Here is a 144,179-nt window from a genome sequence, read left to right on the forward strand (position 1 = left end):
TTCATTTCAATTCAAATTTATTTTATAGCGCTTTTCACAATGGACATTGTCTCAAAGCAGCTTTACAGAACATAAGAAACATAATACAAAATAATATAATATTATACAAAGGTTAATATAATAGAAAAAAATCAAGATTAATATTAGACTTATAAATAAATGTGTTTGTTTTTATCCCCTATGAGCAAGCCTTACTTGCTTTGGACTTTGGTGAGGAAAAATCGCCCTTGAATGGAAGAGGAAGAAACCTTGAGAGGAACCAGACTCATTTGGGTGACACTGGAGGGTGTGATTATATGTACAGCCAATTGTGTATTGAATATAGGTTGTTTATAGGTTTTTGTCCTCAATGACCATATGGAGTTGGCATCTCCTCTTAGAATGTCTGAATACTTCATGAAGCAGAGTCCAACTGGAGCTGGTACATCTCTAGAACCTCACAGGGTTGGCCTTATCTCACTGAAGGTCCAAAATCTTCATAACACGGAACATAACTGTAGCTGGTAAAATGTGAGAAGGAGTGTTCCAAAGATTGGGACGTAAATACAAAAACAATCTACCTAGACACCTTTAATAGATCTGGAGTGATGTAGCTAAATTCGAGGAACTGTCAGAGGCAGAACTTGCCACAATGATGAAGCTGCTGCTATTTCTACCCCTGGGGATTTCCCAGTGTTTCCAAGAGCATAGTGGCAGCATTAAAAACAAAATACCCAATCAGATTTAGGTCACACACTTCTGGTTTAAAGCTGAATACAGATACATATTTGGGTATTTGGAGCACTGAACAGCTTCAGATACCGACAGCACCGACATTTGTTGTGACTGACTGTCATTCAAATGGAATGACGAGTCACAGTGGACGGTTTCTGAAGACTACACTTTCTTTTTGTTTGAAATCATACGCTAACCCAATAAAAGGGTTTGTCAGACCTCTGGAATGATCAGAAACCTGTCTAAAGAAGAAACTCAATTGGGGAACAAATGACAACAAACCAACAACTGATGCTAATCAAACAGTTCATCGAAAAGATGTTGCAAAGAAGTAAAAGAAGAGGAAAGCAGGTGTAATTGTGAAACTCTGTAAGTGTTACTACTGTTTGTAAAGTTAAATTAGACATCCCATTCATTACCTCACACTTCTCCTTAAACAGAATGGAAGTATGTGAGGAGGTTAGAGCTGGAAATGCAAGACTCACACTGAAAAGAGAAAAAAATAATTTCCCAGAACAGCTGTCAAAGTGTCAGATACTGAATTCCCAGACTGCACTTCATAACTACTGTAATTCATTCTCTCTCTCTCTCTCTCTCTCTCTCTCTCTCTCTCTCTCTCTCTCTCTCTCTCTCTCTCTCTCTCTCTCTCTCTCTCTCTCTCTCTCGCTCTCTCTCTCTCTCTCTCTCACTTTCTCTCTGTCTCTCTCTCTTTCTCTCTCTCTCGCTCTCGCTTTCTCTCTCACGTTCTCTCTCTCTCACTCTTCTCTCTCTCTCTCTCTAGCTCTCTGATAGTGGAAAAATATGAGGCAATGAACACGATGTCTAATTCGTCTATCCCAAAGTAACACTAACAGAATAAAATTATGCATTATTTATATTGCAATTAAGCATCTCTCCTTAAAATTTATTCCTCCTCACTCTCACCCCATCTTCCCCTCTCTGTCCTCTTTTCTCTCTCCCTTTCTCTCACACACACTACCATTATCATTGCTTGAGATCTGAATTTGATTATCTTCTGAATAAATAATCAGCAGAAAAGATGATATATAACAACAATAATAGAAGCCATTTTTATAGCTTTGATATAACAGCGAGTTTCTCATTTTTATAACCATCTTAAAATGCATAAGCAACAATTTCCTGTAAAAATAAACAGTATTTTCGCCAATAATGAAAAAAGCAAATGTGTAAAAAAAACATCCACAATAATTATTTTCAAGGGAATCCTAAAGGAGTGGGAAAGAAAGCTATATAACTATATATTTATTTCTGCCAGCCATGATAATAATCAAAAGCTGTTGAAAATAGATAAAGTATTAAAAAGAAGTTTTTTAATTATTTTTCCTACTGCTATTTATTTATTTTATATTATTATATATAATGAAATTTCCCCATTGTGGGACGAATAAAGGTATACCTTATACAACAATAATCAAACTAAGTGATGTGAGAAGCATATTGTGTTTTCGCTGGTGGGTATGATGTTTACTTTTGGTCTAAAACAAGTAATTGAGGCTTGTATTATGCAGTTCTTCAAGGGTTTGGGTCAGTCAAAGTGATTCCGTCTCTTATGAGCACAGTTTCTTTCACTCAAATGCTCCAGGACACTCGCAAAGCTCTAACTACAGTACAAAAACGCAAACATGTCATGTGCAATGTTTACACATCCTTGTTGGCAAAAGTCCTTCTCTTCAAGCACACACAAAACACACACACACAACCTGCAGGCCTGTACACATCCCAAAGGACATCTTGGTGTATTTATTGTGTTCATGCATGGAAAATAATGACTGCAAATGTGGTGCTGTTTGTGCATTTGCAAGCAGGTGCTAAACATTAAATCCCACAGACTGCAAGACACTCCACATTAACTTACTTGTGACAAAACACAGCAAAGTGATGTCATTAACACAGCGATTCTTAATCAGACACAGAAGAAACATTGTGGAATCTTTTGGGCTGTATCTTTTGGGCTGTATTGAAATGCAGCAAAAAAAAAAGAGTGTTTAAACCTGGTGAGTCATATTGGAAATAGTTCAAGCAAAATAGCCTTTTAATATTCACTTTTAAAGCTGGGTGTCAAAGGAAAAAAAAGAAAATCAAATCCTTGGAATTTAATGAACAACGTTTTTATTCTGATTTTGAAACAAGAATTATTTTTTTTAAATAGCGAAGAATCCCATTACAGTGACTGGTTTTGGCTGGAGAGAGAAAAACAAATGTTGCTGTCAGCTGACCTGCATAACTCCTTCAACTCCTTCCATAAAGGCTTTCAAAACTATATAAATTACAGAATTATTTCTATTGGCGGAAATTATCTGCTTTAAGGGGAAAAACAATGATATTCTACACAGTAGCAGTTTTCAGTAAACAAACTACAGACACTTCGAACAGTCTGGACACTCATGAAAGTCTTTGTCTTTGCTTAACTAATCAACACAACAAACATTTTTTTTCTGTCATCACTGGTTGATCAGTCCATCTCTCAGCCATCTGCCACTGGGAAACTGAGCTCCTTCCAAAAAGAGTCCCAATGGATCTTAATCACTCTCCACTGCACCCATCCAACTCTCTACAGTCTATAATGAACCATGTATTTATATATGAACCATGTCCTATTTACACCTCATATCTCCTAAAGCTTGCTTTGCCACTTTGATAGACAACAGTATCATTTAAAGCATGACCATTTTAAAGCACTTTTCAAATCTTGTTACAAAAAAGTCTTTCTCTTTCTAATACATAGGTATCTAATTAGAAAAAGTGTGATATATTCTTGTTCCCTCTTCCCTCAGGATTAAACTCACTTACGTAACTGCCTCATACTAAAAAGAAAGAAAAGGACTTTGAAGACTAAACATGGAACGCTGGTTTGAAGGGTGAGCGCAGTTGGAATAAATTGATTGGTGTGGTATAATCAACAAATCTTCATTCTGTGATGGAAAAAACTGATATGAAAGATCCTCAAGATTTCTTTTTATGGCTATGGCTAGCATCTTTCAAAAGGATTTTCAATTCTGAAAGTGAAACTCTCTGATAATCTCTGATTTTTGGAGACTATAAAGCCGTCTTTGAACTGTCATTGTCTTGGTCAGCTTTGTGCTTGGTCCTTCATTAGTGAACATTTGAAGACTTCAGCATCAAGGAATTAGTGTTCACTCTATAATGAACTCAGAAATTATGCTGACCTATTAGTTCCTCAGGAGTTCTTGGTTGCACAATTTCACTTGACTATAAACTGTTTTAGAAAAGACATTATTTACATTTACATCATTTAATGTCTTGTGTCACCCAAAGATGGGTTTCCTTCTTAGTCTGGTTCCTCTCAAGGTTTCTTCATCGTATCATCTCAGCGAGTTTTTCCTTGCCACCGGTGTGAGTCGGTGTCAGATGTCAGAGATAAATAGCAACTCAATTTTAAATTTTAAATTATTATTTTTATTTTCATGTCGTTGCTTCTGAAAATGTGCTGCTTTGAGAAAATGTCACTTGTTAAAAACTATACAAATGAATTGAATTGAATTGAATTGTTGTAGGGCTTTCTTTAGAACCTTTAATGGTTCCCCATGAAGGAGAGACAGTATGTGGATTAGCATGCACTGCCCAAAAGAGCTCTGAAATATCTTTCTTATCTAAGGTTGCATGCTCGTGGATGTCACTGTTTGACAAATAAAAGCTTTTAGCTTATATTGGGCTTTTTGTCATTCTTTTCACAATATAACATTAAATTACAATAGGGTTACAGGCAACAGGGATTAATATAACAGATACAAACTTTCAGAGAAATCACTTAACCATGATGTAGGAAAAAATCCTTGTTATACACATAAATTTATATACAAGCTCCAAAGATCCACTTTCATTCAATACTCCCTGTATTGTACCTGTGTTTTGATGTGAAGTTAACACCGTGACAAATAATATGCGTAAGGTATTTAACAGTACTCACTGAAAATCTTTTCAACAGTATTACTAAATCTTTTTGAAAAATAATGTCTTAAAATTTTTAACAAATCCACAACCTGCAGCTAAAATGTCACACATACACAATACACACAGGAAAAAGAATGTACCCTCTCTATTCAAAGGTGTACAATAATGTTTCATTTTTAGTATAGCTTTCTAATAGCTTTCTATTCCTATACTTACTAGCCGAATTGGTCCAAATGACACTATTTCTATCGTAATTGGGATTTGGATAAAAACTGAGATAATGCATGTGATCACTCAAACAGACTAACAATTATAAAAACTCATTAATAAGTAACAATCATTTGGCTATGCATCAATGATGCCCATTTGAGAACCACTGGTTTGTACTACCATGCCAATATTTCAATCTGTTGACAGTTTGCACTAATGATGAAAGATATTGACTATGCTTGCTGAACTGAAACTAGTCTATTTATAGTCTTATAATCTCTTCATCCATGGGTTACTTTACAGATCATTTTGTGAAATGTCCTGATCATAAAATCTCCACATGAATATGAGGATGAAGAAATCCTTCTAACAAAATACAAAGAACACAAACAGGATGTGTAGGCGTACATGCACTTTTTTACATTTATTCATTTGGCAGCTGCTTTTGTCCAAAAAGGTTTACAAATGAGTTGAGCAGATTCAGCAGCATTGGCTTGGTGGAACTGGAATTCAATCTCACAACCTTTCATGCACCTTTCATGGCAGTGTAGCTTCAGTGTTTTACTTTGTGCATTGGAAACATTGTTCAGTTTAAACAGAGTCACCAATTTGTTTTATTTACAGTGAACATTGCTACTAGAATAGAATAGAATAGAATATATAGAAGCCTTAAGTTTGTCTCACATACATTACAGCACAGTGAAATTCTTTCTTCACATATCACAACTTTGGAGGTTGGGGTCAGTGTGCAGGGTTAGCCATGATACAGCACCTCTGAAGCAAAGAGCTTTAAAGGCCTTACGCAAGGGCCTAAGAGTGGCAGCTTGAACCCCCATCCTCTTATCAATAACCCAGAGCCTTAACCGCTTGTGCTGATAGTTGTCATTTTAATGTTAGCACTTAAGTCAATGCAATTTACATTTAAATTCAATCTAGGACATGACAGAACTTATATACTGCGGGTTCACTGTCTCTTGGTATTCAGTATCACATATTACCATTACCGGCCATTGGATCATGACTTAAAATTTACAGAATACAGAATAAAGATTGTTTTTTAAGTTTTCTCATTGGCATTGCTATGACAATGACCTGGTCATGCACATTCTTGCTTCCCTTGTGCATAGCTTTCCCACAGTATAATTTGCCTTTTATTATCATGATGTCATAGTAATACAGAGGAATGGCAGCACATGAGCCATGTTTATTACATTATTGGGCTCCAGGCTGTCAGAATTCAGCACAATGTAATTACCCACATGGAGTATTAGACACAGCAAACAAACATAATTCTGTATCTTGTGGATCTGCGCTTCATCAAATGAGAAAAAAATGTTTACAGTAAAAAGAAGAGCCTGGAAGAAGTGGATTCTTTATATGGATTTCTGTGAAATATTAATATATTAATCAAAAATATCGAAAGTTCATATATCAAATAATATCACAATATTCTAACTATTACACTAAATAAAACTATTCAAATTTTGACTCGGCATCATTCATTTTGTATGAATTTCTAGAAATGGCGACTTTTTCTCCTTAATTCCGTGTACACATCAAGGAGAGACCAAACGTAAACCAGAGGATAAAATCGTTAGCAGTGTTAGCACAAGGGGTTCAATGAAAAAAATGCCATGGCATTTGAATGCCATGGAAAAATGTTTTCACTGTGACTACACTGTTTGGCCAAAATTATGTGGTCACCCATAACATGGATTAATGGTTAAGGACAATGTATGTTGTGTGCAGAATGCAAGCAGCAACTCCGGTAAGACTAGTTATGACTGCATAATTAAAAGGTAGCCAGAAAGTAACACAAACATGATGGCACCCTGGGACATAAAGTGGCTACTCCATCATTTTATATATACTGGTCAGCCATAACAATAAATGCTGATGGATGATGTGAATAAAATCGTGTTACAATGGCATCTGTAATATATTAGTGAACATTCAGTTCTCAAAGTTGTGTGCTGGAAGCTGGAAAAATAAGCAATCATAAAGACCAGTGACAGGGTTATAAGCACCCAAAGCAGCATTAATGCACTTTTTAATCGAATTTTTTTTTTTTTCAGGAATGGTTAGAGGAACATGAGAAATAGTGTTGACTTGGCCTCCAAATTCCAGATTTTAATCTAAGCAAGGATCTCTGGGATGTGTTGGACAAACAAGTCTGATTCATGGAGGCCCCACCATGCAATTTACAGGACTTTTCTGCTGCTACTATGTTGGTGCCAGATACCACAGCTCACCTTCAAAGATCTGCCTCAACGTGTCAGAGCTTTTTGGGTTGCACAAGGGGGACTACACAATATTAGGCAAGTGCTTATAATGTAATGGTTGAGTTACCTAGCCAGTTCTAAGGGAACAGTTCTTTATCTCTTTTTATGGAGCTACTTCGTTAATCCTGATGTTCTACCCCTGGTAGTCTCGTTGCCCGGTGGTCACCCTGCCAGGGACTGCATGGTCAGCCAGTGTCTCATGGGATTGTTGTCGATGTAGCCGCCTGGAGACTGTCGTGCCTTCTTTGTGTAAGTCAGCTGTATGGTCTGGTCTTTATCAGCAATCAGGTCTGCGCTGATTTCAGAGTTTGCGATGACCCATTAGTTCCTCAGGAGCTCTCGGTTGCTCTATTATAAACTGTTGTAGAAAGGACATTATTTACATTGACACTATTTACTGTAGAGTGTCACCCAAATGAGGAGGAGTTCCCTTCTGAGCCTGGTTCCTCTCAAGGTTTCTTCCTCATATCATCTAAGGGAGTTTTTCCTTGCCGCTGTAACCTCTAGCTTGCTCATTATGGATAGGGATAGATATATAGTATTTTAAATTTAAGTTATTATTTGTAAACTTTAATTGTATATATTAATTTATTTATTTTTATCCTTATTTTTTCTTATTATTATATATTTATTTCTTTTTTCTCTTTCATCTGTTTCCATACTTCTGTAAAGCTGCTTTGAGACAATGGGAATTGTTAAAAGCACTATACATATAAATTGAATTTGAATTTATAAATAAGTGAACTTGGTCTTAGAGCTTGGTCTCTCTAAGGGGAATAACATATTCTCTATGCATTTCTAATAAGACAACAGCTCAGTTTTACTGGGATTTGTTTCAGGTGATGAGTTGCCATCTGTGATGAGATATACACCAGATATAACAACAGTCAGGCAAAAACTATGTTATGATGCATGAAAACTATGAGGATCTATCCTAACTGAGAAAGCAGGTGTAGAGGAAGAACCGAAGAGGACCAAGCATTGAGACTTGTGGGACAACAGTGGAGCTTCTGCAGGTAGCAGATGAGTATCCCCTCTATGTTATTTGATATGTCTGTCTCTCCAGGTAAGTAGCAAACCACCATGCTGTACCATTAATGACCACCAAGATCACTTGTAAAAATGGATAGGAGAGTCTTGAATTTTAAAAAACATCAAAGTCTGCTGAGAGGTCAAGAAGAATGAAATGTGATGAGAGTTTGGCTGATCTAGTTGAAGGAAGCTTCACAGTAACAGCCACAAGGGTCATTTCTGTGGACTGTGTTGCTTTGAAGCCAGACTGATTAAGCTCTTGGAGGTTCTGGGCAATAGAAAAAAAATCATTGTAAACAGCAAGCTCAAGAATTTAAAAAATGACAGGATTGCTGTCTGGATTGCTTCAAAATAACCCCAGAATGCATTGGTTTCAGAGAGGAAAGCTACTGTAGCAATCTACATGTTGGATCATAAAATAAAAAAAAGAAAACAATGAAAATATGTGGGTTTAAGTAAAATGAGGTTTTAATGTAAAATGATATTGTGAAAATTCTTAACCATCCATTATGTTCTGTATGCATTGCAATGCACACTTAAAAGAAATAGATAGTGTATCACAGGGTCAGTGCTCTTGCCCCTGCTCACTCCACTCTGAGCTACAGAGGCTGTGGGTTGATACTGATGTAAGAGAACATGATGAAAGCATGCTAGATAAAAGGTAGAGTCCTTAAACCAACGATTCCATCATTTTTCTCCCACAAGATCAGAGAACACTGAGGTATATTTTATATTCTGTTGTTTCTCTGTGGCAGGCAGGAAGAAGAGGATGGTGGGGGGAGAGTTCTGTGAGTGTATGTGTGTGTGTATGTAGTAGGAAAACCTTAAACAGATGATGACTAACTCCAAAATGAATGAGGCCTGGTGTGATGAGTAATATGCCCTCACAGGGACATGGGAATAAGAAAGAGAAAGTGGAGTGGCAAGGAATTTTGTGTGTTTAAACTTTCAAGCTGCTCAAGACATAAGAAATACGTTTGCATGAGTAAAAGATTTTGTAGCTTTATGAACACAAACATGGACACAAAGAATAATCTGAGTGAATTATCCATATTCTCATTAATGTTAAATAAAGAAAAATGACATTCCAATTCACATGTAAATCAGTTATTTATCCTTTATTAAATAATAATAATAATAATAATAATACCAATAAAAAGAACATATTTCTGTACAAAGTCTACAAACAGGAAATTTTGATTCATCTGACCAGTGCCGGGATTTCCACATCTTCTGGTGTTGACTTCCTGTCCCAGACAGAAGAGGTAATACTTTCACAGCTCTGTAGCAAAGCTAAAACAGGTCAGAGCTCCAAGGCACTTGGAAAAGAGTCAACAAAGTCCAGTGACAACAGAGCTGGACAAAACATCTCTCCCTCTTTTTTTCTCTCTCTTAGTTTCTTTCGCTCTCTCCCACTCCCTCAAAACAGCTAAGCAGTTCTTATCTGTTTCTGCTTTCAGCACTTCCTAATCAGTACACTCCACCACAAACCCTGCTCCCAGCATGCCTCTGTAGGGCACTGAAGCTGATAGCCTGTGGAACACTGAAGAGATTTAAGCTCATTTTATCGCATTCACTCTCCCATTTCACACTGAGACAAACACGCTGTGAAATATCTATCCATGTTTCTGTTTTACAGAAAACCTGTTTTGGTTTCATTGACCTTTTGCTTCTCAACAGCTCATAATGTAACATTGTGTGTGAAAATGTGTGAAATGAAAGAAAGCATAAGGCCCAATTTCACCAAGGCCCTGGAGGTTTTAAAACCCTAGAACTGGTGTTTCACAATGGCTCTCCTCCAAAGACAGTTCACTTAAGGCTCACTTGTGGGTCCATATAAGAAGCTTGGGGATTTTTTTCCCCAGCTTCCTTAACGAAGTCTCTCTTTGCCAAGTATTTTCACTTCAGAGTATGGGATAAGGGAGCTAGAATGTAGTGAAGACCGGCTGCCTGTGGGCTTGACGAGCCTTGTCCTTCTCCCATGTCTCCAACACTTGAACTTGGTAGTTCTTATCCCGTCGCAATCCATAGGTTGCAATTAAAAAAATGCTTCAGTGGTTCACACAGCATTGTGCCATGTGTATAGATCCATCAAATAAAAGCAAAAGAACACCATAGACAATCTTAATACTTGAATCTAACTTACTGGACCAAAAGGATTTTCTTCCAAAAGTAATACAACATTTCATTTTCTTCATCTACCCGCTTCTGATAACAATGAATCACAACAAAAACAGACTGAACGTAAGCGTAAGACTGGCTTAAAAAGGTTTGACACAGCTCAAAAAGATGGCAGAAGAGATGGCTATGGTACAGAGCAATAACTCAAGCAGAGGTGCATAAAGACACAGGTCTATAGCTAAACAACATGTCCACAATCTTCTAGACCACGTCTTTCACAAAATGGAGGCCAGGACTTCACAAGCAATGATCCGTTTACAAAGTTCTAGTGCCACTCACTTCTAACTCCCATTAACCACTTTTAGATCTTTTTAATCTTTACAAATCTATAGTCATATACACTTTTTAAAATTTAGTTCATTATTTTTTGGGATAGGCATTCAATTGATATGTGTCGATATTTTCCCACAGTCCACTGGGAGCACCTGTGAATCATACTGGTGAATCAGAGTGGCAGGTGGGCCATTGGCAGGAACGTGAGGTTCATTCACAGTCTGTGATTGAGCTGCAGGGGGTCTGAAACAGTTGCAGCAAGACTTCAGGCTTCTGAGCAGCAGCGTTGCTGGTTCATGACCTTTTGCTTGATACCATCATACAGCTCGAAGTTATAGTTCTCCAATGTGGTGGAGCTCCTGGATGAGAGGCCATTGTAGGAACAGGTGCAGTAAAGCAGAAGGCCAGCACAAACAGCACCCAGCAGCACACCCAGAGAGCTCATCACAATAATGGTGACCAGGATAGGATCCAGAGTTAAGAGCCAGGCGTTGTCCTTGTCAGAGACCCGTGTCACTGGAGGACTACGAGAAGGCTCCGGTGTGCTCCATGCAGAAAAAGAAAAACCTGTGAACAAGACATGGAGGACATTGTTACCTTGTTTAGTGATGAAACCATTGATCATTTGAATAGAAACATCATGCTGCATTTGTTATTTCCTCTGTGGAATCAAATCTATTTTAGATATCTTCACTTGGCCTCTAGTTTGTTACCTTAGAAGAGAACAATCATAAAACCAAGGGTCTTATTGGCTAATTAGATACAAAAAATTACATCCATCTAATTGTTCAACTACATATAGTATTGACTAATAAAAAAAGAGGGCTTACCTTGATCTAGGTGATTTCTATCATGAAACAGAGGATTGTTCCCGAATTCGACAGGTCTTCGCTCTGAACAGAAGACAAAAGAAGAAACCATTTTAGTGGGATTCAGCCTGAGAGACTACAAAGACAAATTACAGAACAACCTCGTATGTTCTTGCTAAATGAGTGTGTGCTGCATGCTATGACTCAAGCTCTAATGGCATGAAAATACAAGTTTATGCAGCCTCAGTAACACTGTTTATTGGCTATCTGCTGAAGCAGAACTGACACATATGCAGTATGTTTTATATTTTAAGCACCAACTTAATGAAAAAAACGTCATCCACAATCAAATAACAAATACACATAAAATACAGCACTGCTACATCATAAAACACTCCAGAAGCAGTTTGTAGAAAAATATCATTTTATTATTACATTCCACACAACATTTTCCAAGACCATAAAATTCAACAGGCTAAAATATTCCTCAAATCTTTTTGAAACAGGCTGAAGTGCAGCACAGAAATGGCACATAAACAGACAATCCCAGTCAAGACCCAATATACACAAAGAGAGGATGCAGGAAACACACAGCCACAAATGTATCAGAGATCAGAGTCTTGAGACCATGAATATGAATCAAAACACAAATATGATACACTGCACCGGATCAAAATGTATTTAAGATAAAACACTAATGTTTTCCAAACTATTAATGCTACCTGTCAGTTTGGACTGAAGCCACATTTTACTCCAAAAAAATAAAAGGAATTATGTTCTAGTATGATGAAAAATATGACATCCTAAAAGAATATTAAAATGACCTCTTTTTCTAAAGCAACACATCAGACTGTGTGTATGCAGTGTGTTTTTGTGCTGAGGGAGGCTCTTGGCACTATGAGGCCTGTATATGGCCAGGAGGACCTAAGTGCATTTGCTCATTAATATCATTTGATAGACAGAAAAAGAAAAAGGATCCAGAAAAAGAATGCTTACGGCAGGCTTAATAAAATGCAATCGACCCATTATCTAATTAAAAATATTTAGAGCTACATAGAAATCGCGCAGGGCAGCCGTAGTTGATATAAAAGCACATCGAGATCAGACTGTATTTCTGCTAACCTGTCAGTTTCAGAAGGGGAAAAATAAATCTCCTCATAAATAAAACCATCCAAAGCTGGCATTCCTACAGGAAAATCAAATACTTTGAGGGTATTATTATTGGGTAGTCTGCGTTAAAAGCCTTATGTCAGAGTGAAACTCATGAGCCCATCAGGTAGACTCCGTAGTATAATGAAGAAACACCGAGAAGGAAATGGAGAGTGGATTTCTTATTGGCACTATATAAGACAAATTGACAGTGACATCATTATTTATAGAAAGAAGCAATCACTGTATTGTAGGTTGGGAATTTTTTTTGCATTGTTTGCAAGACAAAAAGCTTTGACGTCAGCATTAATGCTGCCATGACTTACAGCAGCATTTTATATATATAAATGTATATATTTATATATATAAAATGCCATTGTATTTTTATAATCTTAAAAAAAAAAAAAAACAAAGCATAATGATAGCCTGCTTTATGCAGCAATGATAGACTGGCTTGGTTAAATCCTGGCCTCGTTACAGTGGCTGTAATATTGTTAACAAGGATCTAATGTTCACAGAAGGATAAAGGCAAAGAAAGATGGAAAAGGGAGCGAGATATTCCTTTTTTTACTCCCGGCATCATCATGGGTCTGCCAGGTCAGGTGCTCTATCTGGCTGCCTGTAAGCGGCTTTTATGTGCTTTTGTGTTCTTAAGCAAACCCCTTCAGACTGCGGGCTGAATAAGAGTCGGTGTATCTTTAGACCGACCTCTCGCTTTCATCTCCCCTTCCACCTTTCCATGCATTCTTTTGTGAAGAGCAGATTAATGGGGAGAAAATGGCCTCTGTAATGGAGGATTATTTTCACCTATTGCCATATGGAGGACATAAGAATATACTGGGATTTTCATCTTCCTTTAATCCCAAAATGCATCTGATGCTTCCAAAATGTGAAGCAGCAGCCTAACGGCCAGCTTTCTTTTATAATGGATGATGCCTCAAACTCTTTATAACTAAAGGGAATAATATGTTTATGGAATGTTCATGAATTTTGCTCCAGGCTGTGTATCTTGGCTGTGGTGTGTGTTTGTTCAATATAATAATCAATATAATACAACATTATCTAAGTCTTTTGACTCACACTAATCCTGAATGATGCTGGTGTGTAAATAAGTAATATCACATTTTCATGGGGGGGGGATTGTCCAAAAAAGGAAAAAAAAAAGGTTGAACCTAACACTTTCATAATCAAGTCAAAAACATACACTTTAAAGCCATCAGACACTTTAGAATGAACAGGTATTACAGTATGCACATCATCAAACATCAAGATTGTTGTCATAGAAACGCATTTCCAAGTATGATAATTGCACAAAAATAATTCTGTATATTTGAGATACAGAGGAACCATGAAGGAAAGCCGTCAGGTTTGACACAGTGTGCAGTGTTGAGACGTATAGAGTCTGTGAGTCCTCTCACTCTCTGCAGTGCTATCAAACATGGCAAAGCCCCACCACTGTCAGACATGAAGCGGAGCAGCCAAGCAAAGCCACACATTCACAGCTTGAGTTTCACTTTCCGCTTCCATACAAGCCAATAAAAACAGCCGAAAGCAGTCAAAATAGCAACAGAATTCAACAGACGTGATTGGCTACCAGAGAACGCTGAATGTTAATCAGTGCATCAGTCATGTGCATGTGCATTTCCATTTAGCCTTTCAATCAGCAACCATGACATCCCAAGTTGGATATAAAAATATTACAGAAAATAACTAGCATATAAAGTACATTTAATAAACTACATTAAGTATTTTCTGCAAAAAAGTGAGGCTCTTTAGTGACTGGCATTGAATAGCCCTGTGCCACTTGTATATTTAAGGCCAATGATGAGACTTAAAGATTGTGGGTTGCTCAGAGGTGTAAAACTGGCTAAGGCAGGGTCACATAACTTTTGCATATAGAAAAATCAAACATCTTAAGACAGAGATGTACCAAAGCAAGTTACAGAGCTTCATAGACACTCAAGAAATAAAATGTAGACATCAACAGACAGAGATAGATCTTCCTTCTGGATATGCCCTTCAGTGTGGAGACAGACTTGCGGGAAAAGGAAGAGGAAGGTAAAATACTACGTTGAGTGTGTTCTGGATAGCAACTGCACCCATGCACCCAAAAAACACTCGTATATCCACCACCCACCTACACACAAACACAAATGGACCATCAAGGCACACAAACACATTTAAAAAAAAAAGTAAAAAGAAAAAAGGAAAAGAAAAATTAATCTGTTGCGCTACTGCTTGCAAGGCATCTTTAACAAACTTCATCTTTTCGCTCACTTACTCTTCCTCTTCCTCACCCAGTGTGTGAGTGTATGTGCGTGCATTATTCAGTCCACATGCTAACTCTTTAATGTGACACAGCAGAATCCTGCTTTCCTTCTTGCATTTTCTCATATCACTTTCTTTTATTTTGCTCTCTCAGTAGTTCTGGCACTGCACAGCCTTTTTCCCCTTGGCAACAGGATTGGTCACAAGCAGGGGATCAGAGTCCTGCCAAGTCAGGTTCCCATCCAGCCGCTCTCTCCAGGGAGACCCAGAGAGTGAGAGAAGTGTGTGTGCATACACACACACAGACACACACACAAACAGTCAGAGGTGGCTTTCTGCCACTCAGGACTTTGGCGAGATGCATGTCTTTTCTCATCAAACTCTGAGCTGGAACTGCAAACGCTGCAAAATTCCAATCAGAGCTTCACACAGGTCCAAAGGTTCCAGAAGGGCCACAACTACGTGTCCGCTTCTCTTCTCCTAATTTGAGCAACTAAGCACTTTTAAAAGTCTGCTTTCACCGACGGCAGCTTTCAAATATCTCCATATTAATTGGTGCGTAGGTCATCCTTGGTGCAAAATCCTTCCTGAAGGGCACTGCGGGTGCAGCACTGGGTGTCTGTGCCTGTTGGTAGTTATGAAGCAGCAGAATAATAGCGACAGAGAGTCTAGAACGCTCTTCCTAGTCTCAGTCTCCATCAGGCCTTCTCTACTTAGCACTGGGAGCACGGCTGGTGTTTCTCCTGTCTAATGGTCAGCATGGGCTCCACGGTGGGTGCCGTAGCGGTGCCACCTGGGTAATGGGTGCTGTGGTAGGACACAGAGTGCTGGCTCTTCTTGGCAGCCAGGTGGTAGCGATGGCAGCACAGCACCATGAGGAGTGTGATGGAGGCCAGTAGTACCAGTGCACCCCCTCCAGCTATAACGTAATACCAGTAGGTGGGCATGGGCTGCAGGGACACTGTAGTATCTACAGTGGGATCACTCATGCCAGGAAGGGCTCCCCCTGGTGGATAGACACAGAAAGGTTGGCTTGGGGTAGAGAAGCATGCAGACTGCATTGCTTTATGCCAGCATGATTGACTTTATTATTGATATTTTTGTAATATTGGCTTTTGGCTCTGATTTGGTGCAAAGAAACGAAACAGACAGTCGCTGCACACAGACAAGCAGATGTGCATGCATGTTGCCTCTCCCTAGCCTTTGCCTTTTATGATTTGTTCAAGCTTATAATTGATTCAAGCTTTTCCAAATTTCACTGGACCAGATCAGGAATTTTTGATAATTTATGTGGTGTAAAGAAACATTATATTACGTGGTCTTTTTTTAAATGATTGCTTTTCACCATGTATTGCTTGCTGCAATAATATAAAATTACCCATCACAACTGAGATAACAGAGCTTTCCTATTTGGTCAAATGTTATATAATGACATGAACTGCCTAGAAGACAAAGCCAAATTCTCAGCTAGAGAGAGAGAGTGAGCGGACGTGAGAGTGAGAGAGTTTTTATTAAAGTGTCATAGTGTATGGTTGTGTATGAGTGAACGTGCACATGCATACACTAAAAATCCTGATGTGTTGTTATGTGCCTGTGTGTTGTCTGTTTTCTCATGCATGGATCAGTGCCAGCTTCATCTGCCTCAAGCCAAACTCCTTCATGAACCCCATCCAGCATTGCAAAGAAACAACTCACCCTTCTTTCTTTCTCCCTCACACACACACACACACACACACACACACACACACACACACACATACATACACACACACACACACTGAATCTAGCAAATTCCTGCCCCTGACACCCCCTCACCACCACCACCACCATCCCCATCACCACCTTCATCTAATCTAATTCTCTGTCTCTGAATTCAAAAGTAAAACAAGCGTGTAATTCGAGTTGTCCGAATATCTGCCTCATTTCTCCAGAAGCTGTCTAAGGATACGGGCAGCCACTGAAACCAAAGTGAATTCCACTAAGAAGTCAGTCGCACGTTTCTTCTGAGTACAGAGCACTCCTTATATGGTGATGAATTCATCCAGAAGAGCTAGCAGGAGAGAGATGGAGATGGGGAAATATAGTGGATACAGAGAGAGAGGGATGCCCTGAGAGGTGGAAAGCTGAGGAATATGAGGCAGTGGAAAATATATAGAGAGAGTGTGAGATAGAGAACAGCATGTGATGATAGTAGAGGAATACGTCATTAGGGAGCCTGTGCACTAATGTGGCTTATGGCACTGCTGCAGACTGAACCCACTGTTTCCATCCCTCACAACCTCTCATGCTGCCTACAGAGCGATAACTCATCTATAGACTTACTGCTGAAAGCTGCAAGCTTGTTTAGGGTCAGGATGATGTACTGATGCTATATGTGCTGGTGCTGTGTCCATACGTATGCCGTGAACATCACATTTCATCACCACAATACCAACCACGAAACTATTTCACATGAAACATCATTTGCATGCTGGGATACTGCCCATGCTGTGAATGGTAAGGTAAAGATGATAACGATGATGATGCCGGAGAGGACAAGGACACGTGTCTCACAGACAACAGATCTGATTCAGCCTGCTAGAAACATGTATATGTGGAGCTCATAAGCATTATCTTCATCATGATAGAAGAAGACACAAAACTCAACCCATAGCTGCTACAAGCTGTGCTGGGCAACAAGCAGGAAGCATAAACATCTGCACAGGAATAAGACAATCATTAGCGTGGGAACATGAGAAGAAAACTCACCAGTCATCTCCGGTGGGAAGGCAGGAAATGGTTCTGAAATCAGAGAAATATACAGAGAAATTAGAGTGCAGAAAAAATCAGTTAAAGTAAAAAACTAAACAAATGTCTATTATAAATAACAAAAAAAAATACATTTTCATTAAAGTTAGGCACTGATCTATGTTGAGCCACCTTAGTGGGCACTGTATCCTTAAGGGAATATTCCATTATTATTTTTCAAACCTGCATCTGGACAATAACTTCAAGCACCAAAGGCTGTACTGAGAAAAGAACCCAATGAGACTTTAACCTCTGAACTCCCTTATAATTAAAGCCTATGGGCACTTGCTTGAATTTTGATAATTAACAGTGTCCGGATGCGGCAGACATAAAATAACATTTCACCCACCCTGTTTTGTTCAACCTTCCATATTAAAGCAATACAGTAAAAGTAATTACATTATTTGAAGCATTCCCTGAGGTTTTTTTTGGTATCCACATGCAATCATAACCACATAAATACACTGTAAATGGATAACCACAAACCTCCAAATGGAAATATATTACAGTCTTTGAAAGAATAAATTACACAGCACTTAATTTCCCAAAACCTTTTGACTGCAAATTTCATGAAGGCGTTCTCTAAAAATACATTCGCACAAATGGTTATTGATGCCCTAAAAACTGCCCTTAGACTTTCTTTCTTTTCATAGAACAGTGAAATGTTAGTCAAACAAACACAACATAGAGATTAGGTTGAAAAAATGCAGGAGTGTCCCTTTAAAAGTGCATGCCAGTTGACTACAGCATAAAGCATGCCTTCTAGAGGCCCTTCAGATCTGCACAAACACATTACAGTGTGGGGAATGGCTAAGCTGATGACTGAAAAAGAGTGAGAGAGAGTGGAAAATAAGGAGATAGACAACAGAGAGGAACAGGCGCCTGCGTGCTCTGCACATTCTCCGAAAACAGAAGGGGTGTTTAGAAAAGTCTGGAATGCAGACACAATTAGAAAAAGCTGTGCACAGAGAGCAGGGACTGATTTGGCATGGGTGAAAGCGCTGCTGTGTTCAAGCTGAACAGCAACTAATTGATAAAAGTACTCCCAGTGCTCGAATTAAGAAAGAAAGTGCGCATAGTAACGGTTATTAATTATCTGGCCTTTTGTACATATCACATGTGAGAGAAGAGTTCCACAGAGGGAAGCCAATGTTGCTCTCTATAATAGACACATACTACATACATACAGAGCTAGACTGCAAAGGCTCATTTTTCTGTGTATGTCTCCAAAAAAATATTCATGACACAAGATGGCTGTCTAATAATTTCCCTGCCTCAACTCTGAAAAGTTCTAATCGTAAAAACAAGACAGGAGAACAAGAAAATCTGATTAAACTCAGATTAGGATCAGAGCCCACAAGGCAAGTGTGACCTAGTTTTACTGATCAGTGTGATGAGTGAATTTTTGAGCACTCACTGTTTTTAAAGTGAACTTAAGTGAGTCTGGGATGTCAAAGGATACGTTCACCCGATAAGGATAAACAGATAGACATGCATAGAAAAAAAAAAAATGGACCAAGACCTTTGACTTACCAGTGCAATGATCCAGCTCTGTGCTAGAACTCATGTGGATATTGTCGATCCAGATGTGGCCTTGGCTGCCGTACTCGAATAAACCCTCGATAACAACCTAATAGAGTAAAGAGTGTCAAGAATACCAGATATATGGTGGAATTACTGTTATTAGTATACTATTGAACTCGATAATATGTTTCTATACTTATGTATACATTCTATAGCATGTTATTTTGTTAATTAGCATTATATTGCCATTGTATTAATATATATATATTTATGTTTACATACATACATTCAAACATATATATATTGTATATTGTATGTTTATAATACTGATCTTTAGAAATAAACTTAATTTCAGTTTCAGTTGCAACAATTTCATAGTGGATTAAATCTCTGCCCTTTTGAGAGAATTATTTACTAACAAACGCTTATTGTACACTATGTACCATCCATGGAACAGGCAAAACATGTTCAACCCTTTAAACTCCAAGGATTCTTCAACAAGTCAAGCCATACGTTTTTCCCTCTTATAACTACAACTCCTTTCATTATTATTTACTAAATAATATGCTTAACATGCATATAAGATGAATAAGGAGTTTATATGATTATTAATGGTGTACATGTAAAAAGGGAGAACTTTATTTGTCGAGTAACTTCAAGTTATAAACGAGAGTGCTCCCAGAACAAATTGAGAAAGAATGTAATTGTACATTAATTAGAGCCTTAGTGAGCTTTAGTGACTTGTGGCACTCAGCGCTCAGTTACTAATTACTCACAGTTTCCTGCTGTAATGTGGAAACATATTTTCACGATCCAGCATCAGCTTAGGTCAGCACTTGATAATGAGAACTAAAATAAGCTCAAACATCCTTATACCATCTCCTGAATCACGACTCTGAGGGAGGACCTGACAGACTCTGTCTCCTCACCTGGTACTCCTTAGGGGACTGAGGCAGGATGGTTCGTCCTTCTCTCCATTTGTGGTCCTGGTCTGTTTTCAGGGTCCAGAGCAATGTCTCTTCCTGATTGTCATTGCGAATCAGGACCTGCAGCCTTCCCTCTGCCTCTCCTGAGAGCTGGTAGCGGAAAAGCAGACAGAGCGGCCCTTGCTCGGGTCCCACCACGGGGCTCAGGAGCTTTGCACACTTATGCTCCGTCTTAGGACTCGCCTCCAGGAACAGGAAGCTGCCGTAATCTATAAAGGATGAGGATTGAATAGGAGGTTAATGATAGAAGTCAGAGAACAATAAAGCCATTAGATGACCCTGTGTTTGTGTGCGTGTGTGTGTATATGTCTGCGTATTGTGAGAGAGACAGATTATTTCTGTGCACCAAGTGAATGCTGATGTCTGCCACCTTTTTCGCATCTCTCAGCTCCCTGTAGCGCTCTGTGTGCAGTCTGAAAGGGTGTGAAAAGATTTGGCAGGGTCTGAACACATCAACCCTCAGGACAGTCGGCAAGCCACGACTAATTGCACACACCCTGACTCATTATAGTAAGACTGATGAGAACAAATGCAAACTTGTGTAACTTGTACAACGCAATCAGACACCAGAACTAAAAAAATTTTGCCTATTATTCGTCCATTTCAAATCATGCAAAAACGTGTTCTTCTTTTGTACATTATAAGGCTGTATTTCTTCAAGAGAACGGCCATTAAAACATACAAATATGGCAATTAGGTAATATTATACAAAAATAAATCTCATTGTACAGGATATATATGTGTAAAGATATTTGTTGAATAGAAAACTATCTTATTCACTGCAATCCTATCTGAATATGCAACAGAGGATTTTAAACCAGCCGAACAGCTGTAATAACTCTCAGAGCGTGCCGACAGAGTGATACTGTGGTCCTCTTACCAGCTGAGGGCTGTGGAGCACCACTAAACTCACACAAGTGTCACTGTATCTTTCATTTACAGCTCATCTGCTATCATCACAACATCTGTACCAAACTGATCACGAGCTACTGAGTGCTGCCATCTCTATATTTAAGCCTCTTTGTTTCTCAGCATGGCACCGTGAGTGGAACAGCACTTCAGTTTAGGACCTATTTAAATGAATGATCGTGCTGTTTCTTTCATCAGTCAGCAGAGGAAACATGAATTCTGCTCTCAAAACAAGAGCAGTTCTGCAGTTTTTATTCAGCAAAATAATAGCGCTTAGCCGCTTTGCTTGGTAAAGCGATGATGTCACTTCAGGGAGAAAGGGCTCACTGAAAAGACCAACTGGATACCAAAATACCAATAAGGACAATACATTTGTTTTATTGAAGCTATAATTTCTACCAAACAATCATGGCAATTCCAACAATAGGAAAATGTGTGACTGGTTTTAGTCACCGATGAGATACGCCACTTACCCATCTTCAGTTAAATAACCAGTACTCATTTTATCTAGCACTGTTAGCTTTACTGCTTACTAAAATGAAATATGTTGAAAAAAAGTTTTTGCACCTAAAATTTATTTTAAAAGAAATGTTCTATGTCAAAATGAACATGTTTGATTTAATCACATAATTGTTATTAAGGCAAGCTACTTAAATATTTATCAACATAATCTCTGAAACCGTCCAGCATTCAGGACGTAACAGAGAAATCTTCTCTGAAACTCTGAAAGATACCATAATGTATTATTTATATCCTTTAACCCTGCTGTAGAGCTGAATCTTTTAAAACAATTTAAATAGCTTTACCCCTGAACCCTATTACACTTGGCAAATTATTTTCTTACCATAAGTGTAATAGATGTGAGTAACCCACTGAGTGTCTAATCAATAAGGATCACTGCTTTATATCCAGGGATTAAGAATGAATTAGCCATTTTTAAAGAGGCTTTACTGTGATTGGGTGGTTATTTAGCCCAATGATGTGCCTATAGAGAAGAAATGGAGCAGGACAGACAGGTCGATGAGCGTCATTACAATGTTTTAGTGAAGTTAATTAAGCTGAGGGGGACATGTGCCCTATCACCTCGACTCTTTTTCTAGTTACAACATGAAGGTCGCGAAACACGTGCATTGAGTTCATGAATCGTTAAGCGATGGGTTAAACAGGCCTTTGATTAGAGAAGCTATGAAAAGGGAAGCGATTATTCCCTCATGAGGAACGGGAAAGAGAGAGCAGGGAGGATGCTGATTGGAAAGAGCAATGGAAGAGGATCTGCTTTTGTAATGTTTTCAACAGAAGAAAATTCTTTCCTTTCTCAGGAAAGAATTTAATGCTTCTCTCATTAAAAACACTCACAGATGGAAAAACAGAGCTAGTGTTCTGACACTGGAGATCCTTAGGAGAACGGGATACGTGTATGTATTTGTGCAAGTTTGGTTTACATGAAAAGCTTGCCCCTTTGCTTCAAGAAGGACGGAAAGATGTCCAGAGATCTTTACACAGGAGAGAAGACATGAAACAGTGGCAGGGACTATTTTCAGACCTCAGCTATCACAATAATTACTCTTCAGCAATAACACACGCTGTTGAAGCATGGTGTGTTGCATGTGTGTGTAGTTTCTGCAAGGGCAAATGAAAGCCTTAATGACTCACTGTGCATGCTGTTATTTATTGCTCGTCTTCTTCCTTTACCTGCGGCCACATTAAATTACCTACACAGCCCTGGCTTTTAAACAGAGAACAGGTTTCTGTTTCAACTGCCTGCTATCAATTATGATCAACTCTAATTATAGATAAGCTCTAAGCATGATAGACATGTAGCCAATTTCCAATGCAGGATTTATTCATTATGACTGCATTCAAGATAGAAAAAGCATATAACTGGACACTTAATAGAATGTTAATGGTATGTGTTTCCTTTGTTACTGCATCTAGCATGTTAAGTTTAATATATGACAGTTAAATATTTCCTTACCGTCATCTCCCATGGGCAGGTCCAGACCAGTACTGGAGGGGCTATGCAGAGCCCAGTTCACATCACCTGTGGGGTCATGGGTCCAGCCGCACATATTTTGCTCAAAATCACACAAACCACCTAGAGACAACATGGTGGTGGGAGCTAGACACAAAGAAAGAAACAGGGAGCACAAAAACAGAAGCAGGTTACACTCATTACTTACAGAAAACTCATATCCTTAATTTATACAATTATTCAAAAGTGCGTGCATACACCACACACACACACACACACTCACACACACACACACACACACACACATACACACACACCTTCACAGCTTTGATCAATGCCCTCAGCCTCTAACCGGTAAAATCTATATTCCCGTTCCAGAAGGTAAACTTAACAGGCCCTGAGAGAAATGCTGCTTATTTGCTTATTCTTTGTCTGTGCTGTTGTTTAACACTGTGGTTCTTCAGGGATTCTTCTAATACAATCAGGTGCTCTACAATTTTATTATTCAGTTTTTAATGATGTTAGAACAACAGAGCTCAAGATGAACTGCGGTTAAAGTTTTTATCAACTTATTAGAGTTAAGCTCAGTAACCTCTATCTATTTTAACTTGAACTGAACTACAATTTTAATAGAGGTTAATAGGATAAAAAGAATTAAATCCAAGCAGTAAGTATGAGATAAAATGTTTTAAATATATATTTTAACACCTGGTCTGGGGGAAATGAATAGCTCTAATAGAGACAGCACTAGTATCAGATGTTATTATAGATATATTATTCTGTACTGTAAACATTACAGTAACAGATTTGTACAGCTTTAACATTGAATTAGGCTTCTGGCTTCAGTCAGTTGACCCTCATTCACTGGTCTAACTGTGTCCTAAGTGTGTGTTTTCTAAAGCCTTTAAGAAGAAGAGGAGAAGTTCTCCAGTTAAACTACAGAAATGTATAATTACCCAGCTTATGTCATTCCTATTCCCGGCTTCTCTCTCACATCGCTGTCAGCACTTCCTACCCGGTGGTCCACTGCATGCTTGTTCCAAATAAACACGTTGCTGTGTCGTTAAAAAGCTAATCTGTCTACCACTCCAGTTATTTCTGTGCTCTCTGTGAATGCTGACGTGCGCCACCTTTTTTCCATCTCAGCTCCTCACAGCTCAAGGTGTGGTCTGAGAGGCTGTGAAAATGTTTAGCAGGGTCTGAGCATGTCAACACGCTGTGCAAGCCACAACTACCATAAAGACATATTGTGCCAAATATCAGCTACAATACGCCTAATTACAGCACATGGACGCTTCTTTGTGGATGTTTACGTATATTCGTCTGTAATTCTAATATGGATATTCTGCAAAAGAATATCTTATGGCTCAATGCGCACCATGGAGAGTGCGGAGGCGGATTACCTATCTGCAGGTAGAGTTATTATGTGGCTCTTTTGAGCCAGGAAGCGTGAGGGGAAGAAAATAAGAGAGGGATCTAAGCCAAGCGAAGTCACACTGGCCTCATCTATATGGAGCTGTGCACCAGCCCTCCATCAGCAATCAATCCTAACACAGGGCACAAACACTGCCAGGCTGCTTAGCATAATGTTAGCACTCCTGCTGCATACTGCTGTTCATCGACACATAAGTCTTCACAAATGTAGGCGCAATCTATTATTATCATGGGTGCAACACAGGCAGTTCTGCAGCAGTGATCGGAAATTGTACTGTAAATAAAAGCGTCCAGAATGATGCCTTTAGTCTTATTTTCTTCAAACAGCAATGCGCTTTATGGGTGTTTCACATCCTTTGCCATGAATGCTCTGGATAGTCTACAATGTTTATGCATACAGAAAAAAAAAAATCCTAAATAATGCACTATATAAGAAATAGGATGTGTTTCTTGGCATATGGCTGTGTAATACCATGCATTTAATAACCCAAAACACCCAGACACATGTATAGTAAGCATACACACAAACACAAGCATGCACACACTCAACAATAGAAGTGATGAACTCATTCCTCACTGTCAGGCTTGTACAGGTATTGTACAGAACAGTATGAATGATAACATTTGATAGCATTAACGAGAAGAGCTCGACATTCCGTGGACTCCCACAGTCCCACTCAACACATTTGGCAAATTTATTCTAGTTGACACAAACTCTGGATTCTCTTGATTGGATGCTTGAGATTGCCTGTCACTCACCTGGTGTCCTCTGCGCTGTTGTGGTTTCTTCTTGCTGGGCCGGAGTCGGGGTGGCTGTGTTGGCAATAGTGGTGGATTCTGAGACAGAGAGGAGAAACAGATTTGGTGAAGATGTTCTGGGGAAAACTGGTTGGAAAATGGGAGTAGCAGTGAAAGAAATTGAGATTCATGAGCATGAAATAACATTTACAGTTTTACACCAAGGACAAATTAATGTACTATAGTCTCAGATATCGGCTTATACACCTGGAAAGATTTAATACCAGGTTAAACACGAGAAGCTAAACTTCTTCAGTAAAGAATCTCTTTAGTACACACACAGTGGCTCCTGCTGCCACTGATGAATGTTCCCACTTCATTGACCTTGAAAAAATAGAGCTATAAACACACACATATATACAAACACACAGACACACACACATTGCCAAAGATGGGGAAAATCACATGCTGATACACACAAAGGATTTATAAAGTTATTGCTCAAAAACTCCCTGAGCAAAACACACTCACACAGCTGGAAATCAATTCAAAGCACACGGCCCTCTGCAAGTGGTTAGTGAACGCAAATGCAGGATTAAACCAGCTCTCATTGGCCGAGTGGGAGGGGAGAGAGATAGCAGAGAAAGAAAGATAGAGATGCCGAAAGGGTGATGTAATTAAGCAGAAGGTTTAAGCTGAGTTTGAGTAGCATGAAAGAACACCGGCTCTTCCTTTTTAATCCTCTTCACATCATTCCCCATCCACCCCCCCACCCAATTACAGATAGACCTCCAAAAGAGCCTTACCCCATTAGTGCCAGCCTTACAGCTTTACCCCATTACTGCCATCTTTATAGCTTTACCTCCATTACAGCACCTGGGGCTGTGGCACCAACCCACATCAGCTCTTTTTATGGATCAGCAAAACCTACCACCACAACCAACCCGCTGCCTCTCTGTCTCTCTTTCTTTTCAATGACTCAGCATGGATCATTAAACTCTCTTTAACCGCTTTCCAACACGCACGTTTATGCAGGAATTCAACTGTAAATAATCGCAAAGGGGTTAAGTGTGAGTACAGACACTCACAGAGATTGACTTTAGAATTAACAGGACATTGCACATTACCAGAAAGCTGATATATATATCAGAAAAAAAAAGGATTATGTCTTGATTATTTATTATAAACCCACTGAAACCTACTGAGGTGGCTGATTTAAATCATTAGCACAATGAAGTGACAAAAGGAGGAAGAAAAGCATAATGAAAATGGAAATTTGTCAGAATGCAGAATAAGTAAAGAAATGTAAAAAATAACCAAATATCAATTTTTTAAATACATGACATTTAATATATGTCACGTTCTATATAACAGGACTTGGATGAAAAATGTCAATGTGTGCGTCCTGGTAAAGTTATTCCAATGACAATCTTTAATAAAGCTTCATGATAAACATCGTCCTCACTCTTTATTTACTCCTCTTTCCATCCTCATACCTTAAAATATATGGTACAACCTGACATTACTACAGGAAATACATCCACTGTACATTAGATACATTAGAGCGCACTATTATAAATTAGTCTTAGCATTGTTCATGCTTTTAGAGACAGAAAAACAAGAAGGTAAGTGACTAATGATTGTCAGCTCTTAGTTTCATTAGTGTCATCACACTTTACAATTCACCGCTTAATTGGCAAATACGTGAGCAGCATTAATAATCCAGCTGGCACTTGCGCAACATGAAAAGAGAGGGCAGCTATGTAAATATATTATTAATATCTATAAGCAGGAGGGGACATGAAAGAGGAGCCCCAGCTGATTGGGTTTCTGACATTAAAGTCCATTAATTTGATGCCCTTTACAAATGCAATTAACCCACAGCAAGAGCTGCATCTTGGGGAAGTGAGCTCAAACGCATGTAAACACACACACACACACACACAAACACACACACACACACACACAGAGACACACACACACACACACACACTCTTCCTCTCTCCTTTTGTAATTAGTAAGGGCAAGTGTGCACCATCATACACAGCCCCTTTAGGATTCTCATACCCCTGTCCCCTCTTCGTGTAAAGGTCTCCTGTATTCAGAGTATAAACACAACACCCTTCAGACTAGCAGTGCCTGTGATGACAGCATTGACAGAGAGCAGTAGCACACAGGAAGCTAGCCATGACAGACCTATTGTTTATGATGAAAATAAAGCTAGAACTATCTTTTTTTATTAATGGACGGTTTATTCACTAGAAGCATCATGAACTCATCTCAGACACAGCAATAACAATTACAGCTGACTCTTACGGTGGAATTACAGTCTGATGCAACATCACACAACATCACCTTGCTCCAGTTCATCTTCGAAGATTTATCGAAGAACTTTGGTTTATGTGTAAATGTGTGTACATGACCAAATATATTTGTAGATGCACAGGTCCAGCTGCATAAAATAAGAAATAAAGATCAACATAAGCGACTAATGTGGCTGAACGGTGTCTAACTAAGCAGTTACCAATTAATGCTTAACCTCAGTAAATATTCCATGTTTTGGATCACAGTGGTGCTTCAAGTTACCACTGCAGAGACTATACGCATGCTTCTTTGTTCAGTTGTCTGTTTTTTGTCATCAAAATCATGTCATACCAGAAAGTTGGTGAATTAAAAAAGGTCTGTAAAAGTTTGATGGAAAAAGCAGGAAGAAAATCCACAGGAACACGAGCTTAAGGCTTAGTCTACATGCGTGGGCTGATAGTGGGGTCATCCCTGCTCATGCAGTGGTACGTGAAGACAGCATTAACCCCCAACTAACCTCTCTGCCTTAGTGGCGTTTGACTTAGCGCTTTCTGAACAAGAGAATGAAAAAGACATTCAATTATGTAGAAAGCCATAATCTCCACCTCTGGCAAGCAGGAAGACAGGCAGAGAAAGAAACACTCGATGTGCCTGTGTGCAGGATCTGGCAGCAGATGCTGCATGACCGAATAATCAATTCTGTTCCCAGGAAGGAGTGCAGACCAATCAGGTCAGAAAATCAGAACCTGATGTATGAATAGAGGAAAACAATAACAAAGAAAAGTGTGGCTGAGTGGGCATGAAAGTTTACCTGCAAGAGACTCACACAAAACGCACACACATACATCCCAACCCCCTCACTACTAATTAAACACTAATGGAGAGACAGAGAGAGACAAAGCTTCTTGGTCTCCAGGTTTAAACAAAAAACAAATTTCCAAAAGCACAGAGCCAATTAAAACATTCATATCTAATTAATTTACAGACAAAACATGACTGATTTTTGGAATGTTGCCTTTATATTAGCATTCATTCTTCTTCAAGACGGTCATTGTCTTGGATTCTTCTAATGGACTGCAGCCTAAATAACACAAATACACACAACCACACACATATACACACAAACACACTCAGAGAGGGAGGCTGAGCTGGCAGGCATGCTTGTTTGGGCTATGATAAGGACTTTGCCCAAGAGCCAAGAAAACACAACAGCACATCATCACCAGGTGATAAATATCATATCCAAGAACATTTGAAAAACAGTCTATTGATATTCATATTAAACAGAGAGACGAGAGAGATACTTTCACTCCAAGATACAGAGATACATGGTACCAACAACAGTACAATATCTCAAACAGACACTGCCAGCTGAGGCTGCAGCCAAAACTCATCAAAGCCAACGGACAAAGCCCGAAACCTGCAAGGGTTTCACAAAGCTGATATAACTAATAGAGAATGTCTGAGAATTACACATGTATTTCCATGTATGAGGAATACACAAAATATGTCTTTTGTGAAGAAGCTCATGTTTTTAAAATGATATGGCCGAGTGTGTATACGTGTGTGTGTGTGTCTGTGTTTGTGTGCATGTGTGTGTGTCTGTGTGTGTAAGCCTGGGCCAGAAGCTAGTGCCTAGACCTAAACAGAAACATGTGCAAGACAGCTTCAAAGAGCCAAAGAAAGCTGAAGGACAAGGTCTGATGTCTCCCACGCCTACTCCTCTCATACAGAGATACGGATGGAAAGTGAGAGAGTTGTAAATTTCACCATTACATTCTCATAGTTCTACTGTTAAACCCAACTCAATTCTATTACCTAATTTGTTAGCAACTGTAAAGCTTTTTTCATTACTATTAATATCTGTTTAGATCTATTAGGTGAATTGGCTTCTCTAAACTGCTCCTAAATTGTCCCATTCAGGGTAAAGTCTCAAGTTGCATTCAGAATTCCAGGGATAGGCTCTGGATCCATCCTAGTCTCACTGTTGTGATGCTTTACGTACCCAATGGTAGAAGGAAGATGTTTACAAAATGCGACAATGAGTGCTTATGATGATTAACTACACCGGATATTCCAAATGATCTGAAGTTCACAGTCTAGACTTATTAATTAGCAAAAACTTCATAAATTATCAATCTATGGTTGCACACTGGTCTATTTTTGTAGTTACATCGACTACATTGAAAACAAACTGGGATTGGTTGCTTTACATGTCAGTCAGATGCCCTATTGGGAGGTCCTTGGCCAATAAAAGCTGCTATAGAGTCCAGACCCTCTGCAATCAGTCTGAAGGTTTGGCTACACAAGACTAAATCCACCCAATCTCAGCCCAAGCAGTTAATGAAGATAAATATGCTTAAAAAAAAAACCTAAAAAAAAAACACACATTTAATTTTCATAAGAGCACAAAGATCCTTGGCAGAGAGAAACAAAATGCTTGCATGTAAATAAATCTCAAGGAATTCTCCATCATCAGATAAGCCTAACTAAAAAAAATGTTTTTAAAGATTATAACAACAGTCAGATTTATTCCAGTGAGACTTTCCTAGGACTAGAACATAGTAAACTAAACTATACTTGCTCACCCTTTTTCCTTGACTGACAGCAAGAGCTGGCCACCCACACACTTGGGAATGATCAGAGCTCTTCATGTGTTATATCTGATAGTTCCGCACGCCCTTTATTTCCTTATCTCTTCACAGCAGGTAGATGCTGTTTAAACATGATGCCTAGGCATGACTTTAAGAATACAGAAGTTGGGTCTTCTGAACTTCTCAAAACAGGTACATTAAAGAGAGCTCTTTTTCTTTCTGTTTCTATCAGCGGTTCCTGTAGGGGTCACTGTTTACTCTGTCTCTGTCTCTCTCTCTCTCTCTCTCTCTCTGTCTCTCTCTGTCTCTCTCTCTGTCTCTCTCTCTCTCTCTCTCTCTCTCTCTCTCTGTCTCTCTCTGTCTCTCTTTCTGTCTGTCTCTCTCTCTCTCTCTCTGTCTCTCTCTGTCTCTCTCTGTCTCTCTCTCTCTGTCTCTCTCTCTCTCTCATCTCACCTCCCAGTACAGGAAACTGGGGCAGGTCATGACATGGAGGATGCTGATTAATAATGGAAATCCCAGTCTAATTGAAATAGTCCAAAGTCCTTCTGTGTGTCTTTCACACTTTCATACGCAGCAGTAGGTCTGAGGGGCTTTTACTTATTCATCTATTCATTATATTTGTCCCTCCCTCAATCATATCCCCTGCTCCAGCTCTCCCATGTTTCCCCCTAGAGTGAGCAGAGGGCTTTAAAACAGGTGAGTGATCACAGGATTTACTGTTTCTCTCACTCTGTACAGTATGTGTGTCTGTCTTAGAGCTTCTTACTGTGACTCTGCATGTGTGTGTGTTCACACTGTACTTTATTTACAAGTAGAACCATAAGAACCAAAACCACACTTTGAATTATTTGAATTGAATTGTTTTTCAGACAAAATTACTGCATGTTTAATGTTCTAATAATGTTCAGCAGAGACTTATTGGTGTTACCCTTCTAATAATAACCAAAAATGAGCTGAAATGGTTTTTTTACTGGTCATTTTGTGCACTATTTTGTGTTTGCATTTGCATTTGATTGCATTTGAATCCTAGAAGTATTGTAGCTGCTGTGTACTTCATGTAGCAAATGTTAAGCGTAGTAAATAAAGTTTCTAGAGAAAAAGGACATTTTAGACAAAATCCCTTTATCAGCTGTGCATAAAAAGTGCTTTAGCATTGAAATGCATTTGAATTCTTTACTAATAAAATCTTTGAAGGAATCTGACAGCTCTACTCTGTACAGTATGCTTTTATCAGGTCAGGTTGTGGCTATAATAGTAGCAGCAGATGTGTGTGAGTTAAATCATGCTGTTCAGTGGAGTGAAACTGAGTTTGCCATCTGAATATTTAACATCTCTCTCTCTCTCTCTCTCTCTCTCTGCCATGTGCTGTCCACTCAGCGCTGTCCTCTGTCCCCCTCATGTCTTTGCCCTTCTGACTGCTTAAGCAAGCAGAACTTCTTAAAAAACAACAGCTCTGTCATGCTAAAGTATCTGGAGTGTTATGTTCACTGTGCTGAGAGGCATACTAATAATAACATAAGCTTTCGATGGCCTCTGTTGTTGAACTAGAGCTTTAAGGAGAAGTGAACAGGCGTGCAGCTGAAAATAACAGACAGAAAAATATGCAAAAGACTAATTATTTATATCAATGTCACATATGGGGTGTATGTGTGAATGAGTGGGAGAGGAGAGAGTAGGATTATGTACATGCATGTGTGTGTGTGTGTGTGTGTGTGTGTGTGTGTGTGTGTGTGTGTGTGTGTGTGTGTGTGCGCGTAACAAACCGTAAGTAAGAAAGTGCACATAGTGCCCACAAGTGGTTGCATATGTGTAATCAAGAAGGAGAGAAAAAAGCAGTGTGTGTGTGTTTTGAGAGTAGTGAGCTTAGTTTGTAGGAGCAGGGAGGAGGAGACTCGACCCCCTGTGTCTCACACATCTGGTGCACAGACAGCCCTGCACAGCTTTATTACTCACTGAATCAGTCACTCTGTTGCCTCAGTCTGACATACTACACTGTACTGTATCACACACACACACACAAACACAATTTATTGCACACAACCACACCCTGTGTTCTATCCTCAATATCCCACAATCCCATGATGCCTTGCACAGCATATCTAAAAGCATCTGGTAAAGTGCTAAATAAAGTGCTAACTTTGGAAGCATAGAAAAAATTCATTCATTCATTCATTTTCTACCGCTTATCCAAACTACCTCGGGTCACGGGGAGCCTGATCTCAGGCGTCATTGGGCATCAAGGCAGGATACACCCTGGACGGAGTGCCAACCCATCACAGGGCACACACACTCTCATTCACTCACGCAAACACACACTACGGACAATTTTCCAGAGATGCCAATCAACCTACCATGCATGTCTTTGGACCGGGGGAGGAAACCGGAGTACCCGGAGGAAACCCCCGAGGCACGGGGAGAACATGCAAACTCCACACACATAAGGCGGAGGCGGGAATCAAACCCCTAACCCTGGAGGTGTGAGGCGAACGTGCTAACCACTAAGCCACCGTGCCCCCCATAGAAAAGATTATTTAATAATTTCATTTGGATTGATACTGAGATGCACTCAATAAAGTTGTCTGATACGGGAGAAAAATCAACCTATTACTTACAAATATATAAAGAAATCTAGTGTGTAGAAATTAAAGAAACATAGAAAATCAATATAAAATATAAAAGTTAAATGTATAAGGTGAAAGGAAAAACTCAAGTAAAGTAGAGTGAGTTTAAAACCAGATGCTGAGCCTCTCCACAGCATGATGTCTTCATACCACCGTGCTTGAATATTTACGACAGAATCAGGAGGTGTAGACAGCACTGTGCTCATGTACTGCAATAAATACAGTATAAACATTGTGTTTATTATTCTGTCAGTTCAACTGAACAAAGCTCAGGTTTAAACCCTTAATAAATTCTTAGACCCCAACAACAGATGCTGCACAGACATCACTCTTATTTCAAAGACTCAGCACTGTCTTGAGGTTTCTCAATCATCAATCAAGTACAGTTTTACTCTTCTGTAGAGACTGCCGATATATAACATCACACACGCTCTCAGAAATCATTGAAATACTTAATGGAAACCAAAGAGAACTGTTCATCAAGCTAAACCTCAATCTCTATATTTTCATGCATACCTCAAAATACTGTGAATCCAGGCAGCCTGGAAAACAACGTTCATCCTGGTCCAGTCCCTACACAGAGACAGTCTTTAACCCCATGCTGGCAGTCCTCTCTGCCCTCTAGCTCTCTCTCTTTTTCTTTGTCACTGTGATAAAACTTTTCTAAAGCTGGGCACTGCCCCAAGGCTCCACCTCAGGCGCTCAAGCCCCTGTGCTCCTAGTAGTGATTTGGACACAGAGTCAGAGCGACAGGCTGTCGCCAGCAGCCGCCGGGCTTTTCTTTATGGCGTTTCGGCAGGCCCCAAGGGGAGTGGGCACCTGTCCATGTCACTGTTCATCATTCTGATACAGGTGTAACATTCAGCATGGCAGAGGAGGAAGAGGAAAAGAGGTGAAGGACAGCAGAACAGCCAAGAGGCCTTTTCAGCTTCAAGTGATACACTGAGCACCCAGTACTTAAATTCAACAGGGAAATGTTGTCTGGCATGTTGTCTGTCTTCAAGCATTTAGACAGACTGATGTGTCATCTGTGATTGACAGGTGATGTCATGTGCACTTTCTAACCTGGCAGATCACATCCCAGGATCTCCAGCCTCATTCCGATGCCAGGAGGGGACCATCTTTCCGGATAAACCCTGATAAACTGGGTCACGATCTCATCAAAGCGGCGGATCTCTGGTGTGTCGAAGTGTGTGTTTCCTTCAAAAATCTGAAAAGCAGCACTAACATCAGAGATTTGATGGACAAAGATAGATAAACAGGCAAAAAAAAGGAAAAACTGTGAGATGTAGGAGTCTCATATGGCCTGAGGAGGAAGTTCAGCTAGAGAAGTTTTAATTAACACAACTGTAAATGATTTTGCTGGAATGTTATCAATGCTGGCAGCATAACTGAGTATAATTGAATTCTTAGAATGGATAGAGTAGATGGTGATGGTGCAAGTGCTGAGCTGCTGAGAGGAGCAAAAATGAATGAAATGGCTATTGATTCAGAAATGGAGAATTCAGGAGACTATTAGATGACTTGCTGTGGTAAATTTCCTATTATAGTACTGAACCATGTCATTGATGACAGCATTCTTAAATGAAGTCTTAGCAAGTTTAACACCAGATCAGTGGTTAATTCCTCACCTTGTGGTGGCCGGTCCTAGGGTCAAGGAAGTAACTCCAGTCTTTTCCGTTCATGCTGTGTGCCAGCCGGTACTTTCTCACAAAGGCACGGTTCTCTGCGCTGGTGCTGCCGTCGACGCCACGCGCCCCCTGTGTGATGATCCCCCTCACTGCTTTTGGGACTCCCAGATCAACCTGCAGCCACTCCTCCCCGGCCACAGGCTGTGTGGGACTGGGGTACCATCCAGAACGGCTCGCCACTAACCGAGCCGCACTCATGGAGCCGTGGATGTCCCGCATGGAGGACGCGGAGATCTGTGAGTCAGGGAGTAGTCCTGAGAGCATGCCCTGCATCTCAGAACATGGAGCAGCTGAACAAGAGAAAGAAGAGATGCGTGAGAGCTAGAAAAAGGAGGACTGTCAGTTTAAGACTTGAAGAATCAAAATTTTCCGTTATTAAAAGGAAAAAAATGTGAATAATAAATAAAGAGAATGTGTAAAACGTACGTGTCTGTGAGTGGGAGATTAAGTGTGCGCGGTTGCTTTTTGTTTTCAGTGACCCATGACCTCAGGTGTTACGAAGCTCATCTCAATAGAGAGATGACTCCACTTAAGGGCAGCTAAAATACCAACAAACAGCACTCTTCTCACTCCTACTCTTTAGCTGTTACTCTCTCTGAGCACCCATTTTCTGCCACAGGGCCAGAAAAAAGAGATGATTCCAGAAATAAATGATTGATTGTAGCCTGTGGCTTAAAAACAGAAACAAACCCATCCTACACAATCTCTGTTGTAATCCACCCACACTTGGGGGTGGGGGTAATAAAACTTTGAAAATAATGCCAAGGCACTGAGATACTGATTTCTTGGCCTTGGCAAGTAAAGTTTCATCCATGGTGGGTATCAGTCCTTTATAAGTTAGGGAGTGAGAGCACTTACTCCGACCCACTAAAAGCAAGTTATTCTATGCTTCAAGCCCGCAGGCGATGGCCCCTGCAGGACCAGAGCACTGCTAATATGGTAGCGTGTTCCATCTTTATGTGTTATTTGTGTCAGTGTTGAAAAAGGCCCCGTCCCTAAAAGCGCATTTGTCCTGCTTACTGTCGATAAAAATAGGAGCGAATCACTGCTCAAAGCTATAATGATTTAGTGTGATGGAAATTTGTGATAGCATCAGCTCAAAAAAAGCAGCCCATCTCATGTCTGTGTCAAGGGAAACAAACAGAATTAGGGTGCTCTAATCTCCACATCTCCATAAATAGCCAAACTCAATTACATGGCCTGAATAGAGCAGATAAATACAGTGCTGAGTTCAGGTGACAGGGACAATGGCAATGACTGGAACGATATTCATCATCTATTGTACACCAGAGGCAACTGTTTGGTTTAGAGATAATGTTAGAAAGAGGAGAGAGGTGAATGTTTGTTACTGACAGAAGTACAGTAAGTCTATAAACTGAGATCATTTGCAGAGGTTAAATTAAACTGCTGTTGTAGTTTAGTGGCTAAGCCTTTGGACTACTGAATGGAACGTTGTGAGTTCGACTCCCAAGTCCACCAAACCAGCATTGCTGGGCACCTGAGCAAGGCCCTTAACCCTCCAATGATCATCCTGGGATGAGATAAAATTATAAGTCGCTCTGTATAATGGCGTCGGCCAGAATGCTGTAAATGTATAACAACCCAATAACAGTATTGTAACAGGCATAACAGTATAGTGTTTTTGCAAATACACTATATTCACACCTGTGATCTGACAGCCATAGAGCTCAAAGCGCAAAGCAATGCCGTTCTTCCAAGTCTGGGGTCTGATTCGCACAAACCGAGCCAGGACCGGCTGAGGTATCCGGTTCAGGACCACTTCAGAGGGGTCTGAGTTGGCATGGAAAGTCTACAGAGAAAAAAAAGAGAAGTAGATTAGCAAAAAAGGGCAAAAAAAAAAAATAAAAAATTGTTGTGCTGCAATGTCAGTAACACAAATAAACAGGCACACAATCATACACACTGTAAACAAACATGTAATCAGAGGGGCTTTACTGTGGCCAGGAAAGATCATCTTGTTAATTGCTGGATAAACAGACACCCACTTCCACACCGCTGCACATGCAGCTATGGTTTAAACAAAACAAGTGTTTATTCTGCAAGTCTGGATGAACGAGTGAATTTTGACACAGACACCATGGTGTGTGTACTGGTTTGTTACAACGCCACACAGGCTCACAATCACAGCTTTACACTTTACACTTTACACTCACATACGCTTTTTAAATTTTGTTCTTAAATGTTCTTGCTTTGAACATTTGCATACATTTTGCATACATTGTGTTTTGCATACATTTTTACAAGAAAAAATGTTTACTACACAATACATAGCAATTCTAGGTTTCTCTGGGCACACTTCTACGCTTCCTAGAAAAACCAATCCTTTCTGACCAAAATTCATTTGTTTAAACCACTAGGTCCAGGGGTGGTGAGAGGAGACAAGATGACAAGTTCAGATAGCATATCTTCATCTCCCTCTCTCACTCCCTTACTCACTTAGTTGTTCCTATGTGTATGTGCCAGCCTCTGGCTGGTCTCAGGAGAGAGGAGGGAGAAAGATGAGAAGGACCAGACCAATGTAAGTTCTGCTTCACTGCACATACAGAAAGGCCGGACCCTGAGGACACGACCCACCTCAAGATCCCATGACTCCAGGACCAGATGGCCTGGGACCAGCCCGAGTCAGACCTCAGTGTGTTTGTGTAGGAAGCAAAGGAAGCAGGGTGAAACTGCAAACCAAGTGAAGGCGGAGGTGGAGGAAAAGCGAGACGTGAGACGCTTTTCCTCGTCGACATTTGGCACAAACTCCCAATACATCATAAAATGAAAGAGAAGGAACTAGACCAAAAGACTTGTGGTCATTAATCACCCGGTAGATATTTGTGTTAAAATGCATTAAAGGCAGAATGCGTGAGGAAATGAGACAGATGGAAGGCAAGGAAGTTAGATAGGGTTGGAGAATGCAAGAGATGAAAGAGTGAAAGCAAAAGAAAGGGAAAGAGATTGTGGTACACGCCCCACATGGTACACAATGATGCACTGTAGCTGCTTAAGATTGGATGCTTGTATACAATTGACATCAATCCCCACTTTTTCCTCTGATACGCTCATGCACACACACACACACACACACACACACACACACACACACACACACATAAACACACATAAACACACGCACATAAACAGTGAGTAAAAATTCTCCCAGGCTGCAACAGTGAGAAGTTGTCAGAAGCAGGAAACGCACACAAGTGCAGCAGAAATGATGCGCCTTTAATAAGTTCATCTATCTGTGACCTTTTACCCTCTGTGTATATGTGAAGCACTTCACCACAGCATGGTGCGTACATGTGTGTATATGGACCAAGGGCAAATCACATGTAATATATCACCTCCCTGTGTGAGAGAATACTAGTTCTCACATTCCAGTCACACACACAGACACAGACACACATAGACCCTGCTCGGGAAAAAAAATGCGCTTATCGCACACTGCTCACTCAGAAAGTTAAACATCTGTGGCCTCATAGGCACTGAATTTCAGAGATACTGTATATTTTGAAAAACATAAAGTAAAGGGCACCTTCAGGCCTGAGCACAGGCAAACACAAAGCTAGTGATAAAATATCCTACAATTACTGCTCAGTATCCAGGACCTGCATACAGGTTACACGTAATCAGCCCTGCTCTAAAACAGGAACTACAGATTCCTCAAACACAGATAAATGCCCAAAGTTCAGTTACTGATTATTAACTGCTGATATCCGAATGAGACAAAAATTACTTAAAAGCTGTAAAAGTGTGTAACAGGATTGGAAAGTCCAATTATTAGAAGGGCCCAAGGGGCAGAGTGGTCAAAATGAGACTGAAGAGCAATGATTTCCCTCAGGTTCTATAGATGGTGAGACTGTCAAATTTAAAAATTGCTTTTGCGTTTTAATTACATTAAAGATTTAGTATTGGAATGCAGTCAAATATTAATGAGTCTACAATTACATACTGGAACAGACTGAGCGAACATTATTGTTACTAATACTGCTATACTGTGTTCATACTGCATCAGAAACCACTGAAGTGTTGCTTTGATTTAGACTTATATATATTTTTATTTACCCACTGTTTTCTTTTTGGCTATAAAAAGATAACAGTTAGTTAGCTTTTCTATTTCTTAGGTGACCCAGCATTCAGGTAGAAGTCCACAAAACTTACAGGGCTTCATATTCATGGAGCATTGGTTTAAGGCTGTGGGTTGTTGATTAGATGGTGGGTCTCAAGAACCAGGTCCACAAAGCTGCCCCTGCACTCCAAAACTGGGATATGGGAAAAAATAATTCCACTGTGCTGTAATGTATGTATGACAATAATAAAGGCTCCTTATATAGTCAGTCACTAGAGTGAAATTGAGGCAATGAAATGACTGAAAACTGCTGGTTGGAATTCATTGCTATTTTCATTTTAGCATTTTTCATTTTAAGACATTTATGATACAACATATAATATGGCTGTAGCAGGTGAGGGTGTGGCTTATTGGGAATCAGGAACAGGAGGATGTGATTCTGGTGACAAAGCAAACAAGTGATGGCTCATGCGTATTTTTTATATCTGATGTCCTATTTATGTTTTCTCTTTTTCTTTTTGAGCAGAGAGCTGTGTGTGTGTGTGTGTGTGTGTGTGTGTGTGTGTGTGTGTGTGTGTGTGTGTGTGTGTGTGTATGTGCTTGCTATGGTGAGCTAAGCAAAGTTGTTGTTGAGCAGGATAAGCGCTGAGCAAACTAAAAAGCTACGCTTTTGTTTGTTTTTAGTTTTACGTTACTGTCCCCTGAACAAGTCAAGGGGCATGATCGTCAATAAATAAAAGCTTGTGTGCTTCATGTGGGTGTGCACTGTTCTGTGAGAATTTAGTCCCTAACAGTGAGATTGTTAGTCCCTAACAGTGGATCTTAATGCATCAGAATGTATATCATTTGCCACTGATTAATGTGAGTGCTATTCAACCTGTGCAATTTGTTCTGCCAGCCTAAAATGCAGCTAGTGACAGTGGAGCATGTTTCCTGTAGTCTTACATTCATGCACACACATGCTTTTTGTTCACACTTTCTCATGATGCTGTTCTCCTTGTACTAGCTTGGCCCCTGACTGGTGTTATGCTGACAGACACACAGGTGCCTGTAGTGACAGACTCCCGCATCCTGAAACAGAAGAGCTGCTGTCAAGCCCTGCTGTGAGCCGCCCGCCATCAACTGATCCAAGGCCACCATCACTCTTTCATTCTCTCTCTCTATTATCTATTACTCACTCGCCGTTCTCTCTCTTCACCCTATCAGTCTCTCTCTCTCTCACTCTCTCTCTCTCTCTCTTGTTCGCTTTCTACTCCACGCCTCTCCATTTGAGTTTGTCTCAAGAACCCTTCCCCTTCTATCTGTCTTTATCTCTCTTTCACACAAAACAGTCTCTGCAGTAGCTGTCACTCACACACTTCCTGTATATAAGCACCGCTGCTATAACAAATGGCTGCAGCACATCATTGTGACATTCGAAGGCTTCAGCTAAATTGCAACAGTGCATTAGCATGCACTGCACATCCGGGATTCCTACCAGTCCTGCAGATATTATTTCAAAGGAGATGACGGTGAGTAGTAATTCCACACCTAAGAGAGGGAGAAATAGATCCTATTCCCAGTGGCTTTATCGGGTTATTATCAGTGTAAAAATGCAGGACAGACTACACACCTGTATGTGCCTTAGCAAATGTTTCTGTAATGGATTAGGAAACAGCATGGTGCACAAGGCAATCCAAATCTGATTTATTAAATAAGTGTTCATTTAGCCAGTCTGATTTATTTGATCAGACTGTAATCACATTCGCTCGCAGAGAAAAGCCAGTTAGCTTGCTACCAATATCACAATTTTGCCAGAAGTGATGTATATCAGAACAATTTCCAGTCTCATTTCTTCACCTATATAGTGTGGCAGTGACAAAAGTAAATAGTTTTTAAAAACAAGAAGAATATATACATTAGTTACTGGTGCCTAAGGTTCTGTTTTAAACTGCTGTTTTATTCCTTCTAGCTTGTTTCCTTAACCATCACCATAAACTGAATGCTGGAAAAATAACACGTTAAGCTTGAAATCTGATAAGACTGGTCCAGAAATCTGGATTGAATCACATTTGAAAGCACATGCAGATGTGAGCTATTTGATCTGAAAAGTCTAATTTTGAGTTTAAATGCTTGGTCTCTAGAAAATCAGACATCCCAAATATCAAAACTGAGTTGCCTGTCTGAACACAGCTATGTCTATGTATGCAAGTAGATTTCCCCTGAAAACGTTTGGTTCTTCATAAGTTGAGTAATGACATATCTTCACAATTAAACCATAACTTCAGTGGTATTTATGTAGAGCAGCTACACCAGCTAATTAAGCAAAGTATTATTTTTGTATCTATGTCTGTAATCCACAGTACAGAGGGAAACCCAAGAGGAACTCAGAGATCAGCCATGAGCACCAACACTAATGCTGCTGCTAGGATATGTGCATAACACACACAATTTCATATTAAAGGTGGAGAATGGTACTGGCTGAGGGGCATTTTCCCCTTTTTTTTTTAATGAAAAGCAGGTCCTCGTATCATTTCCCCTCCTCCATCTCTTTATGCTTTCCTCTCCTCCACTCATGCTGCCTCGGTGCAGTGCAGGTTTTACGGCTATGTAGGTTTGTGCTGAGCCGATCTCATTAGAGCCGGCTGACTGCAGTGCCACCTTTACGCTGATATACAGTACATGACTCTGCAGAGCCGGCAGGAGATTTACGGAGCCAAGACAAATCATTCACAGGCTTCTAAGGCCAAAAAAACATTTGCGTGAGCAGATTTTAAATTCACCATCTAAGATATTTCTATTTCCGAAAAATCTGCAAGACGAGTTACAATACAATAAACAAATGAATAAAAACCAGAACAGTTACAGGAACAGAACCCTGGTAAAATGTAACACACTGGAGACAGAGATCAGGATGTATGTAGACATTAGTGGAGAGGCATCTTTCTAATAAAGCAGCAATCATAGATGTAGTTGATTATGTCTTTGGATATACAGGACTAACTCCGCTCATAAAGATGGACAAGTCAGTGAGTGTGGGTGGAAGTAAACAGCTGTGTGAATAATTGAAAAGGGAAGTCTGCCAGTTTTTGCCTCCTGAACCCTCAGATAACTCCTCTGAGGACACTGAAGGGGTGATAGTTCACTAGTTCACCATCTTTGGAGAATCTGTGACTGACAGTTACTGAAGGCTTATACTAGAATACAAGTGTGTACGTGTGTGTGTGTGTGTGTGCGTGTGCGTGTGTGTGTGTGTGTGTGTGTGGTCCCTAGTGCTAGGATTATAGGCCTGTGTCTGGTAATGTATCTTTGTGTGGAGGTTCACATATTCAAAAATTCCAGCCTGAATTATTCAGTCTGTGTCTGGTGGCACTGTGGGATGGCTGAAATAGTAAAGACCCCCTGTAGAGAGATAGAGAGAGGGAAAGAGAGAGAGTTGCATATAAACTGGTAAAGAGAGACAGAGCTGTCTGTCATCATTTCAGAACTGTAAATGGTCTAGTGAATTGAGAAACACTCAATTTTTAAGCATCCTTATCCGTCAAAGCAAACAACAACTGAGGGGGAAAAATATAAAGGAAAAATAAAGCCTAGAGTAGGGAAGTAAAATGAAAAGAAAAAAAAAAAACAGAAAGGAGGATGAGAGAAAGAACTTTGTATACTATGGAGATATCATTTATAATTGGAATAAATAGCCATAAAAAGGCAAGAGGAAGGACTTACAGTGAAAGCCACTTGAGGTATGTGAATGACGCGACAAGACACTCTAAGCATCTTAAGTCTTCGTAAGAAACAGTGGAGTAGGCAGTAACCTATAGGAAGTCTCCATTTATCCTTCACATGTCTAATTCAACTGGCACCTGAGTGCTCTCACACTCTTCAAATGTACCATCACCCAAAACCCCCACACGCTCCCATCTCATCTCATGTCACCCAGTGCTTTTTCACTCTCAGCTTCCACAGAACACATGTATTGGGTCTAGCAGGAGGATTGCAACACCACTGAAGAGGAGAATGTTCCCTACTTTGCTACCTGCCTCCAATGGTCTCTCGGTTTTTGCATTGGCATGCTGCCGCACTGTTTCTCTTCAAACAGATAGCACCGGTGGGAAATCCAGTCAGTGCTCATTCCTCTGCTCCAGCAATTATTCTATAATACTCTATCTCATGTCTCCCTTCCTCTCTCCTTCCCTCTCTGTCATCATGGCCTTCTCTCAGTGTCTCTCTCACCACACCACAGCATTTCAGATGAAGACATTGACAGAGAGGTTCCAGTTGGCTCAAATCCAGTGATGACTCAGTAAGAGAGATGCAAAGATGGCGAGAAATGAGTGGCAAACACTGATAGGGATTTGATGTTGTTTGTATACAGGAGACTTCATCAATCCCTTCTTCTCCCCAGGTCTGTCTCTCTTTGTCCTTCCTCTCACATGCACACAATCCCTCTTCTCTAACTCTTCTGTGCCGTCTCTATCTCCATCCATCTGTTGTCTTATGTCTCTCTTTATGGCTTTCTTTGAACCTCATCCCATTCCAGCTCCACATTGGCCCTGGATCACTGGCCTTGGCCTTTCTCCACTGCCAGCGTGAAGCGCCGTGGTCCTGCTCAACACTGTCAGTGTCTTGCTGACTGATGGCCCATGTGACTTTTCAGAGAGAGGTGAGATATTCTGTCATCACTCGTCTCAGTGTGGCTTTGGGCTAGAAATCCAGACTAAGGCATAGCAATAGGATCTGTATACACAATCTATTTGTCCATGAGACAAGGTTCTGTTAGTCTGCTTAGTACAATTTTGACTTACTTCATCACAAATTCAGTTCAATTTTATCTTTATTTTATATTGTATAACAATGAACACTGTTACAAAGCAGCTTTACAGAAACATTTTTTTAAATTTATTATTATATTTTTATAAAACATTTTATTTTTGTATAATCATATTATATGTACTTTAAAACTGCTACAACATTATAAAAAACATAACCGTCAGTCCAATCAGACTGATTAAGACATGACAACAAAAGTGAACAGATCTAAGTAGTGTTTCTAAGTATCTTACACTTGGTGGGTTTTATCTTGCTTATATTATTGTCATGTACCAATGAAAATTTTTATGTAATGCTTACTCAAACTTGAATGATATGAAAATACAAAAACCAAAGGCACTTGTTTTAACAGTCTAGTTTCACTACAGCCACAAACAATGTAGACTCTACTTACTCTACTGCTAATTTTTGTCAGGATTTTGCGAATCTCTCATTCATCCAGTGCTTTGTGCTCTCCAAATGAATATAACATTATAGCAATGATTAGTAGACCCATATCACTCTCACTCACTCACTCATTTTCTACCGCTTATCCGAACTACCTCGGGTCACGGGGAGCCTGTGCCTATCTCAGGCGTCATTGGGCATCAAGGCAGGATACACCCTAAACGGAGTGCCAACCCATCACAGGGCACAAACACACACACACACTCTCATTCACTCACGCAATCACACACTACAGACAATTTTCCAGAGATGCCAATCAACCTACCATGCATGTCTTTGGACCGGGGGAGGAAACCGGAGTACCCGGAGGAAACCCCCGAGGCACGGGCAGAACATGCAAACTCCACACACACAAGGCGGAGGCGGGATTCGAACCCCAACCCTGGAGTTGAACCCCAACCGTGCCCCCATCCATATCATTTAATTATTTTTTTTTCTTTAGTTGGATACTACTTAGGCGTCTAAATTTTACAATGCCACATGAAGTTGGTTACATCAGCTGTGAGAGCATGTAAGCTAGTAAATATTAGCCAAAGAATAACTTAATAAAAAATTAAGCTATATAAGAACACAAATAAATACACAAATATGTTTGATTGTTAGCTAATTTAGACTCAGTTTACATTTGTAGATGGCCTCCTTGGTTGGAATCTAAACAAAAGAATACAATTGCTGCTGTATACAAATTTGGCAAAAACAAGAGAAATGTGTCGCAATGACAGAGACCATTGTTATCATACCTATCTAACTTCCTTTTGGATTAGAGCACAATGAGAAAACTTGTTTATTTTCACCATCTCACTAAAGCAACTAATGAACTAGGAACGGAGTCCTAAACGGAGCATCTAAACAGCAAAGGAACCGTTGAAGCATCAAAATCTTCTGTAAATGTTCTCCACTATAGCACCAGTATTCTGTTCCAAGACATAAACTATAGCTACATCAAAAGCAGTTGACGGAGGAAATAATACCTATACTCAGGTAATCCATTTTCTGCTTAGAGGACTGATACTCCCTCATCACCTCTAGCTGTTATGTCTCCTGAATGGCACTCCATTCTCGGTGTAGTGTGCACTAAAATCACAAAGAGCAGAACACCAGACGGAGGGGACGTCATGTGGGGTTAGGCTGTAGTCTTGCATGATCGATGCTTTCCGTCAGGATCCAAATAGTGCTGAGAGACAGACTGAGCTGCATGACTGCTGTCTTCATCACAGCCATGATCTGTCCTCTGTGTCCCGCCTCTGTGTGTTGCACTGCCTCAAGAGCTTTCAGCATTAACACACATAGCATATGCTCCATACTTCTTGTCCTAACAGCAGTATTAAACCCCAAAACGTATCCACCAGACCTACATAATGATCCAGAACAGCAGTGGAATTTGAAGGGTTTGTCACACGGGTGTTAAGGGGTTGTGAGGAGGAAGCACGGCTCAACTGTAAATCAAATATGGGGAAAACACAAATATTTGGCTTAGGTCCTGTTTTTCTTTTTCCTCTGTTGAGTGGACGGAGATTAAGACCTCTCGAGACGACATGGTTCCCGCTGATCTGAAACAAAGTAACACTTGTGGAAGCGACATAAATTGTCCTGTCACTGCAGTGATGGCTTTATCAGATGCACTGGCTCTTTCGCAGGAGAGAGGGAGGGATTGGTCATCACGGTGAGAAAGGCAGGAGAGAGATTGAATCACGAGTGTGTGTATGTGTACGCTTGTGTATGGGAAATACTTCTGGCCAGGTCTGAGTGTACACATCCCTTCAGCATGTTAAACTGTCTATCCTACTTACAAACAGACAGGCCAGCAATTGGTGCTCACTCGCTCTCTCTCTCTCTCTCTCTCTCTCTCTCTCTCTCTCTCTCTCTCTCTCTCTCTCTCTCTCTCTCACTCACTCTGTGTGTGTGTGTTCTTATCAGAGCTGATTTAGCTTGCACTGAATGAGGCTGGTGCAGGTAATTTGGTTCGAGGACAGAGAGCGAGATGGAAAGGTCATCTCTGTTGAACTGCCACAGAGATGGAGACAACCAGAGGAGCCATTAAGCACTGAAATGCTGCAACCTTACTTTCAATATTACACACAGAATATTCACTAAGACATATGGCTTTGTTAAGCTTGATATTTACCACAAAGTAAACTACTACATAAACTTTTGCCTGGTTTGTCCTTTAAACAGAGCACATGAAAGCACATGTTTTTAGCTAATAAAATTAATGTAGATCAACATGCATCATTAAAAAATGGTCTAAGACATTACACCTGCACAAAAAAAGAAATCTGCACATATGCATGAGCATAGTCAGGAACCACTGCCACACTTTTCTTATCTGCTTCATAGCTAACAGCTACTGTAGCTATTTAGCTAACAGCTAGTAAGCTCAAGTTTGTCAAAGATAAATGTGGGATTTTAGAACCAGAGTCATATTTACAGTGATTTATTTAACAGTAGACAAATCTCTCCCGAATACACAATGACAAACACTAATCTGTTCAGCACCAACTTTAGCAAAGATGGATATCTAACTAGCATAGAATGCAGGGTCTGTGGCTAAAAGATTTCAGTTGTGATCATTATTATCATAATTTTGCATATCAGGCATCATGTCCTGAGTTTTTTTAATGTTAATATGGATAAGGTGTTTGCTGTTAAGTGGCATCATAACAATTTTGACCCAAACACTAAATGTATCTAGAGCAACTTAATAGGAATGATTCATTTAAAAATCACATTTTTGAGTATGGTGTTATCATAAATTTTAGATTTTTTAGATGTAATTTTATGTCAATTATATTGGTGCAGTTAATTAAGTATTTATAACACACACCCAACACACAACAAGCCTTAGAACACTGATATTCCATCATATCGTCTTCTTTTGTACTCCCCATGTAATCCATATGGATACATACAAACCCACAGACAAACACACACTCCTCAGTCCATTTGGGTGCATGGAATCAGGGAGATCCATATACATCCTGAGAGCCTGTGTATTCTTCTGCTGAGGATATGCTGTTTGACTAAGATCGCTTGTCATTGACTTCCCCTTTTTCCATGGTAAAGGTTAACAAATCAAAACACACCTCTAAGTGCAATCCATGACAACACATATCACATTAACGACTACTGAATGGGTGCTAGCGTAGGAGGATGTGTCTATCACTGAGTACATGTCTGGATCAGTTTTAATGCTGGCACTTTTTTCTATGTCAATCCAAATTGTAACATTTGGGATTTATAAAAATGCCTGAAAGCACTCAGGCAGGCAATCTGTCTGCAGAGCGGTGCCATTTGTGCCTCTGTAAAGAATGGCAACATAAATATACTTTATATTGCTTCAAGATTATAAATAAATAGTTTAAGAAGGGATGAATTGGTACAGTTATATCCACTGTGTTATAATGGCACTTCTTAATAAAAGTTAGGGCATATAGAAAGTGGATCTACTGTACAGAGCACAATGCGATGCACAGCGCCCAGAGATTTGCTGGGGGATTAAAGCAGCAGGGAGTCTACAGTTATACACTCCAACACCAGTCCCCAGCTGTTGCTAATGTTTTTTCTTCACTTACTTCCCCTGATATCATCACCCCCAAGGCACAGATTTCACACATTCTTCAGTAAGTCAGAGCTCCAACCAGTTTTGTCAGGCTTTTCGGGTAATAAAACAAAAGGACAGTGGTACAGTTATCCTCTCTGATTACTTTAGCCACCTCATTGCATTATATGTTTCATTAAGTCCTAATTTTTCTCTCCTTCAATTGTAACCCCCCCTCATCATATCTTATATGACTTTTTTTCCCCTGCCCACTCTTTGATCCCTTCACGTCTGCCTGTTTGTTCACTCCATCATTCAAGGCTGAATGCAGCAGACTTGTGTGAAACCGAGTCCTTTGGGGGCGTCTGTTGGTTACTTCCCCTCTCCAGTTTCTCCACTTGGGCTGAGAATAGGGTACCACTATCGCCCAGCTAACCTGTAGCAATCAGTCTAGAACATGTCAGTCAGGAGAAATGTGTTTTTTATTTGTGGCCGTTCTTTTTCCCTTTGCTGGATTTCTTGGACAGTTCTATTAGGACCAGCACTTAAACAGTGATGAACAACCAATGCACAAAAGCAAGAGAGTTAAAACAGCCTCACTTTAGCCTCACACTCATGGGCTCTTACCTTGTGGTTCTTGCCATGGCGGTACACCATCCAGTCCTCGCCATTGGTGCTAAGCTCCAGTTTGAAGCTGGTGACATAATAAGACTTGTGCGTTTCTTTTGAGATGGCTCCCTGGGTGGCAATTCCAGCCAAAACCTTTAGGAAGTGCAGGTCCACCTGAAGGAGGAGAAGAAGAAGAGAGAAGCTGTAAACATTACACTAAGAGAAAATGAGATAATGATATGAGCAAAATATTTAGGGAAAAGGACTGGACAATATAATAATATGATGCTGGTATATTTGGCACTTTTCAAATACTAATTGATTATATATTGCATGTAGCTTACTAGATGTTAAAACCTGTTTTGGTATCAATTCAGCAAACAAATATCACAATGTAAATTATGTATCATATCATATGCATCATCTAAGATATATGGTGAAGTGGGATGCAAAAACAAAGAGGTGGAATTTAGTTGTGGGTTCTTGTGTTGTTAAGATATAAGGGATCTGCTTCTTACTGCAGATGCAGTGCTATCAGTCTGTGCTCTGACAGTAGTCACATTAATCACTTCTCTCAGATCGATACAGAACAGGACACAGCTCTGCTGCATCACAGCATCGAGGATGAGCATGAGCATGATGGTGGTACTTCCTGCCTTCAGGTGGGCTTCCTATCAAACATCTCGCAAGAATATAAAGAAGGGAGCTACCCATGAGCCCCTGCTCTATCATCTCAGCTACGTGTCATTTGAACACAAGGAAGGTAACTGTAACATTTGTTATCTGTCAGGAAGGCTGGCATAACCTTCAGCACACACACGCGCACACACCTCCCTGTGTGTTGCTGCTTAGGGCCACAAAGAAACACACCTACACAAAAAATCAATAGCACAGAAGACTGCTGCTAACTATTTATTCCTGGGAAAGGACCATCATCAATCAAGTGGCTGTTACCATCAGAGCCCGGTGCACATCATGAAGCCAAGAGAGAGTATGTGCGTGTGTGTGTGTGTGAGAGAGAGAGAGAATGAGAGACAGAGAGAGAGAGAGAGAGAGAGAGAGAGAGGGAGAGGGAGCTGCATGCAGCAGCCTCTTAATCTTGAGCGAAAGCCAAAGTGAGCTTTGTGCAAACACACCATTGTACAACACATCAGTTCTGGAAGTAAAGTGATGAAAAAAGTGAGTGAGAGCATGCAGGAGAAAGAGAGAGGCAGAGAGACAGTGATAGGGCCAGATCCTGTTCCTGCCTCTGTGACACCTGAAAAACAGCCAGAAGGAGAGGGAAGTGATGAGATCTTAATGGTCTACCGCAGGCAGTTCAGATACAAGGCCTCCTCTGAAGCACACACACAGAGACACACATACATACAGTTTACCCATTCTACACACCACCACACCACCGTGGGCAACAGTGTGAAGCAACTGCTATGCTTGCACACCTCTAATGCCCACATGTGCTCAGACTCACACAAACACATACAGGCTCAACCCAAACACGCACATACACCCCCCCACTGTAACACATAGTAATTTAAATCAGGATAGACTGTGGTGTGATGTGTGGCTATGAGGGTCCAAGGTGGCAGGGGAGAGTGATGTGATGTGTGAATGCAGCACATCAGCCTGCAGATGAATACAAATGAAAAACTCACAATCCTGAACAACACTTACGACTGCACTGGTGCAACATCCTATAATGAGTATTTTAGTGGTCAGAACTGTAAGACTACTGTAGCCAAGTGTTCTATACCTCATCAACTCCAGATTTCTAACCATGAACCAGCATGGTTTCTGTACCAGATCCTATATGCCACAATGTACAAAATCATTCATGTAAATTATTTAAATGAAGAAAGCTCATCAGACCAGAGACTAGCTACATGGTTTCACTCACTCACTCACTCATTTTCTACCGCTTATCCGAGCTTCTCGGGTCACGGGGAGCCTGTGCCTATCTCAGGCGTCATCAAGCATCAAGGCAGGATACACCCTGGACGGAGTGCCAACCCATCCCATTCACTCACACAATCACACACTACGGACAATTTTTCAGAAGATTCAGATTTTTTATCAGAGATTCCAATCAACCTACCATGCATGTCTTTGGACCGGGGAGGAAACCGGAGTACCCGGAGGAAACCCCGAGGCACGGGGAGAACATGCAAACTCCACACACACAAGGCGGAGGCAGGAATCGAACCCCCAACCCTGGAGGTGTGAGGCGAACGTGCTAACCACTAAGCCATCGTGCACCCCCCATGTGTTTCATCTGAGTCTAAAAGAATAGTCAAGAATGGTAACATCAAACTCCACTACAGAATAAAATGCATAAACCAATCAATAATGATTAAGCTACAAATGCAAACTTCCATTCATTCATCTTAGCTGCTTATCTAAGCAAGGCCTTTCTTGGAACTGGATCTTCACATATTTTTACTTGAAAATCCCTGCAGTAGTATGCCTAAAACTGAATAATTTTCTAAAGCCCTTTTGGGACTCAAATGTGTACAATGAGAAAGGACAGACTGATGTGTGAGAGAATATAGATGATTACTCTCCACACTAACAATAGCCCAGCATCACTTAAGCCTCAGCCTTCTGAGCACACTGTCTGTGTGTCCTATTAATAAAACGTGGAAGAAACCAGAAAAGGTTTTGGCATTTTCCTTTGGGATATAACAGAGGATGATAGAAATAGAGAAGGATTGTGTGTGAAAGACAGCAAGAATGAATCCTTGTGGTTAGTGTAAGCTCACCTGTATGTATTCTTTGTTGCTGTCATCACTGGGCGTCCAAGCGTTGTTGTCGTAGTTAAGACGAGCCTGCCGTGGAGACCACAGTCCATCGCTGAATGATGAAGATGCTGTGATTTGGTCGTCTGCGATACGGCCTAACTCCATCCCGAAAGGACTGCTACAGTGAAAATCTAAAATAGGACACATACAATTTGAGCTACTAAAGACAAAGAGAATATGTCTCTACTGTTCTCTGTGCAAAATCTTTTAAAAAAAAAAATGCATCCTCTGCACAAGACTGCTGTTACAGACACATATGGATGATTAAAAGCATCTTTAAACATTGTTAAAGTGCTGTTTTCTGCCTTCTGACTGAAACAAGGGTTACCTATACTTTTAGTTTTTTAGTGCTGAGTGAATGATGAATGATGTGCGATCCATGTTATTAAAAACTAGTTCAAAGATTTTACTGCTCACAGCATGGTGACCGACAGCCAAATAAATTATGGCTCTTTCAATAGTATTTTATGAACATTAGTCATTTCTGCACTGCTGCTGGACAAGCTTGTGGCAGACAGTACCTCTTTATTGTTCACTATAAATTATTTATATTTTATTTATATGCTTTGTTGCAGTTTGCAGAGAAATATGATTCTAAAGTGTAGAATGTAAATGTGGAAGAGACTCTAGTAACTCAGATTTACCTTTTTGAAAAAGTCTTTCGTTAGTCATTATTAGATCATAAAGATTCTCCATGAAACTGTATATATAATGTATTTAGGTTTGCTTAAGCAACATACAGTCCAGTCACATCTATACACCATTCCTTCAACTTGGTATGTGGCAAAAAATGGTATGACTCGATACTTACTGTCATTAACCTCCTTTAAAGTCATGTTATAGCTTGCTGAGAAGCCATCTTTTGCCACGGCCATGTCCGTGTGGAAGGTAAGAGAGAGAATCCCGGTGGATGACTGGATTTCAGGGGGAATTTTAGTCCCACAGTGGCGTCCAATAAGAGGTCCGACTACAAAACACGCAAATGAAAAAAAAATTGACCATCCCACTCAGCAATTATAGCAATATCCTGCATCCTTAGCTGTTCCCACAGTTATGCAATGAACAACAGACATTTTTCTTCAAAGTTCTCAGACAGTCTCACTCAAGGCTGGACTTTAAAGCATTAACTCCAGCGAGGCAGATGATAGCAAACCCAAGGGAAAAACAGACCCATGTGAAGTGCAGTGTGTGCCAGGTGTGCATTTCTACTGTAGTCACACTGAGGTGAAAAGGGACTTCTCCCTAATGAGGTGTTTTACTTTACACTGGTGTGACTCCTCTCACAGTGAGGGCCTTCATCTTCAAAATAGAGTTATCTATCTATTCACATACACACACTTTATTTTTTCTATAGGTCCTTTGTCCATGCTGATCCTTCACTTTTGCTGTAAACTTCATTTTTGACCAAGCTACACCTTTAATTTATTTCAGCTATGCTTTAGGAAATAAAGTGACCCAATATCCTAAAATATAACCCAACACACCCACAAACACACACACACACACACATGCAAGAGAAATAGTCCTTTATTGATTACACACATTGATTTTTGCTCCTTTACGAGACAGAGGAGATCTGAAGTAGAAATGTCTGTTGAAAAACGGTTAACTCATTCTCTCTGCTGACAGCTAGGACAGTCGGCAAAACAAGATGTAGTGTAAAATAAATGTGAGGCAGCCAGTTTAGATCCAAGATCTGCACTCTATCCTCAAAGGACTTGCAGCTTTCAGATCTGTGAATGTATCCACTCGTATATGAGTGGACAGCTCATTGATTGATCGCAGGGTGTTACGGAGGAGGAGAGCTCCAGCTCTTGAGGAGTGACAGATAAACGTTTGTAATGAAGTTGATGGTGAAAGTAATTTTAGACTTCAATGACTCTCAGTACTCAGTAGTCATCTTCAAATCCTGTTGTAGTGGCTTATCTAGAAAGCAGCACTCATCTGTATGAAGTGTGTGTGAGAGAGAAAAATCTGGCTGCGGTATAGGACTGAGTTTCCATAGGGTCTAAACTGGACTGAGGAACAAATGACTCACGAATGTGACACTATTACACGAGATTGAGAAAAGACAGAATATAAGACAAGAATTAAATCCTGTTTCGGTATTATCCATGCCCTATTTTTACTCTACTGATAAGTGTTAACACCACCACTCTTGATTCTCCTTCAGTGTCTTTTGTCTTGTCTACCCTCTCAGTCCCTTTCCGTATAGAATAATATGGGTGCAGTGGCTTCATGGCCCGACTGGTAGAGATAAGGCACTGAGGCCTGAGGCTGTGCTTTCATCTTCCAACGCACCGCTCTAAAATAACAATTAGACTAGCAGGCTGAGCATCATGGCAGCTTCATGGCTCAGCTCTACACTGGCACGGCTGCTGTCAGATGGCTTTGAGATGGGCACACCGCCTAGCCAGATGGTTACCAAGTGCAACACACTATGTTGCTATGCAGCCGCAACATCGGCATGATGACTAAATTATGGTTTTATGTGGAATTGAGGCTACAGATTTGCATGGAACCAGACAACCAGGTCAAAAGGATGGTGGATTGAAATCCTCTTAAATGCACTCCACTGTGCGCTGCTGGCGGCTCCAGACTCTACAACACCAGGGCACTAATCCCAATTGGCTGAAAAAATACGGCACACTTCGTACTGTAGGATTACCAGCGTCTAGACTTACCCTGCGGCAGGCCATCCCACACTTCCAGCCAGTCGTACTTGCACTCGCCCTCTGCGCCTTGCAAAGGGTCATTTTCCAGGTCAAACGTAATGAAGGTGAGCGTGACCTCCATGTGGGGAGGGACGACGATGATGAAGGTGCACTCCAAGTTGTGAGGGTACTTGTCAGGGAAACCCGGGGATTCGATCACACCTGATGGACTGGTGAAGTTTCTGGAGCAGTCAGAACCTACAAATGCAGGAGATAACTGAGGTTAAAGAAGAGCAGAGACACAGTGCAGATTATACACACTAACTGCTGAGATAATCTAATAGCTGACTGGAAACTGTGTCCATTACATGCACACGCAGTCACACAAAAGCAAGGGTCGACAGTAGCGGAGCGAGCTGCCTGATGGAACACATTGAAGCCTGTGAATATTAGATCATTCATCACAGCATAGCATTCAATCTACTCTGAAAAATGCACCATCTGCAAAAGAGCTGAATGACAGTGGTATCACGACCTTGGAGCTGTTGTCAATACTCTCTCAGTGGCTGTCAGAGAACCTGCTACAGCTCTGAATATTAGTCACTGATAATAATGGCACTTTAACAAAAATGTATGAAATTTCTTTTGACCGCTGCACATTTTGAGACACTTTATAAAAGCATGACACTTAAAATGTTTTCACCACTGCTTTCTGTGAAGATTTGGGTGTATGTTTCAAGTTATTACCTTGAAAGCTCCATCAAATGCCTAGTGTTAAACCCCTTGCAGAGGTACCCAGGTTTTGGGATAATATATTATAAGCTCATCCAACTGCATTGACTGTTTATTTTAGTTATAATATAACTATTACTGATGCATAAATTTTTTAATTTATTCACTGCTGGCTGGTACGTAAGTCAAACACTTCAACAAGATGTCACTCTGACTTCCTGTTGCAGAAGGAAATACATGAAAATACAGAATCAAATCACTAAGAAATCAATTCTTAGGGCCTTTAGACAATATTTGTCATGCACGTTGTAATGCATGTAATTTGTAATGCAGCTAGCTGATGTCGAGTTTAATTTGGCTGCTTTTCTTTCTCACAGAGTAAGATTTTATTATAGTTTTTAAATGTAGCTTGCTTTGCACTGTCTGAGTGGGGAAAACAAAGTCTCACAATCTTATACATATGCACACTTCAGAGATGAGAACACCAGTCTTTTTCCCAAGTATAATCTTTCCTCTTTGTGAGGATAAAGGTAAAAAGTACAGAATAAGCCCACCTGCAGTGTTATTGTTTAAAACCCAGACAGCAGAGCTTTATGGGGGATCTGTGCTGAGCGCTCCAGGATGCTTCTATAAAAGATGTGTGACCGACTTCTAGAGCGGAAATCTCTGTCTGTGTGATCAGCTCGCTCAGAGCAGGCAAGCGTGCATAGCAATTCTTTAATTCATATTTCATACCTCTGCTGTTTGTGTTTCTCTATAACCCCATCCCTGCTCTTTCTTCCACCCCCCAGTACATGCCAGGTTAAAGCAAAACTGACTTTTTGTTACAAGGAGAAAACCGAAACAACCAAACAAACTGCTTTCTCAAAGGATGCACTCAGGGTCGAGCTTCTCTCCCAGGGCATCATGGGTATTCAAACGTGTGCCCAGTCATGCTTCACCTTCAACAGCTCCACACGTGTTCTACATGCCAACTCTCCTCTAGTTCCCAAACACAATGGCAGGTGGCACACCCCTTTACTGACTCTACAGAGACACACAGTCTCAGTGCACATAAGGAGAAACTCTCATGCATACACAGAGACAAACAATATGATCTCATGGAATGCTTTAAATCTGTTACTCATCTCATTAAGACTCAAACAGATGGGACTGATGTATAGTTACTAATTCCAGAAGACCCAAAAAACTTGGCTTCTGTTTCCCATGGCAAACCTGTATCCTGGAGTAGTGACATCATTTCCTATGTGACTCATGTGCTAACAGTAAACAGTAACAAAAGAAACAATAGATAAGCTTTAGATTTCCTGGTTGTAGGTAATAAGAATGATCTCCAGCACTCCTGAAAATTGCCATGCCATACGGTCTGGTAAATGTCCATTTAGATAGCACAAACTCTTTCAAAACAGCATTTATTTGATTTGACTGGTGAAAGTAACAAATGTTATCAATCAGTCAATATATGAAATAATTTAAGCTCCACTCACGTCATTCAGTGCTGTACTGGAGAGAATTCAACACTAGTAATGATATGGGTTCTGCCAGAGTTCTCACTAGGACAAGAAAGTATGACCATATAACCCCAGTTTTATCATCTCTACACTGGCTACCGGTTAAGTTTAGAATCGACTACAAACTGCTGCTACTTACGTACAAGGCTCTTAATGGTTTAGCTCCCATGTATCTAACTAGTCTTCTAACACATTACAATCCTTCACGCTCTCTTGAGATCACAAAACTCAGGACTTCTGGTAGTTCCCAGAATATCTATGTCTACTAAAGGCGGCAGAGCGTTCTCTTATTTAGCTCCCAAACTTTGGAATAGTCTTCCTGATAGTGTTCGGGGCTCAGACACACTTTCCCAGTTTAAATGTAGATTAAAAACTCATCTCTTTAGTAAGGCGTACACATAACACATCCCATCATATTGTGCACTATTATATCAGACTTGCACATTCTTATGAACAGCAGATATGTTAATCCCTCTGCACTGCTCTTCTCTTTTTCTACCCATCCCGAGACACCCAGACATTGCAACAGCTCTGATCGTCTTCCGTACGATGAAGTTTTTGGACCTCCACTGAGATGAGGCCGACTGTGTGAGAATCCTGAGACATCTACAGATCTACCAGCTCCAGTTGGACTCTGTGATACTTGTATATTGTAACCACACCATCTAGTGTCACCCATATGAGGATGGGTTGCCCTTGAGTCTGGTTCCTCTCAAGGTTTCTCCCTTTACCAATCTAAGGGAGTTTTTCCTTGCCACTGCTGCCTGAGTCACCTCAGCTCATTGGGGACAAATACTTATACTGTACACACACATACATACATACATACATACATACATACATACATACATACATACATACATACATACATACATACATACATACATATACACTGTGAACTATATATATCTTGAATTTTTATTATATTAATTCTTTATACTACTCCTTATATTTATCTTTTGTTCTATGTTTATGTTCTGTAAAGCTGCTTTGTGACAATGTCCATTGTAAAAAGCGCTATACAAATAAACTTGAATTGAATTGAATTGAATTGAATATGGGTCACAAAATCAGGGTGGAAAATACTTATATTTGTACTTTACAAAAGATTGAATCATATCAAAGAAAACAAAAATTTAAAAGTTTAACATTTATAAAAGGTTTAACGCAAATATTTAACAGAGAATTCAATCAGTTACTAGTTACTCTCTCATATGCTTAAGACAGGCAATCTTCATATAAGTGTGTGTATTTCATATGCGATCTGTTGACAGGAGCCTGGAATAGACAGTGTGAGCTCAGGAAGGGGGTAAAATATCAGGGCATCAAAGAACAAACAGCCAGTAATCTGCAGCTCTTAACTCCTAAATAACTGTAATGCTTTAACTATTTATACTTTGATGACCAGCTGCAAGCCTGACAGCAACACGTGTAGCTTCTCACAATACCCTGACTGAGAAGGAGCAATAACTGTGCTATAAACAGACACACAAACACAGACCGACACCTGAATATGCATGTTTACACACACACTGTACAAGGCTCTCTTCCTCTCTCGGCTCCTAGCAGCCTGGTCCTTACACGGCTCCCGGTACCATGTGGAGATTAATAGAGCTCTATATAAGGCTTTAGAGTAGGAGACAGTGACCCAGAGACTGAAGACTTAATGAGAGGTCACAGATGTCCAGTGGGACAAGTCTGGACCTGTCCTAGACTCTAGATTAACACACAGTCTTATTTGCGTCGTCAGAGGGAGCTCATAAGGAGTCTAGCTTATAGAAAGCTTGAGGTGCAGGGGCCAGCTGGACTCGGTTTGTGTTACACGCTGTCCCTTCTCCTGCTTCTCTCCTGCACTCCAACCATTCTGTACATCTGTTTCATGCCTGTATACATGGGTGTACATCTGTGACGTTTTCTGACATGAATGTTCGCTTGCACATTCACCTGATTATAAATACATTAACATTTAAATATGTAGTCAGTGATTTTGTTGCTTTGATTCTTGAAACACAAATAAGCAGAGCATGTGTAAATGTAAAGTAAATGTAAATAAAGACATTATAATATGCTTTACTCAGGACATAATGACTACGGGTATGGAATGACTTCATTATCAGTACTGAGATCTAATTTTGAACAAATGGTTCGTTTAAAAAAAGTGCTTACATTTCTTTCTTTATACTTTAATATTTGGTCAATTTTAAATATCAATGTAACAAAAAATATAGATTTTTCTTGATAAGGCTTTATTACTTTAATGGCACTGTCAGCAAAAACTTATTAAAGCTTATACGCATCATGTATTGTGAACTGTTCACACCCCTAATTCATTTGTATACAGCAGCTGACTGGACATTGAAATATTTCTTTATTGTTTCATTGTACTTGCAATAAATATTATATATAACATAATGCTGGATTAAGGCTGCAGGTCGAGCTCTTACTGACCTTCCCTCCGCATCACTGGCTTTATAGGTTACCTGATTCCTTCCTAACACATGACCCTCTCACTTCAATGCACACCTACACACAGCTGCTATCACATACTATATGTAAGCATATATCACTTGCCTCGACTGCTGATTTCCTCACATTAATGGGTCAGCTCATCTTTGCTGCCACTGATTTAGCCTGCAGTAACAGATCTCTTCTGATACCCCAGCATTCCCTCACCCACTCAGCAAATCCCTTACGCTAAAATGTGTGTCTTTTTGTGACCCAAAATGACCTCCTTCGCCTACATATTCAGTAAGAATGACAGTATGCTAGACCCTTACTGTGGCTACACTGTACTGCACTGCACTGTGTACGCTTGAGTAAACCTAACGCCAACAGCCTTTTGTCTGCATTCACTAATTCATGTTTGTTAGTCTGGAAAAACCGTCAGCTCAGTTCACGGGGGGTTCCTTTCTGATCCACGGCAAAGAAGTGCCATAACTGGGTCATGTGTTCGAACCTGGGCTGTCTGTAGCTCCAGGGGAAATGGGAGGGATTGTTATTGTGGAGCACTGCTGGGTAGAACTGGAAACGACTGTCATGGATGAGTGAACTCTATGTGTGTGAGACAGCTTCTCGTTGCCATGTAATGTGTGCGAGTGTGTGTCTGGAGGGTGCTAGCACTGGGAGCCAGCATTTATTCGCATCTAAGCATTCGTGTCATGCTGATACAGAAGCTTTCCACATTTCTGGACAGTGTCTGCAGCTAAAAAAAATGTATTACAAAGACCCAAGCTCAAAGTGATATAATTTTATGACTAAGCTTGTAGACATAGTTCAGAGCAAAACAAATCTGCCTCAGTCATCATTAACAATCCTGTCAAAAGGCTTTAATTCACATGAGCATATGATACAGCCACGTCCAGACTGTACAGCCTGGGGAGAGTGAAAGAGAGAAGGGGCAACTGGGTGATCTTGTAATAGCTGTGGGGAAGCTGTATAGTAAGCTCTTACTGGATTTCCCTGCCTCCTAACGTCTACTTTTCCAGCTCTCTAATGGTGGAGAACAAAGCGGTTGAGTCTCCGAACTGTAGCCGTGGCAACAGTAGGACTGCATTATATGTATGGTTGAGTAACCAAAAGTGTGGTTTGTGGGGGAGGTTTAAAGGAACTTTACAAGATGGAAATTGGTTTAATGCAGACATTCAGACATGCGCGAAACTATGCATTTTAGGGTTGGTTTGTGAACATGCATATATGAATTTATATACATGTGATACAAAGCAAGTGACATGAATGTGGGCACTAGGGGGCAGAACTAAGAATAAATATACAGAAAATTAAGTACAAAATAATTTACATTTCACTCTAACAGCTAGAACAAGCATAGTCCCGGGATTAATATGTGACAATATAACATTTAGATTCTTGTCTAAGATTTTCCCTCTAGCAATTACCTGTCATCGTTTTTGGACTCCTTTGAAGCACCTCTTCAGCCAACCTCTTTTTGCACTGCTCTGTCATGAGTTAGTATTAGTTCTGGTTTGGGTCAAGTCTCACCTTCAGCAGTATCAGATCAGAATTAGTATTTGCTTCACTTTTAGCACCTCAGACTCATCCAGCATGTAACTATGATCTAAAAGGCATGCCCCTGGGCTCCTCTGAGAGTTCTACTTACCCACAACCCCATTTTCTGTGACTCGATACAAATACATTTAGGTGTATCTTGCAGAAGTATAAATTAGACCTCAGGGCATAAAACATGTCACTGTGGAGTTACTCTCAAGGGTACATCATTTTTTTTTACCTTTCATTACCTGGAACAGTGAATGTAATATACCATTAAACTACATTTAAGGACCAGACACTGTTGTCTCTATGAAGATACTTTTACACTGAATGTACCTTGGGGATGAAAAAATGTACCTGTATAGTATCTTGTTCCAAGAGCTAGCTAGGTATTAGACATTAAATTCACATTATCACTGGTCCACAGACAAACAACTTCAGAGCAATCAAGTTTGACGTTTTAATGATTTTGTGAAAACTTAACAGCAGCTCCTACAGGCATTTATATATCCCATTTTTATTTTCTTTTTTTTACATTTGCTAATATAAAGCTTTGCCACTGGCAGGCTATCATCGGGAAGCTGTTAGCTCATGTGGGATTTTTCCACTGTAGGCGCTAATACAACACATTACAAATTGCTGTGTAATGACAGATAGGAGAGTCGTCTAGGACCTTTGGTGATAAAATGCAGGAACACGGAATTGCTCCGTCCTGCTGCAAGGCAGAGCTTGATGTAGCTGAGATCAGTATGAGAAGGGGCAGTCCAGCACTGACCTGGGCAGAGGAGTGGAGTCTAGATTTCCACTCCACAGGAGGAGGTAGTTTGATAGAGGCTTTTCCCCCAGCGATCTGTGCCATGCTGGGCAGACACACCTCCAGGCTGTGTATTTACACAAGATTTCTATCACTGCTGGAGAATACTGCACTACTTCTGCCAACACACAGTCACGGTAAACAGAGCTCACAGCCCAGGCCCTAGTCAATTCGTTCTTTCATTGGATTTTTTTTTCAATGCTTGCTTGTTTTCTTTTTTCCTGCTTGTCTTTTTTTGTCTTCCCTTTCCTCTGGCTTGCTTTGCATCTCATAAAACATGGTTTGTCGGCAAACTCTGGCAACAGGCTGGCAAGTTCAAATTAAACAGCAGTAGATGGGGGAGGCACACCACACATCATCAAATTGGGTTTTTTTTCAGCGCACACACAAATTCTATAAATCTCTTTATCTTTGTGCTCCAATCCAGCACACACATACTCCCACACACAATTTCACCCAAATCCTCTAAGGTGTTACAGAATTTTCTTAATGTCATGGCAACCACAAGCCTCCACATCCCACAGGCTTTCGTCATTTTGCTTGCTTATGATGGAAAGCCTGCGACGTGCCTATATGATAGCACTCATCCTGGCATCTGCTTGTCTCTTCATGCGATGGTTTCACTAAAGTAATTCTGAGCATCACTGACACTCTCAATCAAAGAGCAGGGGACCTGTGACTGCATGTATTTAGTTCTTCCCGAGAGAGGACGTTAAAGATCATGGACTAGTGAAACTAAAGTGTTGATTTCACTTAGATGAGGGTGTCAAGCACTAATGGTGTTTCACAAAATGTTGAGCTTCATCTGGCTTCTCTAGCCCATCAGTTCCTAGCCTAGTTTCAACAGCATATCCAATAACACAAGCCAACCGTGAGAGCCATCAGATCTTTAGGATCATTTTCCACCAGCTTGAGAGACATCTATAAAATCCAACATGGAAGAGGTGCTTCATTGGGCACAGTGTCTTTATCTGACTGGCTGTTAACCAGCTCACACAGGCTCTACAAAATTACCGAAGAAAAGGTTTCCAGTGATAGAATGAAAAATCTGCCTGGTGAGAGTGTATGAAATCTAAATTATTGTGCCTCAAAAGTAAGTAAAAATTCCCTGTAAGTAATAACTTATATATTTTTTCAGTATACAAAGGTTTTCGGTGTGTATACTGTGTCAAAGTGTCAACAAGTGTCAATGTAAGTACTGTTATTTTTTGCTGGTACCAATTAAAGCAACAAAAAAAACCCACTTGAACATTTATTACTGTGCCAATGGCTAACGGAAAAAAAGCTTTTCTTGTTATCTGCTACAGTGGAAAAAACCCCTTTGTGATTTTTGTTGTCTGTTGTCAGGCTTCTGTTTGAACTTGACGGCACATACACAGAAACACAGACAGACATTATGTTAGTAACACTAGTTCTCTTGCTTGTTTCAGAGCCTGGAGATCAGGACTCAATTAAAGAGGCATTCCTGGAATGCTTTCTGAAGGATAAAAAGAGGACAGTAGAGGCCTGCCTGCTGTTTATTTTCTCTACCCACTGCTGCCTTGATCTGAATTTGTCACGCTGTGTGTCAAACAGACCCATGAAGGAGAGGTGAATCACATGGGCTTGGTGGCAGGGTTACACAGGGCAGCTGTGATTAACCACAAGCAGTGTCACAAGACACCATTACATTACCGTAACAATCTTCCTGCTACTGAACAAAACCTGACCAACAGAATACTTTCCCTCCAAATCACAAAGTTGTAGTCTGCTAACATCTTTCTGCTACCAAGCCAATTCCTGACCAATGGCATTATTTCCCTCCAATGTATCACAAATTAGTACTTGACACCAACCTGACCAATAAGAGCTTTTCCCTCCAGTTTTTAAAACCCAACCACTACTTCACATTTAAGTGGGACTTTGCACATTGCTGCTGATGTTGGTTTGATCAGAGGGAAGGCTGAAGTGTGTGTATCCTGTGTGAGAGTGCTCTCTATTGTGTGTTAATACAGGCAGGTCCATTAGAGACCATACCGTGGTGACAATCTTCACACACACAAACAAAAACCATCTAAAAATTTGCTTGTTGAAAAAAACTTCAAATACTGTCATGCAGAAGCAAAAACAGATGAAGCCAGACACTTTCATAAGATTTACTTTGGTTCAATAAGGTAAGTAAGAAAGGACAATATGGCAAAAAAATATATGTATAATCCCAAATCTTACAGCAGCACTGTGAGATTCAAGAATTTTGTTTATGAATACAGAAAAGGAAATTTACACACATTTTAACATCTGTGAATAACTTTGTATGTCTATTAGTATTATAAAAACTTGTATTGTGCTTTTGCATGCTGACAGTTTGTTCTTTTGAGCCACCAATGCCCAACTATATCATTATTGTATATGCGTATCATCCAGCTCCAGTTATGCATTTCTCTTACCCGTCTTGTGGATCTCATAACGCAGTGAGAATCCAGCTCCCTGGTGGGCATAGTCAGACACAAATCGAATGTGGAGTACGGGTCCTGATGAGATGATGGGCGGTGGGGCGATGTTATTGCAGTGTTTCCCAAGCAGATCTGCAGATTCTGAATTGCCATCACGGATCTCAACAAAGTCGTATCTGCAAAACAAACCCAATCACACAGGGCATATGTGAGGGCAGTGATCTAGTGAGGTCAAAGTCTGAGTAATTGTAGCCTATCTGACCCTGTGACCTGTGTTACACACACATTCCTGCCTGTCATCAAAATGAGTCCTAGCACCATATACATCTATAAATGGTTCTCTTAAGATCTCAGATGCATCTTAGTTCTAACAAAACCCGGCAGCAAACAGCACAGTTGGAGAGAGGGAAAAAAATCAATGTAACAAACACCACACTAAAATAAATCAAAGTGTAGACTTTCTCACGCCTGTAAATACACACCTTCATATTACTTTCACTGTTACTGAAAATTGTATAGCAATCACTGAATAATGTGCTTTAAGATAAATAACTGAATAACACAGAGTTTCTGGTGTTAAAGTAATGCATTAATAAATAACAGACTTAATAATAAACTAACAGAATAAGAACAGAACCTGATTTGATTATAAAGGACCCCGAGGGCTAAAATACTCACACACACAAATACTCTCTCATCCATATTCAGCACAGATATACTGTACTCACACACACACACACACACACACACACACACACACACACACACACACACACACACACACACACAGTATGTGTTTATAGCCTGTCAGTTTTTCTTCAGCAGCACCCACTGTAATGAGTTCTCTCTCTTTTTTTCTCATTACATACCCAGTTTATAAGCAGTCATTGCCTCAGGAGCTTATGCACACTGTGGTCAAAGGAGCTCGATCTCAGTTAACTAAGGAAAAAACAGGCCTATTATGCACTTTGAACATTTCCTGCCTGATTACACAAAATGGACTTCATTCCTCAAAAACACAAAAAGCTGACCTTAATGACAAGTAAATGAAAAACAGCTAAAATGCAACCCATGAAAGAGAGAGAGAGAGAGAGAGAGAGAGAGAGAGAGAGAGAGATTCAATACAATACCTGTTGTATTGAATTGAATTAGATCTGAATAATCTGCTTTTTTTTCTGAGGCTGAATTAAAATAATTTTTAAGGAGCTGGACAAAACAATACAGAGGGAACTGACATTAAGTGTAATGAGGATGCAAAAGAAGATGGCTGTCCTATTAAGCAATTTGAAGTCCTACTAACATGGCTGATTTTTACAGAGCTACTCACACAAGTTCATTCGAAGCTAAAGCGTGACTGGTGCCAGTGTGTTGAGGCTGATCTGACCGCAGTCTAATGAGCTTGCGACTCCTCACTGCACTCGAGCTGAGGAGAGCCATTGTTCAACAATCAGCTCCAGCTGAAGAGTCAAGAGTCGCCTGCTGGAGAAGTCAATGAGCACCAATGTGAAGAGCTTCGTCTGTCATTCTCTTCTTCCAGCTGCTCACACATCACTCAGGCACTCGGAAGACAAGTCGTTTTCTCACATATAAAGCTTTTAGAATAAGTGATGAGTGTTTTTGCTTAAGGCTGCTAGGCAAAGACACTTCTGAAGGCTGCTGTCTTCAGAACACTGAATCATTTAGGCTGATTTGGACTTCCTGGGTAGGAAATGAGAAGCAGCATGTGTGGTTAGCTTTTGCTTAAACGTTGGCTTCAAGCCTGCATGAATGACTTACATTTATTTTGCCAGTCATTAGGATTGGCTCTGGATGGCCACAGGGTTCACAGATCATCACCCTGTGAATTCAGGCTCCCAGAAGATGAATCAGGTAGACTGTCATCAAATCGGTAGATATTACTGTTTGTTTGTTTAACATGTTCTAACAGTACCTTATAGCAAACAAATACTTTTTTTTTTTTACTTTCTTTTAAACACATTAAGACTTTACTTATCACAATTGTATTGTATGTACTGTATGTTCCACACGGTTACATCTGTTGTGTTGTGCTTATTGTTCTGCACAGCCTGTATTTATTGTCGTCAATCTTCTTGTTAATTTGCAATGTAATGTTTCCTAATCTGCCCTGCATGCTGTCCTTAGATTATTCTGTACCACACTGTTATCAATTTTCTACACCATATTTCAGCCTCTGGTATTGGATAATCGTTTCATTCTGCTATAAACTTGTAGATGGCTAGAATGACAATAAAGCTTTCTTCTCTTCAACTGCTAGTACTTTTCAAACATCATCTACTGCCATGGACCTGCGTGCTTCACTGGTCTCATTAGGACCCCTGCTAGGGGAGATCAACTCTTTCCTTTTCCTTTTCCCATCCTTTTATAAATACCCAAAGCGAGTCTGATTGCAGGAAGATGAAGGTGTGACACAGTTTAGTAGGTGGAGGCTGTGAGCCAGGAAAAAAGAGGGGGAGGAAGACATGTACTGAAACCTAACACTGCCTTTGGTTCATTAAGTGACAGACACCAGCAGGTGTCTTCAAAACCATCAAGCATTTACTGTTCATCATCAGAAGAAAAATGACACAAAGAAGCACTGACTGCATGGAGAAACACAGAAAAAACCCAGGACAGTTGTGAGGGTTGAAATCATCATGATCAGGAGCCCTTGACATATAGGCTAGTGGTCTGTGATTTTCATAATTTTTAATGGCATGGATTGATTTGGTTCAAAATATAGAAGAAACATTATTATTTTTAAATAAAAATTTAAACTAAGCCTAAACTATTTAAAAATAACTCCAAATAATACTTTTAAATAGAATTAATAGCTATATACAATGTATTATAAATACACTTTAAAACAGTATAATTGGTATGAGACTGGTTTATAAATAGAGGAACAAAAAGCTCTAATTGTGCCTAATGTGCTTAAGTATTAAAATATTTGGATTATAAAATAAGCGTGGGTTTTGGAATTGTTTTTACAATGAAAGTGATCCTTGGCAGCAAACATTTGTGTGTATCTGCTCTAAAATTCCCATATCATTGTACAAGAGGCTGTACTCATTAGGAATATGTGATTTTCTCACACTGACATTCCAGTGTTTAAACAGTTTTTACTGGCTTAACAATTAAATGTACATATCTATTGCCTAAGCTTAGTCTTCAATACAAAAAGAATGATAAATAAAGGTCCAAAACATTTGAATAATACTGAAAGAAAAAAAAAAAGAAATAAAAGCAATATAAGTAATAGTAATAATAGTAATCATAATCCTTTCTCTCATTCTCATTCTGATACAATTTCATCCTGCTGACAGCCAGGAGCAATGTGTTATTTGGTTTGGTACTCTAAGGGGAGCCATGGGGGGCTTTGGGTAGTTCTAGATGCCTTTAGATTCCAATTTAGTCCATTCGTCAATTAACACACTCTCACACACTCTCACACACAAGCTACAATAGCAGCATTCATGCAGTGATGAGGACACATGGTATGCAACGCTTGCTATCTAATAATTACAGTCACATGACCATCAGCTTTAAAGCAAATGCTAAGGATGATTAGATTTCTATAGATTTTATTATGGGATGCTGTTGCTGTGGTTTCGTACTGTATCTGTTAGGCAAGGATGCTGGGATTGTCGGCATTGTGAAGCTGCATGGCTGTGAGAATGCTACCATTTATTCTTTTGTCAAAGGACACAGAAAGTTTCATTCTGTAGTTTCCTTTTGTTTCATGTCATTATTTCTGAAATACTGTCGATTTTTTCCCGCCACGTGTGTATCGGTGGGAAATCGTGGAATTTTCGTTTGACATGATCAAGGTAACATGTATGTGTGTGTGCACGCACATGAGTACCCCACCTCCTGCCCTCTGAGCAGCCTGCTAATTGCCTTTCACACGTTCTATCTTTCAGGCAGGAATCTTTTTCACACCTGCACACACCCATCAAGCTACAGAGGTCTGCTTCACACACACACTCACACACACAAACACACACAAACACACACACACATGCACACACAGAGGTGGTAACACTGGGTTAATGAGAGGTCACCTTCAGTTTCAGAGCGACACACAATGACCACCACTGTTTCACTGTCACACACCCAAGGAAAAATCTGTTTACAGGAAGAAAACATCAGTAACAATGATGCCAGACAAATAACAATGCTTTTAAAACATAATGAGAAAAAAATCCCTGACAAACAGCCTAAGGTCCTGCCAAGTACTTGCAGATAAACGACTTCACACTCTCTCCCGTGGTTACTTACTTTCAAAAAAAAGCCATGAAAACCGAATAAACCTGTAAAAACCTGAGAAAAATAAAGATTGTTAACATGACTGTAAATCATTAACTCTGTGTCTGTGTTAAATCACAGTGCAAACTCAAACTGTTCATTTGTTTGGGTGTGAAAACAAATACTTCAATTTCCTACTACAGACAGTCAGTGAGGGAAGTGAGAGATATACAGACCTTGTTTCTGTTATCTGTGTGGCCAGGACCTAATGTCAAAGGAGGTTTTAAATATTTTATAGTAATGACCTTATAGATGTATGTCCTTCTAAGTCACTTAAGCTAGTGTTATATCTCAGTGCAACTGCACTTATAGACAAGGCCACGGTCCTCCGGCTCTGCGACATAATGTTAATCGTATTCAATGACTGTAACAAATGTTTCTGCAACATGAGTAAGACTTTTATATGTGAGGGACATTAATGAGTCCCCTGGAGTCCAGCTCTCCTTCATACCATCCATTGATTCTTCATTACAAGTGGAAAAATAACCATTGATCAGGTGGACCCCCGGGAAGTGGTGTAGGACAAGGTTATCAGTGATGTGTCACTTCACATTGGAGAAGGGTGAGCAGTGCCTTGTTGCTCTCTTTCTCACAACAAATCTTTCACAGACAGAAGTTTAAACTGAGAAATCAATGCGAGACATTTGTCTGTGAGCTCTTCTTAACCATTTGGCAAAATCTCGCTTTATGAATAACAAGGTGACTGTGATCGATATGTTGTACTGAGCCTAGTCAGGGTAGATTGGTGTTCATCTAACTCCATGTTATAGATCTATCCACCACAGACAAGCTGAGAGAGGTAGCTAGTATATCAAATTAGTATTAAACTACTGCTAACCTCATTTCACCAGTGTTGATGGAACAAGAGCCCAGGCAGCTGTCTCCTGTCCTCAGCTGGAGGACATTAAGGTGCTGCTGGGTCTGTCAGTGCAGCCCAGCATGCATCAGAAACCAAAACTTTGAGGATGCTCCAAGGCTACTGTCACAATCCAAGCTCACTGTTGAGAGATGTTAAAACAGGGCCAACACTGCATACAGAGCCCTCAGAAGAGCACATGTGGAGTGTTTAAACGCTGGTTAGCTGTGGCACTTGTGCTAATCTTCAGGGTAAATACACTTACAGTGCCACACGTTTTGTAAAACAAAGGCAATAATGACATCCAACTGCCAATCGTTTCAAGACTGGAACCTGATCAACAGCACAGTGCATACATGGCATGACATTCATTACTCAAGGAGAGCGAGCAATTTACAGACATGCTCCATGATATGGTTGCAGCCTCAAGTATTAGACTAAATTATACTATATTAATGAAAGCACAAAAGTCACTAAAGAGGCGAGACGGCTCCGAAGGGAACTGAGTACACCGAGACAGAAAGATAGACAAAGAGAAGGGAAAAGCACCTTCAGCCAGTTCATCCTCAGTCTATATCCATTATCCATGCTATTCAGGAGTGTGGCTTGCTTGATTGAATTACAGATATATCATAATAAATCATGTAGCTCTTTTTATATTCATTCAACATCAATCTATTTATAACCCTGAGGGGCGGGAAGCAGTTGGCGCTGTGCCAGGCTTGTGTGGAGTGATCTGCTGAATTATAATGCACACTGCGGAGTGAGGCACAGGGGCAATGCTGTCATGATTATTCCAGCTGAGCCCTGAGCTGTGAGCCTTGGACCTGATTGCCCATCCTGACACTGCAATTCCTCCAAAATGCAAATATAATCACTGAAATATTCTCACTGCAAACACTCTCACTGAAGCTCACAGTGCAATCTGCAAATATTGCACATTGTGAATAGAGCTTGTGGTTTTCTACGACACCTTCATTCACTCCTTTTTCTCGACTCTTCACTCTATATATTACGTCCCACGTTTATGTGGGAAAGGGCAATTAATCAGGAAGAGGTTAAACGTGAAACCAAGCCAAAATCCCACAATGAGTGACGGAGCAATCAATGAGAACAATTCACAGAAATTATCCAGAGGCTCATAAATGAACAGAAGCCAATACATTAGAGGGAAAGGGAATGAGGGAAAGATTATTTGGCCTCAGTGTCCTAACACCTTTTGTGACAGATGATTTAAAACATTAGCACAGTAAACTAAGAACAGGATTTCTTCCTGGTGTTAGGACACTGAGGCCAAATAATCTTTCCCTCATTCCCAGAGTTAATATAAAAGAACAAAGGAATTGTTTGAAAATTGAAATGAATTATAAATAAAGATATTGAGCCTTTCACACTGGGATCTAAAATATTCATTAAGAATACAAAAAAATCATTGCACTGCTTTAAAAAATGACACATTACAGGATGTGTAATTGACAAAATAAATACGGAGAACGTAACGGAAGTAGAAAGAAGGCAGAATAAATACATTACATGTGCGATTTTTTGGCACATTACATTGTGTAACAGAATTCTGACTGTGTCGATCGGAACCTTCACACTTCTGTAAAATGTAGTTTTGCTGCAAATTAAGAAATTTATTTTTGATAAATCGATAATGTCCTAGGTTTAGAATGTGAAAATGCTCTGATCATCTTTTTCCCCTCATCTCCTTTCCTCTGCTCCATTGTTTGTGAGGCAGAGTGAATGTATTTGCATTTTTAACACCATTTGCCTCTGCTCAGCACACTCATCCATTCTTGGTAACTCTGGCACGCATCTCCAACAGCTATTTGAAAACTGTTCAAAACAGCCTTTGCAGTTTTACCCCACTCATGAGACAAACTACAGGATCTAAACTGCAGTCTCTTCAGTAAGCATGCTAAACACTAACGGTGTGGCTAAATCGCTAACACTGTTTACTCCAAAAATGAGAACAGGCTGCATCTGTGGAGATGACTTACTGAAATTCGATGGGAGTTGAAAAACGAAAGGCAGAGACGGAGATGACAAAATGGAAAACAATGCAGAAGAGGGCCAAAGGTGTGGCTGCAGACCAGACCGCTAAAGACTAAACTTTCTGTGTAAGGGTAAGGTGAAACATATTTTATTTATTTATCTGGTACCATCTGTAATGGTAACAGCCACATCAGTGTCTACATTCACTCCAAACTGTTCAACCTGTCTGGCTGGCCCTGACATGATCCCTGAGCTCCATAATAATACCTGACAGTTTAAATTCTTCAGGTTAAATAAATTAAACAGGGCACTTAGCTGCTAAAGGAGTAGCTTTGTGGCCAGGAGAGAGCTAAATGGGGTCTGCGGATCAGATATACGCTCTGCTCACAATGTCTACGCCATATAATGTGTCCTGATGCTGGCATGATTCATATATAGCAGAGCGAGGCATATGCTTCCAGAGATTGACTGTGTAGTAAAGAATCATAGAGTGTAATGTGATGGCAGGTCCACAAGTCATGATTCTTGCACAGCTCTCTAAAATATGCATTTATTTATGTGTTCCCAAATTAAATAGTGTGCATATACACAATAAGCTAAATGGTCTTTGCTACCTAAATGCTTATGTAGTCTACATTGAGCAGTGTAGATTAATCCCCTCTACCCCAGTGTGTATGGGTGAGTGTGCTGTTTTTTAGCTTCCACTGAGTCTGAATTCTAGCCTGAGGGGCTGTCACTACAGGAGCCCTCAGTGCAACACTGCTTTTAATTCATCTTTAAAATCCACTGACTCACTCACTCTCTCTCTCTCTCTCTCTCTCTAGCTATAAGTCTGTATTCTACAATAGAAACGGCTGTCCTCTTCACAAAGATCTCACTGTTGCATATATCCAATGGCAGCCTTTTCAGCTATCTATCTTGCTAGGACACAGTATTTACACTCATGAAGATGTTTAGCAAAGAAGTAAGATAAAAAACCTCTAGCCAAAGAGCTGTGAATGGGGGACTGTGTTACCATGTGCCAGTGGCATAAGTTTTATTACTTGTTTTTAATGAGACACTTGTGTTGACTGCACTTTCTCACTTAAGATCATGGTTGCTTATAAAAGCTGCATCAGTGCTAGCTGCTCTGCCCTTAATTCAGCCATCTGGATAAGACACTTCTATAGCGAAATGAAGACGTACCAATCAGAAGGGCATTCTGCTTGGGTTGGACTCAGACTTGGCCGTGGTAGCACAATATTTAAAAGTATTAAGCTACTGAGGGTACGATTGTGAGTTTAAACCCTAGCTATGCCAAACTGCTCCTGCTGGGTATTTGAGCAAGTCTTTAACTCTCAAGTGCTCATTCATTAACCACATTGGATAAAATGCACAAAACCTAAATGGAAAATTTATACTGGTCTGATCTACTAATGTAGTACATGCTAAAAAAAAGTATGTTGACTGTCAGAACATTTATCATGAACATTAACAATCGGACACAGCTTGCTCTAAACTACCACTCAAACATACCTCTGATGTTTCACATAACATGTCAACAGAAGCTTGCTGATAGACAGCATGATCACTAAGGGGAACTGAGTATCTGGTTACAGCTCTGATACTGGTATGCTTAGTAAACATTTTAACTAGTTAACTAGTTAGTAGTCAAAACCTAAGGCAGACAGATTCTGTAGTTTCCACTCATCTCTACACAAGTCATCAATTTCAGGCTTTGGCCATAAACCAAGGAGGCAATCCAAAATGTGCCACTATGCCAACATGTACCACTTCTCTTCTGAGCAGCACAAGAATAGCGCACAAAATGTTAAACAGTCTTTATTCATTCTGTGGACAAATTGTGAAGTTGCAACATCAAATAAAAATTCAGAATTGGAGGTAAATGGGATAAGGATGGAAAGGAAATGTTCCTAGCTGCTAGACCTAAGAAGATCCTCTCCTGGTAAATAGGGAAAACACTCACTGACCTGTTTTTCTAAAAGAATGACATGCACCAGGTCTCCATAAATAAATAAAAGTTGCCCTACAAAGTAGTGTTTACTAATGCACTTGTGTAAAAAAGCAGCATCTTTCCAGATGAGATGTGCAGAGTAATGAAACATGTCGACTCTTATAAAGATCAAGCCAAAGCAGGGGAAAAGTACAAAATATAGCAGCAACATCACAAATCACAGAGGAGTGACTAAAATAGCAGAATGAGAGATGGATCAAAATCTACATCCTGCTCTCCCTCTCCTCTCCTTTTGTATTAGCTTAGAAAGAGAGCACCTACAACAACAGCTGGTAAAATATTAATGCTCTAATTCTAACAAAGAAATGTCAAGCCTGTTTATAAAGATCTTTGTACATAGCTATGTATTATTAATATAGTAAAAATGTTAATCTAGCTTCAGAAAGCTTAAAATGGCAGAGTCTGCTACAGAATTCAGTTGATATTTCTATAATCTATAACTTACTAATCCAATATCATTCTGTAGTCAAGTCTTAATTTGCTAAATAACACTGTATTAGCAGAGAATTATGCTAAAATAAACTTCATTTCTGATTCATCTTCCAAGCATTTCCACTAGTGACCAACAGGGGGTGGACTCACCACAGCAGCCACCAAGCCTGTGGCATGCTCTCAAATCCATACTGTACATTTCCATGAATCCCTGCAATTTAGCAATCCTTTGTTTACTGTATATTTAATTAAAGTGTAGGCTTCACACGCTTCCTTTGAGGTGTCTACATGCCAGACTCAGTAGTCTCCAGTTGAGCACTGGGAGATCATCCAATTGCAGCTTGGTGCCAGACTGGAGGCTCCGTTCAACTGTAACAGTTAAAAAAAACGAAGCGCTGTGTTCTTGTGACATGATATTGTCCATAAAAAGCTTTGAATATGTTGCCTTCTGCCCTGAGTCTACTAACACCTTTAAAAATCTCCATCTGCTTCATCACCAGTTCAATATGTGTAACTTCATTTTGTGCTCCATAACATTTAAAAGAGTACATCATATATATGTGCATGTGTGTGTGTGTGTGTGTGTGTATTGTAACTAAAGCACAGAATGTATATCTTGCAATTGTTTTTGATTAAAGCTCAGAAGTGTGTGTGTTGTGTGATGTCCCCTAACCTGCAATCCAGCCTCTCAAGCTCAAAGTGGGGGTTAAAGTTGAGGGCGATTCGCTGCGAGGGCTCTGGAGCGGTGATGATCCAGCGGCAGTCCTGGTGAGGTGGGTACTCCTGTGGGTAACCAGGCGTGGTGATATAGCCTGCATCACTGGCATCCCGCTGCCCACCACATGGCTCTGGAAATGAAGCAAAGGTCACATTCAGTTCAAATGATTCACCACAAATGATTCAGGATCTATTTTATTAAACAACATGAATCATCACTTAATGCAATGGATTTTATTGACTCAATAAATAAGCTTAAAAAAGATAAGGATGAAGTAGTACATTCTTGACAGACATGTTTAAAGACTATTTGTCCTGAGTCCATTAGCCAATACATGTCTTCGATAATGTAAATGCAAGGACAGGCCATTTGCAAACATTGGGACATGATCTCTGATTCGATCTGCACATCTTTAGAATAATAACTCCTCTAGTACACAGAGTTACTATCCTGCGACAGGAAACGGCATACAGGCTGTGTGTCTGCTTCAGGTCAAAGGTCACTTAATGCTGTGAGATCAGCATTTGGCCACAAAGACGCCTTTCTGCACAAGGAACGCAGAGAGGGCACTGGTTCATTCATTCTTTCTTTCATGCCCTCTCTCTCTCCATCTCTTATGCTCTCTCGTTTCTCTTTCCCCAGCTTTGATCTATTTTTTTCCAGACTTTAAGTCCCTCAGCTCAACTAATTGATACTGTTTCACCCGAGTTTACAGTTCAGATTGTTTAACCTGTGCTATAACTCTAAAGAGCATCATTATTATAATATATAAAATGAAAATATTAAATGTTAACAAAGTGGGAGGCAGGACTGATAAACTGCAGTCATATCTCACACTGATATGATGTAAATGGTCCACATGACTTGACAAATCGCACACATTCTGATCTAAAAATACACACTCACTTATTACGGTAAACTGTCAGTGCTTCAGCAAGGACTTACAGCAAGCCAACCTCACACATGTACATCACCGTACGAATCTGGGCTTGATCCAGTGCCACATGGAGAAGCTCAGTTGGGGATGCTGGGAATGGGTTCAGAGGAAGTGACAGGTATGAGTAAGCATTATAGTGAGTTTCCTCAATGGACCATGAACTCGTATATATGACGAATGTGCTTGCTTACGTGTTGTGAAGATCCTAAAAACTTCATAGCAGTATTCATATTCAGATGACATTTTAAATTACTGTTCCTGTCGATTTTTCACCCGAACTGTTACACAGTCAAGCGTTCGAAGATGTGGAGCCTTCTCCAAAGCTCTTCATGTCAAATATAGGAAAATAGACCCAAATGGGTGAGATGTAATAGACTTTCAAGAGGTGACATTTGAAAGGCTATTACAAATTTAAAGGTGTGCTTTCTACTCCATTGCATTTGATATGCCATGCTGCCCTTCTCTGGTTTCCCCAATGGCCACAGGCCACAGAGCACTTCACAACATCAACAACATCACATACACAAATTATGTACAATAACAAGAAAACAAATAGCCCGAAACACTTCTGCCTGTTTGACAGCAATTAAGTGACCTCGCCGCTGCCGGCAGCTCTTTCAGCGCTGTTTAACATGTACAGGATGTGGTTAAAATTCTGCCACCTCAACACTTTCTCAACAGATCTTGTTCTATGTGAGTGCATGCGCATATAGGTTTGACACACTGCAGGCTCTCATTAGGGGGTGCTCTTCCTCTCCTGGCTCTAGGTCTTAGCAGCACCAGCCTGCCACTGTGTGAGAATTTATTTCAGTTCCGAAAGAAAGGAAGGAGTGGGAGAAGGAGAGAGAAAGAGAGAGTGAGAGAGCACGAGATGCTGCTGTGCGATGTGATGGCCTTATGAATTATTGTGCCTATGCTGCTAAAGGAGTCGATCCATCTACCCACTGTGCCACATGCTATCGGAGCAACAAAAAAGGCTCAGCGATTGGGGCAACAGCAAGAACACACTCAAAGCGTGGTGTTTACGTGTAAAATAGATATGATGCTGTTTTTACCATTCCAGTGATATCTAGATTTGCAAAATTCGAAATTCAAAACTGCACTATGAAAATTGTGAAATGCTGTATTTTCTTTACTCTGAAAAGTGATAGGATCCCGAAAGACATGGATTTTGAAGCCAGATTTGAATTAATGGATAAGACAAAGCTGCATTGCTGGGTGTTTCGGTAAAAATAAGAGATTATGTGTTGCTGACAGTGGAATAGTCACAGCGTATATTAGGAGCGCCTACATAAAAGCTCAAAATAATTTTCTCATTCCTATAAACACATGAACCGAGGACTGACAGCCTGAATGAATGAGCGGGCTTTTATTAACCATGTGTACATGCAAGAGGATGCAAACACGACACTCTCCGTCAGCATGAAGATCTGCTGAGTTGAGAGGTTTCTCTGGCTTGAAGTAGAGGGAGATCAATGATGTGTCAATATAGGCTTTCAGATTTTTTCCCCTATTTCCTGCATTTCCTTTCTTTAGAAAGGCAAAACTGTCTGATGATGTCGCACAAGCTGCCTGTTTGAACGCCTATAATCCTAAACATATCTCACTCATCACCTGTTCTCAAACCATAAGGAACTGTAAACGGTACAGTGAAGGAGAACAGACCTGCATTATTTATATTCTTTCTTGTTTTAAATTTCATTGCAATAGCACTATTTCAGCATGTTCCTTGCTATCTTCTCATGAAAAAGAAGAAAATGATAGACAAAAACAGGGATGGAATAAAGGAATATTTGTTTACTGTCCCAAATGCAAATAGCCAACCTTCTTTTTTGGCAGATTTAGAAGCTCATCCTCCATTAAAAAGGACTTTATTGTTCTACAAAAAAGAGATGTGAAAAACAAAGCAACATGACAACAAGATAAGGCAACTACAATCTGCATAATGGCTGTTGTTTGCACAGATACCACACATTTATCCAATTCTGCTCAATTAGATCTGACAGCAACAGATGCTGTTCTAACAGGCTTGCCACTCAACCTAAAGCAATTATTCTTGCTTTACCTCTGAAATGATACTGTGGGTTGGCAATAAATTTGAGGAAAGACAACACGGAGAGGGTTCACATGCCATTTTTTCTACTTAGCTTTGGCTTTTTGATAATACACAGTGCTCCATGATGGAGGGTTTGAACTATATGCACGGAATGCACTGATCTGCTCTGTCCTGTGATTTTGCTGTTAGCACATATGCGCGCGCACACACACACATACACCGGTGCTCCTCAGTGACTGCCAAAGTCTTACATCTGTGTCTCATCAGTTTGTGTGTCAACAGTATAAAGAAATAAGAGGAGAGGCTGGACTGAACCTGACTATGCACCTCTCCCTCCCTCCCTCCCTCCCTCCCTCTCTCTCTATCTCTCTCTCTCTCACTCTCTCTCACTCTCTCTCTCTCTCTCTCTCTCAGAAACACAATCTTTCACACGCACAGGGACAGATGGGTTGAGAAAACATACTGCTGACTTACTTTAGCAAAAGCGGAAACAGTACAGAAGAAAACCCAAGTGATACTTCAGAAAAGCAAATAGGAGGAGGAAAAAAAATATCTGAACAGCAAAAACAGAAAATGACAAATGGGTTTAGCAGCACAGCGATAAAACCCTCCGATGAAATTTTAAAGAGATCATATCCCTTTGGTATTCTGTGAAACAACTGGCAAGAAAGTATAAACATTTTCCAAGTCCCATCAGAAAGGCAGCAGAAAGTGCAGCCAACTTGCTATCAGCCAACTGAAAGCACACAGAAAATCTAACAAGGCCAGATATTAAAGCTAAATTCCAGCCACACTGTGCAAATGCCACGAGCAGCAGCCTGCACATGCCGGATTGGTGCCTGTTTACAGTACTGGTGCTCTGCAGGTGGCCAGGTGAGTGTGTGCATTTGTCCCAGTCTATAAACAACACCAGCACTAGCATTGCCTTCAGGTGACCCAACGATTGGCCAGAGAAGTGCAATGCAAAAGGATATGTCAGTAGACTGAGAGAATGCACGCATAAACACACACAGACACACACACACAAATGCACAAATTATTTTCTAATCTGGTGTGTTGGCCAGAACTACTACTTGTTAAAAGCAAAAAAGCAATGCAGGTAGAGATCATCATTAACTGACTGATAAGTTTTCCAGCCACACCATAATTAGCTGTTTCTTAATCACTAACATGAAGAGCTTAAGCTCTTCCATGTGATCACATATCCATGATGACTGAACTACCTTTACCAGGTCAACTAACCACTGCTACTCTCCAGTCCTTTCTGATTCCCAAATAAAAAGGAGTCATCCCAGTATACAATTCATCTACTCCTAAGCTCAGTGCGAGTTGCCACACATCACAAGCGCAGCACTTCTCAGTAAGACTGAAATCCCAAACACGAGTATCCTCTTGGAACATGTTTTTCTTCCACACTGTCTCTTTTTGGCATTAATAGATAATACACAGCCATTCAATAGAATAACTGGACTAATGAAGTGGCTGTTTGCTGGGGAAAAAATCAGGGCTTTCAGAAAAGATCCCTTAGGAAAAGCCCCTTGCGGAAACGATGCAACAACTCAAGTAGGAAAAGAATAAAAACAAGACACTATTCAGGTTGAAGGCAGGAAACATATTAATGCTTAAAGTTAATTTGACTTAAAACAGGGTTAAAATGAAACTAAATATTAGAAATTGAAACTCGGTGACTTTATGTGCCAGTTTTGTATTAATGAAAATAGAAAATACATTTTAATTACAAATTTTAAGACAAATAAAAGGTGTTTTTAAGTAAACAACGGTGTCAGTGGATATGATGCAGTTTTGTGATCATGAACACTTATGTAAACCCAAATTGGACATAATAGTGATTTGGCAAAGTTTATCTTCACATTATCTTTACATCTAGGACGTGTAGCTTTTTAAATCAGAAGCTTTCCATGCGCCTCAGAAGAAGAAAAAAAAACCTACAAGTCCAAATAGCATTGGAAAGAATTGAACCTATCTAATAGAGAACAGATAGAACAGAGCTCGTCATGCTTTAATCCTCATGTGCATGGATTTTCTTCTAAACGCTGGACTTGATATCGTTTCCACGCGCACAAACCGATTAACCCCGACGTCTGATGGTGTAGCGCGCGGACTCCGGAACCGGTGTGAAAACTGACCACGAAATTTACCCAGGAACCTCCACAAGTCTGGGCGCTGATAAATACATCTATTAACACGGAAACATCAGTCGTGAACGGAGAGCTGCGAGACCTCAACGCGCAAACCTGGCTCAGAAAGTGGTGAAGGAAAATGTAGTTAATAATGCAGTATAAGAATAGCCCATCTCTACAGTGCTGGTGCTCGATGCTTAGCTGTAATTACCCTCTGTATACAGTTTAATACATGGTTATCTAATGAAGGCTGGGAAACGATCCGATCCCATTCATGAAAAAAATCTGCTGGATTTAATGAGAGCGCGCGATCCAGTGGCACAGCTCTCACTTCCCCGGTCTTCTACATGATATACAATATTTAGCTCAAATAAAGGTAAATGAGGTCCAGTAGAATCGAGAGAAATGTGGAAATCATTTTGCTGGTGCCGAAGTGCCTAAATACAATAGACTGAAATAAATGGTATAAATCTGGTGTGGGATGTAGATGGTTGTCCTGCGTGCGCTCCGGTATCACAAGGCTCACAGAGCTCTGAATGCTAAAAATCACTCAGTACTTATTGAACCTTTATTGTCCTAAATGTGTCCGTACTTTTCTTTTCGATCAAGACAAAATGCTGTTCTTTACGCATCATAAAACCTGGTGTATTGATTTAACACCAGTTGCCTCTATATTTCCCCTTAAAACACATTCTGGGGATAAAACACACGCAACACGTCCTCGGTTCATGTGTGAAACTACAAAACAATAGGATTGTTATCAAAACAAACAAACACAAACAAAAATCCGAACAGCTGTTGAGGAAAATGTTGATGGTTTTGAAAGAATCCTCTTAACTTACCCTCATCTCCGTGAACCAGCGACGAGAAATAAAAGACGAGTAAGCATCCATACAGTCTGGTGGCTAAATCCATCTCTCCGGGTGAAACGTGCCACCCTTGAAGGAAAAAGCGTGCAAGAGTAAGTCTTGATTCTTGAATCTTGGCCCTCTTTCGGTGTCGAGAAACCAGTTTATCCACCGAAAAGAGCTCTTCAGCACGGCGATGATCACTTCTCTCCTCTCCTCTCCAGTGCTGATCGCCTGTTACATGCGCTTTTCTTCAACACTGAAGGAAACTCAGATCAGAGCGCATGCTTCAACAACATGCCCATAAAGCTGTACAGGCATAATAATAATAATAATAATAATAATAATAATAATAATAATAATAATAATAATAATAATAATAATAAAGAAGTGCTGAATAACTGAGTTTTCTAAAGAACTTTTCTTTCTGATGCCTGACTATGAACCCTGGCAGTGAGAGCGCAAAACTGGGAGAAAACAAGCTGCGTTAAGTTCGAGTGGTTTGCTTTCCTCGAGCTGGTAGTGAAAGTAATGAAGCTTCTATCCAATCCGAAACACGCCAGGTGTCTTGTCTGTTTTTGTGACTTTCCTCACTTGTAGGGAAAAAGAAAAGGAACGTCAACGCGAAATGGGATCGTAAAGACGGTTAACGCGTATGATCCGTGGAGCGCATGAGTGTCCGGAGCTGTCCGTGTCCGCCACTACGCTGTCTTCACTCCTCCACCGCGTTGAAGTAAGAGATGTGGCTCCGAGCTGTAGCCTACAGCGTGTGTGTGTGTGAGTGAGTGAGAGAGAGAGAGAGAGAGAGAGAGAGAGAGAGAGAGTGTAATGGCATCGGGACGGCGCAGCTATCGCGTTACACACACGCAGCGCCACGGCCCGCCTTCCTCCCTCCCTCCCTCCCTCCTTCCCTCTCTCCTTCCCTCTCCCTCCTTCCCTCCCGGTGTGTGATTAAAGAGGAGCGTTCGAGTTATAAAAAGACCGGGCAAAAGAGACACACACGCAAACGCCACGACAACGTCCATCACCGCAAAAGAAAAAAAAACAGCACAGATCATATAGAGAGTATTTCTGGAAAGCGAGGGCCGCCTATGTTAATAGCACCCATGTCACAAAATAGTAATAACAAAAAAAAAGTTGAAAAAGAAGAACATGCACATGGTTCTGGTAATTGCCCACATCTCCATGTCTTTAGTGTGGTGTCCTGCCCAAAGTCAAGAACTCGATACTGCTGAAAGGCCTTCAGGCTAAAAAAACTTGGATAAAAATACAGATGTAGCACAAACCTGAAACGCTGAGCTAAGGTTTAGATATATATGGAGGGCAGGTGAAGGGGATGGATATGGCAATGCATAACTGAGCAAAAATGAATGAACATGCACAACAGGATAAGAAATGATCAGCATGGTCAAGATGCTGAAATGCTATGTATGGATGTTAATGCGGTGTCTATTTTTTTTGCAAGATTTCAGGAAAAATGAAAGAAGGAAAATATAGCTGCCAAATCAGAATAGTCAGTAAAGGTACACTTGCATAGTACCATCAGCTAGTCATATAACTGATTTCCTGTTGAAAATACACCAACCCCCCAACACACACACACACACACACACACACACACACACACACACACACACACACATCAGGAAAATAGGGGAAGTTCCTTATTTGTTGATGAAGTAATGAGAAAAAGAGAAGTGTCCACCCACACCACCTTTAGTCACTCTCTAATTTAAGTCCCAGCGGTGTGCGGAAGTGCATGTTGATATAACACTATGGAGATGATGCTTAATAAAGAGAAGAAGAAAGGAAATTATAGTTTCAAGGAAACAAAAATAGATAAAATCTTGTACACCACACTGCACACATCAAAGTCTTTAGTATGTATCCTTAAGAGCAACCGAAACCAACTGTCATGCTTACATGCACCGCACCCAGCACTGGGTCCTCACTGGCCCCCTGTATTCCCTATAACTATATACACATACAGACCTCAATGACACAGCAACCTCCAAAAATAAACTCCAAGAGCTGCTGCTTCTCAAGCATACTAACCAGCACATGACAGAGCAGCAGCTTGAGACCACAACACCCGCTGACACCCTAAACATGGACCAAAAGCAATGCGTCATTAAGATCACTTAAAATTATCCTCAAGTTGCACATACTACAGTATGTGAGCCTTAGGTGTCTTGCCTCAGGGCTGTTTAAATCTCAGATAAAATTTTACCAAGGCCACATTATCAGTCAGTATTACTCTTCATGATTGAGAGATGAAGGAACAATTCACTGGCTTCCTCAGCATTAATGAATCAGCAGCATGAATCCTCAGGGGGTCTCTGTCCCAGTCCACCCCGATGCTCTTATCTCCATCTGAGAGTGCCGGCTCCTGCCAAAGAGTGAGCTGTGAGCTCTGGAGGCCATGATAAAGTTTGACCAGTTTGACCTGAAAGCTTCAGACTGTCAGCAGCAGTGCTGATTGAAACTGTTCCTGTCCATTGTTTTGTGATCAGTTGCACAGGTTTTTTTTTTTTTAAGTTTAGATCTGGTGATGAGATGCTGATCTGAGGACAGTACAAATGTGTTTTCCTGGCTCAGTGTTGACAGTGCAGTTTGGCCCTCTCTACACTTAGCTCGACCCTCCACCGACCTGACATCATCCATCTTTAGTGCTAATGGCAGGCTGAGTATGAAGATCTTTGTGAAGAACAGTGGAGGCTCTGTGTCTACTGGTTTGGACTGTCCGCACTATGCGCCTCACAGGAAGAAGGGCACAGAGAGCTCCTGCATGTGTTCGGCTGCCTGACTTTCAGGATACGCACCAGAACAGGTGGAGGTTTTCAATGTCCTGGTGCGTCTAGTTTTTCAGAAATTGGACGACAAACTAGGGAGTAACCACATAAATATTTAATAATCAAGGAATTTGATTAAAAAACCTACATAACTAATTACTGCTACCCAGTGTATCCATGTGTTTACTCTGCTGTTACAACTTTGATCACAATCTTTATCATAATTAAAAGTCACTGAAACAGCATAATCAGAAATGATGCATGACAGTAGCTGAAAAAATCATGTTCCCCACATCTATCACTGCGCTACAATATTTGGACTCACATGTAGACATGTTCAAGACTGGGACAGAAATATTCTGAAACTCAATCAGAAATTCCTCTCCTAGGGTAAAGGTCAGACACAAAGCAGGGTTATCAGTTTACAACATGTCCACTGTTTCTCTCTGCAGTCTTATCAGCAGTTGAAGTGGGCTATGCCCACTCACAGTAAAATAAGGGTGGGAGACTCAGTGGATGGCGTTCTAAAGAAAACATGGCATCAGTCATTCCCCCTTTGATGGTCTATAGAGCATGTATATCTCCATATGCTGCATTGCTCCACTATAAGAATTCTGCAGGTGTCGAGATATTCTTGTTTACATGCTCACATTCACAACTTCCCCTAGGCTACCATCAGCTAGGTGTACTGACCTCACCTTATGAGAACAGTAAATTACTATGTCAACAGCAAATGGACGCCAGTGACAATCTAATTTACAGCTCGGCTGGGCTGATAGATATCTTTCTCCCTTAACTGAAAAAAAAAAACACACTTGCTCACACTAACACACATGCACACACTTGTGTCCTGGGTTCATTTTCTTTTCACACATGCTGCCACTGCGTTTTTTTTGTTTTTTTTTAATGTTCATTAAGAGCTAAGCTGTACTTGTGATCGAATTTTCAAACCCACCCACGGACCACATACGCATCCCCGTTGTCGATCGGCTCACTGTTCCTCATCTGATCTGTTCATCAGAGCACAGAGGCTGTGTGTGGCAGGCCGAGATCACAGCACACCACATCTTGGGCCAGGTCTCTGCAGGAGAAGCCTTTTATTTGGCTATTTACAGCCGTGTGTCACTGCTGCTGCCTCTGGCATGATTATCACTGTAGGATGAAGCGGTGTCCGGGGGTTCATGCGGCACAATAGTGACTGAGGAAACTGCAGACCTCATTATCTACTAAGCTATCCAGCCCTCCTGAGGCCTATCTGCTCTGTACACTCACATTCATTCAGCCAGTGTACAGTACCAACTTGTAGATGTGCTGCAGGTCTGACTATGTTCAACTGACTGAGCAATGTGGTCATGGAGATTTCTATCAGCTTCTATGAACATTAAAATGTGAAGCATGAGCTTGGGATAACTATCACCTGCATCTGTGTGTGTGTGTGTGTGTGTGTGTGTGTGTGTGTGTGTGTGTGAGAGAGAGAGATAATTATTACACTGTAATAAAAGTACTATTAATTATACGGTATTGTAAGCTTGTTGCGATTATAACATGACTGCTTTAGTGTCAAGTCTACAGCTTGTCCCTTGGTGCTAGCAATTCCATATTGAGCCATAAGGGGGCAGATGTCTGCCAAGGGACGACTGGGAGAAACAAGTGGTCAAGAAAACCAGGAACAAGAAAATATCATCAGAATCAAAGAAATAATTTGAGCATTAAAAGAACAACAATGTACAAAGCTATTTTCAGGGGGTTCTGAAAAGGTACAGTATTATATAAAAGCAATCTATAGTTAATTATTGTTTCTGGTAGAAGAGAGATTTATATTCTATAGATCCACTGTGACCTGCACGTTTCTATGATAATCACACGCTCAGCCTTAATACAATTCTCAATGACCTTCTTTGCTTCCCCTCCAGCTATTTCTTCTCTCTTGATAGTACACCTGTGTTTCCTCATACACCTTTTTTCCCCTCTTTGATATGATTTCATTTGCTGTCTCTGGATGCACTTATCTGTTGATATGTAGCAATAAACAGTGGGCAATTAGGATGACAGGCAGGAACAACAGGGAGAAATAAAATTAGAAAAATGCCTAAGGTGCATTTACTTTCTGGGACACTGAGATCACAGCTACATATCTCTTAATCTTGCTTGTAATTATGTGCCTTTAAACCACTGCAGCAGTTACTGGGATACACACACACACACACACACACACACACACCGTATAACTGCAATAACTACCATTACAGTCATCGATAAAGCTCACCCAAGGCGTTTCCATTACAGTGCACTCCATTGCCTGTGATGGCATTCAGTGATGAGCTGCTTTAGCTAGTGGTTCTATTCATCAGGGATAGTTTGGTCATTGATAAGCCTGGGGGTCACAGGTCAGGGACTAGAACACTGATAAGACTGTCTATGGAACCCCACTGGGCTGATTGGAATCTGAGCAAGCATGGAGACGCAAGGCAGTGATGAGACACTGATCAAACAATGAGAGCGACCTCAACCGTCCTCACACCCTCCCTGTCTCTGTCTCTGTCTCTTTTACAGCATGCTTATCTAAAGCCTGACATGCTCTCAGCTGTGGCTCCTGCACCTAGAGCTCTGTATTTATTCTGGCCCTAATTACACAAGTGGTGTTCGCTCAGCCCTCTGTCTGCAAGCCATTAGCTTGTTTACGGTAAATCTCATCTTCCAGAGAACATGCACTAACAGAGGGAAGTAAGTCTTGTGACTACAGTGCCTTCAGACTGTTCCCCCTTCTGTCTCTCGAGTCTTAAGAAGCCCAGCTGGTCTCATGTACAGTTGTGCAAAATAGAGCCAAGCTAGTTAGCAAGCTAAGACGACATTACCTGTAGTTCACTTAATACTGAAACAAGTGGAATGAATGAAGAGCAAAGTTTGGGTCAGCTTGCATTTGAGCACAAAGTTTTACCCCCGTGGAGGGTGAATAGAAAAGCATGAAAGGGGGAGAAATTATATTATTATATAATAATTTAGCTCCCAAAAATAATTCCTCACATGTTGCTGTAATATAATTTGCCACATTTGGTAGCATGGATAGCAGTTTACTGTTTTCTAAAAACACACAGTTGGAGGTGATTGAATGGCACAACACACACCCGAGTACAAAGAAAAAGGGAAAAAAAACTATTTACTATTTATCACAAACAACTGCTGCAATTCTTTTTCAACTCTGTCTTCTCAGAGTTTGCAAAACTTTTTTACTCAAATGTATATTGCTATATTGGCAGGATGAGGCACTTCAGTGCCAATGCTCTAGTCTTAACAACAAAGCCAAATTTCAAAGACAATATCTCAGAAGGAAGAGCTGTGTGTCCGCATCAGCAGATTTTTATGTAGTATAGAACTGTAGTTACAGGAATAGCAGAGGATAGTGATGACTGTGCATTACTTGTTTTGTGTAATACATACACCAGATTGCATTATACCTGATATTTACTGAATACAGCATTGTCCTACTAAACACCATTAACATCGGACTGGCACAGCATGCACCATGCCGTATGAGCTGACCACAATATACACTACGGCATATGCAGCCCTTTTAAAAATTCACGCAAAATGCAGTTCAGACATTTTCCTGCATGTTCATAGCATTTCATCAACTGAAGTAACCATTTGTGTAATTAATTTGATTAATAAAATCACAAATAAGGCTTACATCTGCGTTTTCTCTCTCCTTCTGCCATTTCGCTCCAAGTCTGCCCTGAGGTGGCTTTAAGCAGTAAAAACAGATTTACTGGGTGTCTGACAGACCGCATGAGAGCTGTTTGTTGTTTCTGCGCTGTAGAAATTAAATCCGGCGGGTTTGAGAAGCCTCCACAGCTCCACCACACACTCCAGGATTTTTCAATTAAAAAAAAGAAAGAAAGAAATGAGGTGTCAATACTGAAACAATGAACGTTAGAATTAAAGGGTTTATTTTGTCACTGAAATGTTTTTTTTGTTATAACTGTTTTGGAGTGTGACTAATTCAAGAATTAAATCAATAATACTATATTGAAGCCCTGCAGCTAGAGACCATTATTTTCACCTGGCATACACACTGTCTGTCTTTACAAAGAAAAAATCTTATATTTCCCAAAGAAATTATGTGCAAAAATATAAGTTAGATTAGTGACATTTTAGAACTGTGTGATTTTCCAGGAGAGGAAATTAACTTTGGAGTTTGAAAGGCCAACACAGTTTAGAGCCCTGGGATTAACTTAAAGTCTAACTATTCAGAAGAGGCCCCTAACAAATCCTCTGAACGTAACAATGAAGGACAGGACATGTTAATGATAAACCACACTTTAGTTGAGTGAATCTCTTCATCCCATTGTTCAGGTTAAGCAGGGTGTGATTGCTCTCTAACCACTGGAAAAGGAAAGGAGGAGGGAGGGAACAGGGCTAAAAAACAAGAGGCAGGTAATGACATATGGAGACTGATTGTATCAGGATTCATTAGAGCATGAATGTAGGAAAGGAGCTCACAGTTCTAATGTATGCAGGGAATAAAAAATAAACGACAAGGAGTGCCGTTATAGGACGTTGGAGTGCCGTTATAGGATGTTATAGTTAATGACGTGTTGCTGTGATGATGCTTTATTATCACCATCATAAGGGTTGAAAGTGAATTATATTCCTATAGCAACAAAACATCAGCAATACTATAGTAACACACCAATGATTACAACTTTAATTCATTAAAGAACAACATTTACTTTTTATTTGTGCATGTTTATGTAGACAAGTTATAAACAGCCATAAATGCTTGTCCCTTACCAGCTGCTCTTTTTAATCTCATGAAAAGGCAGCCAAATGCAGCTTGTCACGTTATGAAGAAAGCGAAAATCTGACTATCCAGTAACTGAAATCTTAAAGTGAAAGCTTTATCTCTGACTGTTACAAAGAGCAAAACTGTTAAATAAACTTCTCTATACAGAAAGCTTCACCACATAAACAAACTACCCACATTCTTTTAAGCTATTTATGTGGAGTATCTGCTACAGTATATAAGTCCCTGTGTAAGTTGTTACTATAGAAACAACAAAATGTTAGACAGAGCATAATCATATGAACCTTGAGCTGGCACAAGCTCAGGATACCGAGCAAAATACTCTTAGGAAAGTGAAGTACTAAACTTAACTGTAGAGGTGTATTTAATATGTAATTTTCTCCTGGGAAAGTGATGGAGTGTAGCTTCTAAGCTCATTTAGGAAATAATGTAAGATATGTTTGAATTGTAATCAACTACATTCACTTTGTGAAGTGCAAGACACATTAAAAATGTAGAATATGTACCATTTAGAACACCACAAGATCGTTTGCTTCCGTAAGTCGACTGAAATAAACCCAGTGTACTTTCTTTCCATTGTTTGACTGCTTTTACTGTGAAACCAAACGACTGACACTTGTGTGAATTGATGCTCGTGTGAATTTACCATTCTTTGTTAACACTGCTAGTTTTTTTACATTCATTTATGCATCTCGAACACTGATTCATGCATACAGTGGAAGTGTCTGTATGTGTGTGTGTGTGTGTGAGAGAGAGAGGAAACAGGAGATGAGAATGGGAAATTAGACGCGAGTGTGTGCCTCTCAGATTTGATTTGGCGCTGGAGTCTCGGTGAGATAGCTCACTAGCCATCTGATGTGGGTGACTGATTAACTTCATTTAATTGATTGAAAAGCGTTGCAGCTATGGGTTGGATAGTAGGGATGAGGGTAACATCTGCTGCTTTCCCAAACTACCCCCTTTCACCTCAGATCTCACCCCTAAAGCCAGCATAAGGCCTCTGGGTCCCTAAAGTCCCCAAACGACACGCACAGCACGGAGGAGCAGGCAGGAGTCACAGGAAGTGAAGCGGAAATAGACACAAAAAAGAGAAGGACAATGAAAGCAAAGTGTGGCTGATGACTCGGACTTGAATGACCTAATCTTACACCAGTGTCACAGTTTCAGATTGTGTTATTTATAAAAAAAAAAAATTAAGGGTTGGTTGGTTTGTGGTTTTTTCTCTTTTCTCTTTTTCTATTTTTCTGTGATATAAAAGGAAGATACATGAATATAAAATGAACATTATGTGCCATAGCTCTCTTCCAGCCATCTGCCATTTTCCACATGAAGCTTTGGCCATTTCTGATTTTTCTTTATATATTAGAATATTTCTATATTATTTTTATTACTATATTATTTGAATATTTTGTTTGCTTTAATGACTGTATGAACTCAGGTTTGCATGAAACTCACCAGTTTGTGCAAAACCTTATGATCCATTTTCATCTGAACACAATGCTTCAATAGAAGAGATTAGAGACCTAAAACCTAAGCTTACAAAGTGATATTGATTATGTGAACTGCTCATTTGCTTACACTAAAATAGAAACCTAGAAATAGTGCAGAATCTTTTATATAAAACATGTAAGCTATTGAACACTGATCTTCTTTGTTTTAAATGTTTTGAAATATTAAGTCCTTTTGTTTATTTCCAATTTCAAATAAAAAAAACCCCATAGATTTAATGTTACCAGACATTTGGTAAGTGTTGTAAATGTTACTTAATTTACACATCAGTTATTTAAATAAAGAGTAATGTTAAAAATGAATAGGTAAAAATGTACCTATTGTAAAATAATACTGTAATAATGAATAGGTATGTGCTGTAGCGCAATAATCACTATAAGGGTTAGTATTTACTTTATTGTAAAAGTAAGTAAACGGTAAACTAATGTGGCACAATATCAGGTATAGAATAGTATCCATCACACATGACCAAGAAGATTTACTTTCAGCTAAATGTTGACTCTTTATATGTTTTGAGTATCGCTACACACTTGATCTTATTCAGTTCTGTCAGATATGCATGTACTATATGAAACTATAAATGTTTGTTGATATCTGATTAATCGCACCTCCATGTAGTAGTCAGGTCTGATACTGATATCTTCAAGGAGCTCACTTTGTGTGCAGGGCCTTTTCATGCTGGAACAGGTTAAAGGTTACAGCACAAAGACATACTATATAACTGTGCTTCAAACTTTCTGTCAGCTAAATATGGGTGTGATGGTCAGGAGTCCAAATAACTTTGGTCATATAGGGTATGATTAATTCTCTACTTGCATGTTTATCTCACACAGCAAACATTGCAACACCAGGATTTATACTGTTATGTAGGGGAAAAAAATCTAAAATGTACCATAACATTTTACATTTTAACATCTAAACATTTTGATTTTTTTCTACATAACAGTATAAATCCTATAAACCCTATACGTATATACCAATGAAATACTTGATGCATGCTTTACTGTAAAATAACATACTATCAGCTTTTTTGCTAACATTATCTTTTCATTAACATTAAAAACCCTGCCTAAGACAAAAACTACATTCTAATCAATAAGTACAAACAGTAGAGACACAGATTGATGACAGTGTTTTTGCACTTTTACGGTTAAACTCCATCTACGTCATCTGTTATAGGGCTTGTACGCATCTTTGGACCTCTACGCTGTATGGCTTTGAGGGAATTTACTCAAGCTGAAAATTTCCTGTTTAAATAGGGTGTGATTAATATGACACTGTGCGGAAACTCAGATACAGAAATGAATAGCTATTGATTATTGACTTCAGCAAAGCCAACAAAATTTATCTACCTGACAATATTAATCAAGGCCCAGACTGTGGACTAAGGAAAAGGTTTTTGGCTTTACTCTAAGCAGGTTATCAAAACAGTGCACTGTGGAATGAGAAGCTGATAATGAAGGGCTCAATAGAGGAGGTAGTGTTGTGACAATGATAATGCACAGATAACCAATCACCGAAAGCACATGTGGGCAGTGGATGTCACTGAATAGGAGCTCACAGTTGTTCTACAGTATGTGTTGCTTTACTCATCCGTTTACCAGTAACTCAGTAAATAATGCACATAGTACTCTTGGAAGTAACATATGGTGTCTTTCTCTGTGCTTTACACAAGCACACAGACACATGCGCACACGCCAATATAATTCCATTTAAAATCTCATTGCTTTTGTGCTCTTTTAACAAGGAAGCATAATAGGCAAGCGCAGTAGCTAGGCGATCTTTGATGTGCGGCTGGCTGGCTCACTGAAAGAGCTCCGGCGTAGTGAGTGAGGAGAAAAGAAGACCTGGGGAGTCTGCTCAATACACACTTTGATGTCCCTCCATTAGTCTCGGAAGTTGGAAGGTGGGAGGGTGATTGCAGTTTCCACAGACATAGTGATATAAAAAGGCGTTTAAGTGTATGTGTGCAGCTGAGTGAAACAGAAAAAAGCAAGTCTCAGTATCATGGCCAGTGTAGAATGATATACGGATACAGAGAAGGCATGTCGAATAAAAAGAGAAGAATCTAATTACAGAACACATACATACAGAAAGAGAAACCGTTCATATATTGAATAGGGCTACAATAATCCTCTCTAGCCCAGTGGTTCTGCTATTAACCAGAACCAGCTTTCATCATGAAACTAGGCCACAAATGATTTCATCCAAAACACTTCGAAATCTGCTCCCCAAATATGTTTGCTGTCCGTTCAAAAATGAGACAAAAAGAGAGCCATCGCACGATGTACCCTGAAAATGAAAGCACAGCTCATTTTACATATGAAAGACTCAGGACAGAGTAATAGAGTATTGATGGGTAGTTAATGCATTATCTGAAAAGACTGTGACTTATTTGAAGTAGGGAATGAGGGCTTGATGAGCTCAGGAAACCAACGGCATACTGTAATTCCATCTTCTCCCCATCCTCGGGTGCCCGGGCCAGTCACAATAGATTTAATGAAGCACTTTTGCACACACAACTCCATTACTTTATGGCATCAGTAACACCACAAGTTTTATAACACTGCTGTAAAATGCAGACAAAAGACAAATGGCTGTCAGTAAATTACTGCAGCTCCACAGCAGTGGCTGGGAACATGGAGGGGGTTTGTTGAGCAAACCTTAACAAAAAAAAAAGAGGACAACAGCAGGAAGGATCCAGCACATGCACACACACACACACATACACACACACATCTATGCATACACCGAAAACTTACCACCATGAGCAGTCTTTAGGGTCTACTGCACACAGTACTGTAAACATCTTGGAGCAGAAACTGAAACTTCTTGTTCCCCCCTTGTTTTGAATGTAATCAGTTCTGGTACCTGATATAGTCTGATTCCGACAGGAACTAATAGTGTACCCTAGCGTGGGGCTAACAACGCTGCTGATTGTGAATTGTTTCTATATGACAACCATCCACATAACAGTGGTGACATTTTACAAAAAAATGTGTGAAAATGCAAAAATCCTTGAGCATTGCAATGGTGCTGAGACACAGAAACTAATTTAATCTGCATCTAATTTTATATAACCAAATTACCAATCATACGTAGTTAATTCAAGTGCTTTTCCCATGATAGATTTACAATCGCATCTTTAAGACTGTGTCCTGACTGCATGGTAACAGGAGCAGTGGTACTAGCTGGGTTCAGAACTCCTATATCTCCCCTCTCTCCCTCTGGCCCTGTAACTTTCATCATGATAGGGCTCAAGAAAAAGCCCTGTATCAGGATCACATTTACAATTTAAAACGATTAGTGGGCTATGTAATGGATATGAAACTTTTCAGTGTCCTGTTCAAAGCTAGCATGTGTAACCTGCTGCCAAGTCCAGCAGTGGACTGGTGCCAGTGAGTACAGTGCCCTGTCTGTGCCCGGTGATGGTGAGGCGACTGGAATCTGAGCTTCACTGTGAACGCATGCAACAAACTACATACACATGCTTGTGCTCAATATTATACCTGCAACCTTTGAGGGGTAAATCCACTGACTTGTGTATTACTGTAGCAAGATAAAATCTCTCCTGAAACTAATCTCAGTACTAAAGGGGAAATCTTTTACCTCTTTGATGTTATGTCCTAAAAAACACATTAAACCTATGACTTAATAGAAAAAGTCATTTTTTATTTTATTCGTCTCTTAAATAATAGTCATGAATTGCTGAACATAATTATGTAGCTCACTTATGTAAGTGTTTATTGTTAGTGTTTGTTATTGACAGCTCATTGACTCTTAGAGGAAGGCAGAAGTATTGCAAACAAAAGAGTCATCAAGTAAATCTGATGCCTGTGACAAGTCCCTCCCCCTTCCATTTCATGGTGCATTATGGGACAGTGCGAAATTGTCCTTATTTCTATCTGTCTACGCTTCACACCCCAAGCAAGAGTCCATCATTAAGGTCTTTCTACTTGTGATATGTTTGTTTGTATTTTTTGGTTTGTAGATAGTTGACAGTTACAATTATATGTAAAAGTTTCCCATTTTTTACTTTTAAATAAAACGTTGGTGTGTTTTTTTATAGGGGAATGGACACTTTTGCACTAATGCACCATGAAATAGAAGGGGGAGGGAACGAATTTACTTAATGACTATTATTTGTCTGCAATACCTCTGCTTCATCTAAAAAAAAGTCAATAAGCTGTTTATAACCAATACACAAACATGACACAGTTGTATAATTTAGCTCGGGAGCAATTAACACAATTCAGAACTATTAATATTACCAAGCATAGGACAGTATTTCAGTGTATACATGATAATACAAACCCATTGAAAAAGTATGCTGTCTATCCTAATCCTATATTAGGTCATAGTAAAAACATTGGTCCTGTATGTTTACACACCGGTATTTGAAAGTTCTCATACTGGTTCTTGTGTCTATCACACATACACTGAGGGTGAAAAGGAAAATAAGCAGTTCTGTCTCCTTATCTGATCAGATCTTCAGATACCCCCAGCACCCACACACACCATGCTCAATGAGTGGAGAAAGTAAGACACCACCTCCAACTGAAATAATACTGTGTGTGTGTGTGCGCGTGTGTGTGTGTGTGTGTGTGTGTGTGTGTGTGTGTGTGTGTGTGTGTGTGTGCGTGTGCGTGTGCTTGTGTGTGTAAGAGAGAGAGAGAGAGAGAGAGAGGTAGAGAGGTAGAGAGATAGAGTGGGGGAGAGGGAACGGGAGGGAGAGAGGGTCAGGCAGACACATCAATCCTCAATAGAGAAGATTATTATTTCCATATCAAACAGCACTGACCGTGTTGTTAATAAACTAATTGGCAGAGTATCTTTGTCTCTTTCACACGTAGATGCACCTAAGAACCAAATACACACACACACACACACACACACACACACACACACACACACACACAGTTTTATGCCAGGACAAACAAAAATTCCTACATGGAAAAGCAGTTAATTGATGCACATGGTCCTTTGTTTCATAATTCAAGAGCTTCTTGTTATTGTGCCAGTGTGAACACGACTATCTGCCTGACTATAAACAAGCTAAATGGCCACATGGAATATCACTATCCATGCTATGCTAACAACACCTGTGTGTATATATTGCGAATGTTTGCATGTATTTATCCTGTGCATTCATAAATAATGAAGTAAAAACAGATGTGTGGGGAGAAAAGTGTTCAGGGGTTTTACAGCTTCATTTAATTATTTATTTACGATGCCACAATGCATTTAGCAAATGGATGCATTTTAACATATATGTGAGACTTGGTCTAGTGTACAGTTGCTTTTCATGCTGTAGAGATTATATAAAATATTAGAGTCTAAAGTAACAGATCATTGACAGAGATGCATAGTGGACTCTCTAGCCTAGAAAAAAATAAAGTAAAAACATGTTGCTCTCTAATGAATAAAATAAATAAATAAATCAAAGACCACCTCCAATATGGTGAAATTTTCTGTGAAGAGAGATTTATTGAACATTTTTGGACGGAGCCACAAATCTCAGTTTTTTTTTTGTAAATCTCCTTCTTTAGTCTGCTATGGAGGTGTAAAAGGACAGAGGATTGTATGTAACACTATCTGCTTATGGTTACAGGAACTAACGAGTTTTGTGTCTATATGTTCAGCAGTAATAATAATAATAATGATTATAGTAATTATAACACTAAAAATATTAATATTAATAATAATAATAATGATTATAATAAGAATATAAATAACAACAACAACAATAATAATAATAATAATAATAATAATAATAATAATAATAAAAGAAATAAAAAACCTTATCAGTAATAACGATTTATATAATCTTACTATACCTTCATAACTAAAATGAGAGTTGTATTTAAAAGTATGATTTTCATATTGTATTATTTATATTGTGCTAACACACTCAAAGAAAATAATAAGTTTGAAGAAATTATTGTTGTTGAATGATAATTTTTTTTATCCCAGGAGTTAAATGTAAGCGTTTCAGTAATATCTTTCAACAATAAGCATTTCTACAAAAAGAAATATGTTGAATGCTACTATTTTTAATTGGAATTAGCTCGTATTATACAGTATATGTCCAGACAAAGAATAAGAAGGCAGCAATGATATGGTCAGCAGTATCCTCTCGATTTGAACATTAGTCTAACTAACAGTTAAACTAACTGACCAATTACAGTGTTCTGAGTGGAGCTCTCATACTACTAGGACTTCATGATGTAAAAAAAAACAGCAGGATCGTGTCAGGTGAATGTGTTTCTACCATAGGTATGTGGCATGAATTTGATGGCTTCCTCTGAAAAATACACAGTCAGAGCATTACTGATGAACTGCAACACAGTTAGCAAACACAAAGATATTACAGAGATGACTGCATGTTGATTTTTGTATATTTTACTCCTATAGTGCTAAGAGTGGGAGCGAGAGAGAGAGAGAGAGAGAGAGAGAGAGAGAGACAGGAAATGTTGTGAAAAGATGCAACAGTCTTCGCAGATAAGAGGATTTTTGTATGCAGCTGAGTGGAAGGAACTGCGGAAGATATTTGGAGAGAATTATCCCAGAATATTAAAGTGCTCACACAATATTTCAGAGCTATAACCTAAAGCTAACACACACACACTCACACACTCACACACATGTACACACACAAACACAAACCCTTTAAATACAAATCCACACCCGTGATAAGTGTGAGGAACCTCACTTCTGTGAGCCACAGATCATTTTCATCCTATAGCACATACACACAGTGGAGCTATAATAACCTGGTTAATAACAGGATTTTCAGAGTGAGGATATTAGACGGCAAATCTTTTTCCAGCTCAGAATGGGGCTATTGTGTTTGTATGGAACCAAACACCTCATTCCTTCCACACTTATCTTGATCCAAACCAAGGAGAAGGAAATATTGTACCTTATTTGTGAGCGCTGCCAAAACTAGCCCTAAAAGCTGTTTTTCATGAAGCATTTGAAGGCGCTTGATGCTGGTCTTCAGGGCAGTGAGCCTCTCTTTGTGCAGCCCGAAGCTTTGAACAACATCAGCATGTGCTTTGGGTTCAATGGCTACAATCACACTAACCATTCTACATTCACAATCTGTGAAAACGATTACTGAACATGCACGCAAACACACCCTCACACGGGGACTTTATTTTAGAGTGTGTTTGGCTATCTTGATGAAGACTAGGCAGTTATAGCAAGGGAACAGAGATAAGAGGTGTATATAAAAGCCAATTTTCTGCCTTGTTTACCCAGAAGGTCAGAGATCATGTTTGTTTGTAAAAGCGGTCAGCCATCCATCGCAGCCATGCATATACACACTCATGGTGCAGTTGATTGGGGTGGAGGGGGTAGTTTCGTAAAGATAATGGCATGCAATTTCACAAGAGGTCCACTTAACTCAAGCTTAACTAGAAACTGTTTTCATCGAATAATTTCTCAACACGAGAGTGTTCTCAGCCGTCTATCGTGCTGTCGTCTACAGTTCATAAAGTCAAACACTAAGAGACAATGAGAAAAAAAACTTATTTAATGAATGATCTCAAATGATGATCACTGAAACTGAGGCTTTTTCCTCTAAGACAACATAGAAGGGTTTTATCTCTAATGTCTCTTGATGGGGCATTTTGATGAGGCTTTAGTGCTCTATGTACTAACTCAGACCAGTCTGTTCAAGTAGAAAAGTAGCTATTATACATTCATAAGAGCTGGGACAGTCCTGGGAAGTGGAATTTCCTTTCACCATGTGGCTAACAGTGCTAAAAGCACACAGCATAACTGAATAGAAATTACTTTAAAGCATGTATGGTATGCAGGAGTTTGCATTATGAAATGAAGTTTTCAAAGTAGATATCAGACTGGTTCATTGTTGTTATGTGTTATTCTTATTTGAATCAAGGAAACATTAAAAAACTACAATAAACCTTTGAACTAAGGCTACAGATTTCTCACTGAATCTCAGTTTAGTGAGAGAAAAGCATAATTATTAACCTTTATTTCTCACACACCTTCAGATATCTCAGATATCTGTTATACATCATCTAACAAACACTCAATGTATAGAAAAGCATGAAAAAAAAGATTAGAACAATGTGTTGGAAGTGCAGTCTTTAGATAAGACACACAGAAATGTCAGGAGTTTAGTAGTTCAGCACAAAAGCTCTGACTCTTCCTCTCTCTTGAACTAGGAAGCATATTAAAATGAACATCAAACCCTAGCCGAGTTTCAGTACACTGAGGAGTATTCATTGGCTATTGCCACAGTGACCTCTGGCCGACCAGTGAGCGAGCCACGGTAAATGTCAACTGTCCTTTAGCGATTAACATTGAACGCACAAAAACACACACACAAAAATCAACATGAGCCGCATCAGCTTAACCTCTCTCTCTGCACTAGCCATTTTCTTCATTACTGAAGCTGTGGATACAGCTGATATTTGTAAAGGTCTTCTCAGCAACCTCTCCCCTCACGGATTAGATTAGCTGTAATTAGCTTATGCAGATTGGTGTGCGGTTGCATGCAGATGTTTAGATGAGGCCAGCGACAGCTGAGAGGGAGCTTGTGAGTTATTAGATAATGGAAAAGGCTCATTTGTGTTGCATTCGGAAACTAACAAGGTTTAGCATCAGGCACGTCAATGGAGTAATCTGTTTCCCTCAAAAGGTAGGTCAGAGGTCATGAGGCCTTTGGTTGTTTTCACTACAGCAAACATATCATACAGGGCATCCACAGAGGCATTTTACATTAACATTGCTGACCGTTTCTGGCTCTGGATCAACTTATTTACTGCACATACTCATGGTTGCCTTTTATATGGCAGTTACATGGCTCTGCTCCATGGCACGTATCAAATTTATAACTCTGGGCTTGAAGTCCAGGGATTTCCAGCAAGGCTTGGGTTTTCCTCTTTTTTTTCCCCAATGGTGAGTGCGCTGGGAGTTGAGGGAGAGAGGTGGTGTTAGGGGTGATTGACTTACCACACTTCCTCCGGTGTCGGCACAGCTGCGGTTTAGCGCCACCGCATTGACCTCTGACCTCTCCCAGCTTGCTCTGCATGGATTGTTGGCACAGTCTGTTATTCCTGGCTGCTCAGTAAAGCAGCTCGCACAGCACTGCTAATGGGCCGACTGGGCCAAGTGCAGGTCCAAACTGGTCTCGGGCCAGTGGCTTTTACTGCCTTTGCCACTCATCACCTGTAACAGGACCATGAAGCAAGGCAAATAGTGAACCGCAGCATGCCATAATTTGTCGTTCTATATGCTATCTTATAATAATAACAGAAATCGTAATGAAACTATTTTAAGAGAAATGAAATAAAAGATCACCACTTTTCCAGCCAGCACTTCTGTTAAAATAAGTAACAATTTGTAGCCACAGCAGGTTGCAGAACTTCATTTTTGACATGGCTGTCTTTTCCTTATTTCTTGCCTCATGTGGAGTTCGTTGCCTAAATGTTCCATTTCCCCTACAGAGCAGCAATGTTAGGCTCCATTAGGAAACCCAACTTCAAGTTAACTTAACTATGTCTCCTCTAACCTCCGCTTGGTGAGTCACATGCAGTGTGTGAGACTTCAACTGGACCAAAAGATAAGATACAGTATGATCGCCAAGACAAAGACACAAAGATTCAGAGATGAGATATTCACATGCTGAGTACAGGGGTAGATAGCGCCATGGACCATTTCAGACAAAGCAGGAACTTGAGAAGGAACAGGATCTGAACTATCACAAATACAAATACATGCACACCTGGCTATTATTGCTATGTATGCCATATGCCTCCATTGATACAGGTGCTACAGTAGCTTAAATAATGTTATGCCAAACCTAACACTAAGCATAAAAAGCATTAAAAACCCCTTAGAAACTGACTGATCCATTGATTTACAAATTTACCTATTAGTTGTGTGTAATAAATGTCTTTATACCAGTTTAAGCTTATTGTCTATATATTTAAAAAGCCTTATGGGTCAAATCAGAGTGACAGTGTTAGTAGTTTAGGTCTAATGTCTCTAAATTCAACATTTGGATCATAATGGAGACTGTTTTAACACTTTCTGATATTTGGTTGAGATGGAGACCTGCAATGGAGAAATAAGCATGAGCCTTCATCTTATATTTTATGATATACTGGGTATGAGGCAACAACCAAATACCATAAATTCTGTTATTATAATTACAAAGTCAAATATACAGCTTTCATAAACAGGAAGGATGTAAAGTATTGTGTTTAAAGTTTTGAATGATGTTTTTAACTAAATTAAGTGTGTACCAGCACTTTGGGGAAAAAGTGCCAATCTTCAGAAGAAAATGAAGACAAGAGTGAAATCTAACTGAAAATTGAAGAGGAGTAAGAAATGTCTGAGGTGAGAGTAAGATAATAAACACGACCCTGCCGTTTATTTTCAGTATAAGCCTCAATTAAGTTTAATTGCATTTTTAATGAGGGTGACATTTTTCAGTCCTAGTGAGGCTCTGATGGCAGTGAGCACAGGAAGTCTCGGAGTGTTTTATTGTGTGAAATCCATCCATCTTCACTTAGAGAAAGGCTTCAGCACCTCTCCATTCCAACACAACGTTTGTTTAAATTTCTCAGTCTGGAATGTTTCAAGGGCTTCACTAATAGCTGTCTAAGTAACCATATATCCAGGAAAAGCAGTTCACAGAATGTCAAAGCATTCAGTATATGAAGAAGGGGGGGGGAGAGATAGAGAAAGGGAGGGAGGGATGGCAGAAGGGGTGGAGTTGAGTGGAGTGGAGTGGGGGGGGAATATTAGATCGTAGTTAAGCTGCCTGTAAAAGCTGCAGTGCTGAAACCGAGTCAACGTCCAGGTGAGAGACATTATTCACGGCTCGGCTGGAATGAGTCACAGTGCACCAGTGACACTTGAAGCTTAGCTCCTGGAGCTCTACCGGCAGGCCCAAGAAACACATGACATGGGCCATCTGCAGGAACAGCAGCCACAAAACCACAGCCAAGTGCTGCTAATGAGCCTGCGCTGATGAACTGAAGTTTCAGCAGCTACAGACTGGTGGGTCGTGTCCCATTTAACTGATGTCTGGCCAAAGACCATGACAGTGTTTCTTCCTTCACCAAGTCAGAATGAAGATCCCTCTCCCACTTCTGACTAGAGGTAATCACTAATATCACCTTCACTATCGCTCCATTTCAGCACTCTGGAGCTTGTAGACGAGGCTGACAAACCCACAGGCATGCTCTGAGCAAGTACCTTGTCTTGCACAAACACACTCTACGTGTGTACGAGCACACACTGCTGGTTCAAACACACCCCACTGTTACAACAATGCCATATGGTCACTCTCTAGGGAACAGGACTAAGCTGTGTACCATGACAGCCCACTCAGACCTGCTAACTGAGACATATATGCAAACAGCAGGGGAGATGATGAACCTGAGAGAGAGTGTGGATCTGAGAGTGAGCAAGCTTGGAAGTGAGAAAGCTTGTGGAGGGGAAAAAAGAAAAGAAAAGGAAAGCAACACAAAGCAATGGAGACAAGTACAGCGTCGTCAAACTACGTGTCCTGTTGTTTACATTCTCTGGTACAGAGAGCTGGTGTGTCCTCTCCGCTTATCTCTCTGGCAGACGCTCTGTCCCAGCGGAGAGTCAACAACAAGACGGACACAGTCCAAACGCACGGATGCAGAGAGTTAAAGCTTCACAATGTTTGACTTCAGCTGTCCGTTTGTTTAAAACCTTCATCCCACCTCTCGCTACATCAGCAGGGTGTTCGTTCCCTTTGAAAGTGTTTAAGAGGAAAAATGAATCCTCAAATACACTCAGCCAAATGGAATAATCCTCTTGAACATCCATTATGGTAGAAAACCAACAGCCCGCTCATGTGCGGATGGTTTCTCAAACATTTTCCTCAGTGCTCTATTTTTGGTTTGCTCAGCAGTGAAACTAAATGGATTTTAGAACCATAATAATGAACTGTATGTTTGGATTTCACTGAGAGCATTGCTGCTAGGCATACTGCATAATAAACACCACTGTGTGAACGAGTACAAGACTTTGTATGGTCCTCAGGTTCACTTGGGCAAGAACGACTCATTTCTGCTCCAGACCATAACTCTTCGAAACACCATAAAACATTCAGGCCATGTTAAACATTCTCAGATTGGAACAATCAGTCTTAAAACAATAGTCCTGCACACTCTCAGGAAAAAACTGAATCTTAAATTACAGTTTCCATTGTCCCACTGAGGAAAGGTTTAAACATTGTGTTTATAAGAATGAAGAGTACTATATGTTGAACTGGTAAAGCAGTTGGCCAGACTATCCTTGTTACACCCCTCGAGTTGAATAAAAGGCTCAGGTCGTTCTTGGTTTTTAACAGACATTTATTTTGGACAAGTCTTCATGTCTTGTAGCCTTATGCTCCAATAATGCCAATAATGTCGAAATTCCAAAGATGCGAAAATGCCCAAATGCCGTCAGAACTCATTGGCCTTTCTAACTCAAGAGGAATAAACTTGAGGGTTAACAGTGTCTTCTTCTTTAAACAAAGAGTAGCAATATAACTTCTTAACACTTCTTAAAAGTGTAACTCATATGGACATTAGCGCGTACCTTGTGCATCTTTTCTGCATTTAGCGCCCCCCGGCAGTGATAGCAACAATTAAATAATTCCCCAGTGAAACAAAATTATATGTTCCCTCTCACCCTTCTATGGTTTTAACTAAGAACATAAATAAATTAACAGAAACAAAAATATATTCCTGTTTTATTCTAATTATTATTTGAACATTTTAACCATTTATTTACTTACAACTGTAAAGTGCATATATTATGAACTGAATATGCATGTATAATGAGAGTTGCCTCTAGCGGCAGCTACAATCCTCTCAGTCTACAGCTTCTTTCACACAATGTGGATGGGGTTAAAGGTTAACACAAACTAGGATTCTATCCGACTTGATTGACGAAGACCTGGTGAGACCTAGCCCAATTCCAAGTACATTACTGAGAGGAAAAATGAATTTAACATAAGCCAAAAAACATCATGTAAAACACTGTGAACCTTCAGGTTTTTTGATGAAATAATACATAACATTAACAGGAGCAAAATCTATTTAATATATATACAAATAAATAAATGAATAAATAAATGAATAAATAAATAAATACATTATTTATTTATGTTAATTAAGCCGAACTGAAGATGTTGAGGTTCTCTTTGGGTGTGACAAGATTGGACAGGATTAGGAACGAGTACATCAGAGGGACAGCCCATGTTGGACGTTTGGGGGACAAAGTTAGGGAGGCGAGATTAAGATGGTTTGGACATGTTCAGAGGAGGGAGAGTGAGTACATTGGTAGGAGAATGTTGGACATGGAGCTGCCAGGCAGGAGGCAAAGAGGAAGGCCAAAGAGGAGGTATATGGATGTAATTAATGAGGATTTGAAGCTAGTGGGTGCAAGTGTTGAGGATGCAGAAGATAGGGTTAGGTGGAGAGAGATGATTCGCTGTGGCGACCCCTGAAGGGAAAAGCCGAAAGAAGAAGAAGAATTAGCCACTGACTTTGTGTGTAATAGAATATGTCTGACTATTGAAGTGTGCATGATGGAAAAATACTGACTACATTCTACAAATCTGAATGAGGCAAAGCCTGAGCATTACCGGTAAAGCTTTAGCAATAATGTCCTGAGATTTGATAAAGAAGCGATAAAGGTGTGGGGCTTACTCAACAGGTGTGACATATACACTGGTTATCTTCTCAAAATCCTTGAGCAAATATGACCAGAAATTAAAAGTCCACTTTTTTATACAGAACCTTTCTCACACACCATTCTATGATCTCATGACTCTCTCTCCTCAAGGAGAATCTGTGTGCAGTCATTACTCACAGCCTTTACACCAGCCAAGACAACCAAAGAGGCAGACTCTAGTGGCCGTGAGGTTTCCATAGCGACTGCTAGTTGTAAAGATGGTGGCTGGCATTGCTGGCACATTCACATGGCTATCTGTTCTATCCAAAAAGCAAACGAGGATGTTGAGGAAGGAGAGCAACGATTCAACTCTTTCCAGCTGAACGGGATTTGAATTTACACCCTGTTAACAAGCAGCATAACTCCACAACACGCAGGATTAACGTGGAGTGTGTGACAGAGTGACGAGTGGCAGCGACTCACACCTCCCCGGCACAGCAGCTGTTAACGAAGCATCTCCTCTTTCTCTGCTCTCCTCTTCCTCCTCTTTTGGTGTCTCTTCCTCCATCCTCCAACCTCCATCGTCTGAGCGTCTGAACTGGGGGAGAACCTTTAAGTTTGTGGCATAGTGTGAAATCCAGGATTTCTTTGTGCAGTCATCTTCGGTATTAAATTATTTATTTCCATTATCATGCTTCCCACAAAACAACACATGGCAGTAATCTAGGCCTGGAATTTTTCAGGGTGGAAAATCTCTTTTTGGCTTTTTACTCACTTAAATAATTTCCTGTGGAGAGTGAAAGTGATCTGCCAGTTTTGTAAAATGCAAGCTTGTGCACAGCTCTGACACTTGGTATCTGTGAAGGACAGATTCAAAATCATGCTGCTTGGGTACTTCATGTATTGGATTAGATTTCAACATCCACTAATCCCAAGCTATTTTAAATGCTAGCACATTTCTGCTTAGGCCATTTGCACTGTCACAGGAAAGTACTGTACAGGAATCTCAGGCATTTTCAAAGAACATTTTCTTTGACCTCAGCCACTTATTGCAAATCAGTGTGTTTTTCACCATAACACGCTTCAATAAATGAATGATTGTAAGACCCACAGCGCGGCACTGTACGAGCAAGTCGCTAGTGACCTCTCTGACATGCAGGTAACACCCATTAAATCGCCATAAGGATTGAAAAGATTCCTCCCATTTAAGAAGAGTTTTTTTTTAATCTCCTTTTTCTCTTCACTCTGGTAACTGCAGTATTATCCACACCATTTATGGACATGGTCTAATCACAGCTAAGCTTTTGAAAAACAAAACCACAGTTAATAATCACATTCTGTGTTCAGAAGATGGAAAAAAAAACAAGGAGCTTAAACAAGTGAGTCCTTGCTCCTTTGGCATTTGAAATGCATAAAGCTGCCTGCTTGCCAGCCTCATTATTCCGCTCTCGCGAAGAGCTTGGAACTATTCAGACCACTTTCCTCCAAACTCAATTCCACAAAAACAGCCAGCTTATCAAATAACAGTCAGAGGGTGAAAAGCAGAAAGGGAAAAAAGCGATTTAATGAGACAAGCAAGAAAGTAGAGCCGATCAGACTTGATTTTTAAATACAAATCTATTTTCTTTCTCTTTTTTTTTCACATACTGGAGAAAATTTGAGAAATGACCAGCTGGGATTTTAAGGCTTAGAAACAAACTGGCAACATTTCTAACTTCCAGAAAAGAGCTTTATTACTGATCCGAATCAGAGAGCAATATTATTAAACAATGTGTAATCACACAGCACACATCGTGATATCAGGAGAATGTAATAGAGTAATAGCGATTCAGATAGCACTGGGGAGAAAGCAAAGCATTCAGAGTGTATGTCATCATCTAGCAAACTAAAACACACCACTTCCGAGTCACTGCGCAAGTGGCCTGGTGTCATTTATGTTATTATACTTTATTTATTTTATTTAAGGAAAAACTGTTGTGAAAAGCTTGCTGATTTCTACCTAGATATACTCCTTCATTCAGAGCATTATTAAAATTATTACAAGGGTTAAAAAGCATTAAGCAAAATTAGTATGAAGTAAATATGTATCCCGAAATATTACGAATCATAACATAGAACTTGATATGAGAAGCAAATCTCAATCTTTTTTTTAAGACAGTCTTTTAAGTTCGATCAATATTCCTTTAATTTGTTTATTTGATATTTTATTTATAATTTGTTCTGCTTATTTTGACAATTTTTATTCATGAAATTCTTCCTGATTAAACTGATTACTCAGAAATCTTGTTTCACTCCAAAAATAGACAAAAAAAATTTAAATCGAATGTTAGTAAGCAGGCAAGTAACAAATAAACAAAATAAACAAATAATTTAAAAAGGCAGATTGTTTATCACGTCCTGTTTGTGAATACTAGCCTATAATACATTGTGTATAAATTTGTTTATAATGCAAACAATTAAAACAAGCACTTCAGCCTCTAGACACTTGTTTCAGCAGAAAAAGCCCAGCCCATGTGTCCTTAAAAACACACACTCATTGAGAGAACTGTAATCTTGGTTCAGTCAGAGAGGAGAAAGAAACAATGCCCTAATGTTAGTGCACTTTTGTAGGTAGTGTGTTTTATCTTAATACTCAGTAGTGACTCTGACTAGGTCTAAATCTGTAGGCGAGACGCTCGGCTTGCTCTCAGCACTAGATCATACCTTCGATCCTGACACTTACACAGCAGCAGTCTATGGTATGACTCGTACTGTTTTTACAGTATTGTATGTGCATAATATAGAAAAATATAGTGCTTTTTAAAACTACTATCCCCAAACATACTCAGCACTACTACTGTTAACATTAAAACTAAATTAAATTACAGTGTAAAACAGCAGAGATCCTTCTTTTACTGTGATGTTAAGCAATAAACCCTGACAGTGAGCTGGAAGGAAATGGGACTAGATTTTCCATCACACCCATCATAAATCTGATCTGAAACTCTCAAACAGACACACACACTTCCAATAACTGTACATTTCCACCAAGTGAGTTTAACATTTCTCTACGGGATGTTCCCTCCCCTGCTCTGCTCAGGAAGAATGTTCCAGTTAATACACACACACACACACACAGCCAAAAGAACTGACTGAGTTGTAAACACTCCAAAGTTAGACCACATACATTTCAAATACTCAGTACTGAGGTTGTGTAACAATTCTACACTGTTATACAACACTGATGCTGTAACAATCTGCATAATTTACAGCACTGCTGTGAATCCTGCGTTAGAGGAAATAGAAAATACCATCGAGACAAAAGCACAAATAACACAGAGCATGTCCATCGTGTGAAGGACACACTCAGCGGCCCGATCACAAAGTGGGTCACGATTATACAACACGCCCTTCTCCCTTCCTAAAAACCGTGACGGTGTACGAACAAGCCACATCAAACACAAAAGTGCAATTACTTTGGCCTCCGATGCTAATTAAAACTTCATCTAATAATAACTTGTAATAATTACACATCCCAAATGAATTCTGGAAAAGCTGGAAGACAAAGTAATTACACAAGTTCTCTTTTTGAAAGGCAATATGAATGAAATCTGTGCCTCACAAAACTCTACCAGAACAAAAAAAAAAAAAAAAAAATGGAAAACAAATCCAAAAAGCAGAAAGAATTTCATTATGGCTTACAAACGAACCTGCAGCTGGGTGAAAAATAGTCCCAAATTGAATCTATGAAATTGCCCCATCACTACAATTGTGTTTGTGTGTATGGTACTGGATAGGCAGCCGGCGTGTGTAGACCTGGTGAAATCAAGTTATCAGACCTGACGTCTGAGTAATCTAGAGTTAGAGCACTGGATGGAGTTATTCATTTGAAGACAGTATCAAAGCAGAAAGCTTGTTTGTGTGCACTTCCCACAGTCATTCTGAAGAACGTAGCAGTCTATAAACCAACACCGAATAACATCGTCACACTGAATCGTGCAGAGCACCGAATATTATCCAAGTGTGTCTCAAACCCATTTTCTGCATCTTGTGGTTGAGAGTACACTGTACACTACTGCACTCGATTCTACACCACTGTTCACGAATGCACTCATTCTACACGACTGTACACCACTGTTCACGAATGCACTCATTCTACACGACTGTACCCGACTGTACACCAATGTTCACGAATGCACTCATTCTACACGACTGTACCCGACTGTACACCACTGTTCACGAATGCACTCATTCTACACGACTGTACCCGATTGTACACCACTGTTCAGGACTGCACTCGATTGTACACCACTGTTCACGACTGCACTCAATTCTGCACCATTGTACCCGATTGTACAACACTGTACATGACTGCATTTAATTCTACATGACTATACCTGATTGTACACCACTGTTCATGGCTGCACTCGATTCAACGCCACTGTACACCACTGTACACGACTATACCCGAGTGTACACCACTGTTCACGAATGCACTCATTCTACACGACTGTACCCGGTTGTACACCACTGTTCAGGAATGCACTCGATTCTGCACCATTGTACCCGATTGTACAACACTGTACATGAATGCATTTGATTCTACATGACTATACCTGATTGTACACCACTGTTCACGACTGCACTCAATTCTACACCACTGTACATGACTGTACACCACTTTACACGACTGTACCCAATTGTACACCACTGTTCACGACTGCACTCGATTCTACAAGACTGTACCCGATTCTACACCACCATTCATGAATGCACTCGATTCTACACCACGGTACTTGATTGTACACCAATGTACACTACTGCACTTAATTGTACACCAATGCAAACGATTGCACTCGATTGTACACCAATGTACACAACTGCACTCGATTCTACACCACTGTACATGACTGCACTCGATTTTACACCAATGTACATGACTGCATTCGATTGTACGCCACTGCACTTAATTGTACACCAATTCACTCTGCACACCACTGTGGCAGGAAAGTTTTCTCTACTTTGTTCCTTTAAACATCAGTGTTTTCTACATGGAGCCAAGGCCCAGGCCTATTTAACCTTTGGTGGTCTATTTAACCTTTGTAGCCGTGCGGACTGCATGGGCCATACCCGTGTGCGCCATTAGCTGGTCTAGGATCAGTTGAGGCACTAAAATCTGATCACAAACACAATAGTAGAATATAGCAGAAATACCAGTACATTTAACCAGACAACATTCTGTGAAAGCAGTGTTTCGCAGGCCGGTGAAAAGCCCAGAGCCAATAAATCTGCAGATACCAGATATTTACACAATAATTATCACAACTCTTATTTCTCCATTACTGAAGCTTAATTAGTATTATATTAATTGGTCTGTAATCAAGGCATATATTTATATAAATACCCTGCAATCCTAATTAATAATTAATGATTAAATTAATTACTAATACAAAGGTGCAATTTTCTGTAGGGTTTAAGGACTGAGATCTATATTCATCATTGAAAAGCATGCTGATGCTGCTGTGTGGTGCAAGTGAAAAATTCATCAAAACACTGCTAGAGACAATCATTTTAAATGCATATTTAATAGTGTTATAAAAGAGGTTAGTAAAAAATGTGTGTTCAGTATTACCATTCACTTTGTTTATTACAGACATTAATACGAAATTATGGAAATATACTGAAACATGGGTATGATGAAGTGGGTTAGAATTCAATTTGTCCATGATCTGCTCTTTAAATGTCCACTGTGTCATTTATACATTCAATACGTGCAGCTATGGCGAGTGTGGAGCAACCAAACTTATAAAGGATTTAGAAGCGAGTATGACGAGAACAAAAAATGTATAAAAATAATGGAAAGCTGCCACATGCCGAGAGAAGAGCGTGGAGAAACAACTCCATCATCTTCTCATCCTTCTGATGTGGTGAATCCTTCTTTCCTCTCTTGACAAAAACATCCACTTCTTTAATCATCCATTTTTTTTTTGTTAATATTACTTCACTGCAGCAGACAATACAATACAAACTCATCAACAGTCAACATAGATAGAAGAGAGTACCTTCACTTGTGTAAACCTTCACTTGTGTAAAATTTTATTAAAAAGCCTTTTACGATATAAGAAAGGATCTATTTGGTGTCAGTGGTTCTAAATGATTTTATTCATGTGTCTTCTTTAAGAGCTGCATGTGAATAGCGTAGTTATGAATGATAATAATAATAAATGTCCTAATATAAATGTTGCAGAGTGGCTGTGTAATTGTTAATAAACTCAGTCAAGAAAAGACTGTAGGTGTGCTCCAAAGTGTCCATTATACTGTATAGTGTGATTTAACCCCTTAAAATCTCAGAACCCATCCATGGGTCTAGACTTACTTTCTTCACCCATATAACCAAATGCCTTCTATATTAGTTTTATTTTAGCTCCTGAACAACGTGAATTAGAAATAATAATTTGAGAGTTTAATGAGTTAACACAAATATAACAGCACTAACGTATAGGATAACTGCATCGGAATGAAGTCTGTCGCACACTTTTTAAACTGAGTCGATGAATATGAAAGCAGAATGGGATTACATTTCTGTCATGTGGAGAAGCATGCATGCCTCGGCTCACTTAGGCATAGTACCGTGGGGAACTCACTCGACTTGAAGCTCGTATGCTTGTTCACATCCACCCTCTCTTTGTGTTCGAGTCACAGATTTAGAGAAAAAGAGGAGCTCTTGAGTGTAGCTCCAAGAATGCTCGCTTGGCAGGAAGACAGGAATGTATTATTTGCATTTATTAAGATATGGCCTTGGGCAACGAGTCACTCAGGATAAGGCAGAGTGAACTGCAGGTCAAGCACATCAACAACAATGAAAAGTCGACGAACACGGTGCTGCTGTGGTGTGGTTCTTTACATATTGCGTACCAGGCCGCATATACTGTAATGCTGTGCTTAAACGGCTGCAGTCATGGTGTTCTTCTGCCTCGGATCAGGGTGGCGTCCGTCTGTGTAAGCAAAGCGCTCTGGACTGGTGTGTCGGAAGCCTCCACGGTTCATGGTGTCGTACCGGGCACCTCGAAGGGGCACAGGGGGGGAGGGTGGCACATCCTGGCGCAGGGGGCCTCTCTGTGGAGGTTGGGAGTGGTAAAAGCCTGGGTCGTTGTGCCGAGGGTCCAGGGGGCGATGGGGGTAGCTGGGGTGGTAGCCTGGCTGAGAGGTGGTATAGTGGGCAGGGTCTCTGTGCCCAGGCCAAGCTGGTCCTGGATACTCTGTAGGATCCACTGGACCTCTTCTGTAGGAAAGAACAGACAGAAACAAAAGTTAAAACCTACTGAGAAGAAATTTTCACACTTCTCAGTGTGCCTGAGAGTTGCTAGCTACCTTCTACTGTGCCAACAGATGAATTAAAAAGAGCTTAAGAAGGAAGACAGTGAATTTTGTGACACCAGGATAGCTGAGCAGAAGAGGAATTATACTGCTGAGATACAGATCCTGAGTGAGAGGAGCTGTGGAAATAAAATAATGTCCTTTAAACCAAAGAGCTGAAATACTGAGATGGAGGGTGAGAAGAAGAACAAATGAGCTACAGTCCAAAACTGGCATCTTCATCTGCTGTTGCATAACAGTCTTGAGGTCAGGTAGAAGACGACATGGTTTAAAGGTATGACAAGTTTAAAACTCAACAATTCAAACGGCTAGCAAGAACCTCAAATAACTTATTTATATATACACACATACACACACACAATCTCATATTTCACCTTCAACACACATTCTTCCATATCAACCATGTTGAAGAACAGTGTGTTGTCTGGAAAGAGTGGCAACAGGAAATTTGGACATCTCTGGTCCATCTGGCTGATTAGGTTATAATCTCTTGAGTAACACAAGCCTGGGCAGGGATATTCCAGCACTATTTGCCTTTTACAAGGTTTCATGATTTATTGTTAAAAGTGTGAGAGGAAGATAGAGAAAAGAATTGCAGTCAGAAGCTTGGTTGCATTTGCTAAGCTGCAACAATTTTAGCCATCTTCCTCATGGCTCAGGTTCAGGATCAGTTGCAGTGTAGGCATGTGACACATTTTAAAGAGCTAGGATAATTTAGTCCAACTATCTAAACTAGATCCCTTTCCATGTTTATGGCTGCTACATTTCCAGAACAAGCTGCTGCTGAAGATATCAATTAGCAGTCATGTTTTCCATATCACAAGCATGTATCTAAAGTTCCTCCTGCTGAGTGTGGAGAACATTATATTTAAAAGTCCTTAGCAGGATGCTTCCAGCTCGTCTTAGCTGCAGCATGTTGATAATTGGGTGTAGTTTTCTATAACAAGTCAGTGCTGCAGTCTCAGAGGGCAGCAAAGGAGACATATCAAAAATCATCAGCACGTCCTTAATCTCTCTTGTGCTGACCACCCATCCAGCACGACAGCCGGGCGTCTGCGCGCACACACACATAGTCCTCTTCTTAATTACCCCTTCATACCGGACTTGGCCTTGCCATGTCAACTTCCTCTAGCACTGATAAGCATGTGTACAGAAGAGAGGAGTGCGGAGGCCAGATATATCTTTACTGTGGAAGATTATCAGCTTGGGCACATGCAGCGGCTGTCTGCACCTGGCCCTAACTGCGTTCAACAACACTTTCCAAAAACCTAATCACATTTACAATAAACCTTTATTCTCCTCTCAGTGAATTCCCAGACATGTCTGGCCTTCTCCCTAACACTAATCTAAAATAGCTCAAGCATTTAGAAAGCTCAGTTCTGGCCTGTTCAAGTACAAAGCATATGAATGCATTCAAATGCAAATCTGTTCCATTTTTTAAATGTAATCCCTAGTATTAGCTAAATTTGTCCAGTTAATTGCCCATAGTCGTATCCCATCTGACTTCTAGGACCGAGATTGAAATGATTTGAAATTGAAGATTTAATACAGGCATCTGCAATAGAGGATTGAGTAATAACGCTCTTATTACACATAAGTCCCATTATGTTTAAATATCATGCAGGAGAGCATTACATCTGTCAGTCGCTCATTTACTCCTATACATCAGCGCTTGTGTGTTATGGCAGGCATCCGGGAGGAATTCGGTATCAGTGACTGAGCTGAAATCCTTTTTTTGTTTTGGGATTTCTCACACCTGCCTCTGAAATTAGGAGGAAATTCCAAAGAGTCACCAATTTGCTGGTACTCCTTCGCAGAGGGATTTCTGGAGTGTCAGTGGGAAACAGCTGTCTGAAAAACTCATAGATACATAGCTATGGCTGAGAAAATCCTACACCACCATACACAGCAGTGTCCGTGCACAAACACGTACAGTCCAGAGCAGGCCAGTAATCCACTGCAGAGCCATGACCTGTTTGGAAAACCCCTTCTACTGGTACTGTCTGAAATAACAACTGTAAATAAAGGCAGACAGGAGTGTTGGCTGTCAGAACAGCTCAGTTAATGGAAGACTGAACAGCAAGAAATCCTCACATACAGGGAAAACTCTGTACCAACTGTTTCCAAAGCTTTATAGTATTCCTAGACTATAACCACTTTAAATTAGCATGAGGATGTTATACACCCTGCCAAACACTGTAAATGTTGATTTTGCTAAAATATGTGGCCAAATGTCATTTTCTTGCGTTCTGTCAAAATATAGAAGATAAGCAGCAGCCTGTGGTTTAAAGCCACCATGAAATGAGCGAATATCATGAAGCAAGGCTGAGGCGACATGCCAGTTTTATCATCACTTTAAAACAGCGATGACACTCATGAAGCCAATTCAGTTATAATAAATAGAGTAATCACCTCACAAACTCATCATATCAAAGTTCACTCCAGAAGAGAGTGTTCATGTGGGTTTTCTAACTCACTTAAGTACTCATAAAACTCCAGGTAACAAAGTTTCACTTTTAGAATGAAATTTCATTACCCAACTTGATAAGGCACTAACGACAGAGAGACCAAAACAAAAGAGCAATAAAGCTCGAGTGACGTGTAATGAAAGATAAATGTCTTTATCATCCAGCACTGCTGAGGGAGCAGTACACACGACTCTGTGTCCTTCTCAAACCTTTCTCTTATGTTGACACACAGTTCTGCTCTCTGTCATGCTCTCTTTGAATCTATAGGGTGCCCCAAAAAAGTCTCCATACACTGGGCAAAAACAGTTTGTAGCTAAATGCCTTCCAAATATATATTATTTACTATTAAATTATATATTTATGTATGTATGCATGCGCACACATTATAGATATTATTAGGATAGGCGTTAAGAATGCCTTTGCTGAAAGAAGAACGTGTTTGCTGTACCAGGAAAAGATGCGGCACAAAGATCATCACAAAGTGCAATTACACGCATGACACCAGATGAGCTCATCATGAGTGGGAGAGATGACATGGCAATCATAGAGGATGCTTTGTAAATAAAGTCACATTCTGCTAAAAGTGTTCGTTTACACTCTTTTTTGTGGTCAGTCTGAGCAGTGTGTTTTTATGTGTTTTCTTTCTTGAAGTGTTCTTCAATCAGTTCTGTTATTTTGGTAAAGATGTGGAAAAGCTGTTGTGTGTTAATCCCCTACAGAGCACCTGGCTGCTGAATTGACGCCCTGGACCCAGTTAGACTGGGTAATGTTTGCACAGCTGCCCTTGGGAACTGTGCACCTTACACACACACACACGCGCGCGCTGACCTCACTGAGGCACCAGGAGACTCAGAGGTCAGGTCCCAGCAGGATTATTTAGAATTCCAGGATTTTATTTGGAGAAAAGAAACCAGAAAAACATTCAACGCTACCATTATAAGCTTTAGCTGTCAGCTCTAATATATAAGACATGCATCTATCAGAGATGTTTTCCTGTTGGCTATGGAGTTTAAATTTGAAGAAGTATTAATGTCTCTTTTAATGTCGATGAAATGAAAATATCATAAGTATCAATTACTGCAGTGGTATTTAACTAAACACACAAAAATAGAGGAGCAAAAAATGAAAGAAGTGAAATGTAACTACACATTTCTCCCTGTGTGTGTGTGTGTGTGTGTGTGTGTGTGTGTGTGGTGGCAGGTAGAGCATGGTTAAAAGGATGAATTAGGTGGTTAAGTGGTCTTGGTGTCTGTGTTGCTGTGCAGGCAGAAATAGCTCTGTGGATTTTTGATCTGAAATCCTGCACACGCAGGGAGAATTCCTTCTGAGAGGCAGCAGAAGAATGCTGAAGGTCGGCACCTGTCGAATAAGGCCGACGGCTTTGTAGAGCAGCTCTGGAATGCTGTAAGAAATGCCAAGCTCCTAACTTAGTCAGTGCCTGAAATCACGACTGATTGTTCTCTACATCAGCCGCCAATGAAACCATCGATAAATTAACCCGTGCTTGATTACGCCATTAACCTAACATTCTCCGTCTGTTACCTGCCTGGCACACTAATGGGATGCTGTTTGATGCCTGGTGGGCCGAGCTGTACTAAATGAGCTCTGCTCTAATAAACTCACGCCTGTGTGCTTATTGATGCAATTGAGGAGAAGTTGGCTGGAGCAGGGAGCTGGATTTCACAGCTGATTGGATATAAAGAGCACCTTTATTTTCCAGAGCCTACCTGCGGGGCAAGGTGGGATTAAGTGGAGCGGCTGGAGGAAAAACGAGCCTGAGCTGAAGCATTTAATGAATGAATGGATGAAGGGACAGATAGAAAAAGAAGGCGCAGCAAGAGAAGATTGGCAAACATACATGTAATAGAAAAACTGTACAGGCATGATTAGAAAAAATAAATTGTTAAATAGCCATCTCTGATAAAATATTAGGGAATAAAGTGTAATAACACGGTTATTACACATGACATGACCCATTAGGTTCTAGTTTAAATATTTACAGAGATGGATGATGTCAATCTCTTTTTCCTCATCATCAGGGTTAATGTGTTTTCAAAGACATCTACGAGGAATTTGAGTTCTCATACCTTCTTCTGAAATAAGGAGGAAAGTCATTAAAGTAAAAGGTAGCACTTGAGCAAGGTAGCGTGATGAATTTATACAGAAAATACACGTATCTTATAACAGTGTGTTCCAAAGCTCAAAATGATCAAACATAATGATCAAAATGAATAAAAAGTATAAATAATTAAAAGATATGCTGGACTATATTTGATAACCTGCTCTTATGCAAACCTGCAAGCAGGACGGTGGTTGTTCATTTAATCCCAAATGCTACATGAGCTAAATCAATGTGTCTGAAAAAAGATAATAAATAGAGGCAGAAATTACAGGCACTGGTAGAGAGAGGAAAAAGAGAAAGACAGTTGGAAAAAAAGGGGTGAGGAGGTCCAGCTTAGCACAGATGGTGGATGCTTGGTTGCCAAGGCAACATCGAACAGGCAGAACAATGGAAATATGGCATTATTTTCAGAGCCCTCGTCAAATCTAACCTTTTTTTTCCTTTTCTTGTCACAAGTTCTTTTTTGGCATTTTCAGTTCTGAATCTGACAGCTCTCCTGTATGTCTGACTGACATGTGAATGCTGTACTAACAAACGCCCAAAATGCTCCAACAAATCTCTTAAGCTCAGTTAGGATCTCAGAGCAGCAGATTTCAAACACGTTTAAGCTGTGCATGCGGGCCAGCAGGTCCACGACATGGGACCACAGGGTAAGCGGCACTCTCTCACACACGCACACACGCACTTTACTAACCTTGTGAGTACCTTCGATTGATTCATTATTAATGCATCAATTTATGCCATACAGTTCTTTGGGGAAAAAATACAACCAAATAACAACATAACATTTTCCTCAAATCTTCATTCACACGTCCCCATAATGGCAGAACTGTCAGATATTCCTAAACTTTTTGGTCCCCACATGCTGGCCCAGTCACAACCTTTTAGTGAGTGAAGAAATCTTTGGGTGCAGTAATGACTGAGACAGGGGGAAAAGCATGCAAGTGCAAGTGTGAGTGATCGTGTGCGAGAACGCGTAGGTGATTTGGTGACTGGTTTACACTCTATAGAACTGAAAGCAATTGCATCACTGCACCTCATCACCCCGGGTTCAGCCAGAGAGGCAACCATCTGCACATTAATCACCCAATTATCACCCAACTATCCAATGAAAACCCAGCCGGAATCAAACAAAACGATGACTTGGCTAGCTAATCTAGTAATCTTCGGACGTGGAGGGGTGCGAAGCTCTTCTGATTGGCCGGGTAGCCTGGATAATGAGCTTGGGTATTATTAGAGTAATGATTATAATTGGGCACATATGGACTAGTGCGCGTTCGGTCTAACAGGCTAACAACCTTCTTCCACCTGCGAGGACCAGTGACCTCAGATCTGGCTAGAGAGGATCTCAGCAGTCAGGGTTAGAATAACAATCGGGACTAGGGTTAGTGAAGGGTTATGTGGAAAAAGGCCCACCGCAATTATGTCGGCATAAAAACACAGATCATTATAATGGATCTGGAGCAACAAGGTAAGTTTAAGGAAGAAAATAGCTTTAAAAGTGGCCCTGTGGGATATTAGTTTGTTACGTTAAAAAGACATTGTAAATTATGCAAACTGAAAAACATTTCTGAAATGTTAGAAGCGTTGTGGCTTTAATTCATCCGTGTTTTATACGTGATGCAGTCATCTATTATTTCTGAAGTGTGTCATGAATGCAAGGATGACTTTTTTGTAATGCTCTTTGAGTCATCCTAAGCATATTCAGGCTGGTTAGTATTTATTATTGTGCTGGTTGATGTTAATCATTTGAGCTGGGCTTCATAAGCCTCGGTGTAGACAGAGTGAGAGACGGAGTAAAAGACATAGCAATACCGTAACCCGATTCAAGGATAGAGATGCAGTGTGATATCGAGTTGCACTGCCGCCTCGTCTCCCTGGAGAGGATCGGGTGAATTCCCAGGCCGAGAGGGCCTCAGAAGGCAGACACTCCAGATTTAATTATAAGCTTTAAAGAGGATTACTCAGCACCGCGTGAGAGAAAAAGAGGCCGTCGGCTCGCCACTTTCTTTCTCTCTCATTCACAGTAATTCCCTGAACCTTCCCCATTTCTCTTTTGTTCTTGTGTTTTCATTCTTTCTCCACTTCTGACTAATCATGGTACTTTTACTTTCTCTATGTGTCTAATTTATTGCCCTGTGACACTTCTCTTTGCTGGACACTGCTTTTCTTTTACTCTAGTATAAGTTACTCCCTCTATCTCTCTCTCGTACTCCCCGACATTTATCTCATTGCTGATCTTTCCATCACTGTCCTGTATCATTAGATGGGCAGATGAGTGCTCATACCTGGGCAGGGAGGCGTACTGACGCTCCACATCCTCATAGCGGGGAGCCAGTCTGGGGTCAGGACTCCTGACAGGAATCTGTTTAAAAAAATAAAAAAAAAAAGGACAGTATGCTGTCAGACAGAGAACCAACAAACCCACACAGTCAGAGTTTCGGCAAACTCATCCATTCCTGTCACATACAGCTTGTAATGGATTACTAGAGAACTGATTAGATGACATGAATAGTGCAAGCCATTTTTGGTTCTGCCTAAGCTCAGCTTTATTCCTGCTCCTTTCCTCCTCCGCATTAAGAACAGTGATGAAAGTTCCCTTCCTGCTATGAAATACCTGCCGGTTCTGTAATCAAGGCTTGAAAGGCTGCGAGAGAGCAGCTCACAAAGGCTGCTTATTGGGATTTAACAACAGGAGTCTTGAGGAGGGGGTAGAAGGTTAGATTATGTTACTAAAAACAAGAAGGAACTCAGTGGTCCAGATCCCGTCCTGGACTAACCAACATCTCAGACCTGAGCAAGAGCCACATAACATCATAATCACTGCATTTCGTTGCCTTGTACATGTGTAATGACAATAAAGTTGAATCTAATCTAATCTAATCTCTACAGAGAGGTGCTTATTCATTAAACACAGAGATTTTAAAGGAACGCCTTCAAATACCAGAGCTTTTAAAAACAATCATACCTTTACTAATTCAAAACCAGTTGCTTAATTTAAGAGACTTTTCACTCACAATATTTTTTGCGTCTATACAAACAAGATAAAGGCGCTGTGTAAAGTTTGACGCTGTGAGAATCTTAACCCGACATATATAGGCAACTTAATAAATTAGAAATACTGACACATAATCCATGATGAAATTATTCCAGTAGATTTAGTTGTGGCTGACGGATTGAAGGTTAGGGCCATTATGGAAAACTGGCTGCTTTTCCGAGGGCAATAAGTAGGAAATTGTGTCATCCGTCTCAATGAACTGGTTTTAAATATACGCTTGCTGAGCTGCCACCTCTCTGCCGTGCTCATAATGGCTGGCCCACTGCCTGCATATTAAGCACATTTCTCCTCACTAGCTCTGAACATGGAAATGTCTGGAGGCCATGTCTTCACAGCGAGAAGATAAAGGGACAGGCATGCATTACTTAGGAATGGAGAGACAGGTTGTGAGAAAGGCAAGAATGGACTAGGTAAATGACAAAGAGTTACTGATGAAAAAACGGAGAAAATATGTGTCCTTTATTCAGTGTCAGATGCTCAGAGTTTCTGCCTTTGTACATTTTTCACAGGCATTTTAGAATGAAGTGTTGTGAATTCTCATGGAGTCAAGAATCTTTTATTTTTTCTAGTTGAAATAGACCTTTAGGCTAGTGTGGAAAAAGGCCAGGCTAAGACTATGTAGCAGGCAAGCCCAAGGGGAACAAAACACTTATGGACTGTGACAGTACAGTCAGTTCCTTGTGCCTGATATTACAACGCTGTGCCAGTGCAGTACTCAAATGTTTCCCATGGGTATCTAATATTCCCAAGAGTTCTGCAATAAAGATTTAGAATACATTTGGTCTACCTCATGTCCTTGAAGAATTGGCAAAGCAGCAGATTGCACATAGCTAACACATTCACTCACATAATCATTTCAGCAAAGCAACACATTGAGCACCATTCCAGAGTAAACAGTCATCCAACTACTGATTCTAATATTCAAGGAACACATCAGTATCGATACTGGTATACGATGGCCATGTTGATCTTTGTTCATGCTAAAGAAGGAAAAATTTCTGACAGTTCCTTGAACCCTAGGACCAGGTAATAGTGAAAAGCAGGGATAAGATACAAACTCCTAATGAACATGTTCCTTAATTGAACCTGATTTTTGAAATATCTCACTTGGTTTATCTCACAAATTCAGGCACTGCCCCGTAAGTAATAGTGAGATTCAGGTGTGATGCACCTCGAGGTGAAATGTTGAACAGAGTACAAAAGAGAGAGAGAGAGAGAGAGAGAGGGAGAGAGAGAGAGAGAGAGAGAGAGAGTGTAGGGGGCTTGAAGAGTGACTCTTAGCTGAGATGAAATAAACAAACATGAGCGATAGCATCTACAAAAGCAAGTTAAAAACATTTCAGTTTCACAGGTATTCACAAAAACCCTCTTGTGAGCTGGACTGTATGCTGATTGGTGTATTTCTAAGGTGTGTGTGTGTGTGCAATCCAGTGTCTCCAGTGTGTGCATATGTGATCTTCAGGTCTCTCAGTGGAATGAGCGTATTTTCTGCTTCTCCCTAAGATGATGGCTTTGAGCTCATGAATATTCAATCAAGCAGTGCGAGCATGCCAAACAAACAGCGCTGAACAGAGGAGCGAGGTCACAACCTGGCTAAATGGAAGTGTACGTGGCTTTCCACCCAGTCACCAAATCTCCATATTAGAGCCGTGCTGACAGGTGGTACCTTGAACGAATCTCATCTAACCGCCTAAAACACCCACCTGTGGCATTATCAAGTGTTTACCCAAACAGGGCCCACATTTCAACCTGAAAATGGTACTTGTTAAATGTTAATAACCTCTAAATGTGTTTAGTCATGGAAAAACCTTTTCCTGCATCGAAATTAATCTCGCTCTTGCTCTTTCCCTGGTGTATTGATTTCAGGCCTAAACACATACATTAAGATACATTAAATGATAAATGTGTTAGTGCTGCAGTAAGTACATGGCCAAATATGATTACTCTTGGCCTGCTTGCATAAAGAAATCAATCTTCTGGTTCTGCCACCTAACAAACAAGGCAAGAGTAACAGGACCTGGAATTCTGGCCGTTCACTTCTCAGTGCATTTATACGATTAAATTGTATGTAATTTATATAATGTTCCATTCACCTCAAATCTGCCAAATGGTCGAGACCTTAATTCTGTTCTGAAGCTTAGCTCTTAGTCGCTTCACATTACCAAAACATTTCCTTGACCTTTTAATACTTTTTCCAGGTCGATAAATGAATGAATGAATATAAATTCCATACACTTCCAGTTTTCCTAAAACGCTACAGAACACAAGTGACTTTAATGAAACCATATACAATTTCATATAATGTCAGGGGAAAAAAGAGCTAAAAACAAAAACCTAGCAACTTGTTGAGCTCCTTTTAGGTCAGCGGTGGGTTTTCGAGGTTGTGTGTGACTGAGATGTGGCCGTGCAGCAGTATCAAGAGCAGCAGCCACAGTGTGAAGCTGAGTGCTCTGCGTAATGAAGGCTACAGGAAAGGCCTGTCCCAGAGACTCAGTTCCTTCAGAGCTAATGGCCTACAGAAAGCTATTTCACGGCATACCGAGCAGAAGGGAACCCAGTCAGTGGAGGAATTCATGCAGAAGACACTGACACAGCAGACATGGACTGTCCATCGCACATACTCCAGATCTGTACCAAACCAAGACCTGTATCCATCTCAGATCCAAAAAAGCTCAAACAAATACACATGCATAACACAAAAAAAGTGTGACACGCTTAACAGACCGGTGGTTAGATGTAGTATATTATCTTAATTGCATAATACATCACTACTCATTTTAAATAGCACGTCTGTGCTGAATGAACTATGACGATAGTGAGATTTCACATCAGGTCATTTTTAAACCGGAGCTGTCCATCTCTGGCTGATGAAGGACTACAGGGTTATTAATATTGGCTCTGAGCTTCTATTACTCCATCCTGAACAATGATTATCACTAGGAATATATAATTAACTGCAGAAAAAAAAAACCTGGCATGGTCTGACTTTGTTTAGCTGGAAAAGGACAAGGTGTGCTAAAAAAATAAAAATAAATAATAAAATTCCTGCTCTTTTTCCAGCTGACACTGTAGTTTCATCATCCGCAGCAGCAGACGCTTGTTTGAACAGTGCGCTGGTCATTACTCTTACACACAGACATCTGATCACTTTCTTGTGAGGACATGAATTACTGGTCATGTCAAATCCAACTGAAGGGCAATCATTTATTCCTCTGGGCTGCTAGTATAAATTCAACATGCGCAAAAACATGCATGGTTTCCTTCTCTTGGGAAGGGGGATGAGAGAGGTGGGGAGGTGAAGAGATGTACTGATTGAGGCGAGATGTTTTATTTCAGGACTTTAGTTGAAACAGTAACAGACTTAGAATCCAGGATGGGATTGGGCTGCACAAACAAACAGATTCATAAACACACACACACACACACACACACACACACACACACAGTATATAAGCCACTATATAATCCTGAGTAAAGAATCTGAGAAGAAAAATGTGGCAGGAAAAAAGAGAAAGAGTTGTTATTATAGTGTCATTACAAGTCACTTCCAATGTATATTTCTAAACCCAGAGTCACTCATGACATGCTTGAATGTAAACTCCAAACATATAACACACACACACACACCATTTTTCTCTCACTTGCACAATTACACTAACACACACCCACTCATGCATCCAATCAGCCCCAAACTCAACCCTTCCTAATTGAGTTTAGCTGAACTGCTTGCACTGCACAAGTGATGAGAGTTATAGATTATACGAAGCTCTTGCATCGCCATCGATTCCCTTGTGGGAGGAAGGAGCAGGGCACGAAGAGCTAGGAGGGGAACTGAGCGATTCTCTGACCATCTCTACCATTTAATTAAGTGCACAGACCCAGAAGACCACACAGCAATAATATAAGTACAAGTGTATGTACAGTGCTGCTGCTCACAGGAGAAACAGGAAGTGCACAATGTACCAAATACCAGTGAAATTAGAGACAGATTTCCTCTAAAATCTAAAAAAAAAAAAAAAAAAATGATTTTTTTTTGTTTGTTTTTTAAATTAATGCAAAAAAAATAACAAGCTCAATTAGAACTTCTTATTTTTTTTTGCATTAATTTAAAAAACAAACAAAAAAAAAGAAACAATTTTGTGGCAAACCCCCAAGATGAAAACGTGCCCTTTTGCGCAATATATTTACAACGGTAATGTTTCTGTAGCGATTTATGTGCTCCTTCAACATGAACTTATGTTGCTTCCCTGCCACTCGGTCGGACGGTGTGGTACACAGGTTGCATATGAATGGGAAACGTACTCATTTTCCTGCTGCATCGTTTTTTTTTTTTCTGTCTCTACCTCAGAAAAACAGAGCGAGCTTTAAAAACTGTAAATTGTATATAGCTATAGCTAGCTTCTTTGCTCATTTCATGTTTATCAGTATTATTATATTAGTTAGTGCTAGTCAGGTTTGTAGAGCAATCTAGAAAATAAATCAAATTAAAAATGTGGTTAGATTCAATCACTTCATTTTTGCACTAGCCTTAAGCCAGGCTCACATTGTGCGATTTTTAAAATCCTTCTCGATTGTTGCTTGTCAGACTGTATGCACATGATCCCTATGTCACACTGTAGGATCTCAGTTGTCATCATGTCAGATTGTAGGACAGTCACGATGCGTTAAAATCGGAGGCACACATGAAGTCCGGGATTTTACATGATCAATCCGTGACATGTTCAGACACTTTCTCTCGCTAAAATAGCAGGTAACAGCAAACGAAAACCATCTATAGCTGTAATTTTGTTTGTGACAAACCTTAACAAAAACAGAAAAAAAAGCGACCACGATGTGTGTAGAGCAAGTCATGACCGGGCATGTGTCATCTGCGCTCCTATTGGTTCTTAGTTTGACTCTTGTTGTAGGAGAGGTCACACTGCAGGTAAGGGTCTGAAATCTTCTGACACTGCCAGAAACTCATCGGAGGAAAAAAAACTGGTCAAACTAGCCATCAAAGACCACGTATTTTACCCTAGAAATCTTGGGTGTGTTGATCAAATGTGTTGTTAAGGTAAACACAACAGACAAAGTGATTGGGGAAAAAATTCTGGTTGTAATGAGAATGAATAAAAATAAAAATGAATAAAACAGCATTATGCATTAACCCATCATTTCTCCTTAACATCACTAGCGATTATGCCTTTTCATACTAGGACAGCTAGAATGGAGACAGTAAACAACTAGAAGCATAAGACTAAACTGAACGTCAGAGAGAGAGAGAGAGAGAGAGAGAGAGAGAGAGAGAGAGAGAGAGAGAGAGAGAGAGAGAGAGAGAGAGAGAGAGAGAGAGAGAGAGAGAGAGAGAGCGATGATAGAATAGTTACATTTAATAAGTTAAGGTTAAAAAAACCCACAAACACACAAATGTTTTCATGGTATTTTATGAGCTCCAGGCTGCTGAATAAAATCTGTTCTGATGTTCAGACTGTGTTGAGAACATAATATTCCTGGTCAAGCCTGGGAATTCAAATAACACATTCTTGTCAGGAAGTGCCTGCTCACTTTCTTTCTCCAACAGAGGAACGGTCATTTTTCTCTTTGTGAGCTCTCGCTTTCCTTCCACATACCATCGCCATGAGTAACACTCAAAGTCGGCCTGAATGTCAGTAGGCATCTGCGCTCAATAAAGCTGTGGGCTAAAAACAAACTCATTCATTTAAGTCCACTTTGCCGTGCTGTTCTCCTTTACTGCGGTAATTGCTGTGCCTTGTGAAAAGCCATCAATTTCCAATCCTAATTAGTAAGGGTCCTTAAAATCTCTCAGCAATCTCTGAATGCTAGTCCAATGCAGTGGCTAACGCACTCCTACACGGCATCAAAAGATCTCGGATAGCTTTTAATTTCTCATAATTTTCTCTAATGAGATTGCATTGATTTGAACTGGTGCATGATGAGCACGTGGAAGAAGGAAGTAGATGGAACACTTGTGCTGTAACCTCGTGTCACTTGACAATTTACTTTCTGCAACTGAAAAATCATTGACTTGAGTAAGATTGATATCAACTTAAAAATGTACAAGTGCACAGGTACAAGTCAGGGGAGGGGTGTTATGAATGTGTGTGTGTGTGTGTGTGTGTGTGTGTGTGTGTGTGTGTGTGTGCGCGTGGGGGGGGGGGCAGCTAGGAACACATAAGTGCTATAAGTATCTGTTATGGCTGTCTCAAGTACAGAAACATTAAAGCAGGAAAGCTTAGAACATTTTACTTCTCGCTAAATTTAAATTTTTGCAGCCGGGGTGAGTTACTTAAAACCTATGAGAGCTTTGTGCTACAGTCAGTCGGTGGAATTTTCACCCTTCCAATCTCAGAGAGAGAGAGAGAGAGAGAGAGAGAGAGAGAGAGAGAGAGAGAGAGAGAGAGAGAGAGAGAGAGAGAGAAAACGAGACCTAGCAAGAGCAAGCAAGCAAGAGAGAGATCGAGTGAGAGAGAGAGAGTGCGAGAGAGAGAGAGAGAGAGAGAACGAGACCTAGCAAGAGCAAGCAAGCAAGAGAGAGAGAGAGAGAGAGAACGAGACCTAGCAAGAGCAAGCAAGCAAGAGAGAGAGAGAGAGAGAGAGAGAGAGAGAGAGAGAGATCGAGTGAGAGATCGAGTGAGAGAGAGAAAGGGTTTATTTATTAACTTTACAATGACATTGAAGATAAAATTGGATGCTTTGTGAGAGAAACAAATGCCGCACACACTACTTCTCAATATTCAGACAATTAACAACATTAAAGGTCAATACCCTAAAGAACGATGCTTTTAAAGACTGAGCTGTTTGCATGTATTATGTGTTTAATGGTACATTTTTTCTTCTCCATTCACATAGTGATTGCGATGGTGGACTTCTGCTCAGACACGGCCCCTGCTGGGCCCTTGAGCAAGGCCCCTAAACCTCATCTGCTCTACTGTATAAAATAAGATAAATGTAAGTCGCTCTGGATAAGTGGAGTGAAATTGCCATAAATGTAAATGTATAGAAGCATTCGCATGACTGAGAATCTTGGTGTGTGCAGTAAAAAGGACAACTACACAGCAAACAGTCCTGTTCTAATCAGCCTTATGTATGCGCTTATAGTCTTAAGTTTCATTTCTTTACATGTAGAGCTCATAATTGCATAAATAAAACCTTAACTCTTATGACAGACGCCATCATTCTCCATATGTTCTGCTTACTTCTGTCTGCTTCCCAGGAAATTACCTTCCTTTGTTCTCTTAATCCATGGAGGAAACTTTGAAGATGGCACTTTGGGAAGTGGGGGTGCTGCTCTGTCTGGGTGGCAGTGGCTTAAGAAAATTATCTCTAGTCCCTGAACCCACTTTTTTTCTGTTCCTTTTTCCCCTCTCCTTTCTCTGATTCTCACTTGCGCCTTATCAGGTACACACCTTGAGTTCTTTTAGGGACAGCATGCAAATTTAGTGAAAAAAGAGGCTCTGTAAGCAGAGAGGGAGGTTAAAGCTGACGGGCCTAGCGAAGAAATCTCAAACCCTTTCATATCGTCTTAGTGGAGTGTGGGTGCCCTTTTTCATTTTGCACAGGACAAGCATACAGACCGAAGTGAGCAACTGTAAACTGAGCCATCCTGAGTTAAGAGTTTGTAGAACTGTGAGCAAAGCCACATTATCCTTGCACTCACATCTTATTTACTGTATTTGTGGTAGCTGGAGAAAAACCCTTTACATGGTGAAATCTTAAGATTTTGATATCTTCTTTAGAGTTTTGAAACTTTCAAACACTGATTAAAACAGGACATTCACTGTGTGAAGAAAACGTTTTAGACATCTATAGGCAGACTGTTTCCTGACACTGACGATCTGTCTCTTTACACCATGTGATATTTGGCAGAGACATGAGGCTAGATTCCAATGTAAAACCATTCCCATGGCAATTTAGTGACGTATTCTTTTTTGAAAAAAGATGTCAAAATACATTAAAGTCAGGAAAAAATCCGGTTTTGGTCAAAACCTGCTTTTCTGTTTTTGACTCAGTGCCATTTGGTGTGTTTTCTCAAACCGTCACACACACTGTAGTAATGTCAGGAAGCCCACTGGAGAAGACCCAGTGTATCCACTGTAATAAGGTAAAGTCCAACATGCAGCTGGACCAGGATATCCATAATGCACTATGCTGCCTGTAAGGATTAGGACAGACTTTGTTTCAGGTGTATTTTAGTACTTAAAGATAATAGCACTGGCTGGTGTCTGCTGCATTTCCATTGCAGGGTGTGTGACCTTCTGTGTCTCTGTGCTTGAGCTATTCTTTTCTATAGGTGCAGTCACTATATCTAGGAAAGTGTGTGTGTCTATGTGTGTGTCTGAGTGGGTAGCAGCTGGCTAGGCAGGCAGGTTGAGATGAAGGTGTAATGGGATGGAAGCGACACTCCTTTCTCTCCCTCATGGAGATGATTGCCAGTCAGAGAACGCTTGGTTTAAATGCAGCCTCCCTCACAACACCAATCCCCACAGCACAGCCGACCCCTGTCTGTCTGCAAATCATCTATCACTCTCGCCTGCACTGCAGAAGCCACAGCCTGCATTTCAAAAGCACCAGCTTCAGCATACACATCAGAAAAATGATAAAAGCAGCACAAGTGAGGCCATTTATAGGTGTAAAATAGAGAAGGATATCATGCAAATACACAGGTTGTGACAAACAAATGTTTGTTCTTTTTAACTAACAGTACCGGAGCAACTGTGACATATAAAACTGAACCAGAAGTATTAAAAAGCTAAAGGTCCATCTTCATAATGTCACACTGGAAGGAGATGTCAGGTTCTTTAAGGGTAATTGCCTGGTATTCTCTTAAGGTGTGAATTTGCACAGCGCTAAGCAAAGCGTTCCTGTGACATTCAGCAGTGCTGCAATCAACAGCATGACATTAAAGTGAATTACTGTCCATTACAGTGGCCCCATTTACTTCTGAATACAGAAAGAGAGAGAGAGAGAGAGAGAGAGAGAGAGAGAGAGAGAGAGAGAGAGAGCAAAATAAAATAGATATAGCAGTAGCCGACAGTGGATGAAAGTATACTCTCCTGCAATTCAGAATTTGTCAGAAGCTGTGGGTATTAATGGCCCAAATGGACAATTTTTCGACAGATAAATGCCAGTGCATACCAAATCAAGTCAATGATTACTTCAAAATAATACCAACGTCAGCCAAACGTACACTGTTCGTGTATGTAAAATGCACTCAAAGCTTTAAAAGCTAAAGATGGGGAAGAAGAAATTGACGAACTAAAAAAATTATATTTTGTCCTACATTTTAACTTTTTTTTCCAATGTGGTGTTAAATGGCTACAAATCTGAGTATAGCTCCTGTCACTCTGGACTGAGGCTATTCAGTACCTGGGACTACTATGGAGAAAGCCAGATGCAGGGTAGTTTAGCTTCAGACACACACCAACTGACCAGCTATTATATTTTGTACACATAGATGAGCACATATTCCAGGCTACAATCTCAGAATCTCCACTAAAAACAATGCTCTGTTGGACATTTTAGTCTGAAAGATCCTGACTATGTGAAGTGATTCTCTAGCAATAGCTTGTTTGAATAGATGGAGGCTGGCAGTCTTAGGAACATGATTGCTAATCCCTTTCTGCTACACACCAGCTCCTTCCTGAGTTCTTTAAATCCTCAACTGTGAATTCCTGAACTCCACATGGCATTCGAGTCTTTGAAGTCCTCCTACGATAATCCACTGAGGCAACGGACATGTCTCATTTTCATCAGTCCCACATCTCTCAAAGCTCATTAATTGTACACAGAAGACAATATACTTTCTCTTCCTGTGAATAGAAAGCTAGTTCTGTAGGTCTCCCCGTCACATTTGCAGATGGTATAATCGGGTTCCAGCTGTGTTCATGACTCCCATTGCTGTGAGGGCTGATCTGAATGACACAGCAATACAGAGCAGGCTGCTGCTAAGGTCTATTTGAGCTGTCCTGGGGTTAGAAGCTCAGTGACTATGCTGGTGGTCAGTGACTGCGGGGGGCAATGGGCCTGATCGGTGACCCGACTCATGCATACTGGGAAGCACAGCAGGCCAATTAGCACAAATTGGGGTAGAGCAAGGCAGCTGAACGCAGCTGGAAACATAACTAATTCCACACTGGCTGCCCGGAGGCTGGACTCAGAGACTGTACTTTGGTTCAGGAGGTGGTTAACCAGAGTGCAAATGATGCCAGGTGGCAGCTCATAATGTAAAAAACACAACAATGTTGCATGCTGTTATAGAAAAATAATCTATACCAGTGGGATGTCACTCCTTTCCATACTGTTACCACCCAGAATCAGATTATTTTCAGATAAACGCGTATCCCAAAGTGTTTCAATCCTAATATATTACTGCAATTTTCCAACCATTACAATTTTTTAAAGGAATGGCACATTGTGATTTTAATCATTTAGAGCTATAATTAATGAAAATGAATCTCTGAGACAAGTTAGTTCCTGTTATAGCCTTTTACATAGCAGCTATAAACAGTAGATCTCTCAACAGGAACTCTGTTTTTCCTCACTTTTACAAACGAACAAAGATACTTCTTGTCATGCTACCATGAAAACCAGAAACTTGTCACTGCTGATGACTTTGAAATGGGGGAAAACCTATAACCGAAGGGCTTTAGGCAGGAAAGATCATCAAGCATTTCATTTTTAGCTGAATCTATTGTCAGAGTTTTAGTTACAGAAAAGCAATCCTCTCCTTCAGTTTCGAGAATTCAGCAGCGATGTGGTAGAAACATTTTATAGAAGTTATATCAATAGTAATGTCCATGTAACAATGCATAACAATTCTGACTGCCTAAAGAAAGAGACTCTCAACTTTTGTTGCTTTTATTTTTCAGAGAATCCAATCAAGTTAAAAAAAAGAAAAAAGAGACTCAGGGTGCACAAACACCCATTCAGGCCAAATGTTGATGACTGAAAGCAGGATATGGATTAAGGAAATTGAATAGGGAGATTGTAGAAGGATTCTATTCAATCTGGCTTTAACACAAGACAATACAATAGAGTGTCCACTGCCGTTAAGAGTCTGAAAGCTGACCTGAATGCAGCCAAACTGAATTAATACAATACGATTAGTCAAATACCACACACAATGAGGCAACTGACAAGGAAAATCTACTCAGTCAATAAGATGAAACAAGTGCAATGCAAAAGGTCGGACGTCACTTTTATCTGATAGCCGGTGAAATTTGTTTGCACATCACCAGACTGGATTTAAATCTGACATATAAAAAACAACATCGATATAAAAGGTTTAAATCACGCACTTAAAACGTTTAACAAACTCTGGCACACAGAGTCATGATTGGTTATAACTTCAGGCTACAATGCACAAATGAAAGCCTTCTCATTTAACTGAACTGAGACTCTTTAGAGCATATTTCCCTAAACAAAAAACAAGAGTTAATGACAAACCAGTGTATGCTATGCACTATGATATATAGCATGGTAGACATGCTAGTCTTCATAGCGCTCTTTAGTCCTTATGTTGACAACAGGCTTCTCTGGGTTACTTGCCCTACTGTGGCCTTACATGCCCTTCGCATGCCAGAGTGCCTTGACCCGATCATAGCAAACATTAATCAAACACATTCCAACTTACCAAATCCGGGCCTACACACACACACACTTACACACTTAACCAAGGCCATGTTTAATTCTCTGTGCCTACAAACATGCTCAGTGGCTTTACAGAGACAATTAAGCAGCTTGTTATAGTGTCAAGGGTTTCTCTTGAAAAAGTAGCATTGTGTATGCCACAGAAGCAGAGTAACAGAGCAATGGATGTGGGGAAAAGTTATAACGTTGTTCACATTTCAAATAGAATGGAAAGGCATTTACATAAAGTATGTCATCAAAAAAATAAAACCAATACAAAAGAAACAATTCAGGAAATTCAAGTTTATTTTTTTTCAAAATGAAGTTCAATTATTCTGACACTGCTATAACTAAAACTTAAGTTCCTTTTAAATATGGTGACAGACACATAATGAGAGTGCTTTTAGACTTTGGGATACACACAGATGAAAGCCGCTTCCACAATTCTCCTTGTGTTTGACTCGTGCATATTCAACACTTCAGCACTTAACGAGCTTACGTTGCAGTTTAGGGAACACGATCTATCAGTTATTCAGAAATGTATGAAGGTAGAAAACCACTGAGCACTTTAAACAGAGCAATTCTCAAATCAATCTCAAGTTTTTCTGCAAACTGTAGTTTATTGTAGTGTTATGAAACGGTAAACAGGCAATATTCTTATATTCAGTATTCACAATATTCTTCTAAAAATCGAACTTTGATAGCCACTAATTTAGAGGTAAAAATCGAGCTGAATTAACACTCCATTTTCTCACTTCAGACTTATTGTGTACAAGTCTGTAAATAATTAATTATCGCTTTGTTTGCTCAAGAGAAACTTTTACATTTACGTTTAAGAGCACAGGCAGTTTTAAGTCAATCTAAAAACAGCACATGATCCAAGAAGTCGTGAAATAGCAAGTGGAAGATTAGAATTTTTTTTTTTTTTTTTTTTTTTTAGAAGTCATGACTTAAAAAGAAAACACAGAAGTGCAAAAGGACTTCCTGGATACAGAATAACCTTCTGCAAGAAAGAAAAGAAAGTGAAGCACAGAAGTGAGAGGTTTCTCTAACAAAAAAAGAACATGCGTATTCATGTCTTGAATTCTCTCCCCTTTTTTTTGCTTTAGATTCAGGTGTTAGAATGAGAGAACCTGCTCGAGAGGGTGATCTGAGAGAAACAGAGAAACAGACGGAGCACTGAGAGTGTGAGGGTGTGATAGCTCTGCAGCTCTCAGACCGTCATCATTATTCAGCTCATTCAATGAGAGGAAGACCTGCAGCTCCAGGCTTCTCATTATACAGCAGTGCAGAGAGCTGTGAGCTGAACACGGTGAACATTACACACTCGGTCCTCCGTCGTGACATCCACACTACCTCCGAGCTCTGCTGTACAGGCCCACCATGGCCATTACGACCCGAGTGCTATACGACCCAAGGAGGGCCCATTAAAGTCTGCTACAGCTACAGCTCTCAAACTTTGAACATGAGAGCAGAGGCAAAGCTTAGACTACACCAAAAACACAGTAATGGAAAATCCAGATTCATATTATAAAAAGGGTTGAGATGACAAGAACGTAGATCCTGCTAAACAAGGAAGCCTGGGAAACCTTAAAGCCATTATTAGCCAAATGCAATGGAAGCCAAAGTCACTACAATGACTGGCAACACAACTAAACAAAATGGGATTCAGGACAAAAAAAAATACACTAAACACCAGGATCCACCCATCTAAAAAGCATGATTTGTAAAAAACATTCTTAAGCCTTATTTGAGCTTTAATATGTACATTTATTTTCATACAAATTGATGGCAATCTTTTTCTCAAAGACAATCCTGAAAAAAACTCCAGTCCCAAACTGCTGCTTTTTAATTCAGCAGTGCTCGGATTATTTTAGTCAAGTCCTGATGGACAACTCTGATTTTGCAGGAAGATCTCATCTTTTATGATGGAATAAAAAAAAAAAAACGTTTCTTACTGCCGCCACTCACCATATTTTAAGAGAAGGGAAAATGAATGCTTTGGGCGAGTCTCTAAAAATTTAATTGCACTTGTCTAGGTACTGTATCTACTAGAAGCTTATTAGAAAGAAAATGAAAATAAAGGCGGCCCAAAGAAAGAGCAGAATCCCACAATCTGATTAAACTGCCCATTATAATTACAGGCTCATTTTCTATTCACATATGCCATAACAGCATGAATGTATTCTTTATGAATAAGTTCATAATATGAACATCTCACCATGTGTTAATGTATACATCCAGATGCTGGGTCCCATGCTGGTTCCCCCATTTTAGAGATATTTTATTACAGACTCTGTCCTACAAAATTAATACCATCATAACAGTGCTTAAGGCATTTTACTGAGAATGGAAAGCTAAAAATGACTTTTGAACTCCCAATAGGACCAAAATGTCTGACTTGGTTCAAAGTCCCTGGGTGAGGAAAGGCGTGACTAGGGGAAATGGAGAAAAACAAGAAGAGGGGAGAAAAAAAAAAAGCATGCTACATCACAGAGCTAGCTGTAATTGCTTGCTGTGGAAACTTCCACTCCCTCTGGGATGATCTACGGAAGCTGTGTGGCAGCAGCTGGACCAACGTCCAAAACATTTTAATCATATTACACGTGGCTGCCGATGAATGGGTCACCACTTCAAGCCGTGGTGAGAAGCGTCACATGCCACGCTTGGGGTTATCACACACTCCCTAGGTACACTGAGTGAGATCGAGCTGCAGATTATTCCTGCATGCCTCTGGGCCATGGGGAGGTTAGCGAGGGTTAGCATGCAGTCTGTGTTTCTTTAACTGATTTTCTCTCCCCTGCAGCGGATTCACTGAATCCCAGTTCTAATCAAAGCCAGATCTAACTGCGGCTCTGATGAAAGTCGATGGGACACACTGCAGCCTTTCACTGCTGACCTATATTACATGGGCAATCTTAGAAAGTTAAAGCTAATCGTATGAATAAATAAAGCCCTTATTCAAACGTAACTCTGTACCACACAACGGGAGTAAAAGGTGGACCTAAAGGAATAGTGTGGCAAAAAAAAATTAATAAGTGTTAGCAGTGAACATTTTATTTATTGTGCATTTCTGGCTATTTGAAGTAAAGTCACAATGACTGGGTTATTGACTGGCATTAATGTGTATATATATATATATATATATATATATATATATATATATATATATATATATATATATATATATATATAACATGTATGTAACGTAACTTGTGTACTCTATGGCAAGTTAAGACATGTTTCTTAATTCCTAATAGCAGACTGCGTTCACAGGAAACTAAGCAGACATCAACAGATCCAGTGTGGCTCCGTCAGACATGACTTCAGACTGAAGATGGAAAAGTGCTAATCACCCACAATGCCAGTGGATAAGCTTTGTCTGCGGGGCACATCTAGGTCAACCTGCCTGTAATCCAATTAAAATTCCACCTTTCTTACCATCCACATGCCTTTCTGTCTCTTGGATTCTCTCTCAGATCAGACAGTCATCTGACTGAACGGTTCCCCACCTTCCCCACCCTTGTTGATTGACCCATGCAGCACACAATGAAGTTATTTCGCTGTTTTTATTTTATTAAAATAAGCCCTATCCACGCACCTAATTATGCCATGCTCATTTTTTTCTGTTTGAAATTCTCTCTCCTTGTTTTCTACCACAGAAAATGCCTCCCTATGCCCAGTGCATTCTTAAACACACAGACAAAAACACACAACCCTGCAACTGCAATACATGTCCACTTTTCTCTAGCTTTCCGTCCGTCCAACTCAAACCACTCCAGAGCCACTTCATTTGATCAACTCCAACAACAGCCATATCACAACCATCTAAACACACTCCATCATTTCAAAATTACGAGGTCTGTAATTATGCCGTAGCCTACAACTGTATGAAAACTCAGACCCACCCTTTAATCAGGCAGCTGTGAGCTAAGCTGTTGTGCTCTCACGGGTTTCTGAGACCTACTGAGATGGAAAAAAAAACCACTTGACCATTGTAGTAGTGGGTTAAACTTGTTAAAGCTGGAGGAGCATTTTAATCGGTGTCCCAGTCTACAAGATCTCTGCAATTAACTTACAATTAATCACCTTGAAAAGACTTTCTGAGATGTATGTATAACCAATCAAGTGCTTGTACTCTTCATTACAAGTTCTTCATTACTGTAATTACAATATGCAAACAATATGCAGTTCAGATACAACGTTGTCTCTAAATGATTTAACCAACAATCTTTTGGATTTCAATTTGTTCTTCGATCCAAATGGAACACATGGGATATAATATCTGAAGAACACTGTTTTGTAATGCCGAACACTCCACTTCCATGCTGAAGTTAAAGAACTCACGGGTCATTAATATCCATTTATACACCGTCAGTCTTCGTCAGTTCCCCACATTCGCGCTTGCTCAGAACGTAGTAAAGACTACCAAAAAAGAAAAGATCCTTCGCTGTTTTGCCTAATGGAGTAACACACTGAAGGTTTTCCCTGAATCATTAAAACAAGACTGTTTTCCAGTAATACACAATTGATCAAATGATAACACAATAATTAAAAACAATCACCTTTACAAATAACACAACCAAAGACTGACATCATCAGACCATCTAGCAGGAAATATGGAGAGGGCATCATCTAAATATTAGTGAAACCTACATTTGTGCTGTGACGATTAAGAATACTGCTGTCTCAACAAGATTTCACCAAGACTTTAAAAAGTATGATTTTTGGTTCCAGTTACGGTTCTGGTATTTCTGTAACTTGAGAGTGTGTATTCATGTAACTAAAGCTAAACTTCATTCAAGTGCATTTCCACTGTTCATCAGCCAAGTTAAATGAAGGTTATGTTACTTGGCACTCTACCTTCCCCATGCTGTACTTTAATTCAAAGGCTTTTGCGCTTGCATATTGTTTAATTTTCTTCAGCGGTATTCAGATGTCAGCACTAGAGATGTCAGCACTTTTGTCAAGCAGAGACTGGGCTAGAGATGGAAAGGCAGCTGAGCCGGGAAACAACTGACTTACCAAAACACTGTTTGAGGTTAGTGGTAGTTGCTATGGAGATACAACTGGCTAAAAGAAGCATATTCTTCTGTCAGTAGAGAGACTTGCAATACAATTTTGTCTTTTTTAGTTCCAAGAGCTCAAACCACAAATATCTACTGACGTCTCGGCTAGCCATCGTGGATGATATTTTCCTTTCAAATTTCCCAAACAGAATGGGGAAAATCACTGTCGAGCAAGGTAAATCAGGTCTGCAATAACGGCACAAACAATCTCCTTGTATGGCCTTGCCTGGTTATGACCCTAACCGGCCATGACTGTTACACTAGATGAGGTAGAGGCAATAAGGCAACATGACAAAGTCAGTATTAGTCTCAGCTTCTGCCAGTCCATTACTGCTGGAACCTGTAGAACTGCAGTGTTTTCATCAGCATCACTATGACAAGGTGAAAGTGACCGGGGCTGAAGAGGGGTTCAGAATAATGACGGGTGGGGAAACTTACTACTCTGAATTACTCCATATGCTATGATGCACTCCATTCTCTCAATAATGAACTCAGTAGAAGCCTTAAATCGTGTCACTCTGTCATAAGAGAGGTTAGGGGTTATAAAAAGATGGAGATTACTTCATGCGTGTCTGTGACTCTATGCAGTTGGTTTGACAGTTTGGAGTATGAGACAGGCCAGGGTGGGTCAAGCACTTGGAGACAGCAATATACTCGTCTATGGCCAGCACTCCCCAGACCAGACACATTCCTGTCCGTGGACTCCGCCATTACAGCTGTCTGAGGGGCGTAATGCATATCCAGAAGGTCGTGATCTCTGCTCAAACATGGTTACATCACCATGATAGGGGTTACCCAGATGCCCAGTTCAGGCCCAACGCTCCAAACAAGAGAGACAGAATGAGACAGAGACAAGCAGCTGAGAAATGACAGTCTGTCGTTACATTAACATCGTCTTATTATTATAACACATTATAAGACACGATCAGTTATGAAGATGAAGATGTATAAAGGGAAAATCCATGCCTGCACTGCACTACAGAAGATTTAACTATCCAACATGCATGAAGGGTATCTCTCACACCACATGACTATTCGTGTCTGAGACTAGGGTCCTCTACAGGTCCACGTTCCTGAATATTGTCTGTTTCTGTAAAGAAATATGTGATACGGCTTGAGGGAAAATATCTATACGGTTTAGCAAACTGCATACTTACACAAGCTATTTTCAGTTGTTGGTGATTAACTGTCACACTTCCTATTTTGGTGAATTCTAGGGGGAATGGAATGTCGGGTCTTATGACTACAGTTTTCTGTTCAAGAGGTGAGTCATAAACACAACACCCAGCTCCATGACCCTGAGAGTAACAGCTCATACAAGCTTAAATCTGTATATGTAAGTGTCTCTTTTGCCTGTTTTGGTTGTCAACTTACTATTCACATCTCATCTCCCTGCTTCAGGCATGCTGCAAGGTTCTGGTCAAAAGCACCACATTGACAAATGGATTGCAGGGAAATAGTTGGGCCATTGAGTAAAGGCATAAATAACAGTTAACATTTATGGAGCAATATTTCTCTTTGGAGATAAAGACTGTGCTGAACAGTACATATGAAGATGACAATTCACACAGTCAATGAAACTCAATTTGGTGTCTGGAAGGCAGTAGTTGGGCCAAAATCAGAAGACAAAGGCCCCTTTTATCCATAAGCAGAAATTCTCAGACAGAAACCGGAAAAATAACGTCAGGTAGCCCAGCTGCCACAGTGGCTCACTCTCAGAAAAAGACCATGAAAGTCAATTAAGAAGGAAATTAGGCTGGAAATGAATTATCCAGCCCTGTAATCTCATCAGAGCCACATGGTAATTGAGAGGGCAGATTATCACTCTTGAATTAGTGCAGAGTTCAGCTGCACTCCCATTTCTGCACATCTGAATTTTATACAAGACCAAGGTGAATGCGGCAAACGGATTGTTCCGCTTTACTAAAAAGAAAAATAACAGTTTCACAAACTGTCTAACATCAGCTTATGTGGATGAAGCAAACTGGTAATGTTTTGATTGAATGGAGTCATCTGTTCTAATCTCTAACAAAGAACCAAAATAAAACTTTTTAGACACCAAGGAAGCTAAAGGTAACATCTGTATTAAACCAGAAAGTTAAATGTCACATACTGCAGAATATCAGAGAACCAAAAGTATCACCTAGAATGAACTAAGGACCAATGGAAAAATCTCCTGACCGTCACCGGGTATAAAGGGTCCATTTATGAAAGACAAAGCCTCTCTTTCACTCTTTAACCAGTGAAAATATCTGGAAGAGATACGTTTGTTTGGCTGCTGTGTATTGACTTTTTATTTTTATAACCTTATTACATTTGCATGCGCAGTGGCTTTGTTGGCTTCTTGCAGCTTGTGTTTAAGTAAGTAATCCCAGATTTTCTGTGCATGTTCTAAACCCATTCTGGAAGCATAACTCAGTGATAAAGAAAAACTGAAAATCCGAACACCAAAAAAGGTAATGTCTACAGCATCTCCAAGAAAGAGTAAGACACAGCACAGACTGATTCATTATTGGACTGGATGTCTGTGTTTTAGCTGATTTTTGGAAAAACCTAATATTCTGCTGCTCCAAATAAGGTGCTTCAAGTCCCTGTACATCACTATCAGAGTCAAACACAAACTAACACCCCCATCCTCCTACTGGTCATCATTCTGGCTAGAGAGGTTATGGCTAGAGAGGTGTCGAACAAATAGGCAGCAAGGAAGCTGCAGTATGCAGCGGTTATTCTGTCTCACTGATGCCCCTTTAATCTGAAGGCGTCGCTCTGCTTTTCCTCCTTACCTTCAGCTGTGGTTTCAGCATGCACAGGGGAAATGTTGACTGTTGTGAGTCAGTAGACGTGGCACAAAAGTTACCCCAGCTGACAGGAAATCAAAGGCCGATGATCATTGTTGCTGGCCTTGTTCGCAGTCAGCCTTGCTGCTAATTTTGAAATGGAGCTAACAGTTCCCATTAGATTCAGTGGGACCCACATCAAAGGCTTTGCTTTATATCCTGCCATTTCTCTACCCAGATCAACCTTGACTTCCTGTAACTGCTGCTGAGACAGGCCCGGGAGAAACCGAGGAGCGAAGGGTCAAATGAAGACAAACTCGGGCACTGAAACTCATTCACATAAAAGGCACACCATTGCTTGTGGCATTTGAGCCTGCATCAAACCACAAGTAAGCCTTGAGCAGAAATCCAGTCTCCTACTCGAGTGTACTAAACAAATAATTTGTTCTAGAACATCAGGGAAAAATACTTCACTGTTGGCTGAAGTGGTTTTGGCAAAGGTGCGAGTGAGGTGGGGTTTTCCACTCATTGTGCATGTTTGAAAGCATGCCAGAGATGATCCTGCTGATCTAGACCCGGTGTTGAGAACCTGCTCTGGTTTGTGTCCCAGCTCAGTGGAGGAAGCAGAGCCGGATCCTGTACGATAGAGCGGGAGAGATTTGTGACATTTTTTCACATGCTACCACATTACTCTTCTCCTTGTGATGGGAAGAATTCAAGATCCAGAGCAGTCACATAGTATACAGTAAATGGCTGCTATCTCCATCTCGTTAACACCAGGATCCAGGGTGGAAGGCCAACATTAACATTCTTTACTTAACCATATTACAACCTCTAAAACACAGTCACAAGACCACACTATTTCTGGATGCAGTTCAAATGCCCTGCTGTCTGCATGACCCACTGAAAGCCTCTTTGGGGGAAAAAAAAAAAAAAAAAAAGGCTTTAAAAAAAGAAGAAAAAAAAAAAGCGCCCCAAGTCATTTTTATCAGGAATTCATTAAATCTAATAAGCAGCACAGGATTCTTCCAACGAGAAGAGATGGGGTGTTCATAAAAATTCTACTTCTTTCTTTGACTCTATATCACCCCACAGTCATCAAGCAGAACAGGAAAAGACATTGTGCATCATTCATTTACAACTTAGTAGCTGTGGGCTAAAAAGATAAAGAGAACAGTTAAAGAGATTCCCATGAATCTATGAACAGATGACACATGAAGGTAGAAGCAGCTTCTGGGGATAAGAAAAAACAAATTCCATCTTTGTGTGTTTGAATTAACAGCATCATTACATGTTGGCCCCACAAATCACTATGTGCTACACAAAAGAGTAGCACTATACACAAGGGTCGTGCTCATAAGGCTGCATAAACACTTCATGACAACTGACATTAACCTACATCAACTTACAGACGTATTCCAATCTTCGTTCTTCATTACTGATGTTGAAGTGTGACAGATTTTTGTTAACAAGTCTGTGTTATGATACTTTGGGCTACAGAATTTATGTTAAACTGAATTTGTAGCTTGCTGTCATTCTGTTTTGTCAGAGTAACATAATGTGGCATTACTGTTGCTTACCAAGACAGGGTTGAACTGGAAAGACTGAACAAAGGAACACTTAGGAACAAATGGGATATCTGGAGTACCTTCTGAACTCGACAGCTGGTGAAAACACGGACATCATTTCAACAGTGACAATCATTACGCTGTAAGAGGAGAATTATGTATATACTCCCCTACTTTAACTGGAAGTGGCTGGTGTAGAGAGCAGAGGAAAAAGGGCAGACAGGTTCAAGATAACCTGAAATCTATGATAACGCATCTCAGAATGCACAACACGTCAAACCTTGAGGCAGGAGGACTAACAGTAGAAGACCATTTCAGGGTCGCTGAAACACATTCTGAGGAGTGCACTACTTTCCTTATTCTGAATCCATGTCCTCACCGATGCCCAGGCTTGGCTAGTGTCCATTTGATTGACAGAGAGAGACTAAGTAATCAATTTTTCTCACTCTTTGTCTCACACTCAAATATATAAGCGTTATATCTTGACAAACAATTAAGAAAGCCGTCTCATCAGTCTCATAAGCACTGATCAGTTGTTCAAAACAATTTATTCAGCTACCATGAACGTTGTTCTTAAGTTTTAATGACAGAGTGTTTTTTAATTAAGTTCTTACTAAACTGTCTATGCATCTGAAAAGCTTGATCTGTAATGCAGTCCAGGCCAAAGAATCAGTGGACAAGAACACACAGACTTTCCGCACAAGCCAAACAAACAGGCTATGACATCACTACATGATTCAGTATTCTACTGAATAAACAATAAGTATAGAAGTGGGGAATCGAATGACTAAATATGGGAAAAACTTGCATTTTACCAAATATTTTTTTTACTGCCTGAAAAAAAAAAAAAAACTGACAATTTTCATAGACATGCCACCAATTCAGGGAGCTGCTGACATATTCTTGAGACTGTACATGATTTCCACATACTGAATAAGGAAAACAGGGGAGCGGTTACTTCACAGAAGGATGCAGAAAGCACAAAGAATGTGTGTGTGTGTGTGTGTGTGTGTGTGTGTGTGTTCACAGCAGCTCAGTAGGACTATTCTGTTGATTTAATTCTGCTACCATGCCTTAGGCAAAAGCCTGCCGTTTCTTTCCACAAGAACATCAGCAAATCACTGCACTGTTCTGTTGCTTTATAATTGTTTTGACCCAAACATCAGTTAAAACACAACAGACATTAGGAATGCATGTACACACTTGGATCTGTGCCGCTGTGCTCAAACCCGTGGCTGCTTCGATTTTCTGCAGCTTCGAAAACAGCTTGCAATAACTTTCTTTGTTTTGATCCATGGACAATGTCAGTTTCCCTGAGTCACCAAATAAATTAGCGTGAAATACTTTTTGACGTGCGAAAGAAGAAATGCAAATGCAAACCTTAATGAGCGGACTCGTTCGACTGAGTGATTGGTGTTCGGAGGTAGTTTAATTCAATCTGCACCTATAATCCCAGAGTCTGCAAATTCTTTCTGTTCTCCACTCTAAGCAAGCGAGCACAGATTGGCTTATTTAAACTTGAAAGAGGTATAAGTATTGATCCTGCACAGAGAGAGTCACAATGTGTTCTCTGTGAATACAAACAATGCTGGTTTGCCCTAATCCTGACCCGATGAAGAGCGAAATAAAACAAGAGCTGCCGAGTTCAGATGAAGTTTGCTCAAGTGATTACTGTAAGTGCAAACGCTTTACTGCTGAATCAAGGAATAAAACAAATGGAGTTGGAGCAGGAAATAGATGTCAGGAACACAAGTGCAGTGCTTGTGTAAGAAACGGTAAGATTCGCTCTCTGATTCCCTGAAAATGGAAGTGGAAATCTGAAGAAATGACACACACTAGCAGGAAATGATAAAGCAAAATGATATTTGGACAAACCCTGTTTTGTGCTGTGTTAGCTTTTGTGTTTGTCAGTCTTAGCCTGTGTCTTAGCATGTGTGTTAACCTCTGTGTGTGTGTGTGTGTGTGTGTGTGTGTGCGCGTGTCAGTCTTAACCTATATGCCTTTGAGTGTGTGTGTGTCAGTCTTAGTCTATGTGTTTAAGCATGTGTGTTAACCTGTGTGTGTGTGTGTCAGTCTTAGCCTATATGTCTTTGAGTGTGTGCGTCAGTCTTAGTCTATGTGTCTGTGTGTGTGTCAGTCTTAGTCTGTGTCTAAGTGTGTGTGTGTGTCTGTCTTAGTCTGTGTCTAAGTATGTGTGTGTGTCAATCTTAGTCTGTGTGTCTAAGCGTAAGTGTGTGTCTGTCTTAGTCTCTGTGTCTAAGCTTTTGTGTGTGTGTCTGTCTGTCTATCAATCTTAGCCTGTGTGTCTCTGCATGTGTGTGTTAACCTGTGTGTGTGTTGTGTTAGTGTATTGGCCAGAGCTCTTTGAAGATTCAGAGAGAAGGGTGGAGTGAGAAGGTTGGTGTTGTTGTAGGCTATGTGGGAGTTTAGTGTGAAGAGGTTAAGTAAAGTCGACTCACCCGGTGTGGGTCGAACTCGGAGCCTTGGCGTCGAGCCTCCAACTCTTCGTAGGCTGGAGCAGCTCCCTCTCTCCGAGCCTGCTGATACTCTCTGCGCAGCTGCTGGATACGGTCCATACTGCTGCACCCCACACACACACACACACACACACACACACACACACACACACACACACACACACACACAGCTGATTTCCATATTGATTTAGTTCTAACAGCTACATATTAAACAAAGCCTGACCTTTGTTTAATGTGTGCTAACCCCTGCTGTCTAAAAGCTTAGAAATACACATGCTAATAAGTTTTTGATGCCCACTCAAATGCATAAACATACAGAACAAAGGCTTTAGCATAATAGATTTTATACGTTAGATGAAGGTCAAGGAGAGCACGTTTTGCTTCTGACTGATACGAGGACAGGAAAAGCCTCTGAAAAGTGAAACAGCATAGTAATATCCAATCCACATCAATCTACATGGACAACCCACGCTGAGCTAAACCCAAGAGTTTAATCACAGATAATCAACATTCTCGCTACTATCCACCTCAGGCCAGGATTACAAAATAAGACGCATGATGTGTGACAGTGTTGAAATGTACGTGCTGATGACATTTTGATAAGCATTGATAAGCATATGAAGTAAAATAAATAAAAAACACAACAAACTAAAAAAAAAAAAGACAGACAGAGCAAACGGCTTGTTTATCTAACACTCAACCAAAGAACGTGTGATATTTTCTCTCTGTCTGTGCTCAAATATTGTGTTGTGTTACAAAGCCATGGAAGTGTGATGGTGCTGATAAGGGCCTGCCTGTCAGTTCAGGGCTACTCACACTCAAACACAGTATCACCTCCGTGCACGCCAAAGTCACCCGCAACCTTTCCATCACAAACGATAACACAGCTACATCACTGCAATGTCAGCAACAGCTGAAATATCAGGGTGTCCTGCTCAATATAATAGTGTTAAATGAATCAGGGTGTTCAGATCACCACACGAGTCTTCCTCAGACGTTATACACACACAGACCCACATACTGAAGCTTTAAATTACACTTTAAAAAAGACTCAACATATGTAGCATCTCCACCTTGTTCACAACGCAGCGAGACACACCTATAAATACGGCAAGCGACTTCAGTCCACTTTATTCTTCCGTGTTTATAAAATTAATGTCTACAAGCTAGAACGCTTTCAACGGGCGGTTGTGCTTTTTTTTTTAAAATCCTGAGCATGATGTGTACTTTTGTCCTCAATGATTTAAAATAGAAGCTGAAGATAAAGCACTCATCTACTACACTTACTCATCACTTTCATTTCATTCATAATTTAATGGATAAAAAGTCAGTCCTTGAGAGAAGCAATGCCTTTAAGATCTGGTCTCCTATTGCACTATTACATCAAAAAAAATAAAAACTGTGACTATTGTGTGTGTTTTACACACGGTGGGTACATTACAGTGTAAGATACTGGCCTTATTTATGCTTTCTGTATAAAAGAAATGATTAGGATCAGAATCTTGAGCAACTGAGACGCGACTCAGACGGCACACGGTTCCCAAGCGGCTGTCCGTGGGGCGTCCTGAGCAGGTCCCGTAAGAGATTTCAGTATAAACTCCTCACCACACGCACATTCCATCCAACACATGATATGAACTATTCTTAAACTTTAGATGTATATACATTTGTGTGGGCTTGAAAGACAGAAAGTTAATGCTAAAGTCCATCAACCACTTGTTTATAGAGGAAAAAGTAAATCAGTGGGTTTATACAGACAGACTGAGAGCTTCTATCAAAGCGACAAGTACATCAAAACAAATCGTGTACATATGTTTCGGATTTTATATAATACCATATTTACAGTGTGTTATATATATTTGCACATGCACAGACTGACGAGTGTAACAACACATCCTGACAGGGTTACCAAGGCAACAGAGTTTAAGTAAACACACAGTGTCCAGCACTGAGTGACTACATCTGCTGTGTGGATGAAAGCAGTGCACTCGACAGGCTGAGGATTTTTACACCTAAACACCGAAACCTTTACGACAAAAGAACATTTCTTCATTAATGCCGATTCAACGGAGACGACGACAAAAGCATTTTCACTATTATAATAAGCTGTGAGCTCAGTTCAGTCCATAAAGCTGTTTAACGGTAAAACTCCCAGTTCCCCTTTCTCACAATCAACACGATTACACACACATACATTCTTTTCTTGGTCTAAACAAACAGTTCTTTATTCACAAGATGATGTTAGGTGTCATGAGGTTACAGAAAGCACAGGACAGCTTTACACTAATGTAACAAGCTGAGAAAGATACCAATAACTCCAGACATTAACTGAAGAGGAATCCAGATCTAATAATAATAATAATGATAATGATAATAATAATAATAATAATAATAATAATAATAATAATAATAATAATAATAATAATAATAACAACAAACAGTTTCCTTTGATTAACTGGGAAAGGAGCAGGAGAGCGACTGATGCTTTTCTTTAGTACAAGTGAGCACTGACAACTCAATCCCCCTTCAGGCACTTAAAAGAACACTAAAATTTCATTTGGGCCTTCGTTGGACTTGCAATTAATCAGACTGTCTACTGTTTATCCACTACTTCACACACGCACGCACGCACGCACACACACACGACAGGCAAGAGAAAACGAAAGACAGACAGACAGGCAGGCAGGTAAACAGACAGACAGACAGGCAGGCAGGCAGACAGGTAGGCAGGCAGGCAGGCAGACATACAGGCAGGTAGGCAGGCAGGCAGGCACACATACAGGCAGGCAGGCAGGCAGACATACAGGCAGGCAGGCAGACATACAGGCAGGTAGGCAGGCAGGCAGGCAGACATACAGGCAGGCAGGCAGGCAGACATACAGGCAGGCAGGCAGACAGACAGACATACAGGTAGGTAGACAGGCAGGCAGGAAGACAGACAGACAGACAGGCAGGTAGACAGGCAGACAGGCAGGCAGACAGACAGGCAGGTAGACAGGCAGGCAGACAGACAGACTCACACACAGACACAACAATGCCAGTGATGGCCCTTTTCCATGTGTATTGTACAGCAGAGAGACTAGAATCAGAAACTGTATACGTACAGAGTACATTTTTATGTTAGGTTTACTGATAAAACTGCTAATGAGAGTGGATAATGTGTATAATGTGTGTGTGTGTGTGTGTGTGTGTGTGTGTGTGAGTGTGTGTGGACAAAACTCAGTAGCATCTCTTTGCTTTCTGGACACTCGGACATAAATAATCAACATGCATGACAGCAAACTTGCATCATGCTTACAGTCGTTCTCACACACACACGCGCACACACAAACACACACGCGCGCACACAGTTTCAATAAGGACACATACAGGTCCCTACAAAACAAGATTTCATGTGCAAGGGGAGCAAATAATAGCTGAGGTATATGTGAGTTATATACAGAAAGGATGAGGGCACTAAAGGCCTACAGGAGCTCATCTGGTGCAGGAAGACTCAGAGTTATGGCCCGACCTCCCTCATGCCATTTTTCACCCCTCAATTTCTGTGATGGAGAGCCAGAGAGAACAGAGCTGAGACGTGTAGCTGCATCTATCTTCTGCTCTTGCTGCTCAACAACAGTCCCTCATGGCTAGTTTACACAATTTATGGGGCGCCTTGGAAAAAAAAGAGGAAGAATGAATAAGATGGAACAGAAAAGGTGGAAAGAAGAGGGGAAAAAAGTCAGGAACTCAGT

The 144,179-nt window shown here is 40.2% G+C and overlaps 2 protein-coding genes across 9 annotated transcripts in view; both read right to left on the reverse strand.

Moving 5' to 3' along the window:
* Positions 1-9,270: 9,270 nt before the first annotated feature.
* Positions 9,271-79,919, reverse strand: nrp2b (neuropilin 2b). 2 transcript variants are annotated; one of them, XM_060876744.1, is made up of 17 exons: positions 79,132-79,919; positions 73,111-73,285; positions 62,827-63,008; positions 53,369-53,596; positions 51,496-51,651; positions 50,646-50,815; positions 47,908-48,063; positions 36,077-36,221; positions 34,352-34,701; positions 33,786-33,930; positions 25,223-25,300; positions 23,033-23,176; positions 20,092-20,357; positions 19,172-19,268; positions 17,600-17,632; positions 11,456-11,518; positions 9,271-11,192 (listed from the first exon to the last, which is right to left on the reverse strand). In XM_060876744.1, the coding sequence occupies exons 1-17, from the start codon at positions 79,202-79,204 to the stop codon at positions 10,891-10,893; spliced, it is 2,763 nt and encodes a 920-aa protein (XP_060732727.1). In that variant the 5' UTR covers positions 79,205-79,919; the 3' UTR covers positions 9,271-10,890. The 2 variants fall into 2 exon arrangements, with proteins under 2 accessions (XP_060732727.1, XP_060732728.1); XM_060876745.1 differs by lacking the exons at positions 9,271-11,192; positions 11,456-11,518 and adding an exon at positions 11,841-15,857.
* A 27,610-nt stretch (positions 79,920-107,529) lies between these two features.
* pard3bb (par-3 family cell polarity regulator beta b) overlaps positions 107,530-144,179 on the reverse strand; it is a 256,531-nt gene continuing 219,881 nt past the window's right edge. For 5 of the 7 annotated variants that reach the window (XM_060876753.1, XM_060876749.1, XM_060876750.1 and 2 more), the window contains 3 exons: positions 140,428-140,548; positions 116,157-116,233; positions 107,530-109,183 (listed from right to left, as the gene is read on the reverse strand). In XM_060876753.1, coding sequence (XP_060732736.1) covers positions 108,844-109,183; positions 116,157-116,233; positions 140,428-140,548 — 538 coding nt within the window. In that variant the 3' untranslated portion in view covers positions 107,530-108,843. The remainder of the gene's footprint in view (positions 109,184-116,156; positions 116,234-140,427; positions 140,549-144,179) is intronic. The other 2 variants (XM_060876747.1, XM_060876751.1) reach the window with 2 other exon arrangements.

This window comes from Tachysurus vachellii, chromosome 8 (genome assembly GCF_030014155.1).
Source record: "Tachysurus vachellii isolate PV-2020 chromosome 8, HZAU_Pvac_v1, whole genome shotgun sequence".
Lineage (NCBI taxonomy): Eukaryota > Metazoa > Chordata > Actinopteri > Siluriformes > Bagridae > Tachysurus > Tachysurus vachellii.

Coding starts and splice junctions, on each gene's coding strand:
- nrp2b (XM_060876744.1), bottom strand. CDS start 79,204: ATGGATTTAGCCACCAGACTGTATGGATGCTTACTCGTCTTTTATTTC. Junction 50,816..51,495: donor TTTAAAGGAGGTTAATGACA/GTAAGTATCGAG, acceptor GTCCTATTTTAG/ATTTTCACTGTAGCAGTCCT. Junction 11,519..17,599: donor CTTCCCACCGGAGATGACTG/GTGAGTTTTCTT, acceptor TCTTCTGTTCAG/AGCGAAGACCTGTCGAATTC.